The following is a 144,179-nucleotide window of genomic DNA, read 5'->3' on the forward strand; positions in this document are numbered from 1 at the left end:
TAACAAAATTACATGAAATATTTTTTAAATATAGCGAAACTTTATTTTTAAGAAATTAATAATAAAAAAATGACAAACATTTTATCTCACAAAAGTCTTCATACACTTCAAAAAAATCTTGACATATTTGTAAATATTTTCATTTTTCGTTAAATTAATATTTAGTAGGATATCATTTAGCATCCACAACAGCTTTTAAACGTCTGGGAATAGATTTTGTTAGTTTTTTCGTAATTTCTGTATCAATGTTCATCCATTCTTCCATCATGACTGATTTGAGTTCGCTCTTCGTTTTGATGTCGTGGTTTCGTACTCTAACCTCAAGTTCTTTCCAAATGTGTTTTATGGGGTTTAAATCTGGCGACTGAGGTGGTATTTTCAAAACCTGTGGACAATTATAGAGACACCACAGGCGTACATTGAGTGCCGTATGCTTAGGATCGTTATCATGATTAAAAATAAAGTTGTTTCCAATGCCCAAATTTTGGGCTAATAATTTTAAATTGTCTCTTAAAATATTTAAATAAAGAGAATGATTCATTATGCCATCAATAAATACCAAACTGCCTAGTCCTGATGCTGCCATGCACCCCCACACAAGAACACCTCCGCCATGCTTAACTGTTCCAACTAAGTTTTTAGAATGAAATTCCTCATTTTTTCTTCTCCATACAGTTATTCGACCATTGGAACCAAAAATGTTAAATTTGCTTTCGTCAGCAAATAGGACATTATTCCAGTACGTTTCGGGTGAACTTATCATTAATTTTGCGAATGAAAGCCTAAGCTTTCTGTTTTTCTCACTAACAAAAATTTTTTTATCGGCAGAACGCCCATGTAATCCAGCTTCTCTGAGAACTCGTCGAACAGTTTCAGGAGAAATTGAAGTAGAAAACTTTGCATTAAATTCTGCAGAAACTTTAACAGCACTCAAACGTGGGTTTTTCACAATTTTTCTAATAATAAATCTCTCTTCACGTTTAGTTAACTTTCTCGGTCGACCTTTTCTTGTTTTCAAACCGATTTTCTTTTTTAAAGCATTTTATCACATGCTGCACTGTAGAATGGGATAAATTAACTAATTTAGCGATATTTTGAATTGTTTTACCACTACTATGGTGAAAAATTATCAATTTTCGAATGCTGTTTGTGATTTCTTTACGACTGTGACCCATGTTTCAAAATTAAATAGAATATTATGAAGTAAACAGTAAAAAATTAAAGCAAACGATTTTTTAAATGCGATTCGCAGTTCAAAAATTTAAAAAAAGCGGCAAACGATAATTCTAATTTTGATTTTATCCAAAAGAATTTCAGTGTACGAAGACTTATGTGAGATAAAATGTTAGTCATTTTTGCTTCCTTGTACGAAGTAAAAAGGAAGTATTGTAGTCGCGAAAAGTTTCAGGCAGCATATTTCAAAGAAAATACTCAGTTTGACCGCTTTCGAATGCAATTTAACGATGTTTTTGCGTTATATCTGTACGTAAGGACAGAATAAAAGACTCTTTTCCTCCAAAAAAAAAATCATAAAATTGTTTTAAAATGAATTCCGAAGAGAATTTTTCATGGCGTGTGTACGAACGTATGTACGTACGTACGTAGGTATCTCGCATAACTCAAAAACGAGTAGCCTCAGAACGTTGAAATTTTGTATACAGGACAGCTATAACATGTAGATGTATACCTCGTATTTTCGTAGCAATCGGCCGCATCAAACGTATATAAATATATTCATATATATATCCACTTTGTTACCCGGCTCAGTGATCTCAGTTTCTTTATTTGTAAATTGTACCCTTTTTGCTTTAAAAATGATTGAATTATGTTGTTCTTATCTTCCGGTTAAGGTTTTTATGCATTTAGTAAATCTGTATGCAATATGTTTAGAATTATAAACAATTTTAAGGTTGTTTAAGTGCCGCTAATAAGCCTAATAATTTCTTTGATGGCGGCCATTGCTTGTTTACATTTGTTGCCGATCTAGAGAAACGTAGCTTCGCAACAACAAAAATAAAGCCTTCATTTATTATTGCGAATTAAATCATGCTTAATCCTTTCTGGAATTTTTTCGAGGATAAGATTTACTTCGTAATTTTTAATACAGATATTTTGAGTTTTTATGTATTTTTGCCTTGTCGCGAAGTGAGAACTGAATTATTTGAATGAGAAATACTCAATCGTCTGTGAAAAAATGTTTCTTTTTTGTTTTGTTTGCTTAATTTCTTTTATACATCGTTCTAGCTTTATTATAGTATTTGAATAGAACATGTGGCAACGATTAGATAATTCTTTAAATGATATAAATTTTGTGCATTCTCAGTTATAATATGAACGAAATATAATACTGTTAAGTGAACCTAGCGCCAGAGTGTCGCTATGGTAAACAAATAGAGTGAATTTTAAAGAATGCATTTATTCTATTTTGGCTTATGCGCTTTCGGCGAAGTAGATTTAATTCAATCGAATAAGTTTAAACGAAATGCAATAAAAATGTGTATAATTTAATATTCCGTACAAGGAAGTCATGTGGCGTACACATCAGATTTTTTTATTATTAATTTCTTAAAAATTAAGTTTCGCTATATTTTAGAAATATTTCATGTAATTTTGTTACGAATAGATTATAGATCTTATTATTAAAATCTCATTCAGAAAGTTTACTTTTAATTAATGGATAGAGCCCTATTTCAATGAAAATCATAAGTGTACGAACACTTTTGGGAGCCATTGTATATTCTAGTAAATTGTACAGCGGTGAAACATTTCTGTAGCAGAAGACAGTTTCTGTAGTAGTAGTAGAAGACAACATGTTTTATTTATGTTTTTGACATATTGTTTGACGTTCTCAGAACTACTGAATGAGCGTATGATGCAAAATTTGGAAATTAAGCAAATTAAATTTCGTTACATATAAAATGAAGTTATGTGAAACAGCAGACGATAAAATGACGAAGGTAAAAATTTACTATTATGAAAGAAAAATATCTTTAAACTTTTGATTAATATTCTTTATAAATTAAAAAATGCTTTTCCATATATTATTAACAAATATTTATTAGACATTATTCATAAATTGAGAACAAAGACATTTCCAGTGAATAATTCTCAGTAAAAGTTTGTTCGAGAATTTAAATAATTTTTTCCTTTCGCCTACTACGCCTTCGTGGTGTAACGGTAGCACACTCGGTGCGCATTCGAGAGGTCCAGATTCGAGTACAGGGAAGGGCACTTTTACGTCTCCTGCTACAAAAAATCCTAATGAAATAAATAAAAAATTCTAATTAATAAATATCTCACGCTTTGAAACTTTTCTTCCAGTCGTTCAGTAGGAGGCGACTCGGAGGAAAGTCCTTTTTCCATTTAAAGCCGTTAAGCAATAAACCATTGCTGCAATGTTATAATTTTCATTGGAAGAAAAAAATCTTGAATCTTATTTTTCCTTTCAAATCCTCTTCCGCTGGTAAAATGGCTAAACACTGTAGTCCAACGAACGTAGAAATATGTCTACAAATGAAACTGTCGCTGTTCATCTATTTTCTGCGATCACAAAGGACATACTAGTATTAGAAAATTTATGGTAATCTATAATGTAACTTTTATGCAAATAATTAGAAACTGAAATTCCGTAGCTATAAACTTTATCTATTAGGCAAAAATTGTTGAGAAATTTAAAAGACTTCTGTAACATAAAATTATTTCCCTTCTTTCTTTTTTCTCTCATGTATATGTATCATTTTAGAAAAAAATATTTATTTCTCTCTCATTCTCATTGCTTTCTGAAAATCATATCTTTTAAATTCCAAATAAGGAATCTACTACGTAAGAGATTAATTTTTCGGCTTTTGCGTTAGGTTTTTTGAAATAACAATGGAATCACAGTGTTATGAAAATTCCAATTTTATTTATTTTACAATCATTATACATTTCTATCTATTTTCAAAAAACGAATCTAATGTTTATAATGTGTAATTGTGAGATAAAGTAATAGACACTTTTAATTAAAAAAATTAAGAGAAATAAAGTAATATAATATGTAACTCTCATAAATTTATAAAAATGTTTTCATTGATTCCCTCCCTTTTTTTCTATTTATTATAAGTAGATCTCATACAAGTGAAAAGGAAAACATGAAGATTTCCTATTCTTTTATTTAGAATGATGTTTATGTAGACTTCTCAGTGATCTGGAAAAGTACCATGCTCTGACAAAGTTGAAATTACACCGATTTAGTGATGACGTAATTCTGACACTGAAGAATCGAAGTATCATTACAGGTGTTCCAATATCCTTTGTTGATGCCTTTATATCAACGTCATCAATCTGTCTCAATTTTCTATATGACAGAAAAGTCCGTAGCCAGTGTCTCCCTTCGATATCACATAACAGATAACAGTGGTTAATACCTGTGATATTATGGTAATCTATACTATTACTTTGGATATATCTAGTGCCATTTCTTTTATATCTGCTGTTTGTTTCGTTTTCCGGTGCGATGTTTCTTAACATTTTAACTTTGTACTTTGGTATTTCATTTGTTTCTTCATCGGAAAATCTATTGTCGAAGGGTGGTAACTGATAAGTTTCACGTTCAAGATGCCCAAGTGATCCTGATCGTATGCAAGTATTTAAGCCTACATCACTTGAGTGCAAGTTTTCTATGGAATCGCTCAAGTTTGTTTTACATACACTAGACGTTATAGAAGCACGATTTTCATGTGGATGACAAAAGCACTGAGCCCCGGTGCTTTGTTTAAAGACATTATGTGGATGACAAAAGCACCGAGATAATTCATCGTCATGTAACTGTATATTGAATTTTGGTTGGAAACTAACTCCAGTACTTACTCTTTGCGAATCGGAATATAGACTTAATACGCCCTGAATGTTTCTGGAACATGTAGGGTGGTGGCTTTTCTTCTTGCTGTGTTCAATTGATCGGCACTGGTAAGTATCGTTTCGTTTCTGATTTGTTTTATTTTCTATAAACCCATTTTTACCCCAATCAATTAATTTTTCACTTATCCTTTCAGATTTTATGACATTTTGGATCGCAGGTGATAAACTGTCTATCACATCCTTGGCATCTGCTACTGATTTTGAACATTTTTCTATATTGCACGCGATATTTTTTACTTTTCCTCTGTGGGAACTTGCATGTTTTAGGTTTTTGTTATTTGATACTCGGAAGTGTGCTTGGTTTTCTATAGAATGGACAAAATATTTTGCTTTTCTCATGATGTCCCGAATGTAGCCAAACGTGATTTTTTCATCTTTACTTGTGTTCTGAAATGCTTCCTTTTTCGGATATTCAATCTGCCCTTGAATTTCAGTTTGTGTCGCAGTAGAGCGAGAACGTTGAGAACACTTTCCTAGCTTTTAAATAAAACATCCGCAATGCATGAAATTATTTATTGCGTCTTGGGTAAAAGTATCTTCTGGTAATTCTTCTATCAACTGAACGAGAGCTGCAATGTATTCCGGAATGTGACGCAGATGTTGTAGAACTTTTGAAATCGATGTTGGAGTTGATAATCCTTGAGGTGCAGACGATTTTGAAATGAAATGTTTATCATCTGAAGATAATTCTTTATCAAACTGAAATTTCTGAAAATTATTGGAACATTGGCCTTGATAGCTCATAGGATGAAATTCAATGGCACTATCATACTCGAGATCCGGTAAAATATCTAATGGTCCTTTGTTTGAAGAGATATCGCTTTCCGAGATTTTCTTCCTGGATTCTTTTTTAAATTCTCTTCTGGCATCCCGAGAAACACATTTTACCTCTTCAGCCACAGGTCTCGATCTGGGGCTCTTCAAATTTACATAGAAAATAAAAGTAGACTTACTTTTAATAGTAAGTAAAATTTAATGTACAATATATATCAAAAATGATCGCACACTTTTAGTTTCAGAAAATAATGTCAAAATTTTTAAAAACATTAATTAATTATAAAATATAAATTTATTTCAAATATACAACTTCAGATATACTATATCACTTCACTCTAAGCATATTTTCAGAAAATAAAATATTGAATTTTAAAATTAAAAGATTTTTAAGTATTCCAAAGTAATAAAAAATTACTCAGAGTCTCATATGTGTAGCAATAAGTCTTAGAGTCATTATCTTGGTAGAATTTGAAATAATTTTGCCGATTTAACTTTTATACTGATGGTTTCAAATTCCACTTTAGAGTGATGTATGGCATACACAACAATTTTTATCGATCTTTTATGCTGCTAATAAAGCAAAGATTATGTTTCAATAAGCGATATACACTCCCCGCCTCCATATCGTAACACGCCTCTGCCATATTCTGCTTTTGAAATTTAAGGTCAGGGTTCGAAATTCTTCCTTCTCTATGCCTCCTTCGCTTTCGACAGCAAATATTACTTTATTCCAGTAATCAGAAGTCTTATTTCTGTTAGATTTTTGAGAAAGAAAGTTAAAGCTTTTTATTCTTTCAATGGCACAGGATATTTTCCTTTTATCACCCTGACATTATACCAAATCAAATTACTTTCCATCACATTATTGCAAAAACTCTGAGGGTTTTTGCAATAGCATAATATATACGCCACATGATTAGGAAAGCTGTACTACGGCTTTGGAAGCATCCAGTATTCAATCATCTTAATAATCCTGACATACTCAATTATATTCCTCAGGATAGCTCTAATAGTCTACCAAGACTTCTGTCAGTTTGAATTCTGCACGCTTTGAATAAAGTTTCACAACTACGCGCTTACTCTCTTTGGCTGCGGTAACAACGTATAGATGATGTGTTTTTGTGTATTATGTTCGTAGATTAGAATCGAGTACTGAGATATATACACTTAGTACTGTGTTTTAAACATCATAGTGGTATATATTATTCGATTTCATTATCGTGTGAGTGAAATGTTCCTAAAAAAGTAAAATAACTCATGAAATTGTGAATAGTAATGCTGCAAGAATCAGTTAAATGCATAACACAAATAAGAATATAAAATACGAAAAATTCGTAAGATCATTCTGACCACTTTTAATTTCTGATTATGAGCAAATGTTATGCGCTTTCACAAATGATGTATGAATATAAAGGCTAGTTATCTGTATCTGCGTTTAGTTTTATGTTAATATTTCAGTCATATGCAATCGCGCATTGCACGCTGTGAGAAAACGAAAAGTTTACCGTGAATTTCATTTATGTAATGCACTGATCGTAGTAATAAAGGATAATATGAAAAGAATACTCATCATTTAAAGTTTTTAACCAGTGCTCTTAGAGTGTAATTCTTTATATTAATTATCTGTAACTGGATGTGAAATCGGCTCTCTGCGCATAGGTTAGTATATTAAATATGGAAATTAAAAGACTGACAGTATGTTGTATGATGCGTGCATACAGGAATTCGGGTGCGCAGTTTCGTTTAAGGTTAACATGGTTTCTGAGAGCGATGAGTATTCATTACTTGCAACTCAAAAGCATCATTTAAGCGAAGGGCAAGAGTGGTGGTTAATTGATAGACTTGAAGAGGGAGCAAATACAAATCGAGGTCACCTAAGATCTGAATATTCTTGAAAATGTCACAGCAAGAAACCGGAACCACTTTTTAAGCAATGAATCAGTTAGTCGACAGTCTGTCCTAGCCAGAACTACATCCGAATATTGTTTCTATCATTGGCGCCTCGAAGAAACTGTAAAGCGAATACAAGAGAGTTTGATTTAGACTTTCGGATTGGTACCGGAAATTGAATCAGTCTTTCGACTTCATAAACTTCGAATTAATACGAGAAAATCAATGATTTGTAACGTATTCATTTTATCTTTCAAAGAGACGCGCTTAAGGTGATGTAATCAGGTTCAGTGAAGCAAAGAAGAGTGCGATAGTGTATAGGTTATTGACTAGTCTAAAAGAGATAGTGCTGAATTATAATTCTAGAAGTGTTTTAATCTAGATAGCACATCGTTGGCCTTCCTTTGTTCATGAAGTACCAGACTTTCACTGAAGCGGTTCCATGACTTGGACTTGAGTCAACAAAAACCACAGCAATGAGCTGCATATCTTTTGATGGAGGTCTGAAACAGGTAGATGAGATCTTTTCATTGCGTGTAAGGCTGTTTAGCTGAGCTTTCGATCCAGAAATTTTGTTAATGGATGAAAATTTTCATATACATCAAGATACTTGGAAACAAAAGATATTAGTGTAACAGAGTGGCCAAATTGCTATATAGACTTAAATTTGCTATATAGATTTTAAATACGATTGAGCATGCGTGGGATGCTTTAGGCTACCAAATTTTAACACGTCAGATGCCGCACCAGACCTAACATGAACTTGTAAGTGCACTTTTAGAAAAATGCCGAATTTAACAAGTCTTGACAAACAGTTTGGTAAATTCTTGGTTTCCATTTCTCTCAAAAGCGACGTCATATAAAAAAAAAAAAAAAAAAAAAAATTTTTTTTCAAAACAGGGGAGATCCTTTTCCCATCATTTTTAAAATTTCTATAAATTTGATTTTAAATTCAATATTTTGTGAATAATTAATTAGAAATCTCGGTAATTTATGGTGAATAGGTTTTTGAGTAAATAGTTTTTAATCGTTTTTCTATACTGAAAATAAAGCTCTACCAATATCATTTAATTTTTATTAAACGTGTATTGAAAAAGCAGTTATTAGTATAAAATAAAATTTTAAATCGCATAGCTTGAACTTAAAAAATAATATTTTGTGTTAAAAGGGCATGAAAGACCCATACTTTGCTTTGTCTTTCCTTAATCTTTCTTTCAAAGTATTGAGCGGAGAATTCGTAAATCTCATACGTATCCGTCAGTCGTGCTTCCAGCAGATTCATGACATAAGGAGTGAAAATGTCCATAAAATATTTTGGAATATTTATCCCGTTCCTCTGAGTCATCATCTAAGATATTTAAAGAAAATGTAAATTTTCATAAATAAATCACATTTTTGTTATTTTACATGCTTAAATTACTGAAAATACATATTATGTCTTTTTATTTTGTAGTACTAGCAGCATTCTTTGAAAATGGCTCCAAAATACTGGGCCAGTTTGTTTCTCTTGTAATTATTGCAACATGATGTTAAGATATGCTCAGTGTTTATAAACACATGAAAAATATAAGTAAAAAATGTACTTATTTTCTTCTCATTTTGCTGATTTTATTTAACCGTGTAATTTTTACATCTTGACATGCGTTGCATTTCGACATTCGTTATTAAAATTAATTTCACCAATCTTTACATTCAAACGCATTTTTTATAGAGCTAAGTATTCGAATTACATACATCTGAGAATTTGAAAGGTATTTATTAAATTGTTGTATAATATTCAAACATTTTAGAATATTATTATCCATAAGTACGTTGTGATATTTAAACACTATTTAATACTTGTGTTCAAGTCTTTGTTTATCCTCTCAAACAATTCACGTCATCACCACCACTCAGAAAAAAATTCTTTCAAGAGTCGACCGCAATTATAAAACTCCGAAACGATATTTGGGTTATCGCCTCCCCCAGATTAATAGAAACATTAGAACGGATTTTAGTATTTGAGTTTTTCTCAGGTTTGCTATTAATGAATAAGTCATCTTTTTTTTTTTTTTTTTTTTTTTTTTAAATTTTCATTCTACCTACATGTAAACAAAAGCTGAGAAGAAAATGCAGTACTATCACAGACGACATTGAATATTAAGTACTTACGTATTAACCAACGTTGGCATAATATGGCGATTTTTTACGTAATAGTCACTTGTCGGATGCAAGTTGGTGGTTTTCGCTCTTTTTTAGAAAGATTTCTAGCCTATCGTTACTTATCGTAAGTCGGTAAACATTATCCACATATGAAAAGAAAATATATTTTAGAAATTTAAAATACAAGTTTAATTATTAAGCAAGGATTGCGTATACATTACAAAAATAAAATACTTACATTCTTCTTCATATCTTCCTGCAACATTTTTGCGTTTTCTCCCGAAGTACACTGCGATCTGGTTTTGTTTAAAAAATTCAGAGGATTGCGAAAACTCTGCTTCGTACAATCTACGGCAACAACAGCTATCTAGGAAATGCATTTCCTCGTTGTTCCCTTTAGAAAAATTTCAGCAAAATTTCTGCGTTCTTGCAGAAATTTTAATGAAGTTTCTTCCATTGCTGGGAAATTCCACGGTGCTACTTTGGTAGACGGTTGCACGGATTTTTGGCGATTTACGTTGGCGCAATTGTTGGCGCGATTTCTACAAACGTCAGCCATCTTGAAAACGCTGTTTCTACGCATAGTAAAGTATTCAAAACTTTAAAAAAATAATAAATATCGTTAGAAATAATGGATTAATTTTTTTGTTGAAAATGTCGTTTTTTAAGATGGCAGGCAAGTGTAAATAAATACATTTACTATGAGTATAAAATACTAAAGTAAGGTTATTATTACTTTCATATAGCAAAGAAGAGAATAGAAACACCGCTATAAAAACATTGTGCCAACGTTTAATTAGATTAAAATATTACTGAAATTGAATATCGAAATAAAAAACATCATCCAACATTTAAAAGAATTAGAATATTACTAAATTTAAATACTTTAAAATACGTTATATAGAATATAATATATATATATATGTAAGATAACAATGTATGAATCAGAATTATAATATAACTATAAACATAAATTCTTCCTCTCTATTCTAAAATCGTAATAACTTACCTGCATTGCGTCATTCAAATTAATCATGCGATCTTACGTAACCGTTAATACCAGATGCCTCTTTACGATTAATCACCGAATTGTAAACCAAAACTTTTCTCTTCGCGTGCTTCCTTCTTTCATAACTACGCACTTCAGCTTTTGCTCTCTACTCTGCTAATATGTAATTTCGCTGGCTTGCTTTATATCCCAACAATATCAAAAATGTAAATCTTCTGTGGAAAGGCACGACTAGAGTGCTAAGTGATTGTGGCCACAAATATCGATTGGAAATAAAAATGGAATTAAAACTGCCTCGACTGCCAAGTTCTTTAAATACTACGCAATCAAAATTCTTCTTCAATATGGATCTAAGCACAGATCGACACTGCTCCGGCTTTTCCTTGTGCTTTTAATATGACATATATATATATATTATATAGAATAAATACATTTACTACGAGTATAAAATACTAAAGAAAGGTTAAATTATTACTTTCATATAGCATAGATATAGAATAAAAATACCACTATAAAAACATTGCGCCAACGTTTAATTGGATTAAAATATTACGTAAATTGAATATCGAATTAAAAACCATCATACCAACGTTTAAAAGAATTAAAATATTAGTTAAATTAAATACTTTAAAATAAGTAAATAAGAACGCTTCGTACGCTAGAGCTAAAATGACAGCACTTAGTTTATTGTCGGTAAAAAAGGAGGAATGTCTAATAATTTTCTTACTGTTACAGCGGTTATTTCTTCCAACATGACCACAATATCATATACGGCCGTCTCAGAATCGGCTCTTCTAACGGTCTTCATCTGTGATCTACATTTTCGCACTTCATTGAAGAAACAATTAGCGACGTTTCCTTCAAAAATTTAAAATAAATTTCCTCTGACCCTTGTAAGAATTTATAAATAAATCTTTGATTAGGAAAGCCAGGCTGGCGAAAATAAGGTCTCAAAGGACAATTTTTTGATTCCGAAACCAAAAATTCTTGGTACTTATCAAAAACAACATTCATCTTTGAAGGAGACATTTTTGAAGGAATTCGAAGATATGAATTAAATTTTAAAATGGCGCGGTAATGCACAAATTTTTAGCAACCTATCAGGGAGCTGATTACAGCTCATTAATGCACAAATTTTCAGCAACCTATCAGGGAGCTGATTACAGCTCATTAATGCACAAATATTCTATAACCAATCAGAGAGCTGATTACATCACGCCTAGAATTAAAATTATTTAAATAATCATTCATAATAAAATCATATTTTAAAAAAATGCAAAATTAAATTGTATTTTAATATTTAACACCCATAAATAATGTTTAAAGCATTAGATTAAATTTATAGATATTAAAACCAATTACTTTTAAAGTAAGTTGACGTCACTGATTACATCATCCACAGCATAAAATTTCATAAAATATGATAAAGAATAAAATTTTTATTTCAAATAAAAATGCAAAATTAAATTGATTTTTAATATTTAGAAGCCATAAATAATATTTAAAACACGGAATTTATGCATAATAACACGCATGATTTTTAATAAAATGTCAACAAAGTATCGGTTACCATAAATAACTTATCCAGCAATGGGTTTACCATAAGTCGTATTACTCGCCAAAAGAAAAATTGCCAAAAACTCGCCAAAATCCGTGCAACCGTCTACCAAAGTAGCACCAATTCCACAAACGATATTTTAAAACTAAGGAAAAAAATATCATGATTTTTTTACAAAAACAGTTGGAAACTGGAACACAACGCAGAACACATACGAAAACGGCGGCGTTGCTTAACTAAAGGACGGTTATAAGCATAGTTACCGGAAGAATGGTTAGGCGCATGGTTGACATAGTTTGGCATATTCTCAAGATTTAGCGACTACTAAAATACTAAAATGGTGGCATTAATAAGCAAGTACCGAATATTATAACAATAACCAAATTATTTAGCTTAGGAGATAGACTGTTGACACAAACAAATAGTATTTTTTGACAGAGTTTAATCTATATACCGATAGAGTCTCGTCGAATCTTTCTCGGCAGTCTGGGGTTAGTATCTTTGAGAACACAAATAAATGTCACATAGAATATTACAATTCTAAGATGACAAGAAGAACAAAATCATCTGAAACTCCTTCTTCGCAGTCATCTCTCAAACGTATTAGAATTTTTGAAATCATAAGTGAATATCGATTTCAAATCTTACTTTTCAAATTGGACAGATTCCACCAAAAACCAGTATTATCTGGAACATGCGTGATCATTTTAGAAAAAGCTCACTGCAATTACAATCTCGATTTCTTGAAAACACATCCTTTTTCATTTGAAACGGCTAGTTCAAATATCACCTGGAAACGAACTTAAGCGTTATGGAAACGATTAATAATAACACTCTATTACTTAATTTATAGTTGTTTCTTTCTTTGCTTTTTTACTTCAAGACTTAAATTTTATGAAACGTAGTAATAAAACTAGAAAGTGTCACCAAATGGCGGAGTTTTAATGTAAATAAAGATAAAGAAACATTAAATTACAAACTTTACAAATGTTCATAAATTGTATAGCATGAATAAAACTTACCCGTGTTTGTGGTCATCAATTTTATTCATTCAATTCTATTACTATAATACTACTTGTATAAAAATACTAAAATTATGATATGAGTTTTATTACCTTCTTTTTTATTTTACCTTCAGAGTTTAAACATCCAGATTGTATTTTGTGAGTTTCTTCAAACCGCAACTTTTGTTTATTTTGCCCAGAATTTTAGCCTGATTGCTTAAATTTCGTGTTGCCAATTTAGCGGAAATTAATTCATTTAAAGTAGTATGATGCAAATTTAAAACAATATGTCCCTTTTAAAGGTAAATTTTAACAGATTTGAAGCTGCTCAAGATAATCGCACTTTTCTGTTAACAGTAACTGTCAAATTTTATTTATTCATATTTATTCTTACGCTTTGGCGTGCCTTTTTAATATTGATTACGCCTTTTTTCTAGACACTGGTTACAGTTATGCTACAGCTTCATTTGGAAGAAAAATGTAAATATTTTAACTGAGTTGAAACGTTGGTTTATATTACTGAGCATTATTTTTTTAATTACAAATCTACTTTATTGTCTGTTGTGTGTTATTGTTAGCATTTATCACTACAATTTAGGTCTCAAAAGTGCATTACTGAGATTTACCAAATGACTGAAAATATTGAATAAATGATATTAAACTCATAACCATAACTTCTCAAACTATAGAGAATTCTTTAGCTGAAAGAACGTTTTGATCTCTGATGAGGACGTCTGATTTGGGTGTTTCTGCAGTATGGGTGAATATTTGAATTTGAATTTTTTTTCCGTTTGCAGCTAAAGAGTTAAAAAAAAAAACCGTTCTTGAGTGGTGTATGGAGAAAATGTTAGTTGCAAGGTCAAATATATGTTTGATTGTGAAAAGAATGGGAAATTGGTAGTGCGAAAGAAATTTATAGACGGTTTTCAGTGAATGTGTAGGGTTACGGCAAGCGAATATAAGCATTGAATTACAAGGCATGACTTACAAAGCATGATTACAAGGTAATGACTTTGTTCTGGTAGCTTTATTTTCGTCACTGGGTCATTTTTTGGAAACTTTTATTAATTATTTTTTTCTCGTTCGTTTTTTAATAACCCTGTAAGGTTTATCCTAAGTTTTTAGCAGTTAATGTTTAGTTTAAGCTACTTTCCTGTCTGTTCTTAATTTCAGCTAAAACTTCCGGCCGGAACGTTTTTCAGAATCGCTGTCAAATGCAGATGAGGAGAAGAATTATTTAACTTTGAAGTTCTACTGTCTTCGTTTAGATAGCCAGATATTCTGAACAGCGCGCGTTCGCCTTTTAAGCTACTCTTTCTCTCTTAAGCTATTATTACGCTCGGTCCTTGATAGCTTCGCCGTTAGTTAGCGTTAAGGGGTCAACTCTGTTAGAATCTTCATAGCTTCGGCTGTATCTTTTTAGTTTAGTTAAGTTTTATTGCTTATTTTTCCTGAGTTTAAGCCCAAGTGGAGGCTTTATTGTTATTTCCAAGAAGTCGTCTGTTAATTTTATTTTGAATAATAAAGGGTATTTAACCCTTCTTGAGTTCTGCTCTCTGTTCACTGAACTAAGCGATTATTTGCTTAACAGTTCTTAAGGTTCCTCATTTTCAGCTTTAAAATTAAAGGCAGGAATCTTACAATCCGAACTAATGGAGTTGTGTGATAGTTCTCTGTCGGTCATTTGTTCTGTGTTTCTGATTGCTATCCGTTTTTTTAAAACGACCTATTTTTAAAAGGTTAAAACTCAGGAACCCTCTTTCATTTTCACTGCACTGGTGTGTATGTTGAGGTTGCAACTGTTCTAGGGGGATCGTAATCGTGGCTAGTCCGTAAAGCTGAGGTTGTACGCGATACTGAGTTTGTGTACTTCTCTGAGATCGCTGTGTACATGGGAAGAACAACAGTAATGCATAGTATATTATGTGCAATGTTTAATACATCATTTTATATTTCTAATTTGTACAACTGTATTACTTGTAAAATGTATTTTTAATCATCCTTTATGTATTTTGCATTGTTTTCGTTTGGTATATTGATAACTTTTCCGATTTAAGGTAAACATGGATAGTTTGACGATCATGAGATCAAACGTCGAATCCCGAAACTCGCAAAGTTGTACTCGATAATTAACTTTTGCAGCATTTTTATACACAGTGTTTGCTATTGTAATTGCACTTGATATTATATTTCCTACTCGCAATATTCCGTATTAAACAAATTTGCGTTATTTTTATTATTATGAGAAATTAGGTATTTGACTGTTATTAATGTATGAAATTATAGGTGCAAAGAGAGAATATTGTCGTTTAAAATCTGAGTATTGGTGCAATGAAAGTTGTGTATGATGCTCATTGACCGTAAAAAATTATTCCTCTTTTTTATTATTAATACATTTATTCTTAAATTTTTTATAAAATAATGAATATAGCCTACCTTAATAGTATATAGTGGATTGCGACATTGTGATGTAGCAGTGAAATTATTTGTGAAAAAGGTAGAATTCAAGTATTCTACGATGCAAATTTAAATTAAAAACATTTTACTTATTTGTATTGACTCTAAAGCTTAAAAATTTTCGAAAATAATGAAGGAGTCTGAAATAAAAGCATGCGAGACTTTTAGACAAATACACAAGACTGAAATACAAGTATGCTTTAATAAATGGTAGAACTGAATTATTCTGTTATGTTAATTTAAAATAAGCAGCTTATAGTACTTATTTTCAATGGAACCAAAGTTCAACTTTTAAAAATGTTAATCTAAAATGAAGAATTTAATGTTAATTTACAATAATAGATTACTTATTATTGTTATTTTCAGCAGAAAATAGTAAATAAACATAATATAAAATGCGAGAATACATTGTGATGTCACTGAGCTCCGTCTCTGCAGTTTTTTTAATACAGCGTATTCTGAGTTTTATTGCCTAGAACGCTGTACCTCCCTTCTGCAGTCTAACCACAACGTTTGCCTGCTTTGTGAACACCTTTATAACATAGCTGAACATTTTCTCTAATTATTCTTTGTCGTTCTTCACTATTGCTTATCGTTACTGCGGATTGAACTTTATACGCAATGCTATATTAATGTTATAGACTTTTCTATTAAGTTACACTGGGATACAACTTTGGCTCAGGAGCCCGAGTCTCGTGGTCTTCGGTCCCCTAAGATATGAGCCACTTCTGATTGATTATTTTGTAGTAATTTTAATATTTCTATTTGAAAAGCTTATCTTATGCATTTGCTTTCGTTCCTTGGGTTTGAGTCATTCTTCATATCGTACTCTTTAAATTTCTTTAATGCAATCGGGATTGTTCTCATAATCTCATAATTTGAACCTCTTAAAACAAATTCTCGTAGATCCGCTACCGTTAAGTTACCGTTAATTCTACTGTAATTCTTAAGTTATTCTTAAATTCTTTAATCTTCTTTTCTGGTTCCTTTTAGAGCAAACATTTTTTGATTGAACAATAGAAGAAATAAACTAGCTTAAAAGAATAAAAGTGGTCTATCTTCTTTTGATGACAGTGCTTCTGTCACCAGTTGTGTTCCACTTGATTCGCTCATCTTTATAAGTCACAGATCATAGGGCGGAAGAGGTGTTATATACAGATATATTAAATTTATTGAGATATAAAGACCTTAAAGATTCTAAATATAAATATATATTCGTCATCTTTGAAAGGCCTGTCACCGAAAGGGAAAAGCTCTGTAGGTTATTTCTACTGCGTTATACAACAATGTCATGCGTTTAGTAAAGGATAAGTGTTAAAAACCAGCTTCACTTTTCCACTAGATTTGAAGTGAAGCACGAATGAATTCTTTTCTAGCTGCATGAAAGAATTGAACTAAAGACATACTTTTGTTTTTTTTCTTCGATTGTGTGCGCTGTTGTGCGACACGGAAATGTTGATTCGAATCCTTTAAGTGTATAATTTCTCTTGTTATTGATTAAATGATATTTAATCATTAATGTATCTTTTAGTGATTTATTTAAACGTTTCGGACAGGTGTTAAACATCGGTTAGATGCGGGAAAGCCCCTTTAGACCAGTTTGATCCTGCATAGAATATAGGCTAATGGCGCCCACGCGTGGGGCCAATAGTTAGCAGATGATTACGCAATATACATATTCCGAAATTAATAGCAAAAAGAAAGGGACTATGAACGAGTTTTACTTCGTGTTGGAATAAAATAAATACTACACTTTTAAAAGAAAACCCAGATATCAAAAACTTTTGGGTTTAAAATTGCAGTTCAAGGACAAATTCGAAAGACTATAGCAAGCTGCCAAGAAGAATTAGAAAATGTTGTTTCCCAATTTGAGGATTATTCTGAGCAAAATTATGAAGAGGATATATCAAAATCTGTATAATATAGAGACAGCTCTTACGAATTGATCTCCAAAATTAAAAAAAAAAAAGACAGACAGTTTAAACTCCCAAAAATTAAGCTAAAGAGATTTAGTGCAGAATTTCCCTCATTTTTGAGACAATTCGAAAAAATACACACTGATACAAGTTTTCTAGCGGAGCACAAGTTCCAGTATTTATTATAGGCTATAGTTCCGAAATCGAAAGCTGCAAGAGTCGTAGAAAGTTTTCAAGCTACTGTTCAAATTAACCAATGGCAGTCGAGCAATTACGAGAATGTTTTGGTAGAGATGATCTATTAGTGCAAATTTATGTTCGAAATTTCCTGAGTATGGTGATGAAGAGTGCTACGTCGTCACACAATGATCTTCTCACATTATATGCTGAACTAAAACGAAATTAAGAGCACTAGAATAGTTATGAAAGACTGAAGAAATATATTGTTACGAATTTGGTATTTAAAAAGCAAATGTTAGTTCAATTATAAATTAAATGGTTTTATTTCTCGCGCAGTGCAGCGCGTGACGAATATTAAAAGAAAGCTAAGCCGGAAAATTGAAAATACAAGAGCGCGTGCATTAAATAAATAAATAACTCTTTTTCATTTCGAGAAAGTACTGGAAAATTCTAGCGCGTGATTTTAAAATGTTATAAAAGGAGGAAAACATCTCAGTTCGTAGTAGTTGCTTAGTTTGTTGTTGTTTAGAAAACTACTGTTGTTGATTGTAGCGAATTCGCGGATTAGCGTTCTTTAGCTGTTTTGAATTACGTTCTATTGGACATTTGAGTAGTTAAAAGAAAACTACTGTGAGATATTGTAATACTGCGTGATAATTTGAGAAAATTTAAGCATTTTTGTTGTGATAATAATAAATTTTTGTTCATTTTTCATCGGACTTGTGCATTCATTTAGTAACGAATCCGTACGCACGCAACAATTTTTGGTGTCAGAAGTGGGGTTTGAATGCCAATAACAAGAGCGATGGAAGAGCAGTTAAGGCAATTGATAACAGCCTTTGCCTCGTTTAAAGAAGAAATGAAAGAAGAGATGAAATCTAGCCAAGGAAAGATGGAAGGGGCCGTCAACTCTGTTAAGGACGAAATGAAAGCCGTTCAAGCTGGTCAAGAAAAGATTGAAGCAGGTCAAGAAGAAATGAAAAGAGAGATTACCTGCATAATAGAAAATAAATTTGAAGCTATGAAAGGCAGAATTGACACAGTTGAAAATAAAGTTGGACTAATTGAAGAAAGAGTTTCTTCGGTGAAAGAAGAAATAGAAGAAAGAGTTTCTTCTGTAAAAGAACATATAGAAGAGAGAGTTTCTGCTGTGGAGGAACGAATTGAAGGAAGAGTTTGTGCCGTCCAACACCATCTCGAACAACAAATTGATGAGAGAGTTTCTGAAGTTGCCAAAGAAATGGATACTTTAAAGAAATTCGTAGCGTCGGCAGGGAGCAGTGATGATTTTAAATTCTTACCAATGCCTGCTCGTCCACCTCTGAAGCTATCCACATATGATGGGAAGACCTCCTGGCAGGTGTATAAGACACAATTTTCTATCGTGGCGGATGCGAATGGATGGGATTCCCAAGCTAAGGCCTGTCATCTCGCCGCTTCTCTAAGAGCCGACGCAGCGGATATCCTTCAGACTCTTCCCGAAAACAAAAGGTTAGATTTCGAAGCTCTGTCCGGCGCCTTGGAGTTGCGCTTTGGGGAGAAGTGTTTAAAAGACTACAGCAGGCTCCAATTAAAATCTCGTCAACAGAAGTCTACCGAAACACTTCAGGAGCTCGCCGCGGATGTTGAAAGGCTGTCCCATCTCGCCTTTTCGGAATGCCCGACAGAAACAAGGGAAATCCTGTCCTTGCAATACTTTATCGACGGCATCCGAGATACTGAAATACAGAAAGCTCTACGAATGGCGGATGTAAAAGATTTAAAAAGTGCTCTAGTGTACGCCATGAAATTTGAGGCAGCCCAGCAAGCCACTCGTCGAGACCGCCACCCAGTCAGAGCTGCTCAAGTCCAGGAGCCAGGGGATCAAGTCACCGCTCGACTTGACGATTTAACTAGACAACTGAACGCCTTGAGACGGAATATTGGTGAGAAGAAACCGACCGTTAAGTGCTGGAACTGCGGTGCTGAAGGACACATGCAAACTGCAAAACACCCCAGGGTACTGATGTTAAGACCGCTTCTAACAAGCAGCAGGGAAACTAATTAGTGGCCATCTCGCGGGGCGGAGGTTGCCAGATAATGAAAAGCCCCCGTTTAAAGCGCTTCAGATTTCTGCAATGAGAGGCGGCAGTAATGGACTTTTCATAATAGGACATATTAATGGAGTTCCGTGCAATATGACTATAGATACAGGAGCCAACGTCACTATCATCCAAAAAGATTTGGCTCAACAACTAGGAAACAAACTTATCTGGACGCCGCCCTGCGTTACCCTCCAGACTGTGTCCGGTGAGAAGATCGACATCGACGGAAAAGTAAATGTTAACATCACGTTTGGAAGTGCCGCTTACAATCACACGGCATATGTAGCAGAGATCACTGATTCTTGCATACTCGGATTGGACTTTCTAAGGAAATACAATTTTTCCTTGGATTTTAAAAATAACGAATTGCATTCTACATCTGAGGACATAGCGTTATTTCTCGTTAATGATGAAGAAGTTAAATCTGTCCATAAAATCATAGCACAAGACTATATCACAATACCGGCAAGAACAGAAATTTTACTTCCTGGATCCATAGCCGAAAATAGAAATTTCCGCTACGGCATCATAGAATATCCCAATAACTGTAATATCCCAAAAGGAGTACTAGTAACCTCAACACTCGTCGACCTATCCAGAACGGTTATCCCGGTGAGAGTCGCCAATGTAACTGAAAAGTCGAGAGTTATTAAGAAAGGTGAAGTGGTTGCAACATGTACTCCAGTAACCAGCGTTGAAAGAAAGAGTAACATCCCAGAATCCGTGTCCTCAGAGAGCATTACATCAGAGTTATTGCAGAATGCACAATTAAACGATAAAGAGAAAAATGCTGCCGATCGCGTCATTAAAGATCTTCAAGTTGTTTTCTCCCGCTCGTCTTCTAACGTGGGTCGAACTAGTTTGACACAACATAGAATAGATACTGGCGATCATCCCCCGATCAAGCAACATCCAAGACGTCTACCGTTTGCTAAACAGGAAGAGGTGCGAACACTGTTAAAAGATATGGAAGAAGGCGATGTCATCGAGCCTTCAGCGAGTCCATGGGCATCTCCCATCGTTCTCGTCAGAAAGAAAGACGGCTCAATAAGATTTTGCGTTGACTATCGCCGGTTGAATGAGGTTACGAAGAAAGACAGTTACCCTCTTCCTAGAATTGATGACATTCTAGACACTCTTTCTGGAAGCAAGTGGTTCTCAACACTTGATTTAAAGAGTGGGTATTGGCAGGTAGAAATCCATCCTGATGACCGAGAAAAGACGGCATTTACTACGGGACAAGGACTTTGGCAGTTCAAAGTGATGCCGTTTGGACTGTGTAATGCGCCGGCAACATTCGAACGTCTTATGGAGACTGTTTTGAAAGGCCTTTCCTACGAAGCCTGTCTGATATACCTGGACGATATCATCATCATCGGAAAGAGTTTTGAAGAGCATCTAGAAAATCTAAGAAAGGTGCTTCAGAAACTGAAAGAGGCCAATCTGAAGCTGACTCCCGCTAAATGCAAATTGTTTCGAAAGGAAGTGACTTACCTGGGACATGTCATCTCTGCAGAAGGTGTGCGCACGGATCCTGAAAAGGTATCAGCGGTTAAATCCTGGACGCGTCCCGAAAATGTCCATCAGCTGAGAAGCTTCCTAGGGCTTTGCACCTACTATAGGAGATTCGTGAAGAACTTTTCTTCCATCGCAAGACCACTTCACAAGCTGACAGAGAGCAAGCAAAGATTCTTGTGGACAAAGGAATGCGAGGATGCATTTAACAACTTAAAGGAAGCTTTAACATCTGCTCCAATCCTGACGTATCCTCAGCTCGACAGACCATTTATTCTCGACACCGACGCGAGCAATGAAAGTGTCGGTGCTGTTTTGTCCCAAGAAATAGACGGCCAAGAACGTGTAGTAGCTTACTGGAGCAAGTGCCTGTCTAAACCGGAGAGGAATTACTGTGTCACAAGGAAAGAGTTGCTCGCCACAGTCAAAGCTGTAGAACATTTCCATCATTATCTATACGGGAGAAAATTCCTCCTCCGCACGGACCATGCCTCATTGGCCTGGCTTTTAAATTTCAAAAATCCTGGGGGTCAAATAGCCAAGTGGATACAGAGACTCCAAGAATATGACATCACTATCCGTCATCGTAAGGGATCATCACACGGAAACGCCGACGCCCTGTCTAGAAGACCTTGCCAAGGAAGCTGCGGATATTGTTCCAGGGTGGAAGCGAAATACGAGCTGCTGACTCCGGTCGCAAGACAAATTACAACATCAACATCGGCTGATCGAGACCCGTGGAGTGATGATGAAGTCAGGAAAGACCAGCTGGAAGACCGCGACATTAAACCCATACTTGATTTAATAGAGTCATCAAACAGAAAACCTACATGGCAGGACATTTCTATCTGTAGTCCTACAACAAAACAATACTGGGCACTCTGGGATTCACTTCACATTCGAAACGGCGTCTTATACCGGAAATTCGAGTCGGATGATGGGAAGACGTTCCGATGGCAACTGATACTTCCAAGATCCCGGATTCCTGATGTCCTCAAAGAACTACATAACAGCCCTACAGGAGGTCACTTTGGAATTATGAAGACCTTACAGAGAGTTCGTGAGCGCTTTTACTGGAATAATGCAAAGAATGACGTGCAAAAGTGGTGCCGATCTTGCGATGCCTGTGCAGGTAGGAAAGGACCGAGGAAACGCAGCCGAGGCAGACTGCAACGTTACAACGTAGGTGCGCCTTTTGAACGTATCGCCTTTGACATCCTGGGACCTCTGCCACGAACTGCTGATGGCAACAAATACATACTCGTTGTCATTGATTACTTCACCAAGTGGCCTGAAGCTTATCCTATTCCTGATCAAGAGGCAGTCACAGTAGCTGAGGTAATGATACAGCACTGGATTTCCAGGTTCGGAGTGCCTCTTCAGTTACATTCCGATCAGGGAAGGAATTTTACCTCGGCAGTAATCAAAGAACTATGCAAACTACTCGGCATTGACAAAACTCAAACGACGCCATTGCATCCCCAGTCGGACGGCATGGTAGAGAGGTTCAATCGAACCATCCTTAATAACCTCTCATTAGTGGTTTCCAGAAACCAACAGGACTGGGACAAGAAATTACCACTCTTTTTACTGGCTTACCGCAGTGCTGTCCACGAGACTACCGGCTATTCTTTATCACAGATGCTCTTCGGTCGTGACCTTCGTCTGCCTTGTGATCTATTGTTTGGCCGCCCTCCGGATGCTCCTTCATCGTCTGAGGAATATATTCAAGATCTCCAGGCCCGGTTTGAAGTGATGCACAATTTTGCACGAGAGCGAGTCAACTTGGCGACGGAGAAGATGAAGACCCGATACGACACAAGAGCTACTGAACATCAATTCCACGAAGGAGACAAGGTGTGGTTGTGGAATCCGACTCGACGGAAAGGACTTTGTCCGAAATTACAGTCACCTTGGGATGGGCCGTACACAGTCCTAAACAGGCTGAATGACGTCGTGGTTCGGATTCGTAAGTCTTCGAACTCTAAACCTAAAGTCGTTCATTACGACAGGTTAGCTCATTACTATGGCCATAGTACATAATGTAAATAATTGTAAATAGTATAAGACCATGGTCCTTTTTGTTTTTAAATGTGTATTTGATTTGATTTGTATTTAGTATTTGATTTGTATTTAGTATTTGATTTGTATTTAGTATTTGTTTTATATTTAGTATTTGATAGCATTTGATTTGTTCAAGTTAGTTATTGCATTTATTGTTCATGTTGTTTGATATTGTAATGTAATGTTTATGCCTCAGTTGCATTTATGCCACAGTTGTAAGTTTAGCTTCCTATCCAGGGATTGTACTGCGCGGGACGTGCAGTCCTTGGGAAGGGGGCAGTGTTACGAATTTGGTATTTAAAAAGCAAATGTTAGTTCAATTATAAATTAAATGGTTTTATTTCTCGCGCAGTGCAGCGCGTGACGAATATTAAAAGAAAGCTAAGCCGGAAAATTGAAAATACAAGAGCGCGTGCATTAAATAAATAAATAACTCTTTTTCATTTCGAGAAAGTACTGGAAAATTCTAGCGCGTGATTTTAAAATGTTATAAAAGGAGGAAAACATCTCAGTTCGTAGTAGTTGCTTAGTTTGTTGTTGTTTAGAAAACTACTGTTGTTGATTGTAGCGAATTCGCGGATTAGCGTTCTTTAGCTGTTTTGAATTACGTTCTATTGGACATTTGAATAGTTAAAAGAAAACTACTGTGAGATATTGTAATACTGCGTGATAATTTGAGAAAATTTAAGCATTTTTGTTGTGATAATAATAAATTTTTGTTCATTTTTCATCGGACTTGTGCATTCATTTAGTAACGAATCCGTACGCACGCAACAATATGATGACTTCTTAACAGCTATTGTCGAATCGTGTCTACATAAAGAAGTCTCTACTGCGTGGGAAAGGACTAGCAATAGCGCTGATTCGTCAAAAACGGAATATAGCTTTTTGAAGAGCTTAATGAGCTGTTTCAAACAAGAATGGTCAGGGACGGATTTAGACTAGATAAGGCCCTAAGCTATTGGAGATATGGGGGCCTTTATAAGTCCAGATATTATATGTCAGTGCCAAAAATGATTTTCGGATACTTTATAACTACTAGGCGCATATGCAAGAAGTCCGAGGTTCGAATTCAGGCGAGAGCATTGTTCATTTTTCAGGTCTTCCTGCTTCAAATTAACCTAATGTCTGTGGCGCCCGAATTAAAAAAAAGGTGTGGTATGATGATTCTTCACCACCAGCATTTGGCGATCGGGTCCCCCAATCCCCAGTCGCCCTTTAAAAGGGGGAGTATATAAGGTATATCTCCCGCCGTTTTAGCATGCCTTCGTGGTGTAATAGTTAGCACGCTTGGCGCGTAACCGAGAGGTCCGAGGGTCAACTCCCAGCGACGGCATTGCTCATTTTTCACGTCTCTCAACAGAAAAAAACCCTAATGTTTTTACAACCTAGAAAGTTAAACTGAAATACAATTAAGAAGTACATAGATAGTGAAATAATAAGTCTTAAAATCAATTTTAGTGCAAACTCTGGTAAAATGAAACAAAAGTTCTTTTAGAAGGCACATTTCACAAAGGCTTATTATGTTATCTCTTGAAACATCTTATAAGGATTAAGGAATTATCTTAAACTAGAATATTTTATTTCTTGCCTTTGCCAGGGCAAAGTCACTGATGACACCATCAAATAATAAACTGCGTAGTTTGTCACTTTCTATGCACATGAGACTGAGGGAACATGATTTATCTTGAGTCGTTGTAAATTCATTTTTAGCCTCTTCAGTTGAGTGAAAGATCTTTCTCCAGAGCAATTTTCAACCATCATACTAAAAAACAATCTCAAAATTGCTTCTGCATTAGGGAATGCTGATTGGACTTAGTCAGATCCTGATGTGTCAGACTATCATGTTCCACTGAACATGATAGTTTGACACTATTATGTTTCATCACATGTATCATGACATAGTTTCATCAGTATGCTAGACATAGTCAAGCCTAAGTTAGATATAGGCTTGACTATGTCTAACATATTGATTAAAATGCTTGACTTTTCCTACAAGATTCATGTCCACATCTTCAGGATATGTTTAGCATAAATCAATAACAACTTTACGAATCTCTTCTTCTGTAGCTTCTAATTTTGTTAAGAATGAAAGCTTTTTTGAAGCATCATCGTATACTGAGGTACTCTGTGCCACTCTTTGCATTTATGCATTTATGCATCCATCACAGGCATAAATGTTTTTATTCTGAAATTGTCTCTTGGCTCAACATGCTATAAAGCATCATCTTCTCATCATTGATGTGACTTCTTCTATATTTGCTTTTCTTGTAATCAACATCAGACAATTTTTCCTTAACTTTCTCTTCAAAATGATCGAACCTATCCCTAGAACCTATCCGGAAAATCCCTGGAAAAATCCGAAAGTTAAGCATACAATTTACTACATATATCTAGACTAATTTGGATGTCTTGCAGTGATTGATTAGGCTTGTGAAATTCATCCAACAAATAAACTCAACAAATATAATATTACCATAAATTCAAATTCCTCCATTTTATTCAAAATTTGTATGGCTTGATTTCTTGTTTCGCCTTTCCCTATAGTATTAATATGCAGTTGATGCAATGATTCATAGTTGATGCAAATTATTCCATCATAACTATTAAGTATTCCACTTGTGGTCATTGAATGTGCTTCCTATCTAGTCTTTTACAAAGACTTTGGAACTTTTAAATCATCTTTGAAGAATGACAGCAGTACTGCCCATCTATGTGTAGATGATGAAAAGAAATTATATATTTCTTGAACAATTCCGAAAAAGTTTACTGCATCTAAACAACAGTCAACTGCTGCTCTACCAACAAGATTCAGGAAATGACCAACACATGGAATATACATAGCATATTTGTTAATCTTCAATATTAAAAACAAAAATTCTTGCATACCCTTGTATTTGCCGGGCAGCCTTGTATTTCAATTAAAAAATCTTTAGTCGGAAGGCGCAGCGTCGATTCGACTGTAAAATTCTAAACGTTCGAACAAAAGAATTACAATTGCGATTTTTGCGGCGTTATTTTTAAACTGCCGAATTGGAATTTTAGTGCATGCTAGTTTTCAAAAATTTAAAACAGATTAGTGAGAAGTTAATATAATTTTATTAATATTTATGCATAGCAGATCTCTTTCTAGCTCGCAGCCCATCGCAACTGGGGGTGTTGCGGGCCGCCTAAATGGATCCTGATCGCATATACTATCATATTTGCCTGATCGCATACATTTGGTCATACATATAATATCCTATCACATACATATCATATCCTGATCGCATACATTATCATTTGGTCATACATATAATATTCCATCACATACATATCATATCCTGATTGCATATATTATCATTTGGTCATATTTGCCGAGGAGCAGTGAGCAGCTTTCTAACTGCAGCTGCTGCATCCCTTAATAGCAAAACACTGTTTAATAGTTAAATTCAGTTCTTGTAAGTTTGAAGCTTATTACATAAATTTTTCTCGAATATTTTAAAGAGATAGTGTATTTCTGCCCTGAAACCGATTTGAAAAACTGTAAAGGGTTTTCGTGTTATATTTCTTTTTTTCACCCTGTAAGACTAATCATAAGATTAGTTGTAACTTAATGAAGTTATTTAAAATTCACTTACGTCATAAATTTAATCGTGTAGCGCTTTGAATTTCTTAATTCTTTCACTGTGTCGGAACACTGGCAAAAAATTTTAAGGAATTATAGCCTCATTCCTGTAAGTGCTATAATTGTGTAAGCGATAAACACGCCTATCTAGCAAATGGAAGATTCATGCTTTAAACCTTTGCTAGGGCATAGTTGATTTTTCATCTTTCTTGTTCAATTTGCTTTTTAGTGGTGCCCAAACTAGAAATGGAGGGGGTGATAATACCTCGATTTGGTCGACAAGTTGTCGTGCCTCTTCCCAGTCCTCCTTTAAGTGAGGTAGAAAGTAAGAACATTATCTCGTGCAGACTTTCATGGTGTACGTGGTTAGCATGTCCAGCTAGTAAATAGGAAGATCCATGCCTTGAATCCTGGCGAAAGCAGCGGTATTTTTTCCATTTTTTTTTCACTTTCTCTCGTTGTGAGCTAATAACTGAAAAATATATGGTTTGAATCCAGTCGGGGAGTAGTTGATTTTTATTATGTTTCCTGGCTTAGAAAAATTTGGCAGTCTCTAAAATTAAATTCAAATGAGCTATTTTTATGAAACTCTTATTGGGATTTTAGATGTTATTCTCAGTTATTTTGTTACGTTTCTGAATATTTAAGGAAAAAATTGGTAAAAGTTCAATGTCTCCTAAAAATAAGATGTATTTTCTCACCGTTAGCAATTTTGTTTTGAAGATAAATATCTTAATTACGAACTGCCTTTATTTTCAGTTAACAAAACAAAAAATAAATTTGTTTTGGTAAGATAGTACTTTCTTTGCAAGAAGAATGCTATAGCATTGATTCGAAGGGTGCAATAGATTAAGAAGTTTCCTCATTTGGACGGCAACCAATTGCTGCGCCGTGCAGAAATCGCTCTAGATTTATAGCGACATCTATCCTCGTCCTTTCCTTTTTTGATCTCAACAGGTATTTGTTTCCCAAGTACGATGTATCCTGAAACCCATAAACCACACAAGGGAACAATGAAGTTTACGATGTCGGTTTTTACGGTCTTGTGTGAGAATAATGGTCTCATCACCGCTCAGTTAAAAACCCTCTTGTGTTGTTAGTTTCAACAACCTGAGGACTGATTTTAAATATGAGCTTCGCTTTGTTTAAAAAGGAAGCAATACATCGCTTCGCTTCAGGGATGTGACATATGTGATTTCGTATTGTCAACCAGGAACAGTTTATCAAGAATGGTAAATTTATACAGAGGGGCATGTATCCTCCCAGTTTATTTTTGAATTGGATTATAACATACATTCATCTCGTTTTTTAGAGTTTCTATAGTCATTTATTTGTATATTCAGAAAAACATTTATTAATTATGTACATATCGTTTTGATTGACTACGTTTCTCTGTCTTTCTGACAGATGGCAAATTAGTCTTTTATAAGATTCTGGGGATTCGTTAGCGAATAAATGATCCAGATGGTTTCTGACGGGATTTCAAATGAACAGTTGATAGTCAGATGGAGCAAAATTTTAGCTATATGATAGATAAACCAAACTTGGCAGTCAAGTTGCAGCTATTTTTGCCCATTTCTTTGCAGAAATGTGGTTTGGCATTATAATGACAGAACAAAACTCCCTTTCCTGTTGTCCAGATTTGCGCAGCTCCTCGTTGATTGCATTCTTCAGCTGTGCTAACTAAGAGTGACATAATGATATGAATAGTTTGGTTTAATGGCAACAGATGTTACTACAGGATACCCTTTTTATGCAATTCAGTCTTTGCTTACGCAATTTTGGCAACGAATGATATATGCTGTTGTACTGAAACCAGGTTTCATTGCTAATTATGAGTTTGCAATATCCTAGCTAAAATAGAGTTTTTTGAATGCCAAAATACTGAAGAAATATGTAGTGACTATCCGCCGAGTTCTTGTACGTGAGTAACAACTCCAGAGAAGGGTTAAAATATCCTTTCCTTCTAACTCAAAAAATGATTAACAGTTAGCCCCTCTCTGGCGTACAAGAAGAACAGCCGAAGCTGTTCAGAATCAATCTCGCAGTGTTGGCCCTTAACTATGAATCACCTAACAAGCTCGTAATAAGTACGGCCGTAGAACAGCATGCTTTAACCAATAGCAAAAGCGTATCCGAATGGTAGAACACGATGTCCTACTAAAGTAACTCAGACCTCAGCTTAAATACTAGTTTTTCTACCCTGTTTGAATTAAGCGTAAAACTAAAAACTCATTGTGGTAGGAAAATGAGAGCGAAAAGCTTGTTTTAAAATAAAAATAACTATTAGAAAAATAAAGTAAAACCCCTACAAGTTATTTGAGGAAAGATTGCTGTAAATTACGTAATAAATCGCAAGCAGAAACGCGTTATGTTAAACTTTTATCTCTTAATTAATGAGACACAGAACAAGACATTGTTAATTAGTTCAAATTTTCACAAATTTCCTAACACTACAACTTCACCAATTTTTAATATTGTTGCGAATTTGGTACATAGATAGATAATTTTAGTGAAATTAAACACGAAATTTTTGTATTTTTGCCGTATAATGTAACACGAAAAGCTTGAGAGAAACGATGCTCTGCCGGAAAAGTAAAAATACAGGAGCAAGTATATTTAACATTGAGTAATGGCTATCTCGCTAAATTGGCGAGATATCATCAAGTTGGCAATGGTTTTGGCGACTAATTTTTGTCGCCAAATTTGGCAAGATTTCGCCAATAGTTGCCAAATTTGGTGACCATTTAGCAACATTTTAGTCCTTCTCTGTATAAATGTAATGTGTATTGTAACTGAACAGCTGTAATTGATCCTCTCTGAGTCTTATTCGGCCCTCATATGTCATCCAGTAATTTACAGAAGTACTATAAATTTCTCAGCGGTCAGGGGAAAGCTATATAAGACCAGAGAGAGCGTCAGTTTCTCCAGTTCTTAGTTCAGAATTTGACCTTGTAGTATTGGGATATCCATGATACTTTTGTCTTTTAGATGCTGTAACACCAACCATCTTCCTGTACCGCCTCATAGAGAAATGATTCTATAGCTCACTAAAACTATACTACAGATAAATGAAATATGTACATTCATTAATACAAGTTAATTTCGTTTTCATTAACGGCTCTGATGAGGCTTTCCCGTTCGATGACCTCTCTGTAGGTTTCTCTCCAGGAAACTAAACTTCTGGGGCTTCTCAGACTGAGAGTTAGCGCCCTCTGTGCATCTTGTTGGTTAGTGTCACCCATACATCACAGATGCGTTTTGCATTCCGTTTCTGATCTACAGTATCAGCTCCATCAATGCATAAATGTTTTCAAGAGGTTATGACGCTGTCTTTGTTTTTTCGGTTCTAAAAAAGCAAAAATATGACAAAGACACTTTCAGTTTAAATATTTTCATATTTAAAATTTCACAGAAAATGATCGGTTTGCTGATTCCAATTACGTTTTATCCAAATAATTAACTGAATTGTCCGTTTAAAAATAAAGGATTATATTTCCTTGTACGAAGGTGGCACAGATTTGAAAAAAAAATTCTACCAATCAGCCGGAAAACAGAATGAATATGTGTAACAACCTGTTGTATACCAAATTATTTTTTTCCGAACAGAAATTAGTGCACAATTACAGATCAATCGTTTAGATTCGTGTTTTGGTGCCAGATGATTTTATTTTCATATTTTCACTGAATATTCTATTGTCTCCAGTAGTATCCATGATCTGCTAATCAACAACAGAACACCATCCATGACTGCAAGAAAATCGCTCTTAACGCAAATTATTAATATATTAATTTATGTTCGCTGACCTAAATGGTGTTAAGTGAATACAATAAACAATAAAAATAATTGTGGGTCATCCATCAGTTACTGTAAATTTGAAAAAATATTCCTATTATGCTCGAGGGTGCTTCGTGAATTATCAAAGAATTCCAGGTTATGCTATTAAATTAAAGATCTTGTGTTTTTTACGCAGATTAATTCGTAGAAAAAAACATGAAAAACACAACTAGAGACCCCAAATTTGATAAAATAAAAATGCACAGTATTACGCAAAATGCAATAAATAAATAAAATTCAAAACGCTGCAAAAATATATAAAACCTAATTTTTTCTTATTTTATGAAGATTATATATTTACCTGTAATTGAGAATTAATATACTAATTGCCAGTTACTTGAGAAATAGCTATCTATGTTCACTTATTATCATTTCATTCTTACATTATTTTCGTTTAGAAATCTGCTTGACATTTTCTCTCAAAGCTATTTTACCGTTCGCGACTAATAAGTACTCTCTTAAACGCCCATCCATAATTTAAATAGTTTTCGTCTTCGCAAGAGGTGGTCGCTTTACAGAAGTAGTATACTATGCTGATATTTATTTATGCTTTCAGAAATATCTAACAGGTTGCGCCCACCAGCGACAGAGCGGTAAAGCGACTGAATACTGATAATTCGTTCTTCCGGGGTTCAAATCCCGGTGAACGGGATGGCTACATGGGTAGTGTTTTTCGTGTTTAACGTGGATACCAGCGAGTTTCTCTTAGAAAGTCCTTGACGGGGCATCCTTTACTTTGGCGCACATATCATGTACGTCGTCGTAATAAAAAAAAGTTTAACAGGTTTCCAATACCTTGTCCTAAACTAAAGAGGAATCAGCTCTGCTATAAACTATCTTTAATACTCAAGAATTAGATATGGACATGTTCCCCATTTCGCACATCTGTGGCTCACAATGATAAATTGCGTCGAGAATTGCCCTGACGCAGCACAAGACGTGAATCTTGCAAAGTCGCCACGGCGGCTTCTGTGAAACTTTTCGAGACAGATGAATGGGTGGTGATGGCATGTGCATCAACCCCGTTTTTGTAATTTTTCGTATTAATGGCCGTACTTCACGGAAGAATATTATGTAATCCCGAAATAAATTGTAGCTGTTGTTTTTATTCGTCACTGGCTCTTCCTCAAAACATTTCAAAAGACACGTAAACATATATACATGATAATGAAGTATTTCATAATGTGATTTTTTTCTGTACATAAAACTGAACTACTGCCAAATAATATTCGAAATAAAAATAACCAATTTTTGTTAATATTGGTGCTTTGAACACAAATACGATAGATTTTCATGGTCCATGGTGTCCACCAGTGGCAATATAGATAAAACCACTAACAAGGGTAACTCTAGCCAGATATTAATTTCGACAAGAACGCTTTGCCACATGGATATTTTCTTTGTTCAGTTTCTGTGTAACGTAAATACGACATAATACCTTTTATAAAATTTCCAAAGGCAATAACTTCATGTGCTTTACAGTTTTCGATCAATCAATCATACAAATAAGATCCATGAACAGCTTTCATAAAATTTAAAGATAAAAATCAAACATAGTAAGATTTCATAATTTTTGCATAATTTCTTTTTTTTAAAAAAAGGAATATATACGTTATTTAAAATATTTTGTAATTCGAAGTGTATGTTTCCGACCAACGGATATGAAAATAAAAGCCGCATAAAAACTATTGCGTACACGATTTGTATTGCACGATTACAAAACTTTTTCAGCCACCTTCTGCTGCTAATAGACACTTCAGGGTCATTTCCCTCCATCTAGCATGCCTCGTAACCATTTTAACGACACTGCGATATGCAATCGAGTACCCTATATTCCTCCTCCTCCACACTTCACTCGCGTTTAGCTCGGTTTCGCTTTTTGAACAGAGTACGAATGAAGTCTGACATGAACTACTGTCTCAAATGAGGCGCGGAATGTAAGCTCTGTACGGCGATGAATGAAGACACATGTAAGATCGCAAATGGGGAAGGATCGGAAAAGCTTTAAAGTGTTTTAAAGTAATAGACTATCATATAGAGGTGAACTCAGGTGTCGTAAGTTTGTGCTTAAAATGCATCGTATGACACTGGTCAACTCCGCCTGAATAATTAACTCATCATCTCAGCAAACTGAGATAATAAAGTTTGCTGAAATGATAACATCATTCGCAGCTCTTTCATCTTATCTTTCGCAGTTCTCAATTAGTTTTCGTTCTGCATATAATTATGTACCTTTTAACACAAAAAATACTTTAATAACATTACATTTCGCACACGAAGTGGATCTAGTAATCTTGCTTTACTTCTAAAAACTATCACAAAAAAAGAAAATGTCATTTCGTGAAAAAAGCTGAATTGCTTGTTATACTGTAGATTTTTCTAACAGTTCATTGATTGGTGAGTAGAGAATTAGTAGCAAAAGTGTCTTGTAAGGTTGTAGAGACATTGCGTATTTTTTTAGGGTAAACAAGATGAAACATTAGCAACGCCTTCCCCGGGAATCGAACCTCTGGAATACCGGCCCAGCGTTCAGAACCACTACACCACGAAGGCATGCTAAGAAAGCGGGAGAAATACCTTATAAGGTATAGAACAATACGATAAAAACGATAGAAAATTTATTTGGTAAGCAGATATTCTAAACTAATAATATGGATGAATATTTGGCAAGAATGTTGATATTGTTACGTTCGGTATGGGTTCGTAATCAATTGAATGCACACAGCACCGATGATAGCTTAATAAAATTTATCCCCCCCTTCCGCAGAAAACACACTTTGCGATTCTGGATCTTTTCACACAAAAGTGCTCGTACAGCTCTTCTCAGTATGACAGAGCACAATCAGTAGTTACCACTTCAAACTAACAAAAAAGTTGAATGCTACGCAATGCAAAGTGCATCTAAAAGTGAAGCTTTCACGGCGGTCTCTCAGTACTTTGAACTCAACTGAAAACTGATGCTCTCTTCGGTCATACATTTTTCTCCGTCGGGTGAGAAATTTCCAAAACAGAGTATGAAACTGAAGCCCAACATGCAGATGAACTTATTCGCAAACTGGGCAAACGATCATAAGCTTGCTACTGTATATCTGCCTTTAAAACTCAAGGCATACTCATTATTTCAAGTCGAAGTAGCCCTTGTGAAAAAATTGATGTTAATATCATTAAAATTGTGAACACAAATAAAATACTTGGGGGTTTACATCAACGACTGACTTACGCAGTATGAATCTATCGAGGAAATTAAACAACGATTGCAAAAGTTGTCTAACTATTTCAGCAGAACCACAGCAGCCAAATTGGATGGTATTAGACAGTAGCTGAAAAAATAACCTTGCAATGGCGCCTTTATGTGGGGTTCTCATATCACAAAAAGTATGCGTCTGCAACTCAGATATGCACAACGACCTTTTCTCTTGAACATCTGGTAGTGGGTACAGAACATCCCCTACCAGTGCGCTAAACGTCCTAGTTGGTCTTTCTTCCTCCCAATCGTTTAAAAAAGAAAATATCTGGTATCAACACTGGCACTACATGTATTAATGTGCCATTGTCTGCACATTAATACATGTAGTGCCAGTGTTGAATACCAGATGGTGTACAAATTGCTCATCGTATAATTCTTTTAATGTTTTTTTTCGTTTTGTCAGTTCGCAACTAGATTAGTTAGTTTCAAGATTCAGTAAAACGAATGACGACGATAAAGACGTAAATAAAAATGTATCGAAGAAGTTAATTCAGTTTATACTAACTTATTTGATAAAAATGTAAATAATTTAAATGAATTAAGCGTGCTGTCCTTTCAAGTAGTTTCTTAGTTGTCTTTTGTTGAAAGTATTACCACAAATTTTTATCAGAAGCGGGATTTATTACTCGAACATATTGTAATGTTGCCTGCTCCCTTGGATTACTACCGTTTTTGAAGAATTACAGTTGCACTGCTGGACTAGGTATTGAAGTACTTTGTTTCGTCTCTGTTTCCGGATTATAGACAGGAACATCGTGGATTATCATTATATTGTTACGTTTTTCTCTTCCTTCACTTCACGTTCGTACGGGGTTCGGATTTATTTCTTTTAACTGTCACACTGTTCAACTATTTGCCGAGGTGAGCGGACAACAGACATGAACAAACGAGGACAGCACTTGATGGAATACCGAAATGCAATTTATTGGCCAGTATTCTCAGAACAGCTCCAAAACACGTTTTTACAATCGTTGAAGAACTACTATAAACTCACTAGAACAATCAGCCACACAGCCTTCAGGCTATCAGGCTATCACGGTGAAGATAGCTTTATGGCAAAGCACCAGAGTGCAGTTCCGGGCTCTGCTCGATCATTCTCGGAACTCCACGTTCTCTCGAGACTTTCTACGCTACAGCTCGCGATGCACTAGAGTACAGCTCCCGACTCCTCGGTTCAGTCGTTCCCGGAGCTTAACACATTCTCTCAACGATGCACTAACGCGATACACTAAGAGATTCTTTCGGTGCACTCGACAACTAACTCGGCACTGACTGATTATCAACTCGATGGATTCCGCACGGACTAACTAACTCCGCGTACCAATAGGTTTATATAGCTTTATATAGTTCCAGAAGGTTATCCATCCGTCCATGGCATATCGCTAATTTGGTCGCCAAATGGGAGATTTCTCGCCAAATGTTGCAACCCGACTTCCCTTGCCATTTTATGGCAACCCTAAACCTGCTTTGCGAAGAAGCTATCTTACCGCGCTTGGACATTTAGTAACAATATGAAGTGAATAATTTTATCACCAGTTTTATTAAATATGAATCTAATTGATATACCGCGAATGGAAGATGTCCTGAAAAGTTATAGAAAATTATATTTAACGAGTTGGCGACAGAAATAATGAAAAAAGATTAAGACAATTTAGTGGTTTCAGTTTAGCAGAGAATAGTAAAGAACTTAATGAAAAATTAGAAAAAAATTAAACAAGATTTTCAGGCTTATGCATTAATTTCCATTGCCAATGTTTTATGTATTGACAGCTCTGGCACACAAGATGAGTTAGCAACCCAAATTGTTTCTTATCTGAATAATTTAGAATTGCTTAAAAATAATGTAATTTTAGAAGAAAGTGAAAACGTAAGTGACTTAGAGGGTGAAGATGGTGAGGATAAAAATGAAATAGATGATAATGTTCGAGATGAAACGAAACTAAGAAACATAATACAACCTGTTTTAACTTAAGTGCATGCTGTCATATTTGCAAACAATGTGTTCATAAAGATAAGGGCGTCAAGTGTTTTAAATGTAGAGAATTTGGGCACCGAAGTTTCGAATGCTCAAATACGAATTCCAAACCAGAAGTAGCAACGATGAATATTGATGTAGTCTCGAAGTTGACCAAAGAAGTAAAAATGAATGAAGTACATGTAACCGCGTTAATAGACACGGGAAGTCAAATTACCTTGTTACGTAGATCTATTTTTGATAAATATCAAAGGGCTCGTGCCCGTAATCTCAGCACTGAGTGGGTTCGGTAAATGTGAAGTAAAACCGCTAGGTTTCTTTAACGGTAATTTTAAAATTAATGATTTCCAGTGTACTGCAGATATTTATGTTGTGGACAACAATGTGATGACACATGAGGCCATTTTAGGCTTAAACGTAATATTGAAATGTGAAATACTAATAAACGAAAATGTGGTTACCATAAAACATAAGTCACAGAATGTAGAGGAAGTAAATATTGTATCTGTTTTACCTGCTGACCTAGCTAGTAACGAAAACGAAATAAACATGGCATCCAATGTTCCAAACTGCTTTAAAGGAACTGTTAAACAGTTGGTTTCGAATTATATGCCACGTAAGACCAAAATCTACGGACATACAATTAAAAATTTGTGTTAAAAAATAACGAAACAATATCGCATCAACCTCATTGTGGAAAAGAAAATTGTGGAAACCCAAATATCCAAATGGCTAAAGTCAAGAATTACAGAACTAAGTTCTTCAGAATATCCCAGCCCTTTGGTCATCGTTAAAAAAAAGGCGGAACACCAAGAGTCTGCGTTGATTATCGCCGTTTAAACAGAGTTATCGTGAAGGATAGATTTCCCCTTATTGAGGATATTCTAGACCGCCTTCAAGAGGCACGTGCTTTCAGCACTATTGATCTAAAAATGGCTTTTTTCACGTGGATGTCGAAAAGGAAAGTCGGAAGTACGCATCATTTGTTACGCATGAAGGACTGTACCAGTTTTTGAAAGTGCCGTTTGGACTCTGTGACTCACCAGCTGTATTCCAGAGATTCAAAAATACCATTTTCCAACCCTTAGTTAACGATGGCATCGTTTTGCCGTATATGGACGATTCATCATTTTGTCCGCCTCATACGAAGAGGGAATCGAGAGGCTGAGTCAAGTTTTAAATCTAGCAAAAGAATACGGGTTGGAAATAAATTTAAAAAATTCGAGTTCTTAAAAAACGAATTGACCTTTTAGACCACGTAATAGAAGAGGGTAAATTTTCCCATCCACCTTGAAGACGCAAGCCGTTACAAATTTCTCTGAAACATCTAATTTAAAGGAGATCTAAGGTTTTTTTTATTGACAGGGATTTTGGATTCAGAAAATTCATTCCTAAGTACTCTATAATTGCGGACACACTTAGCGACCTGCTAAAAAAGGGTAATAAGTTCAAATTCAGTGAAAAACAAAGGATTGCATTCAATCGTTTGAAATCAGCGATACCTGAGAAGCCTGTACTTGTAATTTATAACTCTCATTACGAAATCGAACTACACACAGACGCCAGCATAGAAGGATATGGGGCGATTCTAATGCAGAAACCCCCAGTTAACAACAGTTTTCACCCCTTTTATTTTATGAGCAGGAAAACCTCTGATACAGAGAAAAAGTATTCAAGTTACGAACTGGAAGTCCTCGCGATCGTAGAAGCACTGAAAAAGTTCCATGTTTACCATTTGGGAATTTCATTTAAGATAGTGACGGACTGTTCAGCATTTCAATGGACGATGGAAAAAAAAATTTAGCGACGCGTATTGCTCGTTGGACTTTGTTACTACAAGAATTTAATCATGTGATTGAGCATCGCTCTGGTGCTAGGATGGCTCATGTCGACGCCCTAAGTAGATCCCCCATTAATATTCTTTGTGTTTCAGTAGATAACATCTTACCAAAGTTAAAATCGGCCGAGGATAAGGATAACGGAATAAAAGCGATTAAAGAATTACTTAAAATTTCTAGTTATGAAGATTACTGCGACAAAAATGGAATTTTATTTCAAATTGTTGATGGTAAAGTATTAATGGTTGGGACTGAAGGTATGCAAATAGAAATAATAAGAAATGCTCATGAGAAAGCACATTCAGGAGTCAAATATACGGAGAGAAACATCGAACAGTATTATTTTATCTCTAAACTAAGACAGAAAGTAGAAAATATCACATCAAATCGTGCTCATTGCATTCTTGTGAATTATAAGAGAGGAAAGAAAGGTCTCCTACATCCATTGCAGAAAGAAGATGTGCCGTTAAAAACGTATCATTTAGATCACCTCGGACCTTTGGAGAGTACACATAAAAATTATAAGTATATTTTAGTGGTTATTGATGCATTTACTAAATTTGTATGGATTTACATTTGCCACAACATTTGCTGAAGTCATAGCGGAGTTGGAGATACAAAAGGTTGTATTTGTCAGTCTTTCCCAAATAATTTCTGATAGAGGTACAGCATTCACCTCCAGCGAATTTGCCGATTACTGTTCTAAAGAGAACATTAATCATAATCTGATTACTACCAGTTTGCCTAGAGCCAACGGTGAAGTCGAACTTATCAAACAGACTATAATATCAGTTCTTTCAAAGTTATCTTTAGAAAATCTGGCTCAGTGGTACAAACACACAAATGAACTGCAGCAGGCTATTAACTCGACGTACCAGCAAAGTATAGATACCACACCATTTGAACTTCTCTTTGGGATAAAGATGGATGCTAAAGGTATTGATCAATTGATTGAAATGATCGAAGCTGAATTTCAAGCGAATTTTGAAGCTAAAAGAGAAGATCTCAGAAAACATGCAAAGCAACAGTTATTTAAAATTCAAGAAGAAAATAGGAAGACATACAATTTAATGAGAAGAGAACCAAGACCTTACAAAGTCGAAGATTTAGCAGCTAAACTACACACACAACTAAAAAAGCACACAGTTTGGTCCACATTTGAAATTAAAACCAGAATATTTTGGACCGTACAGAATGACTAAAGTTAAAGGAGGAAATACTTACGACGTAGTCAAAGAAGGAAGTCACGAAGGTCTCAACTGTACGACGAAATGAGCTGATTTTCTAAAACCATGGAACAATTAATTGCTAGGATTAATACATAGAAAAGAAAATTGAAGAAGAAAAAGAAGCAAATTATATATTTTTGTATGAAAACGAAAACTAAAAAAAAAAAAAAAAATGTAGATGACTCTCTTAAGACGAAAGGAAAGGCGCTTAGCGACGAAATGAAAGATGCTTAAAAGAAGAACGAGAAGATGCCTAAAGACGAAGAAACTGCGGTTAGAGATGTTAACTACTGTTTCTATGGTAGATGAAGCTTGAAGACTATGTTTGCTCATTTTCTCATTCTTGAAAATGAAAGAAGATCAAGACTCTAAAAAGCATTTAACCTTTAATTTATTATCTTTCTTGTTTTGCTTTTGTATTTTCTTTGTATTTGAGTGTCGCTTGGAGGACCAGACCAGTGCAGGACGGCCGAATGATGTAGTGCCAGTGTTGAATACCAGATGGCGTACAGATTGCTCGTCGTATAATTAAAAAAAATTTTTTTTTACTTTTTTCAGTTGGAACTAGATGAGTTGGACTCAAGATTCAGTAAAACGAATGAGGACGTAATAAAAAAGACGCTAAAGACGTAAATAAAAATGTATCGAAGAAGTTAAGTTATCAGGTTCAGTGTTTCTCCTTACTTGCTTGGGGAACATTGAGGAACCTGACTCGGAACAGGGAGCTTACTAAAGCTATGTTCAATAAATGTGGGAAGTAGACAAGATACACAGGAAGGGTATACGAAACCCTTTATTTTTCACTCTTTACAATAATTTCCGTACTTCGGAATACAGAGACCAACTACTTGTGGTCTTAACGTAAGAATATAAAAATATTAACTAAACTTTAACTTAAATTTGGAATAATAAACAAGGGCCTGCGTGGAAGATTGGCCGTATATTAACAGGAAGCCGTATGTAGTACAGAGAACTGTTAACACTACAATACGTTTAAAATTATCACAAGGATTAAACCTCTGGCCTGGAAGGCAACCAGCAACCGAGTAAAACTGCTAAGGTAAGCGGCCTGCTTCGACTAACTCCTTCCTCTCTCTCGCTTGGCAAAAAGCCACAACTTAAGTACTTGGCGTTCGCCAGACAATTTGCATAAATAAGTTAAAGCTTTTAATTCTGGCCGGAAGTAGAAAATAAGAAGTGATAGTAAAGATTTAAAAAAAAAATAAACGTTAGTAAAACTTAAGATCCTTACAAAGTCAGTTTATACTAACTTATTTCTTAAAAATCTAAATACCTTAAATGTCATTAAATCTGCTGTACTTTCAAGTAGTTTGTTAGATTTCTTTTGTAGAAGGTTATACATATCTGTGGGACATAAAATTTATCAGCACTGAGTATGAGCGCAACAGTCCAACAGTGCCCTTCCATCCAGAAGAATTCGATTTTGATATGAAACTACCAGCTCCATCAACTGTCATATACTGCAGCACTTAGAGCAGCAGTTCACTACAGCATTCTAGTTGATCACGAATTAACCATATATTCTGACTCAGCCTCAAGTCTCCACCATGTATTTTCAAGTACTGTTTGAACTTCTATCTCCAGTGCAAATTCTGCATAACGCTATTAATATATATATATATATATATATACAATAGATTTGTAAAGTGCACTAGTATTGGGATGTAATAGTCTATCATAATATTGTACTTATGTTAAAGCTGTTTCATGCTACTATATGTATGTACTCGCACTGGTACACAAGCATTTTGGTATTGCACAATGTTTATTTAAATGCTTATGTTATGAATTGAATTATATACTATGCAGTATTATTTTCTTTATATATGTTTAATAGTTCATTGCCATGCATCTGTTTTCAAATGAGTAAAAGAGCGTGTTTGTGACAGTGTAGTATTTCAAGAACCCACAAAAAGACAGCTCTGTTTTTAAACCAAACGAACAGCACATGCACTGCCGCCTTCAGTTTAATAGTAGTACAATCAGTACAAACTACTTTAGCCACACGGCTGACTTCACTAATTACACCGTACTTTTGTTGCCTTTTGCTACAAAGACAAGTCCCTTCATCCGGACTTACAAACGAAATTAGAGTCACTGGCAGAATTTAAACAGGCTAATAAGCACCATCTCCAAGTGGGCAAAATGCTGTGTCGGTGGAGTAAAGTACCTTCAATTTCTCAAAACTACTGGAAGGCATACACTGTTTCAGTTACTTACAGATCAGACCAATTACAGTTATACAGAGATCAGATCCAAATGTCATTAAATGGTTGCCAAGTTTGGCGACTTTTGACGATTTCTCACCAAATTTGTAGACAAAAGTTAAACGCGAAAGCTCTCGCCCACTTGTCGGAGAAAGCCGTTTACCTCAATGTTAAGTGGACTTATCAGGACTTGTATTTCTCCTAATGCTTGGCGAACATGACGTGTCCTGACTAGACAGTGAGTTTGACTACAAATTATGTCTTAATAGAGTTTAGAAAAGACGACAAGCTGAAAAGGGTTTAATTACCCTTTATTTTCACGATATTACAAGCGCTCCCGCACTTCGGGGTACAAAGACCAACTACTTGTAGTCTGAACGTAAAAATATATTTACTACTAACTAATTTAAAGTAAGAGTTAACTTTGAGTGCTTTAACCAAATGACTAACACTAAGACTGGCCTTTTAAAAATTATTACGTATGTAGTACACAAACTGCGAAAAACTACAATACGTCTTTAGCTTTCAAGAAGACTAAAACTTCTGTTCTTAAAGGAGGACAGCAACTGATTGCAAGTTCTCGTGAAGTATAGTGGTAAGAAGGCTCACTCTCTCCCCAACTAATTCTGCTCTCGGCAAAAAGCCACAACTTCAATACTTAAGCGTTAGCAAGTACAATTTGCATAAATACATTCTCGCGTTTATTCTGGCCAGAAGTGGAAAATAAAAGAGGACAGTACAGTTTTAAAATAAAATAAAACGTTAGTAAAACTTAAGATCCTTACAGACTTATCCTGTAACACTATTTTTTCGGTGATTCTTCGCATTCTGACGCTTCTTCATTCGTAGTTACAAGAAATATTACAAATTACATATAATATCATTAAAATTATTTACATGGATACAAAATTCATAACAATAAATTCTTCTCTTACGATTGTCTTGTTGAGAGAAATTTTCTGTCCTTTAACTTGCTTTATTGTAAAAATGGTGCATGCACAACATATGATAACAAATGATAAAATATCGGAGCAAATAAGGTTTCAAACAATTTTAAAAGATAATTAAATACTTAACATAAACAAAATGCTTTTCTTCCTTGTCAGCCTTAAAGCCAAAAATAAATGGATAAAAAACTTCAAATTAATTCAAAATAATGCTAAATAAATATTAAATTATATACTTCTTACTTACGAAGGAAAAATTAATAGTTAAAAGGTGTACTAGACGAACAAACGTAATTTTTTAATCTCTGAAAAGTACTTTAATAGCATGTTAGACTGCCTGTCCTTTTTATGACTTCGGTAAGCATGGTTTTCACAAAATTTTGCAAACGATTTGCTGCTATTTTTCTTTTTGTTTCTGTGGTGAGTTTTTCTATGCTCGTTTGTATTGGAAATTGCAATTTTTATTAATGCAGCCGTAAAAATTATATTAAATATGCTGAGTAAGAGAGATCTGGACTATGCGCAGACATTTTGAGTACATGTGGGCATTTTAAATACATATATAAAGTACATAGTTTGCAATTACAAGCATTATGCTTGTGATCATTGTCCCGATTACGTTTGAAATGCTACAGTATTCATATTTTTGGGCACTTTGTTACAAGTTTTGCTGTAAAATATTTTATTGGATTAATTTATTAATTTTGCCAGAAAAGAAATGTAGATTTTCATCGCAATCATACAAACCCAGATCATTTGGTTACTTCCACCTTGCTTTATTATAAGAGTGAGATTCTTCATTTAAAGTTAAAAGTTGGGTTTTCGCCCTACATTTTGCTTTTCCTCACTCCCAACTATTCAATTAACTTTCATCTACAAATCTACAATCTACTGTGTTATAAAAATCTTGAGGCTTTCTAATTTAAGTCTTAACGAACTTTAATCGTGTTCTTGGGTTCGTTTTTATTGAAACTAGTTTTCTTCTAGCTCTTCGGCCATAAAATTACGTTTTCTTCAAATATTCCTAATAGCTTCTGTATTAACACATTTGTTAAACATTTATTGAGCTACTAAAATCAGTTTGACTGCACTGGGTCTTAGGAATGCAAGTAATATTCCTACAGATCCTCCTTTCTTAAAAAAAAAAAAAATTATATAAAAAATTTGAAATGTTTCAGATTTTAAATTACGTCCAAAGGGGCGTTTTTTTAACGTTTTGAGTGTTACCTTTATTTATTAAATATCATGTTCTTTGCACTTAAACCATAAAATTCAGTTCAAGAGCAATATCGCAAAATAATGTTAAATTAAGCATATCTTTAGAATTTCCGATATACACAGTCTCGCGAGCTGGAGATAAAAGTATTTTTTTTCTATATAACGTTGCCATTTCTCGCTTTTAAAGCATTGAGTTTGTAAATCAAAAATTCGTTAAAGTTTTACAAAATATAAAATCTGTAATAAAACAAATTCCAAATTTGGGATTTCAGATGCCCATATTCGCAGTAGGATTTCGTCATTCAAAATTCGATGGCTCTATGTACCATTGTTTTATCACAATGCGAGAAATAGACAATCATTTATGCAGATTTTTCATTATTTAATTTCTTCAAATATAATGCAGGACTCTAACATTTTGTGGCAACAGTTTGAAAAGTGAACCGACGTTTATGAGTCCGACGCAAAATCGCAAAACGAAAACAATAGTCCTTCAGGGACAAAGCCCCTTTGGACTAAAAAAAAAAAAAAAAAAAAAAAAAAAAAAGAAAAACGCCTTGGACAATTTGTTCGTAGTTTATTTTTAATCAAATTGATTTTATGGTACTTTGAAATTATATTATGAACAATAGATTTACTTACATTCAATTATTCACATGTTTTTCTCTCAGATTTTCAATGATTTCAATGAATAACTATTTTGTCACGTTTTATGAAACCTCAGAATTTTTTCGATACTTGTTAATAAAGTGGCTCTTCAGTCTTAAACTTTATCTTTTTCAAGTTTAAAACCTTCTTCCAAGTGTTTTACAAGAAAAGTTTGATAGATTCATTTCTTTAATATATTCGTCACCCCGATGCCCCAATACGTTTTAGACCTTAATTTTGTAGTTAATAGCAAAATATTCAAGATTCATCCAATATTTTTTAGTGTTATCTACGTTTATTGCTCATTACAGATTTAGCGCGGTATTTAGACATAAAAAACAAAAATAAATATTTAAGTTTGGAATAGTAGTTGAATTTTGATCACTGAATGTCTGAACAGTTCCCATGTTCCAAACGAAACTACGAAAACTCCCATGCAGCCAATCCATTCTCCGGGGTTTGAACCGGAGTCGAACACCCAGTATTCAGCGACCAAACCGTTGAGTCACTGATGGACCTTTACACGGTAGAAGAAACAAAGCGCTTGGTGCAGAGATATACTATAATATATGCTGTAAGAGTTTTTTTATTAATTACGGAAAATTATGGATTAATGTCGAAATATATTAAAAATTATCAGCTGGATGTTATACACATTATTTCAAAAATAGTGGAACAAACTTTGGTGATGGAACACGCACTTTTCATAATAGAATACATTGGTTGCACATTAAGCAGTTAAGCACTTGAGGGCGCTTAGCGTTTTCCCACATATGTCGTCTTTTGTTATTATTATTTTTTTTTAAATTTAGATGCAGAAATAATGGCGGTTGTTGTTATTGTTGTCTTGTCCATATTACATGGAATAATGTTTGCCAGAGCCTACGCCGAAGAGAGGTTGGACTTCTTCTTAAGGGAGGGATGCCTTCGTGGAGGACTTTCTAAGGGAAACTGGCTCGTATACACGTTACAGATGGGGAAAATCACGAAAACGCCCATGCAGCCAGCCCGTTCGCGTGATTCGAACCTCGGACCGAACTACCAGTGTTCAGCGATGTTACCGCTCGGCCGCTGGTGGGCAATAGTGGCGGTTAGTCACGTTTATAAACAATTGGTTTTTTACATGCATCATCATCATACTTTTCTATTTATTTTGTTTTTTATTTCCATATATTTCTCATTTTTTTTTCATTTACTTTTTTATACGCATTCCTCATTTGCGGCATGGCTTTGCTTCTCATCAATGGATTTTAAAGTGGATGGTTTTAATTCCTAACTGCTCTGGAGTTCTTCCAAATCATTATGTACCTTCTAGCAAAAAGCCAGTAGTCTCACTTCTTTACCCTCTTTCTTCTTCATCCTCTGAAAGCTACCTTCAGCTCCGACAGTATTATGTCATGTGTCTACAGTTACTTTATTTTCACAGAGCTAAATGTGTAATTTGTAAGTTACATTTGAACTTTGAAATCTTACTTATTTCGCATTTCTTTCGCAGTTATCCAGTATGTATTTGCAATTCTTTGAAATTCTTTCAAACATACTGTGACATTAATTAAGATACTATAACACGCCGAACAAATATTAATTTAGAAGTCAAACAACAAAAATCAGCGTTATATTTTCAAATTTTCACAGGACTAGTTTCGATGGTTTTACCGAACCATCATCCTCAGCTGCAAAAGCGTAAATGAACGAGATAAGAAGGTAATAAAGATGATTTATATAAAGTTCTTTCAACAATGAATTCCATTGATCCTGCTATTCAGTTCACTTTTGAACTTGAGATTTGCAACTCTCTTCCATTTCATGACATTCTGGTCACACGTAACACATCCAAATTCAGTAATATGGTTCACCGTAAACCTTCATCGGTTTGCCTTCCACCACACTTCAAATCATGTCATCCGACTAAACAAAAGTTAGCTTCATTTTATTCCTATGTTTTCCGTTCTCTTTAAGTTTGCTCCTCCAAACTATACCTTGATGAAGAACTAAATTATTTAAAAGCAATAGCTATTGACAGGGGCTTTTCACCCAACATTATTAATCGAGAAGTTAAAAAATTCTCATCTCAACACACTAAAAGGCACACTCTTGTTTTAGGAAGTTATTAAAAATTCTGTTGTCATTCCTTCTTTCCATCAATTAGCCATAAAGTTGCACGTATTTTGCAGAAAACTAACTTTCGGGTCCCACCAATAAAATTCCGAGTTCCATAATAAAGTACCCCCATTCCGGATATGAATTCCTAGGGTATTTACAGGATTCCTCGCCAGTGTGGTTTAATTTACATTGGCCAAACTAAGAGAGCCTTAAAATTTCGCGTTAAGGAACATATGCTAGGACAAAGGAAACACAGAAGTCTTCTGTTGCCCAGCATCGTTGGTCCGAAAATCACACTTTCAATTTTGCTGCTGCTAAAATTATCCAAAAAGCATCTTCCATTGGTAAACTGGATTTTGTAGAGGCATTTCACATTAAAAAAAATCTTTCCGTTGTAATTAGCGACTCCCCGGGGAAAGCGATTAGAAATGCGATTTATATACGAATGATTTGTGAATAAAATCGTGGTTATTACGATTAGAATTCATACTATTCTGATATTTGTTTCTCGTGCTTTCCCAGGAGCTCGGGTACCTTGGCGTGGTCGGAGGGCACCCTCGTCAAAGAGGGTCGAAATCCTGAGCTTTATGAGCCTACTACTTTACTGACATGGTGTGAACCTGAGGGTACCAAGTCAGTAGCCATCCTAGCATTCGAACTTTGTATTATTTGTACAATTTTAGTGATCAATCTATAATCATGGACTCAAAAGATATTCTTAAAGAAGGTCAGGCTTATGTAGCCAACCTTGAAACGATACTCAGAAATAAGGCCAGTGGACTAAATAGAAATGTGGCCGCAGATATTAGGCATCAGTTTCAACTGATGTTCAATTTACTAACGGAGCAATGTGTCGAGATGGCCCACCTAGAAGGCCAAATACAAGCCTCGGCAAATAAAGAAAAAGAAAAGGACTCATATGCGGACGTTTTAAAACGCCCCATACGAGATAGATCTAGATCAAGAAAAAGACCAGAAAAACAGTTTGTAACCATCCATTATCCCACAAAGGAAGGGAATAAATCTGAATCGCTTAAGAAAAAAGTATTGAAATCCATTGATACATCAAAACTCCACATAGGAGTTAAAAGAGTTAAACAGGTTACTAAAGGAGGACTATTAATTGAAACGAATAAAAAAAATGACTTAGAAATACTAAAAAAAGAAATCAGTTCCGCTCCAGAATTAAAGGAGGAACTCCAAATTGTGAGACCACTAAAACGATTCCCAAAAATAATCATTTATGATATCCCAAAGGATATCACCAAAGACGAGCTTCTGGAAGCTCTAAAGGCTCAAAACGAAGGACTTGAAGGTGATGGATTACAAGCAAAATTCCCAATCAAACAAAAACATAAGAATCATTGGGTGTGCGAGACCACCTCAGATATATTCAAGCAACTTACCAAAGTCAAAAAGGTATGTATCAGTTGGGAAAGGTTTTATTTAAAAGAATATCTAAGACCAACTCAATGTTTCAAGTGTTGCCAATTCCGGCATATCTCGTAACAATGTCAAACGGAAGAAGCCTGTGGCCCCTGTGGAGAAGTGGGCCACTCACACAAGGAGTGTGACAGTTCAATCCTAAAGTGTATAAATTGTGCAGAAAGAAATGCAAACAACGAGCAGCAATATGACGAAGGACATTCTAGTCTCGATAAAAATTGTCCATGCCGCATACTAGAAATAGAAGAACTTAAGAGGCGCATAAATTATGGCTAGTTCCAATCAAAACAACTTTATAAGAGCTTTAGAAATAAATTTAGCCACATCTCATGTTGCAACTACACAACTAAAAACGCACATCTTTGATTATGATCTGGTTTTCGTGCAAGAACCATATTGCATTAATAACAAACCAGTTGGTTTCCTAATGCAAACTAAAGTTATCTCAACATCTGAGGGACTCCCGAAGACAGCCATAGTGGTCGTGAATCCCCGTCTAACGTTTCTGAATACGATGACCCCTCCAACTTTGAACATTATAAATTTGAAAATAGAACAAAGATCATTATCGATCTTTAACTGTTATACCCCACCAGTCACTGACCTCACAGATTTAACTTCTCTACTAGACTTGGTCGAAACTTATCGGACAATATAGATAATATCATATTGGGTGACCTCAATGCTAAGAGTGAACTATGGAGGTTCTCCATTTGAAGATCCTAGAGGAAAAATGGTCCGAGAATTCTTAGTTTCAAGATAATTCATTGTAGAAAATGACCCAAATGGTCCTCCAACTTATAACTGCTCTCGAGGTAAAAGCTGGATTGATATCACAGCTTGTCGGGGAAATGTGATTCGTGACTGGAGGGTCTTAGATGATCCCTCGTTAAGTGATCATTGCTATGTCTACTTTGAAATCTCTTACGACAAAAGAACTGATCCTCTTATACGAAGAAAGTATAAGTTGGATAAAATGGACTGGCTACTGTTAAGAGAAACTTGGAAATTATTTCTCAACCATAAAATCGCAATATATAAGAGATATGGTTGACTTAAACGAACTTATCAAAAAATTGAATAAAAAAATACAAGATATATGGGAAATGGCAATAAAAGCCAAAGGAAAATTCCTTAATACACAGCATAAAGGAGTCCCATGGTGGACACAAACCCTATCTATAATGAGGAAAATAATGCTGGCTGAAAGAAAACGTTATCAGCGCAGCACTCAGGACGATAACTTACGCGCCCTATATAAGCAAATCTACAAAAAGGGCCTAGCAAAATATAAACGTGAACTACTACGTTCTAAAAGAACATGCTGGAAAAACCATATCGAAAGTATCGATCCTAAGTCCCCATTTGGAATACACTACGATATGGCAAAAGAAAATATTTCCTTACCATTTCAAATAAAAGCGTTACAAAAACCGGACAATACCAAAACCCAAACAATTGATGAGACCATAAAACTTCTTCTGGAACATCATTTTCCAGCAAACGACCGTAGCAAAGATTCTTCGGAGCATACGTTAATTAGAACTCAAGTAAAAACCCGATACAGAGCCAAAAAAAAAAAAAAAAAAAAAAAAAAAGACTTCCCGTTTACTAGACAGGAGGTAGAATATACAATTAAATCATTAAACTCTGGAAAAGCTCCAGGTCTGGATAATCTTCCTAAAGAGATCGTCTTAGAAGCATTTTATGCTAATCCAACGTTGCATACTGAACTTTATAATGAACTCTTACTACGTGGCATCTTCCCAGAATGCTGGAAAACAGCAAAACTTGTTCTGTTCTCAAAAGAAGGAAAGAACTCAGAATTACCCGAAGCATACAGACCAATTTGCTTACTAAATACGTGGAGCAAAGTATACGATAAGTTGATTATCAATAGCCTAAATTATTATCTATTCTCTAATGGCAAAATTAGCCAAAAACAATATGGATTTACAGTTGGAGTATGTTCCACGGATGCAATTAAAGATATTATAAATACGGTCGAAGAAAATAGAAGAAACAATTATTACACGAATATAATATCTCTTGATATTAAAAGTGGGTTCAATAACATCTGGTGGCCTCACTTATTAAACGAACTAAGATCTCTCTCATGTCCTATTAACCTCTACAAGGTTATTGAATCAATGTTGGATAATCGCCAAATAGTCTATGAACTCAACAATGAACATTTATTTCATGTTCAAGAAAAAGGATGTGTTCAGGGATCAAATTCTGGACCCTTATTTTGGAATATTGTAATGAACACAGCACTAAAAATAGACTAAGGTGAAGGTGTTCAGATTCAGGCATATGCGGATGATGTTTTGTTCATAGTAACGGGATCGATCCATCAACAGATCCAAAATAGAGCTAACAACGCCCTAACTATAATTACAGAATGAGCAAAGACAAGCAAACTTAGCTTTTCTCCGGAGAAGTCCAGCTCAATGTTTATCACAGTTAAAAAGAGGGGCTCAGCTTATTCTGCCCCTACAATTAAACTGAATGGCATTACAATTAAACGTCATAAATATATCAAATATTTAGGAATAATTATCGATGAGTGTTTGACTTAGCTTCCCCATCTAGACTATATTAAAACCAAGGTCTGCAAAATAATTAATAGATTAATGAAATTTCCTGGCTTATCCAAAGCGGTCATGAAAGAACTTTATAAACGAGCAATCGAAAGGACTGCAGTTTATGCTTGCGCAGCCTGGTGGTTTTCACCAACAGTTAAAATGCGTAACAAAGCAAATACTATTACTAGCCATGACCAAATGTTATAAAACTGTTTGAACTTCGGCCCTGCAGATCTTAGAATGCCTAATACTACTGGACATCAAATTGGACCAGGAAAGTGCAATGCAAAGGACTAAAAGAGGTTGGTCAGACTTCTCTTTCGAAAATCTTAACTTTCCTCAAGAAGCTCTTGACTTCCTAGAGCATTATATTCACCCAGCACGGATTAAGACTTGTGAATGGAATGACCAACTACAACTAATAAAAATTATGAAGTATTTACGGATGGTTCAAAGAACGATGAAGGCACAGGAACAGGATTCTGTGTCTATTGGAATGGCACTCTAGAAGCTGAATACTCATATAAATTGGATCAAAACTGTTTCGTATACCAAGCGGAAACACAAGCGATTAAATCAGCTCTACAGTGACTAAAAGATCACAAGTATAAAGCCCATTTATACACGGATAGCCAAGCGGTATTAAAATCATTGGCAAAATTTGACATCTTAAATTCAGAAATCATCGAAGTTAAAAAGCTCGCTTACAAAGCAAAATTACATTGGATAAAGAGGCCATCGCGGTTACAGAGGAAATGAGAAAGCAGATGAACTTGCTAAAAAAGGAATATCTTCTACGGAGAGAATTAATTGCAAAATTCCTCTGAGTAATATAGTGAATAAAGCTAAAGAACAAGCTCTCCTTCTGTGGCAATGCCGATGGCGAGAAGAAGAAACCGGTAGATCTACCTACAAAATCTTTCCAAAAATTTCAGAGAGAAGACACTTCAATGATTTCTCCGTTAACCAGATACTCTCGAATCACGGAGCCTTTCCCTGTTACTTTCACAGATTCAAGATAAAAAATCCATCAAGTCGCTGTCCTTGCGGCTTAGATACAGCCGATGCACTCCACATGATTTTAGACTGTTCGAGTTTGGACAGTAAAAGACGAGAACTATTTCCACAAACTTTAAATTTTGATCTTCTATGTAAACTAATGTTATTGGAAAAAGGTCGAATTCAACTATCTAAACTTATGGAATATTTGTATTCTAATGAAAACATAATCTATGTTTAATATTCTGAAGTAATGGCTTATAAATGTTATATATAATTCTAAAAATTGTATTTTCCTAAATTGTATTGAATTATAATATTTTATTCTGATTTAATAGTATTATCGTACAAATATTTTCTTTGCATTATTATATAATTATTATATCTTTCTTTGATGTATAAATTGATCATTGCAATTTTTTTATTTAATTTTCAATAAAGACGTTGGCGAGGCGAACACATCTTCTAGTTAGCGGACTTCAAAATTTATGCTAGGTTTAAATTTTAAAAATTGTTTGTATAAACTCTTTAGCTATTGCTGGATTATTAAATATATTTAGCCTATGGCTCCGGTGATACCTCAACACTGAGGTGAGGACTGGATATTCCATTCTTATGTTGTAATTAACGACACTAATTCTAATCCATCTTTGCCTTCAGACTTTAAAGAAATAATGTTTTAGTTTCTGGTTTCATCAATAGATGATGCCAGTAGCTTGACTCCTTTCCAGGCTTTCTTATCTTATCTTATTTAATCATTATATCTTATCTCGTTCATTTGTGCTTTTGCAGCTGAGGATGATGGATCGGTAAAACCATCGAAACTAGTCCTGTGAAAATTTGAAAACATAACGCTGATTTTTGTTGTTTGACTTCTACATTAATACTGTGACATCTTAGCAGTTACTTATCAATCTACGATGGACTAATTATTTTACTGTGACATCTTAGCAGTTACTTATCAATCTACGATGGACTAATTATTTTGTAGAGGAAACTGGTATTTTTTTAACAGCAAAGGTCACGTGAGACAATAGAAAATACTATCGGAAGTCTATTGGTTCACTGTAGAAGCTCCTTCCTCTGTTGCGATATCGATGTGAACTTATGAATTATGCAAGCCCTCATATTACGTTCGAGAATAATTATCAGGATCATTAGCAATTTGAATTGGACCGATATGCGAATAGGGATTTGCATTTCGTTGCTAAAGGTGGAGTGTGTGGGAAAACAGAATCATTCTTCGCTCCGAAATGCTTAATGTGCGGCATTTTTTTCCAATGAAAATTGTTGTTTCAACGTGTTTAGCATTCCTTAAAGTTCGTTCTATTAGTTTTGATATACTCTGTATATTAATTGGCCCGGTGGAGCAGTGGCTAGCGCATCACGAAGCAGCACCACAGGTCCGGGGTTCGATTCCCAGGCTGGGCAAGGTCGACTCAGCCTTTCATCACTTGGGTAGATAAAATGAGTACCAAGTTCCCTTGGGGACTAAATACTGGGGGTCCTGCGACAGGCTGACCACTTGTTCAGGGCATATGCTTACGCACCCCGGGGCCCACGGTCAAGAAAGCAGATTTTGGGCACTGCAGGCCTTGGCCCATTAGGGCTGTAACGCCACTGAGTTTATTTTTTCTGTATATGAAATGTTTTTTAAATTTTACCAATTAGGTAAATTGTCCAAGAAATGAAGCACATATTTAAGAATTTATTAAGAAAGGAAGCTTCAATTATTGTTTGCTGAAATTTATGACTGAGTTTTGAAAAATAAATTAAAGAGCTTACATTGCTGTCTGAAATGGCAACAATGTGATAACTGAGTGCTTGTTAGGCCGTATGGAAGACAAATTAAAGATTATCTCATGCAATAGCAAAAATTGTCAGTCATATGTTCCTATGATGTTGACAGTCGCTTGTATAGTATGGAAAATTGGAAAAGGAAGTTTCCTAATTCAATTAAGATAAAAGATCTGAAATGTTTTTGTAATGACCTTGCGGATTAATAAGGCACCGTGAGGAAAACGACACCAACATTTATTAAAAAATTAACTTTCAAAGAATAATAGAAAAAAATTAACATTTAAAGAATAACGGCAAACTCGGAGCACTACCTCGCTCCTACAACATAATTAACCTACCACCTGCCTCCTCTGAGGCTAACATGCCACTGTCCTCTCTCTTACTTGCTGGGCTCTGCCAGGCAGCTGATTGGCTGGCTCACCGCTGCCAGATACATGACACCCCCCCGGTAAGATTGTGCTACGCCAAAGCGAAGCAGAATCTGAAAACTGAACCAGCAAATACAAACTTAAATTGTATACTCCACATAGCAAATTAATTTTAAAATATATGAACATGTATACATGACATAATAACATACTTTGAAATAAATGCAATAAACATTCATCTCACAACAGATGAACAGATGGCTTGATACAATACCGGAGTTCTATAATAAAACATATATGCAATACTATTTCAAAACACACTATTATAATGCAATATTAAATGGAAACCAGTAATTTGATTTTCAAAACAGATGGAAAGTAGCTCTCGTACAATTCCGGAACAAAAGAAAGTAACTAATGCAAAGTTTTAAAACATATTAGTTCATACTTAGTTCACACCTATTTCATTCACCCACTAGTCTTGAAAGACCATCTGCATTTTTTAATTGTGCACCAGGGCAATGAGAAATATGAATATTATAGCGCTGAAGTGCCATTGCCCACCTCTGTAATTTGGCTGAATGCGGTGCCGACTTATACAAATATAATAATGGATTATGGTCTGTGATCAGCTCGATATTCGATCCAAACACCCAACACTCGAACTTTTTTAATGACCACACAACGGCATAAGCCTCGCGTTCAATAGTTGACCAGTTCTGCTGAGTTTTCGAAAGTTTTTGACTGGCAAAGCTGATAGGATGCAAACTGCCTTTGCTGTCTCGTTGTGACAAGCAAGCACCAACACCATATGAACTAGCATCACACTGTATGGTGTAAGGTTTTTCTGGTTCTGGAGTGTACAGTTTTGGTGCTTCACACAGTCGACGTTTCAGTTCTTTAAATGCTGATTCCTCAACATCAGTCCATGGAATTATCTCAGGAATTTTCTTTTTTGTAAGCTCCGTCAATGGGCGAGCTATTTCTGCATAATTCTTTATGTAATCACGATAATAGTTGAATAAGCCTAATGCACTCTTTAGAGCAGTCTTTGTTTTAGGACTTTTTATAATTTCAATGGCATGTAATTTTTCAGGATCAGGTTGATGTCTTCCAGCTCCTATTATATGTCCTAAATACTTTATCTCCGAACGTGCAAAAACACATTTCTTCACGTTCACCGTAAACCTGAGATCACTTAATGTAGTTAGCACAGCATCTAAATGTTGGAGATGCGAATTCCAATCTGGTGAAAAGATAGCAATATCATCAATATATGCTTTGCAAAAATCACTATGTTTTCTTAAGGCATTATTCATCACTCGCTGAAAAGTAGAAGCTGCATTTTTTAATCCAAAAGGCATCACTTTCCAACGATACTGGGAACGATGTGTCTTGAATGATGTTAAATCACGACTTTCTTCTTCTAAAGGTATTTCCCAGTAACCTTTCAAGACATCTAAACAGGTGATAACATTCGCGTGTCCAATTTTATTGATTAGATCAGTCACATTCTCCATTGGAAAATCAACAGGCTTAGTTACTTGATTCAACAACCTGAAATCAATACATAAACGCATACTTCCGTCTTTCTTGGCAACACATACGACTGGGTATGCTATTTCAGCTTCACTTGGCTCAATAAGACCCAAGCTCTCCAATTCCTCGATCTGTTTATCTACTTCAGGTTTCAAAGATTCTGGGATCTTATAGATGTATGGCTTTTTTCTTTCAGCTCCAGGTAACAACCGAATTCTATGTTCACCAACTCTGGCTATTTGGATCTCCCCAGAAAATAACGCGATGTGCTTGAGTAAGAGCTCGTGTAATTCCTTTTGTTTGCTATCCTCTAAATGACTAATATCCACCTCGATGTTCCTTCTAGTTACTGCGCAATCTCCTTTATTTGGAGTGGTATGAATTTCCCCAAACTCAGAATCATCTTCAAATATCACTCCCACAGTTTGTGCTCGAACATAAAATTTTCTTATTTTGTTCACATGAACATGCCTCACACTCCCATCGGGTAATTTAACTTTGTAAGAATGAGGATTTACTCTTTCAACAATTTCACCTGGACCTGTCCACCTAGCATATAGCTTGTTGCTAGAGTCTGGTATAAGTAAATATACTAGATCACCATTTTTAAATTCTTTCAAACTTTTGCGACGGTTAAAATAATATGCATAAGCTTCTTGTTTTTCCGCGGCAGATAAAGAAGCGAGCTCAGATGCTTTCTCTAAATTTATCTTTAATTCTTGTAGATAATCAACTGCTGAATTACTCAGATTAAGAGGTAATGGTATTTCACCGGACCATGATGATTTTAACACAGCTAAGGGACCTCTAGCTTCACGACCGTACATAAGCATAAATGGAGATACACCGGTAGTGCAATTTGGAACTTCACGATACGCAAAAAGTAAATAAGGTATGTGCTTGTCCCAATTAACAGGATCTGTGCGAATTACATGATGTAACATTTGTTTAAATACCCGATTCCATTTTTCCACTGAGCCGTTTGATGCTGGGTAACCAGGTGTCGAAAAACGAGGATGAGTTCCTAACCTATTTTCGAATTCTTGAGTTAATTGTGAGGTAAAATTAGTGCCTTGATCGCTACAAATTATTTCTGGAATACCGGTTCTCATAAAAATATCTAAAAGAGCCTCACAAGTAGCTTTAGCAGAAAGACTTTTTAAAGGTATGACTTCTGGCCATTTTGAATGATTATCTATCAAACACAAACAATATTTATGTTTCCTTCCTGAAGGAGGTGAAATTTCACCAATAATATCTATATTTACTGTATGAAAGGGATATGGCGCGCGAACAATAGGAGTAATCGGAATTTTATCCGATTGTCTTTCCGGACTTTTTAATTGACATCTCTCGCATGTTCTACAATAATTTTCTACATCTTTGGATATGTTCGGCCAATAAAATGAAAGCTTAATTCTTTCTTTAGTTTTCCTCATACCTAAATGATTTCCGAATATGGAATCATGAGCTAATTGAAGGACTTTATTTCGATAATTCTCGGGCAAAACTAACTGTTGTATGTTTTCCCCACAAATTTTTTCTTTATGAAATAATAATTCGTCCTGTAAAAAGAAATTGTTCTTCCCTACTTCTGCGTCCTTAAAAGAATTTATCAACGTTTGGCAGTTTCTCTGATCGACCTTAAATTTATTCGATTCCGAATAACTGTTTAGTCTTTCATCATTCTGATTCGCAACTGAGCTATAAAAGAGATTTACATTTGACAGTTCAACGGCGCCAACCTCAAGTTGTTTTTGTTTATGAGTTTCCGGTTTCGTCTCGGGGAAGACTGTTGATTCATTCTCGTCTTCAAATATGCGATCCCATACATCTGGTGTAATTAAACATTGGACATTTAGCTTATCTGTCAACGCGAAAAGAGCTTCTACGCGCGAATATAGACAACTGTTTGGTTTTTTGTAATAAATGGGAATAGTTGCTAACGTTGCCTCTATGACGTCGCCAAATGCGGAACTTAAAATGATTTTACCCTTACTTTCTATTTTTAAATCAGGAATTAATGTAGTGTTCAAAATTGGTATTTCCGTACCTGAATCTTTTATAGCTTCTACTTGCTTCCCTGCAATGTAAATAGTAATCTTTTCCAAGGAATAAAAATTAAGTTTTCCGTCGGAACACTCGGGTTTTTGTAAATGTTTAGAATTTACATTTGTAACAACCGCATTGTCCTTCGACTTACTTGAAGTGTTAACTTTCGGTTTGACCGGGAAATTATCGTTCTGTTTATTGGACCTCTCAAATTTATTTCGCCTGTTCGGGCAATCCTTAGCCAAATGTAAACTGCTACTACACACATAACATTCTCGCTGTTTAAACGAATGTTTCTGTTCATTTACCACTAAATCTTTTCTTAGCGCTGGTGGAATATATTTAGAGTTTTTGTTGTATGAAGAGTTTTTATTGTATGAATCACGAAAATTAGCGCGTTTTTCACCTCTTATGTCATCAAAAGATTTACCTTTCGCGATGAAATAAGTGTCGCATTCCTTCGCTAGTTCTTCTGGACGTAGCCAACTTTCACCTTGTCGAACTGCAACATGGCACGCTAAATCACTATCCAATGTTTGAAAAAGTTTGTCAGAAATTATTAAGTTAATTAAAGACTCAAAATCATTGACGTTTCTACTTTTACAATAATGGATCCAACATGATCTTAAACGAGAGGCGAACTGCAAATGAGTTTCCCCCGTCAACCTTTGAGCTTGGCGAAAATTTTCTAAACATATAATTGGCGATGGTTCATATTCCTTAAGAATTAAAGATTTATTTTTTTCATAATCTTTCAAATCATCATCTTTAATATATACTAGAATATTAGAGGATTTATCACCTATCAGTTTAAGTAAAATTTCAGACTTAAACTCATTTGGTACGTTCTTATGCTTAAAAGCCCTTTCTATGGAATCAAAAAATAAGTTCCATGCTTCCCCCTTTTTAGGTACAGAAATCGATAATGCCTGTACAGCTTTCAAAAGCTTATCTAATGAAAGTGTATTTTCTACGTTATTACTAGATTCGTTGCTACTTTCGATTTGCATCAAACGCAATTTCACAATTTCTTCTGACTTTTTCCTTTCTTCAACCGTAGTATTAAGAAATTCAGTAACAAAATCTTTATCTTTCAAATATTCTTTAGAACTTAAAAGCTTATCTTTTAATTCTACAACTTTTAAACTAGAATCGGCTTCTTCACCTAGTTCCTTCAACACCGAAATCAAATCACTTTTAACTACTCCCTTAAACATATTTAGAAGAAATTTTCCTTAAAGTTACAACAAAAATTTCTCACCTTTTCTCCAAAATCCAGTCGGCTTCGTTAGCTCTGATTCTCAATCGAGAGCGTGCTGTAATGACCTTGCGGATTAATAAGGCACCGTGAGGAAAACGACACCAACATTTATTAAAAAATTAACTTTCAAAGAATAATAGAAAAAAATTAACATTTAAAGAATAACGGCAAACTCGGAGCACTACCTCGCTCCTACAACATAATTAACCTACCACCTGCCTCCTCTGAGGCTAACATGCCACTGTCCTCTCTCTTACTTGCTGGGCTCTGCCAGGCAGCTGATTGGCTGGCTCACCGCTGCCAGATACATGACAGTTTTTATTATAAATACTACATATAGAGTAAAGAAAAGTCTTCAGAAATCTCAAACTCTTTTACTTAGTTACAAAATATATATATATCTCCAATGATTTAAAAACAAAAGTAAACTCATGAAATCCCATCGTTCTCTAAATATATAGCTTTGCTAACAAAGATGGAACAATGCATTGCATCAGTGACATGAAGACTTAAGCAATGACGTCAGAAAGGGTGTATGACGTCATCGAACTTCAGATGACGCCGAAACAGAATTCTCTTTACGAGTAGAAGAAAACTGTTTTAATTGGGTTTTCGGTGGCCTCTTGTGATATCGATTGAAGAAAGATGATATTCACAAGCGATAAAAACGTTCTCTTTCGAAAGCGTTTTATTCGAGAAAGTGTTTTTCATCTTCGACAAGATATTAATATCTGTGCTGGTGAGATGATTCAATTATCATTGAGACGTAAACAAGTTCTCTTCACAAAGAATTATTGATTAAAAGGAGATCTATGTTTTGATTAGGTGCTGGATGTTTACGAAAGAGATTAATAACAGATTCAATTAATTACGTGTTTATTGCTTTCAACTAATTAAACATACTAAAACTAGTTTTCTTACCTTGTTCAGCCGTAGTAGATATAAATTCTTTAGAAAATGATGAACATATTTTTCTACAGCTGCAGACAAAATCAAAGTGTTCTGCTACGCAACGATAATATGTTTACTGAAATTTTCTCCCGCAGTTGCCAGATTACCTTCATAGTTTGTTCTTAAAGAATTAGAATAAAAAGTTGTTTCCAAGTGCTATAAAATATCCTATCTCGTGATTTCATGGTGCGACGGCTTGAGTTTCTCGTTAGCATCGATCGGAGATAACTGAAAAACCTAAGTGGTTTAAAAAAATCTTTTGTTTGAAAAATAAATTTATGAGATCGCGGAAATTACAGCTGGAAGAGGATTCCAAACAATTAATTAATTAGATAGTAAACATATCGTGCTTCTGAAGATGGAGAGAGAGGTTCGTTTCAGAAGTGCAAACGAAAAAAAGATTCCTCTCTTCATAAATCCGTCAGTGTCTGTCTGTAAAGTTTTTCGGACATCCTTCGGAAACGCAGATAAAATTCCACATGTTCGTTGCGCCGAGCAGTAATCCAGCCTGTTGCCAACGAATATACAGAAATTTGTAGGCTAACTGTCCACGTGATCGACTAAATAAATAAATTCCCATTCAAGTTTTCATTTGCTTAGAATTTAAATGTATAATATTAGTACTATCTGTAAATTTAGAAGGTCTGCATATTTCTTTGGAATAGAAATAGGAATTAAAATAAAATTGTACCTAGAATAGGTGAAAATGATTGCGGTTATAAAAAAGTCAAGAATAAATTTTGAATTTAGTATTAATAACATACATTTCGATCAATGAATTATGACAAATTATTTAGATAATGGCAAAACACTCTAGGATTATCTGCCTAACGAGAAAGATGCTTCGATAAGGAACTTTCTAATGAAAACAAGCTTTTGTTTATTTTGTGGGTCGGAAGAACCAAGAAAGCATTCATGGAATAGCCTATTTGCCAGGATTTGAACCTCGAAGAAGCTAGTATTAATCAGTGGTTTTACCACTCGGCCACTGGTGGAATAAACTGAGGTGGAATATATGAAAGAGTATTATACTACATTACAGTTACGTTGGCAAATACGGTACATAGGGTGAACGAAATTTGACTTAAATCTTCTCCAAATCATTCAATTTAGTCAAAAATTCATTCTCAAAAATAATTTTAGTGGACTGATCTCGAAGTATTCGAAAATGCGGAGAACGATATTTAACAACAGCATTTACTTAAACATGTAAGGAAAAGGAAGGAATGTGTTTGTACCTCGAAAGCTGTAGAATTTCACTGTTGAATCACACTGTGAAAGTGACAAATGGAATATTCTGTAGAGTTGCGCCGCTGTCAAACTGATGTACCTCGATTCTTAAAGTTTGCTGATTTTGAATTATTGCTTGTAAAAATAATTTTTAAAAATATATTTTTATTCCTTACTAACTTTGAAAAAGGAAGAAAATATTCAAGCACTTGAGCATAATTATTTTACGGAAGATTTTTTAGTCTACGTTAAAAGATTTCAATTATTAATGAGAATGAAGATGACCAGATTGCTGTATAAAATTACATGATCGGAACCTAGAGTCCCAGACTTTAAAGAGCCCCAAATCCTCCTATAATTCATCATAAACCTAATTTATTGCCTAAACAAAAAGAAAGAAAGTAGACTTTGAAAATCTTTAATGGAAAAGGAGATTAGAGATCCAGATTGTCTTAATTAGACGCCAAAATCGACCTTGAAGTTCCTTGCACAAAACTTCAATTAAATGGTGATATTAAAACAAATACAGATGCATCTCCTGATAGAAATGCCCCACCAGTGACGTATTGATCAAAAACGGCTGAATGCTGGTAGTTCGACTCGGGTTCGAACACAGGTGAACGGGCTGGCGGCATCGCAGGTTTCATGATTTTTCCATACCTAACGTGAATACAAGCCACTTACCACAGAAAATCTTTCATGAAGGCATTCTCTCCCTTAGGCAGTGAATTCTTATGTGCTTTGTCGCATCGAAGTAGCTTAACCGAACGTATCCTGATAGAATCTGTGGTACTTCTTGGCTTTTAGAGGTGAAAACTCTGATTGCCCAAGTAGGCAGTTAAGAATTAATAATAAGCAAAATTTTAAGAATATATTCAAAATTACTTTTTCGGCTTATAGCAAATCCAATGCATGCTACTACTTACTAGATTATGCAGTTAGCAAGTTTCTACCCTAATCGGTATACTGGTTAGCGATAAGTTTCAGTATCAGTTCGTAATATTGGTGATTCTTTCTGTATGATGATCCAAATAAACAATATGGCTCATCTTTTCAAATAGTTTATGAAATTTTTGTATTTACAACGTATTTACAAATTACATTACATTTTTTTCATCGTTAAACTCTCTCTTGCCAATTCTCTCTGTGGCCACACCTTGCTTCTCTCTCTACAGGCATGTTGACTGCTGTATTGCGCCCGGTATCGAATCTCGGAGAAGCCTACGATGATTATAAGTGTGTAGTGTCTGTGTTTCATGGGGGCATGTTTAAAATTCTAACCAGCCGAAAGTCTCCTGAAGAAATTTATTGATAGGACAAGAAAAAAATTGGATTCAGCTTCGCCAAGCCATTTGATTCGCGGAAATAATCGGACTCTGAGTAAGTAAGCTTCTCTTCGCAAACCAAGGACACTGGTAGAAAAAAGTAATAACTGGCATAAAGTAGATTTAATGAATCACGTGGTGTTCTGATTTATGAGTTCTTACATATGTTTTTTTGGCATTCTCAGCCCAGTCATTGAAATTCATCTTTAAATTTAACGATCTACTGCAAAATTTAAGAATAGGTTTGGAAGCAACTTTCAATAAAATAACGCCTATTGAACGCATTCACATGTATACGTACTGATACTAATATCATATAAACACTAAAATGCTAGACTGCCATATTCGCTACAAAATTTAGTTTCACAGATTTAACATATCAGGTCTTTTCATCTCTTTCGAATGTTACTGTTATTATTCTTATCAAATTCTGAATTATCTTGCGTTTCAGATTCTCAATACATTATCTTCTTGGCTCAACAAACTCATATACAGAGGACATTTACAGATTTTTTAGAACAATTTTGGCAAAGAATTGAAAGAAAGACAATGCTTTGGAATAAAAATTTCTATTAACTGTTTATTATATGAAATGAAAAATATCGTTTGCTATATTTAAATTTGTTCTGCTTTTAAAATCTCGCATTTAAACAAGCTATGGATTGAAGGATATGTTTTTTCGCTTTGAGAGAAATATTCCGTTTCTGTAATTAATGAACGTTGTGAAATGCATGGTATTATAATTAATAAATACAAAATAAGCAACATGAGGAATCAAGAAGAAAAAAAAATTAGTCATTACTTCTACAAGGACAGAAGACTCCAAACCATTACCCGAAAAAGATACGCACTGCTTCTAAAGTTAAATCGTTGGTAACAAGAGAAAATTCGCCGACGCAGAAATCAATTTTAAAGTCTTTAAATACATCTGTAGCAAATATAAATGAAATTATAAACCGAGATTTGCAATTTAAAAATGCTAAAAAACATAGTGTTCAACATTATGTTTTACAATTTGTAGCGCAGAAGAATTTATAGAAACTTGTGTAAAAATTATTAGGCAGGAGATAAAGAGAAATACATTGTGGCACTTGCTGAACATTAGTTTATGTAGATGACAGCAACAACAACAACAACAAAAAAAAAAAAAAAAAAAAAAAAAAAGATCTATTTATTATTGAAAATGAAGAGAAAATTGCACAAACCTGGTTCCATCAATGGAAAGAAAGTTCCGGTAAGGGCTTTATGATTGTTGTAGGATTCTCTTACAGTGGGAAATTAAAAATAATAAGAGTGTAAAAAGCTGTTAAAATAAACTTAATGTACAATCCAGAGAAAGTTTTATGTCCGATGTTTAAAGAAGAAATTCCAATTCTTTATTCCAGTGACTTTCAAAGATTCAGTGAAACTTCATCAAGACAAAGCAATAACCCATACTTCGAAAAGCACTACTAAATTCCTTGGGAAAATGAAGACTTATACAGGTATTGCATATATAGCTTTTCAGTGTATTCTTGCAAAGTCTTCTGACGTTCCATTCAGGGACTGTTGTGCAAATGGCCTCTTGAAAAGAGCTGTTTCTGAGCTCAAACCCACCATGACTGATGGACCCCGGAAAAGAAATGAAAATCACCTCTCCTGGAAATTCTACAAAACTCTTTTGTAGATCCTTCTCTTATGAAAATTACGATGCAGACTTACCCAGTCCAGAAAACAGGTTATCAGATCGAACATTAATAAAGTGCTCTTTACGCCTTCGAAATCGTTTTAACCCATACTTCGAAATCGTTTTAACGCCTTCGAAATCGTTCTAAAATAGTGTAAACACATTCTGGATTTAATTTATGTAAGATTTCCGTATGATATTTAACTATTAATTATTTTCAGTTAAAATTACGTTTATATTTTAATGAAATGGATTCCTTTTCTATCATCTCATAACTTTCTTTCCAGTTGGATCTTTCTTAATCTATGTAGAAATATACTTTATATAGAGTTCTTGTTTTATCTCAGATTTTATACTAATTTTTAATACTAATGATTACATTTTCGTTTTGTTTATAAAAAACAGATAATTTGAATGAGAATAATTTCTGCCAATATCTATGTATGCAGTTTTACCATAAAACTTCTATCTGTTTGTAAGGATCTTAAGTTTTACTAACGTTTATTTTATTTTAAATCTTTACTATCACTTCTTATTTTCTACTTCCGGCCAGAATTATAAGCGTGAAGGAGTTTATGCAAAATTGTCTGGCGAACGCCAAGTATTTAAGTGTGGCCTTTTTGCCAAGCAGAAGAGAGGAAGCCGTGAGTTCGAAGCAGGCCGCTTACCTTAGAAGTTACGCAGTTGCTACTTTGCCTTCCAGGCCAGAGGTTTTAATCCTCTTGATAAATTAAACGTATTGTAGTGTTCACAGTCTCTGTGCTACATACGCTTTCTGTTATTATAAGGCCAATCTTATTCTAAAGTTAAATTAGAGTTTAGTTTTATTTTGATATCTTTTAAGTTAGACCCCGAGTGGAGGGTCATTGTATTCCGAAGTACGGAAGTCATTGTATATAAAGAAAAAAATAAAGGGTTTTGTATACCCTTCGTCTGTATCCTGTCTACTTACTACAATTAGTGAACATAGCTTTAGTAAGCTCTCTGTTCTAGTCAGGTCATTGTATGTTTCCGAAGAAGGTAAGAAGAAACATTGAACCTGATAGTGGCGCCCGACGAAGAATAACCATGGCCGAGTTTCAAGAAGAACCTGTGCTGCCTGCAGAAACAGCTCAGAATCCAGAAATGCCAGCTGCCGCCCTGGAAGGATTTGGGTATATTGTCCAGACCATGCGCGCTTCGATGAAACCGGAAGCAACGTTTAATGGAAACTCACAGGTAACCAGTTTTTTGGAAAAATTGGATGACCACTTCATGCTCTACCCCGTGCACGAGTTTCAAAAAGTTACCTTAGCTACCAGCGCTTTGAGGGGCCAAGCGCTTAACTGGTTCAAATGTATCGGCAGAAGTCTCTTGGGTCAAGCAGGAAGTCCCACCTATACCTACGAAAATTTCAAGACTGCCCTACTAAAAGCCTTCCCTGTTGTAAGGGATCGTGCGAAATTAGAAACAGAACTGTTCAGTATATATCAACAAAGAATGGAAAACCTCTCCAGGTTTATTTTAAGAAAAATTCACGTTTTCAAGCTCTTGTATGGAAACCGTCCGGATCCTGAAATAATTCAAGTGATTTTGCCGAGGTTACTACCCCAAGTGCAAGACTTTATTGAATTGAGAAATCCGACTACACTGGAAAAATTATTTGAGCTAGCAATCCAGTTTGAAAGTAGAAGAACGGCGGACGTCGAAAGAAGACGCCAATATCAACAGCGAAACCAATTTGGTACGCCAAGACTACAGCAAACTCAAGCACATGGCTACGGAGAAAAAGCGAATCAGTGGGCAAGGAAACCCGAGCATTCAAAAACAGCCGGCGAACGTCGACAGTTCAATAGCAACCCAGGAAAAAAGTCTCAAGGCCAGTGGAGAAAGAAGGAAAGCACCGAAAGAAAAAATAATTTAAACTAAAACGGATTTCTGCTGACGAGAGGGTGCGGAAATCCGAAGGCCACGAAAACCCCTCTTCCTACAAGTTAAATACAGTAATGGTGAAAAATTTAACTCTTCCGAAGATTGAAGTCTTGGTAAATAATATCCCGGCCACCGCACTCCTGGATACCGGCGCGCAGTGTTCCTGTGTGGCAGAAGTCTTTTTTAGAAAGTATTTTCGCAAATACCGCATATATAATGCGGATAATACAACAGTATTAGCGGCGCAAGGAGAACAATGTAAGTGCGTAGGTAAAGTACCTTTGTACATCCGTATCAAGGACGAACAAGTAAAGGTGATGTTTTTTATAGTAAAGAATTTGCAAGCACACTTAATACTAGGAATAGACTTTCTTTCAGACGCACAAGCTACACTGGATTTTAATGAAGCGTCTCTTAAACTGACGATGAAACCAGTGCGTGTAGAAAAGGTTGAACCGCCAAGGGTAAATCTCGACCACCTGCCTAATGACGAGCAAGATAGAATCCGACAAGTGGTAAGTGAATTTGCTTCCTTATTTAGTGATATTCCAGGATTTACCCAGGTTACTAACCATAGTATTGACACCGGAGATGCATTGCCGGTTCGTCAAAAACCATACCGGTATGATAAGAATAAGGAAAAAATTATAGAATGGCATATTACCGATATGCTACGTAAAAAGATCGTAACGCCTATCTCAAGTAGTTATGCTAGTCCGGTGGTTTTATGTAAGAAAAATAATGATTATCCTTTGGAGCATCCAAAAAGGTGGAGATTCGCTATTGATTACCGTAAATTAAATTCCATAACGAAATATCCGGTATATCCGTTACCGATTATAGAAGAAATTTTAAGGAACATAAAATCAACCAAATTTATGACAACTTTAGACTTAACGAATGGTTATTTTCAAATAGGGATCAGGCCTGAGGACGTGCCTAAGACTGCTTTTATAACCAAGTCTGGCACTTATGCATTTTTGCGAATGCCGTTTGGCCTTTCAGGCGCCCCAGCAACATTTCAGCGATGCATGGACATTGTGTTAAGACCTGTTCTCGGAAAGTCCACATTTATCTATTTAGACGATATCATTATTACTAGTGATAATCTAGACCAACATGTACAGGATTTAAGACAGGTGTTTTCTTTATTAAATGAGGCCGGTCTAAAAGTTAATGTCGAAAAATGCAAATTTGCAGCCCCTGAATTAAAATATTTAGGTTACAAAATATCGCAAAAAGGGATCGAGACAGATGAATCAAAAATAATCGCGGTACAAAAGTATCCCACTCCAAACACGGCAAAGAAGCTCTCTTCTTTTCTAGGACTTTGTTCATATTATAGGTCCTTTATAAAAGATTTTGCGGCTATCGCTGAGCCATTGTTAAAATTAAAAAGGAAAAAGGCAAGATTCTCGTGGACGGCCGAAGCCAATAGTGCTTTCGAAAAATTAAAACAAGCATTAACGCAAGCCCCTGTGTTGAAATTTCCTGAAAAGGATGAAAATTTAGAAATTTCAGCGGATGCTTCGGATTATGCGGTAGGAGCGGTACTTTCGCAAAATCAGCAGCCAGTAGCATTTTTTAGCCGAACTTTAAATCAAACACAAAGAAACTATTCCGCGACCGAGAGAGAGGCACTTGCAGTTCTGTTAGCAGTGCAAAAGTTCCGAGTCTATTTTGGAAAGGCGCCGATAACAGTATATTCTGATCATGCGGCGGTAACTAGATTGTACTCTGGAAAAAATTTATCCCCAAGGTTAATAAGATGGGCACTCAAGCTGCAAGAATATAATCTGGTAATCAAGCATACCCCCGGAAAGGAAAATATCGTAGCAGATGCCCTGTCACGAATTAAATTAGACGAACAGGGTAATACCGTAAAAGTTGCAATGCTGACAGCGTGTACAATAAATTCCCGAGAAACTGTAATAACCGAACTGGGTAAGGATCCTGAGTTTGGAAGTATTTATGAGTATTTGAAGGATCCTGAAAATTTTAGCCACCAAGATATTGTGGCGATAAGAAATAGGGCGGCCCATTACGAACTAATAGATGGTCTATTATTTTATACAAAAACTACGAATTCCAACAACGAATTTCGACCTGTTATCCCAGCTAGTCTTAGATTAAATATCCTGCAAGAGCTCCATGACAGCCCTTTAGCTTCTCATGCTGGTATTCGAAAAACTACTCAACGCGTACGCGAGGCAGTCTACTTTCCTGAACTGCAAAAGTTAACAAGGGCGTATGTCCAGTCCTGCCCAACATGTCAAGCCGTTAATTATATTAATTTCCGCCCGGCCGGGTTTCTAAATAGTATTAAATCCGAATTTCCAAATGAAATAATCGGTATCGATTTATTGGGCCCTTTCCCAAAAAGTCAGTTAAACAAAAGTCGCTATCTCCTTGTTATAGTTGATCATTTTAGTAAATGGACCGAAATTGTTCCCTTAAAACGAGCCTCCGCGAAATTAGTTACCGATTCTATTTTAAATAAATATATTTTAAAATACGGGGCGCCCCTAAAAGTTATATCGGATAATGGTCCTCAATTTGTAAGTAATATATTTGAAGACATGTGCCAAAAACTGGGCATACGTCATTTAAAAATGGTCCCGTATCGGCCGCAATCAAATATAGCGGAACGGGTCAACAGAAATATAGTGAAAATTATCCGTAGTTATGTTAAAAATTTTCATAAAAGCTGGGATAACTATGTCAATGAATTTGCTTTCGCCCTTAGGACCGCAAAACATGATACAACGGGCAAAACTCCTGCTGAGTTATTTCTAGGCAGAAAGATTATAACACCGTTAGATAAATTATTTTATGTGCAACAAAGAGCCCCAGAATTTAAAATGGGTGATATAGAAAAACTAATTAAGGAAGCAAAGAAGAATACGGAAGTAGCACAAAGAAAACAGAAGCTCTATTATGATTTGAAACGACGGGGAGTAACTTATAAAGTAGGGGATGAAGTACTAAAAATTAAGCATTCACTTTCTTCAGCACCAGAAGATAAAACTGCCAAATTTTTCCCACGCTTTGAAGGACCATATGTTATAGAAAAAATAACTCACGCTGTTGTAGTATTAAAGGCAAGAAATGGCGAAACCTGTTCCGCAAACATTGACCAGATAAAACCATTCTATGACCGTAATAAAATGCAAATCTTTTCAGATCTTTTGCAGGATCCGGTACGGCAGACACCGCAGGTACAAGTTCCAGAGGTGGGAAAACGACAAGTACAAGGGCAAGCCAATGAGAGACAGAAGCAAGTGAAAAGAAAATTGCCCCGCGGAAAAATTGAAGGTACAAAGAAAAAGAAGTCGTTCCACCGTCCAAAAAACAGAGTTCACGAACACCCCCAGAATGAAGAAGGGAGAAGGACGACGTATGTGGAAAAGACCGGGAGAAAGGACGGCAACTATAACCCGGCTGTGAAACGGAAGATTGACTCATCCGACAGAACTCTCCGCAGCAAAAGTCGCCGAACTGCGGAAGGGCCATCAGCGGCGGAGGAAAAAGTACAAGAAAAATTTGAACGGCCAACAACGAGGTCCAAGCAGGATCACGACAGAAGTTTCCCGGTTCCACCAAGACCAGCTGCCTTCAAACGGCCAAGACCACAAGCAGAGGACAGAAGGAAGATGTTCAAGGGTGGCCGTAGTGGTGAAAAACGGAAGCTTCCAGAGGAAAGCACTGAAGGGCGAGCCCGTACAAGAAGGAGGATCAACCAAGCTACGGTTTGCAGCACCTTTAAAGACTGGGCCCAGAAAAGGATGTCTGAATATTACAAAGATAAGTAAAATTTTGTGTTACTTTACAAACTTAAGTTAATCTTTCATTCTTACTGCAAGTGGCAGATTTGAAGAAGTTTTACCTCATGCGAGGTCTACCTTTATCGCCAAAAGGGCGAGAAATGAGTTGTGACCGATTTTCTTATTATGTTTTTCAATTACTCGCGCGTAAAACTAAAGTTGATGTATAATAGCGTTGTATAAAGACTTAAATATTGTAAAAAGTTATTGTATAAATTTTATTTAAAACATTCTAACGAGAAAGACGTTTTAGTCTGAAAGACTTTTTGAAATGTAGTATTATTTCAATGTAGAAAGAATTGGCACTTGCTTTGAAAAGAATAGAAGTTAACAATGTACTACTAATGTATGTTTTCAAATGTGTAAAATTAACGGCATCTTGATATGTTCTTGTATACATGTGAACTGTTATTTTGAATGTTTAGAAATACCGTGATATGGTAAAAGTGAAAGTAATGTTAAAAAATTTGTTATTCGTGTGACTGTAAAGATTAAATCATGGTGAATATGTGTTAAAGGTTGAATGATGTAGTTAGGCTCTCTGACGCTACACTTTAGAGTTAGCCACTTTCAGAATAGTACCTCAGGGTCTAGAGTTGAAATTAGGGTGTGTTAAGAGGTCTCGTATGTTGAATTTTAACACGTTAGTGTTTTGATTATAGGAGGAAGTGTTGAACACATAGACAGAAACACATTCGTGTTTGGTGTTTTTACAACACATGTCAGAGAGCACGGGGAGAGATAATTAAAATAGTCATGAATGAAATAAGAATGTTAAGAAAAGTATATTCTATATGTTATTTACAATGTCATTCTGTAACATTTCATTAAACTAGTTTTCCTTCCAGATCTCTGGAAGGAACCAGAATTGAATAAAGCTCCTGTTTTGATGCAGTACAGATGAAAAAGAAAAAAGATTGTTGTATATTCCGGGAGCTGCTATTGTAACAAATTTCTTTCTTTTAAAATTTTCTAGTTTCTAGCTAAGTTATGTTTGTAAAAGGTTGGTCTCGCGTTAGTTTCTAGAGCTAAAAGTTTTCAACAAGGTCGTTTTAGACCTCAGTTTCAAACTAATTAACTCTGGCGGGAAGTATGTAAGGATCTTAAGTTTTACTAACGTTTATTTTATTTTAAATCTTTACTATCACTTCTTATTTTCTACTTCCGGCCAGAATTATAAGCGTGAAGGAGTTTATGCAAAATTGTCTGGCGAACGCCAAGTATTTAAGTGTGGCCTTTTTGCCAAGCAGAAGAGAGGAAGCCGTGAGTTCGAAGCAGGCCGCTTACCTTAGAAGTTACGCAGTTGCTACTTTGCCTTCCAGGCCAGAGGTTTTAATCCTCTTGATAAATTAAACGTATTGTAGTGTTCACAGTCTCTGTGCTACATACGCTTTCTGTTATTATAAGGCCAATCTTATTCTAAAGTTAAATTAGAGTTTAGTTTTATTTTGATATCTTTTAAGTTAGACCCCGAGTGGAGGGTCATTGTATTCCGAAGTACGGAAGTCATTGTATATAAAGAAAAAAATAAAGGGTTTTGTATACCCTTCGTCTGTATCCTGTCTACTTACTACAATTAGTGAACATAGCTTTAGTAAGCTCTCTGTTCTAGTCAGGTCATTGTATGTTTCCGAAGAAGGTAAGAAGAAACATTGAACCTGATATGTTTATATAATTTAATTTTAAAGAATAAATTCCATTTATTTTGTTTTATATTTTTAATTTTTTGCATTATAGAGCATTAACTTATAAGGTATTTCTCCCAGCTTTTTAGCATGCCTTCGTGGTGTAGTGGTCAATACTCTTGGCGCGTATGCAAGAGGTCCGTGGTTCGAATCCCGGCAGGGCATAGTTCATTTTTCATGTCTCGTGCTTGTAAATAACCTAATGACTATACAGTGGAGCTCGATCTAAAAAAGGTGGTGTATGATGATTCTCCACCAGCAGGATATGGCGATTGGGTCCCCTAATCTTCAGTCGCCCTTTAAAAGGACGAGTATATAAGGTATTTCTCCCACCTTCTTAGGCATCTCTGGTCATCTAAGTCTCATCTCTGGTCAAAGCGATAACTCGCCGACCATTTACATAACCTGTTGAAAGTCAGGCATTAGAACTATAAAATGAACCTGTATAATTGACGAGGATATACTAACACTAACCTAATTAAACGTTACCTACACCAACCTGCGTAGTATGCTAATTAGTGCAATATGTTTACACGTTCCTGGGATCCTTAGGTACGTGTAATAAGTCCTAAGGGAGTCCTTAGGTATTAGAACCACAAAATGTTGCAAAATGAACCTACTCTAGCCTAGCTAATAAAGATACACTAAAGAAACCTAAGTAAATGTGATCTGCACCCCTCTACATAACATGTTAGTTAATGGAAGTTGACTATACGTTGATGGGTTCGGTTTCCAATCTTGGATTTTAGAACCTTAATAACTATAGCACCTGTGACATGGAGAAAACGTTATTGAAAGTTTTCTCGAAACATTGGTGGCTCGAAACATTAGAGAAAAAGACCTCTGGACACGTTTTCCGAGTATAATTTAGCGTAATTGTGTGAATAGCATACACTTCCCGAATGTATTTTGTTTTATTTTCCTTATAAGATATTTTTTCTCTTCTTCCAGCATGCCTTCGTGTTGTAACGACAACACATTAGGTGCGTATTCCAGAGGTTCAGGTTCGAATCCCAGCAAGGGAACTGCACATTTTTAACGTCTGTTGCTTTCCCCCCCCCCCGAAAAAAACCCAAATGACTCTACATTCTCATTAAAAACAGTTCTGAGGTGCTGATGAAAAGTTTCTGCCTCTTTTATTATACTAAAACCCACCAGCGGCTGAGCGGTAAAGTCGCTAAACACTGGTAGTTCGAATCCCGCGAATGGGCTGGCTGCATGGGCATTTGTGTGTTTTTCCTCATGTGTAACGTGTATACGAGCCAGGTTTCCTTAAAACATCCTCCACGAAGTGATCCCTTTCCCTAGACAGATAGCCGTAATTACATAAACCAAACCATCCTATACTATGCTGAAGATGGAAAAGAAAAAGAAAGACCGAAAGAGAAATTCTTTTCTATGGGGCAGTTATCTGCCATATCAAAGTTTAAATTGATTTACAAGAATAACATGCGTCTATTTTACTTTCATGGTTTTGCGGAATAAGTAATTATGGTAGCAATCGTATGACTCACTCCAGTTAGAATAATCGTGTATATGTGCCTGTTGCTTTATGTAGTTGGAATCTTTCACTTCCTTACAAGCATTCTACAGCACCCAAAGAACGAAAAGATGAAGAACAGAAGAGCTAAAAACTTGGCACATTGTCATTCCTCACTTCATGTCTGTTTTACGATTACAGATAAAACTGAAAACTGCAGTTGCAGCACTTTCGGGAAGATCTCCATCTGCTGTAATGTTCAGCTTGCAGCGAATTGTAGCAACATATTTTAAACATAGTTCCAAAGAATAGGGGGTTTATTTTAGCACTCTCACACTTCGTAGAACGGTTGAAATATTATTTCTGAAGACTTTAAAGCTGGTCCTTCTGATTCCAGCTGAACTCAAAGATGCGCAAATGGTAACCTTGACATTTTGGTTTTCTTCGCACCCGCATTTTAATGCACTGAAAAACCATGTTCCGCATCATCAAAAGGCTATATCGATTTTGTTTAATAATGAGATATATAATTATTTCCGCAAACATATTATGGGCCAAAAAATAGAATTTCTAATGTACCGAATTCTAGGAAGTGAATATTGTTGAAATACATACCAATAAGGAATCTTACAAAATTGTCCGGCCATTAAAAAAAAATGTTTATCGTTGTTATCTAATACAGATAATTTTTATGGTTAAAATAAAGAAAAAGAAAAAAATATGAAAGTTGATTTTTATTGACATTTCTGATTTTATATTGCTCACAAATGAGCGTTTTTTCAACGTTTGTGTGTTGCCTTTGTTTATTAAATACCATGTTTTTCGCACTTAAACCATAAAATTCAATTCAACATCAATATCACAAAATAATTTAAAAAGAGCATATCTTTAGAATTTCCGGTACACAGTCTCGTACACTGGAGATTTTTTTTTTTTTTTTTTTTTTTTTTTTTTTTACAGTGTTTCCATTACTTGCCTTGAAATCGTTGAGTTTGTTAATTAAAAATTCGTTAAAGTTTTATGAAATATGAAACAGATAATAAAAAAATTCCAAACTCCAAATTTGGGTTTCCAGATGCCCATATTCGAGTGAAAGATTATTAAAATTATTAAAATGCTATTCAAAATTTGATGTATGAAGGTTTTCTTCTGGTGCGAGAAATGTGCATACATTCATACAGATTCTTCATTATTTAATTTCTTTAAATAAAATGCAGGACTTTTATATTTGGTGGCAACAATTTGAAAAGTGAAACGCCGTTTATAGAGAACCAACGTAAAATGACAAAATTTATAGCCCTTCTATGCAAAGTGCTCCTTTGGGCCCTTTGGGTTAAACACATATATAAAGAATGACTGCATCCCCCTTTTGAAATGTTTAGCATGTCCAATTAGCAACCGGAAGACCCCTGATTTGAATTCCAGCGAGAAAACAGTTAGTTTTGTATATTTTCTCGTCTAACATGTCGAAATTTCTCTAGAGTGGTAAAACTGCGTAGCTTTTTTTTTTGGAAACGAAGTTTTTCTCCCATGCGCAGAAGCATCGCGAGGATTAACTTTCTCGTTCAAAGGATCAGGACCCATTATCCATTGTTACCGGTATATATATATGATCCCCTTTTTAAGAATGAAATTTTTATTTCATTAATACTATTTACTTACTAATTAGTACTAATTAAAATATCACACTTACTTCATCAATACTAATTAAAATATACTCGTATACTCATTGTTGATTAAAATACAATACATTCTGTGAAGAATAGGTATAACAATAATTCCGTTAAAAATTCCAGTTTACAGCAGAGACAAAATTTAAAAACTAGGAAAAAAGAATAGTTCTCCACGGTCTGCTTCAAAGTTTCATGCTTTTTATGTGGATCTCTCTCAAAGACAGCTGAAGATTATGGACAAGACACAGTCTAAAACCTGGAGACGGAAGGCAAAATTTCTTATGAAGATCTTCCATTTCTTCTTTTTATCGTTCTCTATGTGCACAGGAATATCGGATAATGAACGCATCACTTCACGAACTGTTCAGGAACAAATTATGTGAACCAAAAACGCCTGGGCTAACGAATGGAGTCTTGAGTTACGAAAATTCAAGCCGGCGGCATATGATTTTAAAAGGTATTGTGAAATAACTTATGCTACATAATTAACACTCAAAAACTTTTGTAAACAACATTCTAAAATGTTCTGTTGCATAATTGTTGCATATCTGTTACATACTGGACCATGTATTCGGCGTTAAGAAAATAATGGCTATATTGGGTTGCAGTAGAGGCTTTGACCCTTGATCTTATTACCTATTGTGCATGTAAGCAAAACCATGGGCTAGGAAATTAATAATGAAGACTTTGAGAGAAGTTACTAGGAGGACCATAAAAAGGAGTTCCACAAGAAAGATAGCTGTGACATTTGCGCAATAGTTTCAGAAACAGCAACAAAGGACGATTATCGGAAAACAGGAAAATGATTATAGTTCTTCTAGCTCCACGAAATTTGTGCAAAATGGGAGTATATGCAAAATTTTCTCATAACAATATCCTTCTGATAAATCGGCAGTAAGATACGGTATAATCATTTTCACTAACAATTCCATGTCTTGTTTTAGAAATATTTTGAAACGTAACAAATATCAATCACATTGGTTGAGTGAAACAGAGGCCTAGCCCTTTTTGTTTCGACGAAAGAAGTTGTTTCCTAAAATCAGTTATCTGGTGTTTTTATGGAAAGGCATTTGGCATGCAAACAATAACATTTGCCACATTATTTTCCACTTATGCCTTCATATAGGTAGAGAAAAATTAAATTAAGAAAAAAATTAAATATTTTATCTGTTTAATACTGTGTTAATCTTTTTTGTTTTTTATTTAATGATTTCCATTGGTTTTAGGTTATACACCTGTGCACACAGCACTGTTGTAAGTTCTAAATATGCAATCACCTGAGGTCTGCTAACGAGTTAATCCATTTTACATTAACTCTTATGAGTCATATTGCTTCGGTTTTCGAATGTTTCGGTTGATGAACAGCTTTCCTGAGCGAAGTAATTCGTGAATCGTAGTTTCATTGCAGTAGGTGGGGTTGATGCAAATTATATAAATTATTTTTTGAAATAACCTTGATGATTTACTACATTTTTATTTTGAGATAATGAAACAAAAATAATTTACACCTTTCCTGTACGTTTTGTTTTCGTGGCTCCAGTTTATTATGTGTTACATAAAACATTTTTTCTCAAAGGAGGGCTGTAGCCGATTATAAGCGTTGGCCACTACTAATGTCAGAAAGTGAGGTCTCTTTACTATTTAGGCACGTAATAGGTGGGCCACCGTTGCCTTTGATGAAGGAACGGACAAATTACATTCATGCCCTCTTTGGGATTTGAACCCGGGCGGATCGGTACGTCAATTAGAGTCACTAACCTTTTTTCCGTCTGAATGACTTGCATAAACATAAGCTTATGCACTTCAGAGCAGGGTTCTGGTTGTTATCCGCCTTCGAGAAGTTAAGATAAAGTGAAGAAGAATTGTTAAGCAGTTTAATAATTAAGTAACGCCTATGATAACCAAAAGATGTCCATGTTAATTTGATGTTATGATCTCCAATTATGATGATTTACATTCTGAGGTTTCGTTTAATACGAGACTCGTAATACCAGACGTCCATGAGAAGCATATAAGGGTTATCTACCAAAGAGAGGCGATGCCTTCGTGGAAGGAAGTTCTAAGGAAATTTACGTTACACACGTGGAAAGCCATGAAAACCAATCATGCAGCCAGACCCTTCGCTTGAGCAGCCCTGAACGATTACTGTAGTCGGCCATTGGTCGGACCGATGGGAGTGCAAAACAACTGTCCGGTGCTGATTTGTGAAGATAAGCATAAAAAGCTAAAATAGGAAATTGGAAAGTTTTTCTACTGCTTCTAAGTTTACTACAACTGAAAAAAATTGTTTAAAACTCAACATATTTTAAGTACTAAAAGATTTGAATGCTTTCATAAAGTAGGAGCCCAGGGTACTTCCTCATTTTCTCGTAAGTAATTCATGTTCTGCTTATGGTTTATAAATATAAAAAGCATTTTATAGAAGTATAAATAAAGAAATGTACTGAAAGCAAGGTAACAATCCTATGTTAATTAAGATAAAATGTATGAGGTTATTAATCTGCATTAAAATTTTCACATTGCGTAGATTGTTTTCGTTTTATATCAATTGTTTCTAAAACTGTAGTAGGGACTCTCATAGATTAGGATTTATAGACACCTATGGTAGGATCTATTGGTGTGGTTTTTAATAAAGTGAAATGAATCTTTTCATAGTGGATGAAAATAACTTGGCAATAAAAATTTCTTTAGCTTTGGGTTTCGAATCAAGATTGTTTTCTTTTAATCCTGGAAAGAAATTCGACTTAAGTTTTGTAAACGTCTTACAGGAAATCTCATAATTTCATTACAAATAGAAATGAGATCATTCCAATTTACATTGTAAAAATTTAAGTCCAATCCATTTGATTTAATCAAAATTCAGTTTCCATTGCTGTTTCAAACAGCAGTCTAATCTTATCCGAAACTGGCTTGTTACGCTTAGTTTATTATCCCAGTTATTTTTAATAGAAGTATTATTTGTTATGATAAAAATAATTTTATTTTGTTAGCAACTCAAGAAAAGAGGGCAGGAGAGAAAGAGAGAGTAACTTCTACCTGCAGCAATAATGTTTTCACTATTAAATAGCTCATATTTATGATCACAACCAACCAGCAGTTGTAAAATCACTTTTATTAATAAAGCGATATTTATATAAAGTTGTCTCTGAAAGTACTCCTGAAAATTCTGAAACAGGTTTCCTTTTGAAATCAAAGCTGAATTTCTTCTTCTTATGAAATCGAAAGCGTATTTCTTACGAATGGCTTAGAATTCTTAAAGCACACTTTTATGTTTATATTATAATTAGCAGAATAATTTAACGTTGGAAACAGACACCAATTTTAGAGTCATTACGTTTATTTTGGAGCAAGAAAATCCAGCTAAGTCGAACTCCGGACCTTCCGAGTACTAGCGGTACATGTTTCTAGTTATACCACAAAGACTTGCTGTGTGGGTGGAGAAAATTCCGTAACGCAGTAAGCAGAGTTTAATTTATAAGATTAGACATGTCAGAGTTCTGTGGAAGGCTATCAAAAATGATGAACAAAAGTAAATAATTAAAATGGTAGTACTAAATAATCAAAACTGAATAAAATTTAAAAAGGTAAATAGAAATATTAATAAATTAAGTTACAATTTTCATAAAGAAGCATAAATTAAATTATCACGAAAACTAGATAAAATAATGAAGCGAGTGAAAAATTAAATAAATAAATTAACACAAGTATCATCAAAATCAAATGAAATAATAAAATAAATGTAAAATATGTACAAATTAAAAATAAGAAGATACGATACCGATTAAGAAACAAAGAAATATTTTAAACAGAATTCTTCGCATTTTAGGCCAAAGGTGTGGTAACCAAGAAGGACAATTAGTTTCGAAAGGGCACTTTGCGTTGTTTCACTATAAATGTCTGTTTCACTTTTCAAATTGTTGCCAGCAAATAGTATCGCCCTGTATTATGTTTAAAGAAATTAAATAATGAAGAATTTGCATGGATGTGTTTATGTTTCTCGCATTATGAGAAAACGACGGTACCTAGAGCCATCAAATTTTGAATAACGTTATCCCTCACCAGAACATGGGCACCTGGAATCTGAATTTGGAATTTGTTTTATTCTCTTTTTCATAGTTTGTAAAATTTTAACGAATTGTTGATTGACAAACTCAACCATTTGAAAGGGAGCAATGGTAACACTGTACGGGAAAAACATTTTTATCTCCAGCGAGCGAGACTGCGTGTATCGGAAATTCTAAAGATATGCTGTTTTTAAATATTTTGTGGTATTGTTGTTGAATTAAATTTCATGTGGTTTAAGTGCGAAGAACGTGATATTTAATAAATAAAGGTAACACAGAAAATGTTAAAAAACGCACCTTTGGGCATAATATAAAATCTGAAAGTTTTCTTCCTTTCTTTCTTTCTCCTTTTTTTAAGCTTCTAATTTATTTAAAGCTCTTTTGACCACATGAGTAACTTCCGTAAAAAATTCCTCTTTCTGAAGGAGTCATATTTCGACAAGAAGTTTTAACCTCAAATTCAAGGATCAAGGTCTCTTGGGAATATTTTCCCGTCTCAGGGAAAGTGAGACATACTTTCAGTATTTAGAGGCAATATCAGTTCTATTAAATGTCTAGTAACATGTTGAAATGACAACAGAATTTTCTGTTTATATTGCGATTCAATTATACAACAAAGTATAGAAATTCACCTCATTTGGTTATGCACTTATCTCCAGCTGGAATTACAATTTCATTTAAAATTTCAGAAATACCGGAATAGGGTTCTGCTGTGTTCGGCCTGACGAAAAAAGGTTACCAATAAAAACTGCCGTTATTAAATTGGCAGTCTTGACTTTAATGAACATACTTCGGGTTATAAAAATTAGACTTCTCACGTCTTCTCTCATCCAGCTAATATTTTTAGAGAAGAGAAGCTGTAAAAATACAAACTTGTTTTCGAAGACTTCAGAGACAGAAGAGCAATATCTTCAATTTGAGGGTTTTCTTCGGTTAGTAATTCCAGTGTTTTTTCAGCGTCATTCGGAGAACCATCTGTCACTTCAGATGAGGACCGGGAGGGACTTGGTGATATTCCCGCGTGAAGGGGGAAAAAAGAAACAGGGAACGGTTCTCAGCCCCATTAGCAATTGACGGTTTGTTTTGGCAGCAGGAAATGTTTTCCGAAGGGCTGGCTCCACCTGCCTGTCTGCCGCTTGTCAGTGTACTTCTGGAAAGCACAATTCATTCATCCCCTCCTTCTTCTAAACCAAACTTGGATCCGCTTTCTTTTATCTCTCTAAATTACTTTTCAGGCATAAATTAAGACATGAGACAACCAGGACAGACTGCATCACTCTGACAGACAGACTAACATAGACAACCTTGTTTTCAGATTTTGTGTATCAGAATTTCGGAGCTAAGCTACTGTAGAAAGTAAAATTTCTGTTATTAATAAAATTTTCACATCTGATTTGAAAGCCAAGGTTTGAAAATTGGAATACTATTCATTTGGTAGTTTCTCTTATTGATTTTTCATGCCTCTTTTAGGGGAATAATACCTTTTATTAAATTTTGGCTAACTTTCGAAAACTGTTGTAGACTTGCTGGGTTGCAATTTTGTAATAGATGAGTTCATTAAGCGTTTTTGTCAGTAATAACAAGTGTTCAGCATGTTGTCCTTCCAGTATATGATAGACACGATTAGAAAGGTTCTCATGTTTTACATCTCATTATTCTTAAGGATTCAGATCATTAAATATAATTTTTTTAATTTGTATATAACTGAAAGCTTTCATTGATAAGCATTTTCATTGGATATATCTAATGCCTTTGTCATGTTAACACGAAGATTAATTAATTTCTTCGGTTGTGTATCAAAATACAAAAAGAAAGGCATTGAAATAATAATATGAAAATTACTAAATTAAGTAAGCTTAAGATGGATTTAATATGGAATATTTAAATGCGACGTATATTCAGTTTATTGGGGCTTTGGTCACTAGATCGACATACTGGTTAGTTGTGGAAACTTACTAATATACAGAGTCGAAACTTAGTATGGATATTTGTGTTTGTCATATTTATACGGAGTAAGGAATGTAAAACAAATTAATACGAAAGTTATACCCATAATATGATATAACGGGAAAAGTAGAATACGAGGCATTCAGACACCATCCCTTCAGATTCGATAGCAATAATATTACCATCATAAATGTAGGCTTAATTAGCTTAATTTCTGTGCCTTTTTGTTCGGGGTAACCGAGGTCAAAAACATCTGTTTGTTGCACATTTTTTTTATTCGAAAAACGTTTTCACGATTTAACTGTCGCACGATCTTAATTGTTGCAAACATAGTTAGCCGTTTCAGTTGTATGCCTAAGATGCAAAGAAAATCACAAAAAATTTTTACTTTATACCTCAAGATGATTCGCATTATTTTAAAGCGACAGATTAGAGAATTCATTATCGTCGTAAATGTGTCTCTGTTTACACGGTTTTAGTCTGGTTGGCTGACAATCGCATCGGATTCTGTGTATATCTGTTGCACATTCACCTGCTTAGGAAAAACAACTTGTTCAGCTTTCCGACATTTTGTCACCGCAAGCGCTGTTTACTTTTCCAGCTGTGATTTCAGGGTTTAGATAGATCGAGAAGATTAACAAGCTTTGTTTGGTTGTTCAACTAACAAACCAAGAATGACGAAAATAGAAAACAAAATCACAAGATAGGAGGATTATATAACATCTCAAGATGAATTTGTGTGATATGTCATTTTAGCTTACCTGCCGCCGTAAACATTACTTAATTAATTGTGGCTCCTGAAATGATAATCTGCTTCGGATACATTTATGTTATGATATGTCCAGAGATGAATAATGGAGAGTTTCGTTGTTTATTCAGTGCTGTGGTGTGCTGGCAGTGCACTAACTAGAGGGATTAAACTAGTCCCTTAGCATTTTAAGCATTAGCACTTTCAATTATATTTTGCTTAACATTTAAAACCATTGAAAGAAACATCATTCTTCTCTTGATATTGTAGCCTTGGCTACTAATGTTTAAAATTAATTCATGATTAGAAACAGCATGAATTATAAACAAATAGCTAAGTTTATTGCATTTAATTTTCCAGCTATCGAAATGCGACGCTACTAGAATAACAGCGTTTTGAAACCCAAAACCTAGCAATCATGAATCAGAACTAGTTGCCATTCAACATAAAGAAATTTAAATATAAATATGAACTACTTGTTGCAATTCAGCATAAAAAAGAAATATAAATATGAATATTAAAATATTAAAGTTAATTTTATAAAATAATTAAACACATGAACAAATATATGAAATAAAAAATAATTATTTCTAATGCAATAACTGGGTCACTACAATATCACGGCGCTATTCGAGTGGAACTGAGTTTTCGTGAGCAATGTGAGGAGCTTAAGTTGTGAGGACCTCTACGCAAAGAATTTGCTTACTTTTTTCCGAAGCTGCCATAGTCATGTCGTTAACTGCTTGCGGTAAATCATAAGAAATTTTAATTTTCGGTATTCTTTTAAGAGAAATTAATTTAGCTTTTTTGTCCTATATTTTCTTTCGTCTTTCTGATAGCGTTATTATGGTACGTAAACATCTCACCTGCGTTATGGTTTTCGCCGTCCGATGCAATTACTTCGATTCCTATCATTTGCCGCCCAGTAATTTTCTAAATTTTCAAATTTTGCCGATTATAAATTCTTTAGTGATATGTTTTCCGACCTGTTTTATCAAAAGCTGAACAGTATTGCATCGAGTGGAGTATAATTAGCGCTAATGTTTAAACAATAAATATAATTTTTCTTGTATTATTTTTTCCCTTTTAGGACTGTATAATCAATCCCTGGAGGCTTTATGATGGAAAGATTCACCACTAAGCAAAAGACGAAAGTTGTTCAATTTTACTGTGAAAATCAATAATCTGTTAGTTTAATTCAATGAATGTACCGCAACCTTTTCAAAAGGGATTTGCATTTTATAATATATTTCTTTATCTCCATCTTAGCTATGTCAGGAATGCAAGTATGGTTTTATGTCATGCAGAGCATCATCTTCGGAATTCGTCAGTAAAGTTCCATAAACTTCTTGGTAAATCTAGCGTTTGTTCTCATTAAGTTCTTTTGAATGTTTATTATATACCTTCGAAATTAGCACTAAATGACCACATTTACTTTCAATAAATTCAAGTTTCCCTAAATTCATGATCATGTTTTAAACAGACATGCACAGAAATCCCAAAAGGCAAATTTAGAATAATCACATATGATTAAAAGCAGAACTGTATTTTGCGCCTCCGGATCGTTCCAAAATTACTTCTTAGCGATTGATATATAGCTAAATTAAATTGCTAACTTAAAGAAGCCAATGAGCGTTTAATACTTAATTTTAGTGGTATCAAAAAATGACTCTCTTAACAAATGAAATGAAGCGAGAAAAATTCAGCCTTCCGACAGAAGGGGTTATTGATGAAGCGGATGGGGGCTAGTAGTGGATTAATCGAGGAATGATTCTGTCATTAAAGGTGACTCATAAGGTGGACGGGGGATAGCAGTGGACGAATCGGCTATTTTGTTATGTAGAAAAAATATTTAAGTATTAATATTTTTAACTACTGTCTGAGTCCTTACTTCTTAACTTCTCTCTCTTTCTGGTGCCGGACAAAAAAAAAAAAAAAAAAAAAAAAAATTTCATAAAAATATCTGAACTTTTTAAGTGACTGGTGACTGTAAAACTATGACTTTAAGTTAGACTAAATTACATAAATCATCAACAGAGTAACATGAAGCTCATCGTTTCAAATCTCATACTCTTCAAGTCAATAGTGAAAGGATAATATCATCCCTGGTGTTTTGGTAAATCAAAAGATCATTTTTCAATGAAATACAAAACTGCGAATTACTTTCTAGTTCTATAAATGCTCTCTAAAATAAAACGAAATCCACTGACTTTCCTAAAAACACATAAATTTCAGTACAAATATTGAGATAGTCACAAACACTTTGTAGAGACATTAGGTTATTTCGAAGCAGGAGAGATAAAGAATGAGTAACGCCACCCCCGTGACTCGAACCACGGGCTTCTCGAATACGTGCCGAACGAGATGACCACTACACTACGAAGCCACGCTAAGAAGGCAGAAGAATTGCCTTATAACTTTTCATTTAAATACAACACAGAACACTTCGAAACACCAGGGAAAGATAAATGCCACAAGTAAGAAGACAATCACCAGTTCAGATAAATTAATTAATCCGATCGTATAGTTACAACACACTTAAAATTAATTTTCCTACTACCCGCTAAGTTACCCAGGTTCGAATTGGAAAAAGAATGCACATTAAAATTTCTTTTGAGAAAGTCTGAGATTTTCGCCTATCTATGATTTAATTTAAGTAATGACTTTTGACAATTAACATTTAAAAATAAAAATCACTTTCTCAGTTCTTAAATAAATAACCAGTAACAAAAAAAAAAAAAAAAAAAAAAAAAAAAAAAAAAAAAAAAAAACGAGAGAAAAGCCGAATACACATCAGTCCCTGTGGGGCTCGGGGAGCTGCCGGACCATTTCCTTAACACGTCGAAAACTATAAACGGTCAAATCTTCAGAGTTGTCAAAAAAACAAATTCTAAAGTCTGTTCAAGGCACTCATGGTTGGATACTTCAATCGTTGCATAAAACGAAGTCCCGATGTTAGTTTTTTTTTTTTTTTTTTTTCATAGTTCTCGCACAATACTCTGTCTAGGTGCAATCTAACTCAAAATCAACCTTCCATTTTATTCCGAAGTTCCCCAAAGAGGATTACGCCAGGGAACTGGAGGTGACGACACGACCGCTTCTAAATTGTCATCAGTTATCTGAATCTTCAGTACGAGCATTCTAAATTATTAAAATCTTCGAGAACCGCTTCTCAAGGAAAACGCGGGACCTAGACCCAGTTCTTCGGTTCAGGCGCGATGCCGACGCTCTCTTGGGTACTCGCGATGACTTTCGCTATCCCTGTATGATAACAATTGAAGATTTTCGAATATGTTTGAGTTCATAATTCACTTAGTGATCGGTGAAGTCCATATAACGTGGAAGAAGGGAATATTAGCATGCCGAGGTAAGTTAGAAGAGTCCAACGTTATAGTCCATCAAGCGATGTATGTGAACACGAATGAAACTTCCCTCTAATCAACAAATGCTGCAGCAGGTCCAAAACAGGCAGAAAGCACAGACGGCGCGTTGATGGCAATGTGCGAATCAGCAATGTAAGCAGGCTACAAAGAAATGGCAGCGATTGTAAAACTCATATTTACAATTAGTCAGTAAAAATAACGTAATACATTGCAAGAGCAGTCAAGAAAGATAAATGCATATAAGGAAAGAAACATGAGAGGTGTAACAAAATAAAAGTGGCGCTTAATGACATTAAAAACATAGGTACAGGAATATGACGGAAGCCCCAGTTCTTCCCTCATAATCGCCGACAATTGTCACGATGAGAGCTCGCAATGCACTCTGACCGTCCCCCCCCCGAGGCTCGTGAGCTACGGGAAGGCGGTAAATAATTTATTTTTCTTCCTCTTACACATTTCTTTCGAAAAAAATCTGCCAAAATCTGGTAAAAATCTACTGCTGCCTCTCGAGCAACAACTTTTAAAATCTCGGTATTTCTCAAAACACGGACCACTTCTATATTCACTAAGCACTAAAATAATACATAACAATTCTGCACAACAATTTTGACCACAGGATGAAACGGGAAAACCGAATCGGGAAGTTTCCTGTTATAGAGTTCGAGACTTCAAAATGAGATCTCTTGGGATGCACTTAGTCAAACCTAAGTAATTAACGGATTTATTTGAATTTCAGCTTGAAGTTATAGAGCTGAAACCTTAACAAAATTAACATTCACCTTTTGCGAAATTGTTACACAACAATGATTAAAAATATTTACAAATCACAGTTTAAATTTAAAGCCTAGACACCTGGTTTTACTACTCTGAAGATTTTAATAAAATGATGCCTTTATGAATAGATTTTCACTTCTATGTAAAATCCACATCAGTGGAAGCGATAAAGTAGAAGTGCAGGACAGATTCAACATAAGAAATACTGTGTTTGTAAAATAAAATAAAATAAACCTCACAGTCTAAACTAATTTATTAAATCTGACCAGATATTTATTGCTTTCAAAATGAAGCTTCCCATTAAACTTGATTATTAACATCTGCAAATTTCACTGCTGGGTAAATGAACTCTGGCTTGCATCATACATTTGACTTTCGACTGTTATGTTACCACTTTTATGGACTAAATGTTAACTTTTTAGAGTATTTTCATCTTTATTCGATTGTCTACATTGTAAATTTTAAGTGTTTCACTAATTTCACCTTTTGTATTAATGGTTTGCTGGCAGTAACTCTTTCCAAATAACACACTGCCGCAGCCTCTATAAAAGAATCATTCTAAAGAATTTTCTGTTCTCTGAAAAAGATTTGTTGACCTCTTGCTTTTATTCACGAACGTGTTTTTATGATCTCTGAAGCTAGTTAATTGAAGATGTCTAACAATGTAACTTGTGAGTTTTCTTTGAGTCTCTCTTTTTTTTATAAGACTCTATTTAGTTCATTCAGGTTGTTTGTCGCTAGAATTTGAAGTTTGTCATCGATTTCTAAACCATGTTTAAACCCTAATAAGCTATCGAGTTCAAATTTTGTACACACACTGCGGGGATGACAATGCAAAGTGATGAAAAGAGTGTTTCAAAATTGGATTTAAATTTTTAAAAATTTAATGTTGAAATGGTTTTCGGTACATATTACTTGTTAATAAACAAACTAATTTTTTTTCTCTGTTTGCATCATTCGGTAGAGTGGGAAAAATCTTATCAATGAAGTAATATAAATAAAGTAAGAGATTTTAAAATAATTCCTTATTTTCTGGAGAAAATTCCTTAATGGTTTCGATGATTTGACGTAAACTTTAGTTGTATTGTAAAACATCGATTATTCATTGTTGAAAAATAATTTTGGAATTTAAAAGTTTGATTGATTATGTATCATTGGTACTAAAAAGGTAACTATTAAAAACATTTAAAAAGGTTTTATAAAGTAATCTTTTATTTAAAACTGATAAAATATTTAATGAACTAAAAGTAGAAAAATAATTTATAATATAATTTATTTATTATAATATAATTTATTAATAAAATTAATAATTCTCTTTATAAAATTCATACATGGTTTTACGTCACATAAAATAAAAGCCTAGAGCGTTCTTGATAAATGTATAAGGTATTTTCTCTCTCCTTTGAGCATGCCCTTGTGGTGTAACGGTTAGCACACTCGGCGCATATTCGACACGTCCAGGTTCGAGTCCCGGCGAGGGCAATACTCATTTTTCACGTTTCCTGTTTCCAAATAACTTAATGATTCTAAAGTGGCCTCCCGAACTAAAAGGTGGCGAATGATGATTTTTCACTACCGAGATTTGGCGATTGGGTCCATTAAACCCCAGTCGCCCTATAAAAGGGGGAGTATATAAGGTTACAAATGAGAGGAATACGACCCGATCCAGCTGGTCTAAAAATAGACCTTATGATCTTGTTTGGGTCGCCTCTAAGTCCACCACAAAATAAGGAATCCCACCACAAAGCCAAATTCAAGCACAATCACGACATTAAAACACAAACTATAAGCACGCAATTAATACATAACAAGTAAAAAAAAAGACATATAGGATTAAAAAATCACCAGGCATAAAATTAGTATCTGAGTAAGTCAAAATGAATAAAATTATAAGTAAAAACTCCAAATCAAATCTATAAAATTCTAAGATCACTAAAATGCAAATAAAAATACAATAAAAGACAATTTTTAATTAAACACCAGTCCGTAAGGTATTTTCTCCCTTCTTTTTGCATGCCTTCGTGGTGTAACGATACCACACTCGGCGAGTATTTGAGAGTCCTGGCGAGGGCGCTGCACAATTTTCATGTCTCCTGCTTTAAAATAACGTAATGTCTCTATAAATGTATAAAGTGAAAGGCCTTTGGCAATGAAATTCGATTATTAGATTTTGTTATTTAGGGCCCACGCTAACAACAATCATGATATAAAATTGTAGATCAATTTTGTAAATAGAATTATTTAATCTCTTATTCCCATTAAGTTATAAGAAACAGTATTTTTCTACTTTTAGTCCATTAATTATTTTATGAGTTTTTAAATAAAAGATTATTTTATATAAAAAAAAAGTTTTATAATTTTGCTTCATCCTTTTTCTCCTTGTTTAAAGCTCTGACTTTGCTGAATTTAGAAATTATAACACTATATATTTCAAGCTTTCATTTACTCTTATTTAGATAATTTTTATGCCCTTTGCATTATCTTCGATGCATTGCAAAGTTAAGGAAATTCAACTCGTACGATTTTGGTTATTTTTCATTCAGCTTAAGTTCATAGAGAAAAAATTAATGTCCTCTTTTTACAAAAATCATAACGAAACAAAAACACAGTGAATTCTTTGTAAGATGAACACTTATAATTCCAGAAGATTTTGGCCTTTTGTGGAAATGGTCGTGTTAAAGAAAGGAAGTAAAGTGAATGCCTAATAAATTATAGGCTAAAATAGATTTATGAAATACAGGAAATATTCAGTATAATATAATCAGAAATTTATTTATTTATTTAGGTTTTTTTTTGGTCCTCAAGGAGATGTTTATTCGCATAAAACACGATTTAATTCTCAGAAGTGAAATTAAGCTCCTATAAGACTATGTCTGCCCATACCTTTTCCAGAGCTAATCTGGCTAAATAAACGAGTTTGCTCACTGATGTTCTTTTTCTAAAAAGCCTGTTAAAATTTTTTTAAAAATATTTTAATAAAAGATATATGGCTAAACCAGAATTATCGTAATTTGAAAAATACGTGTTATTTGATTTGATTTTTTTAACTGGAACTATGATTACTTAAATCTGGTCTTCTAAGTATTTAAGTATAATCTTTTATCTGCACATATGCACAAGGTCTTATACTTGCATCATGACTGAACTCTGAGAACAGTTTTTGAAAGAAATACATTTATAAACCTTCAAAATTTAGCCTGAATACCTTTTGTAGAATTAAAACAGCGACTCGTCAATTTTGATTTTAACCTAGAAACAATCAGTGTTGTTTACTTTCTTACAAATATTGCTCAATTTCAGAGGTGGTCGTCAAGAAAAAGGTTGACTATATTAAATATTAAATCAAGTTAGTTGTAAAAAATTCATATATTTTGCCTTAATATTCTTTAACAGCATGAGGCAAGGTATAAAATTACAGATGTTACTGCTAATTATAGATAAACGTTATTAGATCGATGCTTGAAAACCACTTAAAAAGCGCATTTGTAGAGTTACACTGAATCTGGTAATGTTAATTAGTCCAATAATCCTAAAAAATGTGAAGAGAATGTTCACTATGTCTGAAACAACGAAAAATCGTGAGAAGATGAAATCGTGAATAACCTTTTTATTCAAACGATATTTAGAACACAAAAGCAGTCTCTGGTGCTATAATATAACCACAACTCGTGGTGAGGCAACTAAACAGAACAGTCAGATTTAAATCAATTGTTAAACAACAGTTAAAGATTGTACAATTAATTACTATCCTAAAAGCTGGCTCACTAATTTACCGCGACGTCAGAATTAAAATTTCAGCAGCGAGAAAATGGAAAGTCGCATAATAGCAACTATTAGAGCTGTCAGGAAACTAGCACGTAGCGTGTACACGATGCCAAAAAACATGCTCTCTCTCGGAATCCAAAAACCCCAGTTCAATGCTGGCTCTTCACTTGCAGTCTGGTAAGAAATATGGAAATGAGAACTTACAGTAAGGTTAAAATTATAAATATTTTTTATTAACATAAAATTTCCTACGAATTATAATAAAGAGAGCGGTCTATTATATTTTTGGACTTCAGAGTCTTAGAATCAGTCGTTCTAAATGCCACGATCACTGGAATATTATCTGGCGATAAGTTCGCTGCTACCGAGATTGCAATGGGCATACTCATCGTGGACAAGAAAAAGGTTCAGGATTCTAATTTTGTTCTAAATACAATATGCTTCTAATTAAGAAATACAAGAGAAGTTTGACATTATTTATTATCGGCCACGCGGTATGCACAATTGCATTATTACTGTTATTAAGTAATGTTTCGTATACTGAGTGCATCTCCCTGAAGTTTCATTAAAAAGTTAAATATGTGTTACCTTGGACCCTTCACAATATTATTAAGTGTATTAATAAAATGCATATTAAGTTGTTAAATATTTGAAACGCAATCAGCGTAATGGAGCTTTAAAAGGTCCAAATATATTGTGAGTGTACTCAGTTAAACAAGGCATAATCAAAAGCTGAGATTATTTTCGGGAGAATGAACAAGAAGAACAATATGTTATGATTAAGGAACGTGTATAAACAAACCTCTCTAAAATAACATTTGTTAGCGCAGCTTTTGGGATCAAAGACTGCATTTTTTTAAAAACCAGCGGTCTTCAATTAGAAGCTTTAAGCAAAACAATATGAACCAAGAAAGAAACAATGCGAATTGTGGGCTTGAACTGTGCAGATGCGCAAACATGTTTTCGTGAAATTTCCGGAAAATCAGTGCGACTTCTCCAATGTCCCTCATCATTACGTATGAAGTTTGCTCCCTGTGATGGCTGTCTGCTGCCACTTAATCAGAACATCTTACTTGACATTTTTATCAGTCACTAGGAATCCAAGATGCAGATTACTTTTTCTCCTTTATTTAGCTGCTTTGATTGTAGGCAAAACCTTTTTACTAGATATTGCAAGAACTCTATACACAAATCACTTTTGTATGTCGTCACAGTACGCCAAGCAGGCAAGAAGAGAATTAATACAACTGCAACTGGTAAGTCTGACACTTTTCCAGACATTAGACATAGTATGAATCGAACCCACAGATTTCCAGTTATACCTGTAATCAAATGAATCATGAAGCAGAGCGTTTCTCGCAAAATGACATTCAAATCCTAGAGTCACACGAATCTTACGAAAAAATCGGGATTCAAAAATTCAAATCTTCGTGCTGCTCGTCGTTCGAATCTTTCAGTCCTAACCTAAAAATGAGCCTAACCTTTTAATTGGAAATTAAAAGGTAATTGGTAATTTAATTGGATCTTTCAGTACTAACCTTTTAATTGGAAATTAAAAGATAATTGGTAATTTAATTGGATCTTTCAGTCCTAACCTTTTAATTGGAAATTAAAAGGTAATTGGTAATTTAATTGGATCTTTCAGTCCTAACCTTTTAATTGGAAATTAAAAGGTAATTGTTAATTTAATTAGATCTTTCAGTCCTAACCTTTTAATTGGAAATTCCGGAATACTGTTTCATTGTATTAAAATAAAAGCATCCGTTAAAAAAGAACGTGATGATTACATTTGCAGTGAACTTGGATCTCTGACTCTGAGCGCCATATTCTTAATTTTCTTTGCAGAACATTGGAAGTTTTGGATTTCCATGTAAAAGTTTATTTTTATTAACTCTTGAAATAATACTTTCTGCTGAATACTTGCTTTGACTTAAAAAAATAACAGGAAAAATGTGAAACATTTAAACTGTTATTCAGGTACTTTTTATCAAATTATGTTGAAAAAATGAAACTCAAAAGTTCTAAATATGCATACCAGTTACTAAATTTTATTTGTATATTCTTAATAAGTACTACTGTATTTTAAAAAATGATGTTCTTAAATTTGCTTTTCATTAAATGCAGTTAGAAAATTTGCGTTAATTAAAAGCATTGAATGTTAAGTGCATTTCCCTCCTCTTATTAATTTTACATGAAGAAATCAAGATCTTCGGAAACGAACAAATTTTAGGATTCAGATTACGATTCCAGAAAATTATTTTACCGCCGTATTCTTGAGATTTCTCTCCCTGATTTTCAACTTGGAAATTACTTTTAGTTAACCTTACTTGGAGAAAAAATATAGTTAGCCCTAGTTTACATTTTATGAATCTTATATGTGTTTTTATTGTGTTTCATAAATTTTAAAGAAATAACTGGATATCCAATCCTTTTGTGTTAACGTGCTTAAAAATGTGTTCCATTGACTCTGCAGAAACGGGGTTTAATGTTTTCTACAGACCCACAGAAGTAACGTTTCTAATTCTCATATCAACTGAACTCCGTCGAACTTTGGGTAATGATTTGATATATCACTTCTCTCAAGTAGACCGAATTTGATAGATTATAGGATTATGGATTTATCTTTATTTTATTAATTGATTATTATTTTTCTGTCTTAAAATATGCAGTTTATGGGACCCGATTATGCAAGGTAAAGCGAAACGATGTTGTAGCTGATAATTGAAAATAAAACCGAAAAAGTATTTCGGGACTAAAACTTTGATAAAAAAATTTTCTTAATCATAATAGGTCATTTCTACGTTTTATTATATAATGTGGTGAAGTGAATTATTCATAACACTTTAAGAAACTTATTAGATAACTAACATATATATCAGTTTCTATATTACAATATTACAGTGATTGTATATAATAGTCTATTATGTCTGTATTTTTTCTACGCATTTTTTCTATATTACACACCGCAGATATTTTTATTCCTGTATGGTATACCATCCATGTAATATATAAAGAATAAAAGTGGTAAAGTTATAGTGACATTTTTATGTCACTATATATTATATAGGAATATCGTGCGTAATACATGTAAATAGTTTAAAAAATAAAATTGTGCACTGTTGCAGTTATTTTAACACAAATGACTTCCTTTATATTGAATTAAAATTTTCAAAGTTAGCGAAAGTAAATTAATTTTAATGCATGTTTTATAATCTGAAACGTTATTAAAAGCTCCGTTTTGAGATGACTTTTTGTTGTTGTTTGCTTTATGGCGAATTTATCCCGGTTCACCGAGGGCCCACCAGGGGTCGAGCGGTAAAGTCGCTGAACACTGGTAGTTCGGTCCGAGGTTCGAATCCCGCGAAATGGGTGTTTTCGTGGTTTTCCCCATGTGTAACGTGTATACGAGCCAGTTTCCCTTAGAAAGTCCTCCACGAAGGCATCCCTCCCCTTAGGCAGATAGCCCTAGTGTGCTTTGCCGTAATTAAATACACCACACCACACCCGGTTCACCGAAATGCAAATCTACTTCCATGGGAGTGGGCTCAGCTACATAACACCATAGGATTGTTATATAGTGATTCTTTACTATTTTGTATTCTTGTACATTTTTCAACAGCACTTAGATAATGGGTTTCTTACTTTTGGAACTTCTAGATTATATAGCCCAAAAAGATGTGTCAAAATCGACATAGAAATATACCAAGGACCACATTGAGAAGTTATTTACTGACATTTACTAGAGAGCTCAATAACCTTGATTCCCAATGTGTTTGGTAAAATTACATTTGGTTTTTAAGTTCAAAAGATATTTAAAATGTAAAGCAAAAAATAACTGTTTCAATAAGAATATAAACTTGCTTTTTCAACAGTATGGACAAGCCAGTGTTAAAGGTTTTGGCAACGGTGTGCGAATTCAAAAATGACGCCTTTCAAAAACTTGTTATTTTTCACTATTTTTAAGTGAATTTTGAAAATTAAAACCTCTTTTTAGATTATGAGACTTCTTTTAAATATCTAATTTGGCAAATAGTAGTTTTCATTAGCTAGTCACGCAAGTTTTACAGGCTTGCGACATAACCGTATATTTTATGTATGGTCATAGCATATGTACGTATCCAAATGATCAGAAGGTTGTTGATGCTTGTTCCTTGATCTATTGCACTAAGATATTTTACTGTACATTTATTTACAATTTATTTACAAGTCGTATGCCACCTGGCATGTTTACAAGCGTTATGCCTCCTGGCATGTACATGATAGACATATTCTGCCACCTGACAGATACGATGCAATTACCTCAATTAGCGGTAATACGCCCGACATTTTGGCGTGTCCGCTTCCCTTACGTTCTGTAACGCAACTAACTTTTTGTGCGGTGCGCCCTCTGGGCACAAATCACCGCAATCACCGAGGAGGCCAAAACAGCATATATACATTACATTGTATATATATCTCTACATATAATAAAAGAAAGAGTCTGTGTGTCTTTTAGTTCATGTTGCGCATAAGCTAATAGACCCAGGGCTACAAAATGTGGTATATAGGTGAATCTAGACAAGCCGGTGTACCTCGAAGCGATTTTTACAAATATCGAATCATTATATATATCTTTTCGATTTTATTGCATCATTTTGAATAGTTCCATTCTTTTAGAAATGTGGTTTTGGCAACAGTTTTTCATTCACTTGTATACTGGACTGCTGACTGTTGAAAATCAGCACTGTTGCCACTTGGAAAAAGGAGATAATTCTGTGAAGTTTTTAAATTTAATGTTTCTCTTGGATACTGGACGTTGGTTGAGAGAAGTTGGTGAATTTATTTATTAGGAAGTTAGTTAATTTATTTATTAGGATAATTAATATTTGTATTAAGGGATACTGCGTATTTCATTGTAATTTTGTTATATGTAATACATTTTTTTAATTTGTGGGTTTTATTTTATTTATTTATTTATTTTTATTATATATATATATCAGTAGCGATATAGCCCAATATAATATACTGTATATATAATATAAGGGTATAATCTATATTATACTATATTCGATTACGTCACAGGTCTGTAAATCTTTAAATCCTATAAATTAGTTAAGTTTCATTATTGAAAATTATTAGAAAATAATCCTTCTGAGGTTGCAACATTAAATGGATAAAATCAGAAATATTTTAAATAAAATTGATCAGTTAGAAAGTATTAACACTTTATAACTGATAGATTATTAGATTAATTAATAAGAATTTTGAAATTTTAATTTAGCCTTACTGCAGTTCCATATTGTAGACGATCAGTTAAAAAAATAAATTATAAGATGAATTACATAGAATTTTAACATTTTAATTTGTACTTGCTGTAAAAACTCCTTTAGTCCCATAGTTTTCAATAACATGCATGTCTGTTTTGTTACCATCCATCAAAATGCATCTAAAGTTAAAACAATGTTTTCGTAAACTTTCATTTCTAATTTAGGCAACGACATAAACAATGTCACAGTTAATTTTTCGCTCTTAAAAATTTTTAGTTAAATACACACAATGCTCAAAAGCATGTAAAATACGTTAATTCTAAATTTTTGTTCAAGTTCATAATGATTCATTATTATGTTTAAGTTGAAGCAGTCATGTTTTCTTCAGATTTCAATTGTAAACTTTAAGTATGATTCTTCATGTATTATCTTCAATATTATTATTTCCCGCCTCAAATTAAAGCACATTTTTTGTAATATGATTCTGTTCTCTTTCTTAAATGTTTTTATTTTTAATGAATTATAAAATTAAAAAAAAATAGTTAAGTTTATTCATACCATACTTGGAACTGTTGGAGGATGATATTTATTACGATGGAGTTAAATTATCAAATGAAACTGAAATGTAAGAACAGTTTTAATACAAGAGCTTTATTCCTCACGTTGCATTTGTAATTACAATTATCCTAATTCGTAATATCATACAATGTATCATAAATTTATATCTTAGATATTCAATTGTTTCAATTTTGCTTTTCCATGAAATATATATTAGCTACTTCGATATTAATTTGGAAGAACTGATATATTCATACTAGTCTCTTAATATTATATTATCTAGTCTATTAATATTAAATTGGCCTATTAACGTTAAATTGAATTGGTCTATTAATATTAAATTCGAATTAGTCTATTATTATCAAATTGGAAGTCTTTGTGAAAAAAATAATGATAATGTTTTCTCTGATTTTTAATGCACCAATTTGTTTTGGCCTCCTCGGTGATTGCGGTGATTTGTGCCCAGAGGGCGCACCGCACAAAAAGTTAGTTGCGTTGCAGAACGTAAGGGAAGCGGACACGCCAAAATGTCGGGCGTATTACCGCTAATTGAGGTAATTGCATCGTATCTGTCAGGTGGCAGAAAACTAATATGATGTATCAATTCACATGCCAGGTGGCAGAATATGTCTATTATGTACATGCCAGGAGGCATAACGCTTGTAAACATGCCAGGTGGCATACGACTTGTAAATAAATTGTAAATAAATGTACAGTAAAATATCTTGGTGCAATAGATCAAGGAACAAGCATCAACAACCTTCTGATCATTTGGATACGTACATTTTTTTCTGGTGACACCGGACTTGATTTGTGGAGATGAAGAATGGACGAAGAAAATGAGTGAGTTCATGACTGAAAAGCCAGGATTTAACGCGAAGAAATTCGAGGTAGGTCCTTTTTCATTTTTCCAGTTTTGAATAGAATTGTTGAATAAAAATCTTGGTGATTATTATAGTTGATAGAATCTAATGGTAAAATGGAGGCTATGAATAAGGCAAAGAAGTTGCGTACGGTGATGCGTAACTTAACTACTAAGTTGATGAGTAAAATAGATTCTGCATTGTTAGAAGAGGGTGAAACCGGGGATGAGAAATTAAAAGAATTACTCGAAATGTTACTTGAAAAATCGCAGTTGTTGAAACAATACGATTCTGAGATTGAAAAACTTATAATTACGGAACAGGAGTTGGAAACAGAAGTAATTTCCGCGCAGGAATATCAGGAAAGAATTATAAGTTTTAAATGTAAAATTCAGGAAAAATTAAGAAAAAACGCGTGTAAAGTTGAATCTAGAAATTCTAGTGAGGAAACTATATCTCCGAAGTTGAAAACTTGTGAAGTTAATATTTTAAAATTGCCAAAATTAACGATTACAAAATATTACGGTGATCCTTGTTCTTGGCTTGAATTCTGGAATCAGTTTAGTAATTCCATTCACCAAAACGAAAGTCTCAGTTCGGTTGACAAGTTTTGTTATTTAAAATCGCTTTTGGGAGGTTTAGCTTTAAATGCTATTAGTGGATTAACATTTACTAGTGAAAACTATACGGTGGCTGTTGATATACTAAAAAACCGTTTCGGCAGAGATGACCTGCTAATTAATGCGCATATGAATAAATTGTTGAGTTTAGAACCTGTAAAATATTCCGGAAATACGGCTTCTTTGAGGAAGCTTTATGACGATATAGAAATACAAATAAGGAATTTAAATTCTTTAAATGTTACTAGTGGTTCTTATGGACATTTATTATCCCCTATTTTGTTAAAGTTAATACCCGAGAATTTAACTCTAGAATTCACTAGGAAAAGAAGTGATAAACAAAATTTTGATGTTAATGAACTACTAACGTTCTTGAAAACTGAAGTGGAATGTAGGGAAACATCAATGATGTTAGCGCGTTCTAAGAATTTTGATGTAAATGAAACATCAATACGAAACAAAAGTTCCCATCAAGGTTATCAAAATAAATCTATCATGCATTCTAAAAGAAATGATTACAGTACGAATAAGTAAGGTGCTTCGGTATTAACTAGTCAAAGCGAAACTCCCTCTAAATACTTTCAAAAATCACATTTTAATCCAAATCGAAAGTTCTCTACCCCGCCTAAGAAAGAGAATCAAAATGTCTGCATATTTTGTTTATCTGCTTGTCATATGAATCATGATTGCGCACATGATTTAAAGGCTCGCCGAAAGGCATTAATGGATCGAGGTTTATGTTTTATTTGCTTTTCGAAAGGGCATCCAAGGCGTTTCTGTGCTCATAAAGATGAAAAATGCAGACTGTGCAATGTCCAAGGTTTACATAATTCGTTAATATGTGACGCCGCATCGAAAGATTTAGAGACGGATACTTCCAATCAGACAAAACAAACGCCAATCCTTGAACCTTCTCTTTCGCTCTTATGTAATGAAAATAATAACAAAATTAAACCACCGACTTCCGTTCTTTTACAGACGTTTTCGGCAGCAGTTAGGTGTAAAGGGGGGAACGAAAAGGTATTACGTTGTATGCTAGATTCAGGGTCAACAAAGTCATTCATCTTACGAGAAGTGGTTGATTCACTGGGGTTGAAAATTATTAATAAAGAAGCGCTTATTATTTTCACATTTGGATGCAAAGATGCAAAAGAGCGCTTGTATGATATCGTAGAAATCGTATTGCAAATTGGAAGCCATCCCAGTAAAAAGATAAAAATTAACGCAATAGTCATTGATTCTATAACACTAGGGCAAGTAAAAGTTCCTTCTCGGTGGATACGAAAGATAGCGTTTGAGAAGGGAATAGAATTAGCAGATGCTGGTACGAGTGACGAAATTCAAGTATTAATAGGTTCGGATTACCGTATTTACGCGAATCTAATGCGCATCGTTTTTGGCCAAATGTAGTACTCAAAATTGGGGTGCGCATTAGATTCGATGGCGCATTAGATTCGAGTGCAAAGTTCGCCGATGACGTCAGCAGTTTGCCGATGACGTCAACCGAATTTAAATCGTAACAATGGATTACTGTATTTCTCGACTACATTTACCGTTACATTTATCGTTGACACATTATTGCATACTGCAGAGTACGTAGTCACGAAATGGAGGGCAAGCAGAGAAGAATGTTATATGACGCTACTTTCAAACGTAAAGTAATTCTTTATCCTGAAAGAAATGGCAATAGAAAGGCTGGGAGAGAGTTCAACGTAGCTGAGAGCAATGTTCGCTTGTGGCGGCAACAGAAATTGGCACTGTTTGCAACTAAAACTAGTAGAAAGAAATTCACTGGCCCTCGCAAAGGAAGACACCCTAAAATTGAAGAAAAGGTTTTGGAATTTGTACGTGAAAGGAGGAAGAATGGACAACCTGTGACTAGCGACACTATAAGAAATAAAGCAAAAGAGGAGGCTGAAGTTCTTGGAATACCGAAACGAGAGTTTAAAGCTAGCCGTCGATGGGTGGATCGGTTTATGAAGCGGATGGGCTTATTTGTAAGACGCCGTACAACAATATGCCAAAAGCTTCCTGCAGATTTTGAGGGAAAACTACTAACATTTTAGCGGTATGTCATCACACTTCGGAAGGAAAAGAATTTTTCAATGGGGCAAATTGGCAACGCTGACGAGACGCCAATTTGGATTGATATGCCTCGTAACTACACCATTACTGAGAAGGGGACTAAAAAAGTTATCATCAAAATAGTGAATAAAGACGTTTACTATTAATCACTGATTGTAGAAACTGTTAGCTAGATAGAAATGTTACCATTTATTTCATGTTCATACTTTACGATATGTACCGTATATACGGTAGTGGTAATTAACAATGATTGTTTCACATAACAATAGCCCACTAATAGGTTAATTCTATGTTCTGTTACTTTATGTATAAATCCATTGTTGTATAAAATATGGTATCTAAATTTAAATAAAATTATCATACCATTGATTGATAGTTTATATACAAATCCATTGTTGTATAAAATAAGATTCAATAAATTCCTCATACCATTGATGCGCATTACATTCGCCGACAAACAATTTTTTTATTATTTAAAGTTTTAAAATGGGGATGCGCATTAGATTCGATGGCGCATTAGATTCGCATAAATACGGTATATTTGGGAAATTTTAGGAGAACGAAACGTGAAGATTTGTAAAAAATTAGTCGCAACAGAAAGCACTTTCGGTTTTGTGATTCAAGGCAAGGACGAAGGATCAAAGTGTAAGGACGCAAGAGTTAATCATATAACCGTTGTAAATGAGGACTTAGATTATGAAAGAGTTAAAAAATTATGGGAATTAGAAGCAATTGGGATAAGTTCGGATAAAGAAATATCTCTATCAGATAAAGAAATTTTAGAGTCATTTGAACGAAATACAACTTACAAGAATAAAAGGTATGAAACTCGATTATTGTGGAAAGAGGGTGTTGAAGGTTAACAATTATGAAATCGCGAAACAGCGTTTACAATTTTTAAATAATAAGTTTCAGAAAAATAGCGAGCTATATTTAAAATATAATGAGATAATTAATGAACACTTGAGAGATGGTATAGTGGAACGGGTAGATACGTATTTAAATAGTAGTTTGAAAACGGGGTATTACATGCCTCATCACGCGGTAGTGCGCGAGCAGAAGGATTCTACAAAGGTTCGAATAGTTTTTGACGCTTCTTCTAAAAGTAAGGGAAGTTTATCACTTAATGATTGTTTGGAAAGCGGACCTAATTTAAATCCTGATTTGCTAAAGATTATCATTAAATTCAGGGTACATTCAATTGCGTTTTGTGCCGACATTCAGCGTGCATTTTTAGAGGTAGGCTTAGCTAAAGAAGATAGGGATTTTTTAAAGTTTTTGTGGATAAATGAAGAAGGGTCAAATCTCGATCACAGTAATTCCAACTTACAAGTTCTTCAACACAATCGAGTTCCTTTCGGGGTCAAGTGCTCACCTTATTTATTAACAGCTACAGTAAGACTGCATTTAAAAAAGTATGAAGATGCCTACGAAGAGGCATGCAGTATGTTAAAAGAGCTTTACGTAGATGATTTAATTTCTGGGACAGTTAATGTAGCAAAGGCCTTACATTTAAGCAAGGACATGATTTTCATTCTTAGCGAGGCCAGTATGAATTTACGTAGATGGGTTTCAAACTCACCTGAGCTGAATGAACTATGGAAACTTAATGGAATTGACTCTCGTGAAACATCTGAAGACTCTTTGGTACCGTTGAAAGTTTTAGGTCTTATCTGGGACAATGTCAATGATAATTTGAAAATAGATGTATCTCAGTTTGAGAAGTTACAAAATCTCAAAGTAACTAAACGCATCATTTTAGCAGCATGTGGTATGCTCTTTGATCCCTTAGGAATTATGAATCCATTTACTGTTCGAATTAAACTCTTAATGCAAACTATGTGGGAAAAGGGTATTCAATGGGACGAAAGTGTTCCCCTTGATACAGAATTCATATTTCAGGAATGGTTAAAAGAAGTTGAAAAAATAAAGTTTTTCGAAATTCCCAGACAGTACTTCAGTGATATGTGTTGGAAGTTTATAGAAGTTCACATATTTTCTGATGCCAGTCCCAAGTGTTATGGTGCCGTAGCATATTTTAGATTTAAGAAGAAAAACAAATGCAAAACAAGTTTCATAGTGTCGAAATCCCGTTTGGCTCCATTAAAAAGGGTAACACTCCCTAGGCTTGAACTTTTGGGAACATTAATTTCTGCAAGATTAGGTTCGTATTTGCAATCGATATTTCCGCAGTTGGATAAGGGAAATATATTTTACTGGACTGATTCCCAAATTTGCATTCACTGGATCAAGGGATCTGCCAACGAGTGGAAACAATTTGTTAGAAATCGTGTGGTAGAAATCAAAGAGAAAACAATTTTAAACAACTGGTACTTTTGCAGTGGGAAGACAAACCCTGCTGAAAAACTTACGAGAGGCACGGATGCTGAAGTTCTAATTAATGATAGTGATTGGTTTTCTGGGCCACCCTGGCTTTCAGAAGTAGATATTCGACATCACATAAACGAAATGAATACCGAAGCTGACTTGCAAAACGTTAGTGAAGAACAAAATGTGTTACTTTGAAAACACTTGTGGAATCTACAGAACCGTTACTAAATCTTGAACTGTACGGAAATTTAAACAAAATACTGGGAATAATGGCTTATGTTCTGCGCTTCGTGAACAACTGTAAATCCGCTCGTGAAAAGCAATCTGGTGTGCTTACCGCCTATGAGTTACGGAAGGCTTCAGAATTTATTATAAGAAATGTTCAACTTAATGAATTTTCAGAAGAAATTAAGGCTTTAAAGACAGAACAGCCGATTAAAACTAAAAGCAAAATCATTTCACTTAATCCATTTCTAGATGAAAACGAAATTTTAAGAGTAGGAGGTAGATTAAGAAACGCAGAAATTACCAGAGAAAGTAAACATCCCATTATACTGCCAAATAATAATCACTTCACAAATTAATGATACAGCATTATCACGAAAAACATTTACACGGAGGGTTGCATTTAATGTTATCCGCAATAAGACAGAAATACTGGATAATAAGTGCAAAGAATGAAATTAAAAAATGCATTTGGAAATGCATAAAATGTTGCAGAGTACGAGCAGTAACATCTATTCAATTAATGGGAGAACTACCTGCAAGTAGAGTGATTCCAAGTAGAACCTTTTCAAAGGTTGGCGTTGATTATGCCGGCCCATTTTCCGTGAAAATGAAAACGGGAAGAGGTATAAGACCAATTAAATGTTATGTCTGTATTTTCGTTTGTTTAGCTACAAAGGCTATCCATTTAGAGATTGCTAGCGACTTATCAAGTGAAGCATTCCTAGCTGCTCTAAAACGATTTGCTTCGAGGAGAGGAAAACCTCAAGAAATAAGAAGTGATTGTGGAACTAATTTTATAGGTTCAAATAAAATCCTCAAGGAAGCAGTTTCATCTGTCCAGTCAACCTCAGAATTTCAAAGGTGGTTAGCAAATGAAAACATAAGGTGGATATTCAACCCGCCAGCTGCTCCACATCATGGTGGTATATGGGAGGCAGCTGTTAGATCTATGAAGCTGCATCTAAAGAAATGTGTTGGAACTCAAATTTTGACTTATGAAGAGTTTCTAACTCTAATTGCACAAATTGAAGCATGCTTAAATTCGAGGCCAATAACACCTGTCTCCAGTGATCCCAATGATTTGACAGCTTTGACTCCTGGACACTTTATTATAGGAACTTCTTTAACAGCTGTTCCGGAACAAGATTTAACCGAAGTACGAGTGTCTCCATTGCAAAGATGGCAACTAACACAGCAGATGTTCCAAGGGTTTTGGAAGCGGTGGTCTAAAGAGTACCTGTGCCAACTACAGCAGCGTAGCAAATGGAGACAGCCTAGCAGAAATATTCGCCTAAATGACTTGGTTCTCATTAAAGAAGATAATATGCCTTCATTACGTTGGAAACTCGGGCGAGTAATAGAAGTGTTTCCTGGAAGAGACAATAATGTCCGAGTGGTTAGACTAAAAACTGTGCACGGGGACATTAAACGTCCTATTACCAAACTGTGTCTTTTACCAGTTGAAGAACATTAACTTAAGTGTTTGGTTTATATTGAATATGTTTTATTATTATTTTCATTTCTTATTGTACTAATAATTTTATTTGTTTGTTCTAGTTTAACCCTCATAGTTAACGTTTCAATATAGTAAGATATAAGATGTTTTGCTAGAAGATTGGTAAGTGTAATATGTAATTTTATACTTTTTGAAGGTTCTTGTATGTTTTCAGTTTCTATATTTTTCATTTACTTGTTTGCATATATTGAAGATTGTATTAAGATGAATGTATTCATCGGGGGGGGGGGAGGATGTTTTGGCCTCCTCGGTGATTGCGGTGATTTGTGCCCAGAGGGCTCACCGCACAAAAAGTTAGTTGCGTTACAGAACGTAAGGGAAGCGGACACGCCAAAATGTCGGGCGTATTACCGCTAATTGAGGTAATTGCATCGTATCTGTCAGGTGGCAGAAAACTAATATGATGTATCAATTCACATGCCAGGTGGCAGAATATGTCTATCATGTACATGCCAGGAGGCATAACGCTTGTAAACATGCCAGGTGGCATACGACTTGTAAATAAATTGTAAATAAATGTACAGTAAAATATCTTGGTGCAATAGATCAAGGAACAAGCATCAACAATATTCTGATCATTTGGATACGTACACAATTATTACTAAATCTAGAGAATGAGCAGCAAGCAGATTGAAATTTTTTATAATTTGACTTTCAATGCAAAACTGTGGAATTAAAATTTAATTTTAATATTTGCGTTTTCTTCATATACCTGATTGATCATATCCTGAGAGATCACATCCCTCCCAAATTGCTTAGTTATTACTTTGTATAAATGATAATTTTAGAGTCACCAGCTTGCAACAAATCTAAAGAATTTCCATTTGTTCCAATAATTCCATTGACATCTTCATTACCGGAGGTAGAAATTTCTACTTCTTAGTCATATTTTTTATGAAGATGTTAGAAATCGTTTTTATTTAATTTTTTCCCTCTCTGTTGATAACTTTAATTGCTTAGAAATAGTCACAATGACGTGTAAGTGATGATGCAATTTTATATGATTATTCAAAATGATGTATGTTTTCTCCTAATTTTATAAGCTTTTATGTAGCTTAATCATAGTGTTTGTTGCTATGCCTAGAAGTTTGCCATCGATTTTTAAACTACTTCTTGATAAGCCATCAAATTCAAATTTTGTACACACATTATTTCTGAATGATACTACAATGCGGTGAAGCGATGTTTTCAAAATTCGACTGAGATGTTCCTAAAATTGTAATGCTGTGATGGGGTTTTACGCATATCTTAGTTTTATGAACAAAATTTTATTACTCGCATTATCAGACAGAACAAAAAAAGTCTTTTAAACGAAATTTGATTAAAATTTTAATGTAATTTCAGATATTTTGGCGAACTTTCCAAAATGGTTCGATTTTCTCGAATATTTGACGCTTATCAATTGACAACTTGAAAATCTAAAAGTTTATCTGTATAAAGTTTTCAAAGCGCGTAAGTGCAAAGAAAACGATGTTTAATAAGAAACAAATAGACAAAAAAAAAAAAAAAAAAATGGTTAGCAGGAATGAGTGCAGGAGCAGACTGGTACACTGCGAGCTCAGCGAGAGCGCAAAAAAACTTAAAAGCCTTTTGGGCGTTAGTTAAAATTTGAAACCTTTCAGTTTTTTTTATTGCCTTTAGAACAAATGTCTAAGATGCGATTTTAAGGAATACAGTACTTAATTGTCGAATAAAATTAACACAGAAAAAACTTTCAATTAAAACTACCGTGAAAATTTGGTAATGACTGACTTCTCTACTGTTTATGAATAAAACATTTAATGCCGATGAATTAAACTTCCAAATAAAAGTTAGTAGCTGTTTTAACCCTTTGCACTCGGCGCCTTTTTCGCGCGGCGCATCAGCTACTCGAGACGTTTCACAGCCTTTTTGACGCATTTCTTACCAGTAACATAAAATCATTACACACACAAATTAATGTATAAAATGTTAATATTTTATAAATCTTTACACCTTTATAAACATAATTTTTTGAAATATCAGTCTCTGTAATTGTTGTGTATGATATTTCATGTAACAGTTCCAAAGATGCATCGCCGGCTTGTCGGGACAAGTATTACAATAATATGTCGTTTGATGCCTTTTTTAGGATTCTCTGATAAAAAGCTTTGTGATAGATAAGAAAGGATAATCCATTTAAAGGGTATTATTTTACACTTCATAAGATTATACAGAAAGAGCGTAGAAACCCGCTTTGAAGAAACTAAACGTAAACAGTTATTGCCGCGCATCTAGTTTCCGCATCAAACCAAGTGGTGAGGGAGAGTCACCTCTCTAGTTGGGGCATCAAATCACATGATGAGTGAGAGTTACCTCTCGAGTACAAAGGGTTAAATATTGTATAATATAAATAATAGTAAACAAGCTAAGAGGCTATTATAACAGGGCCAATTTTAAATTATCTTTATGATTTATATCTATACTATATACCATGATAAAAATAGATTTCTGCTACTTTCCAATACTTTTAGTGCGTGCAAAAAGAATTTCTGGTGTCTATCTGCTCCCTAACCCGATATAACGACCGTCTCGAACTTGATGGATAGTCAAAGCTCCACTGAATAAAAAATGTAAGAATCAAAATCAGGGGGAAAATCTAGAAACGTAATATGAAATTTAGTATACTATCGATGAATTTCCAGCGATTTAGTTTGTCATCAAAGAAATTAATATCTGAATGAGCTTGCAGCCAGCTTTCAGAGCGATCTTTATGTCTTAAGTGTTATGTCATGGCCGCAGAGGACCCAGAATCGGGTCTTCCACTAGCAAATCAGCTATGAATATCAATCTTCGCTCATAACACTGTTTATCGCCAAACAACACCAATCATCCTCTAACAGCGTATTGCAGCATGCTAGCAAATGTAGATGTGCTGCTAGATAAACAAAAGTGCAGGAAAACAACACATGCTCCTTAAACTCGAGAACAAAACAACATAATTAAAAAATTAATGTGCTAATCAGCCTATGGAAATTTGATTTTAACATATCCATCTTTTTATCCTAATTTAATTTTCAGGAGGATTATGTAAATTTAGATTCATTTTTCTTTTCAGGTTTTCAAGCACGGCCATCGATCCCCTTTTAGAATACACAAAACTGATCCTAACCCTCCGGAAATATGGCCAGAAGGACTGAGTGCTTTAACAAAGGCAAGTACACTGCAGTTTCCTGTTTTGTCTATAAATACATGCAGGTGGTTTAAGGTTTAAGTGCGAAGAACATGATATTTAATAAATAAAGGTAACACACAAAATGTTTAAAAAAAACGCCCCTTTGGACGCAATTTTAATCAGATTTTTTTTTATTTATTTACTTACCCCCCTTGAGTGCATTTGAATATGAAAATGTAGCAAAGCAATTTGTTCTCTAAAGAGAGGACTAAAATTTGAATTTTATGTAATTATAAAAATGGTACGTTTCCATTGCATATGTTAATTTTTAAGATTATTAGCTATTTTTTATAACATTAAATTAAAATGTATATTTTGAAATGAATTTTGCTACACAAAGCTTCATATAGAATGTAAGGAGATAATGTATAATGAAAAGATTTCCTTTTATTGTAGAACGCTTTTTTATATAAATTTTAATTTTCCACAGCTCGGTCGACTGCAGATGTACACTTTGGGTGATCATATGAGACAAAGGTATAAAGATTTTGTTACAAGCAATCCGAATGAGGTATTTGAAGACTTTTCTAAAATATTTATGAATAATTCTTCCGCAAATTATGCTCTGGAATACTTTTTGCTTAGAATTGAAAATGATTTGCACCTATTTAAAATATTACTATTAAAACTGATGATTTATTACTATTTAAAACTGATTTACTTATTTATCAAAAACATATCATGCTGCTTTTGTAAGAGAATATACTTTTCCTAAAATATCCTCATGAAAAAATAACGGATACAGTTTATAAATGTGAGAAAACAGTATAACCTAAGTGACAGTAGTTTTCATTGTATGAATACAGATACGATTTACCTAATTAAATAAATTCAGCTTGTTGATATGATTTTGGTGCAAAACTAGTTTCACAAATTTTCCAATGATTCCAAATTAAATTTTTAATAAATTCCTGTTGATGTGGTTATTAGATTTAGTGAGAAACCTAGCGGAAGATGTTCCGTATTTTAAAGTTCTGCTTCTATCTTTTCTGGTTTTCATTATTTCTTAAATTATTATGTAAATAATCTTCTTTAACTATAAAGTTGAATATATGTATGCTAAATATGAATAGTGATACTACTAATGTAACTAATATTAAAGCAGTCCTTAAACACAATTAGAAATTAACACGCAAATTACACATATTTTTGGATAAATCTGTATCTCAGTGTTCAAAACTGGTGTCAGTTTTGTGAAAAGCCTATAATTTTTAGAAACGCATCATAACCATTTCATATACCTACAAAGCTCAGTATTTGGTAAGCTGGATTTCCTTCCCTAGTTTTTTAAACATATGATATAGAAAGATATGATTTATGGTAACAATGTAAAATGTATGCACAAAGAGGAATATATGTGTAAATAAAAAAAATGTTATGGAAATTGATATATCTTAAAAAATATATAATATAATGATATTAGTGCATATCTATGTGTGCTTCTCAATGTGCTATGATTACCATTTAGGATCTCTTCAAAAACACTATACATCGTGTATTTCTCCCATCCCGATTTTCAAGCAGTAAAATTAGTCCGAAAAGGGAAGAAAATAGGCGAGTAGATACGGTATATTTAGCAACTAAATAAAACAAAAAAATTTAATTTTTATGCTTTTAATCATATCCGAGAGCACTTGATTGATGATTTAATTGCATACCACACGTTACACGATATAAAATAATTGCCGAAATTCTCATAAATCACTTGTAAATAAATGCAAATTTCTTTATGATTGATTTTAACTGATTACTGAAATATCTAATGGAAAATGATTCTATAAAGGTTTCGAAATGGGATTTTGCTTTCTATGCTAATCGCATGATATACCCAGGACAGTACACATACCTGTTTAATTTCGTAGAAGTAATTTCAGTAAGAGCTTATTTGTATTTATTAAATATTTTTAATCTTAAAAAGCTTAGTTGAAGAGCAGCTTCTAGGCATTTGTTCGAATGTGGACTAAAACACTGGTGTTTTTCTAATGCTTTTTTGGCGCTCTTTTACAGGTTTTTGCTGTCAGCTCGGAAGCATCCCGTTGCCTATATAGTGCGTACAGTTTTCTAGCTGGGATGTATCCACCCGATGAAGAGTGGAGCTTTGGACAGGGTATACCATGGTAGCCTATCCAAGTCACATATCTCTCGGGTAAAGAAAATAAGGTTTCTAAAAGCTATTATTTATTCTTCAAACGATGTTAATTATATTTACTTTACTAATTTCTGCCATTATTCCTTCATATCTATTATTTAAAATGACATGAGTATAATTTGTCTTAATTCCGTCAATACTAATCGAAAATTTTAAATTTCAGTTAAAACAAGTACAATTAACTCGATTAATGCCGTAGACGACGTTCATGGTTAGTTCAGAATCACGATTAATCCGATGTTAGTTAATAAAATGCAGGAAACAGAAATACCTCATATTAAAATAAGGAAGAAAAAAAACTATTAGCAACTCAATTACAATCTCAAGCAGCTTTCTGAAGAATAAACTCATTTGATTACGTAAATTAAACTAGCAGTAAAGGTCAGGTTTGCTCGACTAGAAATCTGTGGGAGTGTAATGGCAGTGGTTCATAGTCTGCTTCAAAGCAACGTTTTCGTACTGCCTTTGTGTCTACTTTTCCTCTACTTTTTGTAATTTAAGTGACGTTATCAAACTCGAGCTTCTGGAACAGCATAACTTTGTTCACCTAGTGACCTTGGTCCAAGTTCTCTATCTGTGTGCAGAATACACAACTTCTTTCTTTCTCACTTTGTTTCTTCTTATTTCTGTTTAAGTGTTGCCCACTAGCGGCTGAGCGGTGAAACCATTGAATACTGGTAGTATGAGATCTGGGTTAAAAGTTTACTAACTGGTTGACTGCATGCGGGTGTTTTTCTCAGTTTTTCCGATGTGTAACAGGAATACGAGCCGGTTTTTCTTAGAAGGTTTGTCTCGAAGACATCCATTCTTTAGGCAGGTGGGTGTCGCATGACTTTCTATAATCTAAACAATTTAAAAGTTCACTTGATTTTTGTTTTAGTTTACATTTTCCTTGTACTGAGGTAAGAGTTAAAGTGAAACAGAAGCTGTGCACTTGATTTATTTGATGATTCTTGTAAAGAATTCGGTATTTCAATAAAAAAACTCTCAAACAACTGGTGTGGATAAAAACAACTTTCAAATAAAGTGATATTATCAGCTATCACTGTTATTGTTATCTCAATCAATTTTCCTTTCCTTTTTACATTTTCCATAGTTAGTGTAATAAATGTGCAACATTTTCCAATAAACAAAAATTGTTTAACTGAGGGTCGATTATTCCTGCCGAGAAAAAACGGGAATTCATTTTAAGTTTATTAATCCGATTACTTATTAAACAACTAATTTCTGGTGACTGCTTCAGTATATGTGAAACATAAATATCAGTTCTTATCGTTATCTTCTGAAATGTATAACTTGATGATATCAGAATGAAGATTCAGCCAATTTGCTTATTTTGTTGTAAAAATTTTATATTTTTAAATTTTAACTTTTCAAAATTAGTAGGATTGCGATGCATATCAAGTTGAATAGATTTCGTATTTTATGACGGTTTGTCTCCACAATGAAATACATATTACATAAGTTGGTAGTTTTGTGAAATCATATGTCACTAAGCGAAGACGTTTCTTGCATATCCTGCTTAGTTAAAAAAATGCAATAATATTTTCGATACATAATACTACAATAATATTCGATCCAGTACTTATATATTTTAGTTTCAAATGTGGTATGTATAATAGAATTTAAAGTCGTTTTTATTGTTTGGTCTCTTACGCAGGGCCAAAAACTTTTGTGTATATTTATAATTAACGGATTTCTCTGACGTTCTCAGAACACGACATCTCTTATCACAATTTCAGGTACTGCAAATTTTCTTTAGGAGTGGTGATATCTGCAAAGTACGTGGGTTGTTTGATAAATGAGTAAACGCTGCTCACTATAATTCCTGAAATGGTTTTATCTCATATGTTCTTCATGGTTATTAATACAGCGGTTCCATATACACTAAGTTGAAAATTATTTTTCTGTAGAACTCTTTGGATTAGCTCTGAAGTCACGAAGAAATTTCATTTTACACTTTGTCCGACGCAAAGCTTTTTCCTTTGCGGAGTCTTTTTACTGGGTCCTAAAATATGAGAATCACAGGATGAATGCAGAAGCGCTAAGGTAACATGTTCCAGCCTAACGGCTGATTTTTGTCAAAGTGTTAGCTGCTGAGAGTTACCTTGCAATTTCCTGACAAAGAACGATGCCCTAAGACAACATTTCAAATCCATTGTCATCAAACTTCTTTGTTAAATGTTTCAATGTTCTGCAAGGAACAGCAGCGTTCATTGGGGTACCTTTTGGTAACTGTTGAGTATAGACCCGAGAAGATAAGAAAAGTATTAATGAGATCTTTCCAACAAACCTCAAGAAGGGACAAAAAGGTTTTCAACAAAGGACAAACTAATGTACATGGAGTATTCGCAGTAGACAAGTGTATCAATAAATACAATCAATCTTTCCTTATTTTTATGTACACTGAAACCATAGGTTCATTCATCTTATTTATCAAAGATCCCTTATAGCTACAATCGAGTAGTCAAGGAAATCGTCTAAAGTGTTTTGGATTTATAAACTCAGAGATAAATCAAAGAGAGGGCATAACCAAACTCCTCACTAGGTTAAGTAATCACTTGTACTCCGTAATCCTAATGGTAAATTTCACCCCATTCTATTCAGTACTGATAATCCCTAAAAGAGTGAATTCCCGGAAAGAAGAATGTGTCTTCTCCTTTCCTTTTCAGATATTTAGTAAAAAACACAATTTGTGAACGTTTAAAAGAAAGGCATTTTCGTATTACAAAAATATAGATGTAAAGGCATTTAGAATTATGGAACGTGTCTGAGAAATTCCAAACTCACATTCTAAAACGAAAATCTTCAACAGTTGAAAATATAACAAAAACCTCAGTGAAAGTACATAATGTAACCTCTTTGCAATAATATTTCTAAAAAATCTGATGTGGACACCACACAACTTCCCTTTACGGCTTATTAAATTTTACACATTTTTTGCTGCAATTCATTTAAACTTATTTCATTAAAGATGTATTTCTCACTCAATTAATTCAGTTCTCACTTCATAGCAAGGAAAAAATACATAAAAACTTAAAAGATCTTTATTAAAAATATAGAAAATCATTAAATACAGTTAAAATAGTTATGAAAACAATTTTTATAAATAAATTACAGTTTCTACGCAAAAAGAAGCAGCGGGCAAAAGTCATATTTTTTTGGTGCAACGTTAGATCCCACTCAGAAAGAAAACATTGAAGGTACAGAAACTGCATTTAATTCATTGTTCTCTAAGTTTCAAATAAAAACAAATGGCTGCTCCCAGAAAGGCTTAGTCGCAGTTAAACAACTTTTAAATTGTTGATAATTCTATAACTATTGCATGTAGATTAGCTAAAGGCAAAAAAACCTTACCTGGAACATAAAAGTAACATACTAATTCAATCACATTTAAGCAAAAAATACACAACTTACGAATATCTAAAAATAAAAATAAAATTAAAAAAAAAAATTGAACGCACCGAGCCAAGAAACAGAGTGGGTATATATATATATATATAGTATATTAAAACACAATAACACGCCGAATAAGCACTAATTCAGAAGTCAAACAACAAAAATCAGCGTTAATTTTCAAAATTTTTACAGGACTAGTTTCGATGGTTTTACCGAACCACCATCCTCAGCTGCAAAACCAAAAAAAAAAAAAAAAAAAAAAAAAAAAAAGCAAACTTGTATATATCATTTTAAAGAGAATTTATTACTGAATTTTTTTGCGGTTTTGCAGCTGAGGATGGTGGTTCGGTAAAACCATCTAAAATAGTCCTGTGAAAATTTTGAAAATTAACGCTGATTTTTGTTGTTTGACTTCTGAATATATATATATATAGTGGTTGCCAAAATTGTGGACACTTTTGGAAATTTTTATGTTTTTGAACTTTGTGTGCTTAAAGAAAATGTTACGTTTCGCAAAATGCAAACTTGTATATATCATTTTAAAGAGAATTTATTACTGAATTCAATACAAAACACAAAATTCAATTATTTGCTATACAAAAAAAGTTATATGTACTTTAATATAAATAAAAAACACAGTTATGAAGTGTTTTGTAATGTCCAGCTTTCCTGGCCAATCACTGTTCTTGTTCTGAGAACCAATCAAATAATTAAGACACAATAACACGCCGAATAAATTTTGATGATTTGCGGTTTTCCAGCTGAAGATGATGGTTCGGTAAAACCATCGAAACTAGTCCTGTGAAAATTTTGTAAATTAACGCTGATTTTTGTTGTTTGACTTCTGAATTAACCAATCAAATGTTAGTAACTGCCAGTAGAGACATCATGTTTACACTTGAAACAATTCATTATTTTGCTTTGTTCTGTAGAAGGAGGACCTGTTTCTTATACACTGCAATTACAAGTAGGAATTTTTGTAAAAATTTTTAATATTTAGTCAAGAAGCAATGACATCAAATAAAAGAGTAGATTGGACACCTAAAAAGAGATGTAATATTATTGTGTTACGAGAAAGTGGTCTTTCCTATGCAGAAATTGCAAGGCAGGTGGGTGGTTCAGTGACTATATCTGGAGTCCGAAAGTTTTGTTTACGATATCAGGAGACAAATTCAATAAAAAACAAAGAAGGAAAAGGCCGAAAAAGGTGCACCACATCTATTGATGACAGAAGAATAAAAAGACTATGTATCCAAGATAGAAAAATGTCATCAGCGGCCGACAGAAGTGATCTGAATGATGCTGGTGTTTTTGTCAATTCAAGAACCATTAGTAGAAAATTAACAGATGTTGCACTGAGAGGTAGAACTCCACGAAAAAGCCTTATCTTAATTTTCAGCAACACACACACAAAAAAAAAAAAAAAAAAAAACTACAGTGGGCAAAGAAAGGAACACATTAATTGGACAGATGATCAGAGGTCACAAGTTATATGGAGTGATGAAACTAAGATATCGTTATTCGGTAGTGATGGGCGAAAATATGTAAGACGTAGAATAGGAGAAGAGTTACATCCTGACTGAATTCAAGCAACTGTGAAGAACCCAGTTAGTGTTATGATTTGGTCATGCATGTAAGCAGATGGTATTGGTCGCTTTCATGTCATCGATGGGACACTGAATGCCAGAAAATACATTGACATTATTCTAGAACCAAAACTTCTACCTTCCATCAGAGATCTCTTTTCCAACAATGCTTCGTTTATTTTTCAGCAGGATTCTGTTCCTTGCCACACGGTCAAAATATCGAAAGAGTGGTTTCGTACAAAGAGCATTAAATTGTTGTCATGGCCAGGAAACAGTCCTGACCTCAATCCTATCGAAAATTTGTGGCACCGTTTGAAAACTTTTGTCCGAATGAGGCGCCCATCAAATAAAAGGAACTAATTGAGGCTATAATTGTTTCCTGGCATCATGTAATAACAAACGAAGAGCTTAGAACTCTTGTCAGCTCAATGAAACGTCGATGTGAAGCTGTAATCAAGAATAAAGGTACTACTAAGCATTGATAACTCACTGCAATCATCACTATCTAATGTATATCGATAACTATTATCGTTTAACTTTTTTTGCAAATAATTAAATTTTGTGTTTTGTATTGAATTCAGTAATAAATTCTCTTTAAAATGATATGTACAAGTTTGCATTTCTATAAGCATACAAAGTTCAAAAACATAAAAATTTCCAAAAGTGTCCACAATTTTGGCCACCACTGTATATATATGTAATAATAATATTCCATAGTCAAGAATACACTTAAAATTCTAACTGTATGTTCTTTTCATTTTTAATGGCGACGTTCTCTTATTTGAAAGTACGTGAAATTAAATCCACAGCCCGTAGTCAAGTTGTTTTTCCCGCTTTTTCTACACGTACAGTTATAGAATGTTCTGGAAATATTTAAAGCGAACTGGATTGGCTGACGAGGCTGACGTCATTTCTTGGAAGCTCCGCCTTTCCAGAGGCTATAAAAGGACTCGCAAAAGAATATTGGGGCTTTTTCTTAAAAGTCACGATGCAGTAATACAAAATGTTATTTGTAATTCTTTTTATTTACTCCGGATATCTGATTTTGTAACTGCTATTTCTCCTGAATAATAATAAATGGATCCTGTTTTTTTTTTAAACTTATCGTCTGATAATTTAAGCTACGACTAAAGCTGGTATATCACACACACACACACATATATATATATACCCACTCTGTTTCTTGGCTCAGTGCGTTCAATTTTTTTGAATTTTTAGATATTCGTAAGTTGTGTATTTTTTGCTAATTTTTTTTGCTTTCAGTTACAGAGTGGGTATTACAAAATTTTACCGTTCTGGAGCTACTTGTTTAGTTAAGCGAGATATATTCATACGTACGTACAGACATCCCAAATAAAATCTGTTCTGAATCCATTTTAAATCCATTTTTACTTCCTTTGTACGTAGTAAAGGAAGTATTGTAATCACGAAAAATTCCGGGTATCATATTTCAACGAAAATATCCATTTTGATCGGTATCGAATGCAATTTAACGATGGTTTTGCGTGACATCTGTTCGTAAGGACAGAATAAAGGACTCTTTTGTCGAAACGGATTATAAAATTGATTTAAAATGGATTCAGAAGATATTTTTAGTGACGTCTATACGTACGTTCGTACGTAAATGGATCTCGCATAACTAAAAAACGAGTAGCCTCAGAACCTTGAAATATTATATAGGGGACTGCTATACCATGTAGTTGTGCACCTCGCTTTTTGATTGCATTCGGCCGCACCAAAAGCGTATATCCACTATGTTACTTGACTCGGCGCGCTCAGTTTCTTTTATTCTTATATGTTGGTAAATTGTACATTTTTTACTTTAAAAATAATTGAAATATGTTGTTTTGACCTCCGGTCAAAGTGTTTATGCCTTTAGTTAATCTACATTCAATGGTTGTAGAATTATCAACAATTTAAAAGTTGTTTAAGTGTGGCTAAGCTTAATATTTTTTACCGTAGCTGCCATATTTGTTTAAATTTGAAACTTAGCAGAATAGTGAATTAAATCAGCTTTTGCACCTTCATTGTTATTTTGCTGAATGGGACCTTAAGTAAATTTTCAGTTTTATGCACCGAAAATTTGCCTTTTTGCACGCTGGCCGAATTGTTTGTTTTTGCGTAGAAACTCGAATCTTAATTGTAAAAATTACTTTTTTAATTGTTTTAACTGTATTTGGTGTTTTATGTGTTTCAATTGTCAATGAAGATATTTTGAGGTTTTATGTATTTTTGCCTTGCCGCGAAGTAAGAACTGAATTAAGTGAACGAGAAATCTCTAAAAAAATTCGAGGAAATAAGCTTAAATGAAATCCAGCAAAAAATGCGTATAATTTAATATTCCACACAAGAAAGTGATGTTTTGTCCGCATCAGATTTATTAATCCGTTTTGGAAAAAAGAGAGAGTTAATCTGTACGTATATACAGATGTCACGCAAAAATATCATTCGGATGGATTCGAGAGCAGTGAAAATGAATAATTTCGTTGAACTATTCGAAATTTTTTTCATTTACAATACTTCCTTTACTTTGTACAAGGAAGTAAAAACGGATCGATGCCGTTAAGAAAATTAAAAAAATCTCATGCAAAATGAAAGAAATGGGAAGAGTAAGAAGAAAACAGCATTAAAATCAATTGTAGGGAGACAAACTTTGATGTGGAATTTGACATCTCCGAAGAAAGGCATATTATTCTAAACATTTCTCAGTAAACAAATTGCTACAAGGTATACAGATCTGAGCAAAAAGACATTTATTCCAAAATTGCTAGGACATTTAGATTCGAGGAAAAATGCATTCAATCTTTCGAAACACAACTGTGAGGATTAAAAATCTATGGAAAAATAATCAAAATTGTTCATGAAAGAGTTATGATTATTTTAATTTAAACTGTAACGGTGCGTAAGTTCTGTGTTTAGCTCTTATTCGAATATTACATTTGCTGCTGTTCCTAACTATATTCGCAATTGAAGATTTTCAAACAATTTCGTGTTATAACTAACTTTGCAATTTAAATCATCTTCCAATATATGCCTGTCTAACAGTATTTCAGAAGAATGATTTCATCACTGCCGGCTGTCTGCAGTCTACTGATGTTCAACAAAACTTTATTTGCCAATTATGGTAGGCTGTAACAAATTCTTAGACATGACGACTTTCACTTTACAAGGTATAACTTTCATTTAACTAGTTTTTACATTTTTTCGTGTGTTCTTAATTTGCAGACGTTTCTGGTCTCAATATACACTGGTGTGCAAAACTTAAGAAACAGGTGTTCTTTTTCGCGTAACTCCACGAGAAATCATCTGAGAGACATGAAATTCAGAATTAAGAGATAGCATTTTGTATTTAAACGATGACGAAAGCATTATTGCGCTAAAAATGAATACAATGCATACAGTATGAAATAAAACAAAAATAGGCTTTATTGAACTCATAGTATAGTTATACATGATTGTCTGTACAAGAGCAGATGTTCCTTACTATGAGATATGCCCTCCCCTTACTGCAATGGTTGCTTCGAACGGTCTCTCCATACTCAGCACCAGATTGTCCAACAGATCTTGAGGAAAGAGTACCCATTCCTCAATCAGCATCTGTTTCAGTTGCTGGGTGTTCTCCGTAGGATGTAATCATGCCACAAGGCATCTCCCCAAAGCATCCAACACATGCTCTACGGGATTTAAATCAGGGGAGCACGCTGGCCAATCCATTAGAGTGATATCTTCACTTTTCAGTAGCTTCTGAACAGCAGGAGTCTGGTGTGGTTGTGCATTGTTATCCATAAATACGAAGTCTGCTCCAATGACACCTCGGAATAGACGCACATGGCAAAAAATCACCTCCTGACAATAGCGATCTCCGGTTACAGAACTTCTGTCGAAAACGTGGAGCTCTGTCCGCCCGTTCAGCATAATGCCTCTCCAGACGAGATCTTCAGGACACCGTGACGGTCTCTTTCCGTGATGTTACTGAGATTAAACCGTATTCCGACCTCTCTCCAAATCAATTTGTGTTGAGAATCGCTTGTGGCACTAAAACGACTCTCATCCGTAAGGAGGATACAACTTCATTGATGAGATGTCCAGTTTCTGCGCTTCTTGCACCACTGTAAACGGTGACGCGTATGGCCAACTTTAAAAGGAATGCAGCGTTCAGGACGGCAGGCGAATACGCCACCTTTGTGAAGGTGTCTGCATACAGTAAACCGCGACACTTGTCGCCCCGTTGCTGTACAGAGTTGTTGAACTATGGAGTTTGGTGACTGGTTTCCGGCTCTTTTCGCCTGCAGGACAATTTATTGGTCATCCACTGCAGTTGTTTTCCTTATGCGGTCATCACCAACCTTTCTAACAGCCGTACCTATGGTTTGTAAGCTTTCCAAGCGCGCGAAACGACACTTTTGTTGATTCCGAACTCTTTAGCTATACTGGTCACAATTCGCCCCTACTCCAGATTTTCGATCATTCTTTCCCGTGTGAAGTCATCTAGATAATTTCTTCTAGCTAATATTTCACGAAAGAACTCCTTGAACTTGCAGCGAATGTCTTTAATTGCGTCTCCATCCTTCTTTTTATGGTAGTCTCGAGTTGAGCGCGTCGACCGCACGCGTTTTGCGTATGCTCACGTAGCCTGTGGCATTTTTTTCTTGACATTTGCATACGCATGACCTTTCTACTGAATTGCGTGTTCATTGTACTGAACGCAAGAACCCGTTTTCAACAATTTAATGGCTATCTAATTAAAATTTACATTGTTGCTTAAGTTTTGCACACCAGTGTACGTGACACGAATCTAAGGGAAGAAAGGGCAGTGCTTAAATTACGTGGTAGTAAAATTAAAAATAATTGTCATAACTTCAAGGGGACATTCAGTTCTGCTTCTGCGAAGGAAATTCTTTAATATTTATTTGGTTTGGATAGTGTGCAAAATTTCTTCAAAGAATTCAAGAAATCTTCTGTTATATATTCATTAAAGTGAACCAATTAAAACATATCGGGAGATACAGGTACTGTAATGATTGGTAAGATACAATACACATGACACACAATAACATATGATATCAAATTTTTGTAATTCAGAAGTGTTCTTTCTTCACTTTTCAGTTTCTTCAGTCTAGTACAAACTGCCCAAGGTATGAGCAATCGAAACATTTTCTGATCGATCCCCATGAAGCAAAACAAGATGACAAAACCAAGGTAGGATTTTTTTTTTGTTTGCTTGTTTTTGTTCTGTTTTTCTGGTTTGGTAAATTTCTTTGCCAAAGTAATATTTTGTTTTTCATTTTCAACATAAGAATTAAAATAATTCATTTAAAATCTAGTTCTCTTAGTGACAAAAGAGCCTTTTGAAATATTTATTTTTTCTTCCTAAATAAAAAAACAAGAAGAAAAATTATGATAAGCCAAAATTTATAAATGTTTTAATTTGACGAAAATATGAATTTTGTTATCAATTTTAGGAAATGGTATAACAATATATTATATACTAGAAATTTAGACACACGGCAGTGTGTCAGCCAAGTTTGGAACAGGTGGAAAAGAAAACAGCGAGACACCGGCCGGCAATTTTGCATGTCTAATAGAGACTCTTTGATTACCTAAAATCCCAAATTTCATTAATATATCTCTTATAGTTATGGATTTATTAAGGTCAGAAAAGTGTCATTTTTATCACTGACTGGCTGATCAAAAACCTACACCACTTCTAAATGACTTACATACTTGAAATTTGGCATCAAGGTAGATCATTAGGCCTATACAAAGGAAAGAATCTAAAACTTAAAAAACCTACATTATATTCGAGGTTAAACCAAATAATTCTCACAAAGAGGTCACAGCGACAGTCTCTGATAGACGAGACTTTCTGAGAAACGAGATAATGGTAGCGATGGTTTAAACGGGAGGATTCCTAGAAAAAAGAGCCACGCTGGAAGCGAAGTCTCGCCTAGCTACGGAAACGACGTAGCGGTTACTCGGGATTTTTTCACACCACACCGAAAAATGTCTCGACTGGAGCTCTGTCCTGGGTAGAGATCAACCAATCAGACGAAAGTTCTGCTTCTGAATGATTACGTGATCCCAATATGAGCGATTATCGATTACTGTTTAGCGTTCAAATCTTTGTATTAAGTGAAAATGATAACCTAGCTACGTGGGTTTCCTGGAAATGTGCGGGTTCTGAGAATTGTTTCTTTCGACGTCCAGTCTCGAGTAGCCGAAACATAATGTGATTAGAACTTAACGAGCATTTGACAACATCACCAATAGATAGCGTTGCAACGATGCCGGTTTCAGCGCCACTCAGACGCTAATCAACTTTGTCGAAAGTGAAGAATAAACACCTGTTTATGATAGATGAAATGATAGCGCAGAGGTAGAGTGAAGGACCGGCTCTTTTTTCATTTCGGTAGTGGGTTTAGGGTCTAACGACAGCGATAAAGTAACTACAGCAATATCGCGAAAAGCATGTAAACAGCTTTCAAGCGATAAAAGCGTTGCCCATTAGTAATTCAAATTTAAGTTACGAAACTGCCAGATGCAGATGAAACAACAGGAAATAAAAAAAGGAAACGTGAATTCACACTTTCAAATAAGATTTGAACATTTAAATTGTTTAATAATTAAAATTAGCTGTTTAAACGTATTGTTTACATTTTTATGTCCCTTTGAAAACCTAAAACTTTAAAAAACTACATTATTAGCGAGGATAAACCAAATAATTTTTATGGGGAAGGTCGACAGTTTCCACTGTTATGGAAAATATAGAAATTGCTTGTAGAAAGGAACCCGTGCAGCGCCAACACAAGAAAAAAACATTGAGATTACGTATTTGTTTAGATGCTTTTCCATTTAATAAAAAGTTTATAAAGTTCTTTTATTTCACTTTTATTTCACAAAGCAGTGCAGCCGAAACGCAACGAAAAAATGAAGGTCACGTATATGTTTAGACACTTTTTCATTTAAGTGTCTAAATAGGAACATAACCTTTAATTTAGCTTTTCAAAAAATGATATCATAACAACATAAATGTGAAAAAGGGGCCAAGTTCGGGAGAATTTACGTTCGGTGTAGTCGGTGTCACCGATAAAAGAATTGAGATCTAATAGATGGGAAGTTTCGCAGCAGTTCTTTTAATTATAGTTGTAGGGTACAGAGTTTTTCTTTCCATTTAAAAAGCAATTTATTACTTTCTTTGATATCAGATTTTTAACTTGGCAAGTTAATTTCGAATTCAAAAAGTCACATTTTTGGAACGTACATTCATGCAGATTCTTCATTATTTAATTTCTTGAACTACAAAACAGGGCGATAATTTGGTGGCAACAATTTGAAAAGTGATACAGCCACTTATAGCGATCCGATGCAATGCCGTTTCGAGACTAATAGCCCTTCTGGGCTAACGCACCTTTGGGCTAAAAATAAAAATAGTCTTGCTATTTTATACCTGGACTCTCATATTTCGAAATACGCGTACATGTACGTACTTAAAGGCATTAGAAATAATATTGTTGAACTTATAAATGCCATTTGGTCGGCTGTCTTGTAAATACTTCTTAGTCTTCTAAATACTTCAGTAGGTAATTTGTGCTCGCATGGCAACAATGTTCATGTATCAATTAAAGATGACTGTTGAATTAGCTAACTTTCAGGAAAATTCTTAAAAGATAAGCGTCTTATAATATTTAATAAGCAGATATTTAATATTCATCAAATCAAGATTTTAAACTTTAGTCGGAAAAGTGAAAATTCTTAAAATCTGAATGCATTTGGAAGAAATGCCTTGCGACTTCACTGTAGGTTATGGTATTTTGAAATGCGTAGTTAAGAAACACCTTATTTGAAACCAAGTGAAATGCGAATTACTATATTCTTTACTTTCTTTTCCGTCAGCTTTAACGAAGGTCATAACAATAATAGACACTAACTGGTAAATAGCAAACATCAAAGTTTATGCTAATAACGAGTTTAATCAGTATTTAGTTATTAACGCTATTAAGACTATATAAGTTTAATTTAATCATGAGAAATAATTTAACAATTAAATATAGTAATTATTAGTAATAATTGTCATAATTTATTATTAATAATAATTTAAGTCGAGCATAGAGGTTTAATTTAATCATAATTAAAATTACACGCACTCGGTAATTTTTTAATTATTATATGCACCATACTTGTGGCAGATTTTTGCCTGGAAAATATGTATCATATGTGTAAAGTAAATAAATTTGATCTCTTTGCTCTCTTCCAGTTTTACTTCAACTTCTGGCAGAAGCGTAGCTACATCACAATCAAGACGACCGATAATGCAGCAGATTTGTACAAAACTTTCGTCATTGAGGTAATAAAAAGTATATTTTTTTATCTGTACTGTAAATCTTAAGTATGTAGGATAATAATAATAAAAAAAAAGAAATAAAACTACGTTACAGTATCAGGTTTTAGGTTAATCAAAAACACATAAACATTAATATTTATTAGAATTTACCTTTAGACTAAGGACTTTAAACTTATATTAAAGATATTCTGTCATAGATATAGCTTATCCAAAGAGACATAATTGACTTTTTTTTTGTGATAAAGAATAGAGTGCCATGTCAGATTCTTTCACAACGCATATAACTTTTCAGAGATTAAATTCAATGTTCTACCTAGGCATTTCGGTTTCTAATAGGCCTCAGCGCCTTAAGCCAAAATTATTAGGTCAGGTATTTAATTTGTTTTTATTAGAAGTGGAATTAAATTAAAATTTTCAAAACGCTGGGATAAAAATTTATATGGTTTATAAGGTTAAACATTTGTATGAAATTTTTCCTCATAAGCGTTTAGGTTTAATATACACCTTTGCTAACAACTGCATTGAAAAAATAATTAGATTTCCATCATTGATAATAATTTACATTGCTATGAAAATGCAACTGTAATTGTAAGGAATAAAAAAATTGTAAAATTAATATTAAACGACAGACAAGCGAGATTAAATGTTAAAACTTTTTAGTTATAAATGAATAATGCAAACTGATTAAAAAATACAAGTTTTACGAAATCATCATTTTTATTATTTTGCTATATTTAAGCCTAAATTCAAACAAACGTGTTATTGCCTTTTTCGGCGTCAATGTCAATTTAAGTCTAATTACAATACTGCCAGAACTCACCTGAAAGCTCATTCATAGGGTTGCATCAGGTAAATATAATAAGTCTTTCGTCCCTATTCAAGTTTCCAAATTCTGACATCTGCCACTTGTTTCGATTACATCAATAATGAAAAAGAGCTAGAAAATTGTTTATCCGGGTTACTTAAACCCTTCATATAAAATGAATTTTTCTTTTAGCTACGCAAATATTGCAATAAGTATTGTAATCACGAAAAATTCCGGGTATCATATTTCAACGAAAATATCCATTTTTACCGCAATCAAATGCAGTTTAACGGTTTGCGTGACATCTGCACTTAAGGACAGAATAAAGGAAATTTTGTCCCCAAATGAATTGTAAAACTGATTTAAAATGGATTCAAATGAGATTTTTTTTCGTGGCGTCTGTACGTACGTATGTATGTATATATCTCGCATAACTCAAAAACGAATGGTCGCAGAACGTTGAAATTTTTTATATAGCACTGCTGTAACATGCAGTTGTGCTCCTCCCTTTTTGGTTGCAATCAGCTGCATTAAAAGTATATATATATATATATATATATCAACTCGCTTACTCGGCTCAGTGAGCTCAGTTTGTTATTCTTATATGTTGGTAAATTGTGAATTTTTTGCTTTCAAAATGATTGAATTATGTTGTTCTTATCTGCCAGTTAAGGTTTTTGTGACTTTAGTTAATCTGCTTACAATATTTGCAGATTTATCAACAACCTAAAAGTTTTTTAATTGCGGCTAAGCCTATTTTTTTTTCTTTCCATAGCAGCCATATTTGCTTACATTTGAAACTTAGCAGAATAGCGAATTAGTTCTTTCTACACTTTCAGTGTTTTTTTGCCGAGTTTAGACCAAAAGGAAACTTAGTTTTGTGCACCAATATGCTTTCTTGCCTGCTGGCCGAATTGCTTGTTTTTGGGCAGAAACTGTAATTTTTAACTGTGAAAATTATTTTTTAAAATTGTTTTAACTGTTCTTGGTGTTTCATGTTATTCTATATCTTTCAATTTTAAATTAAAATATTTTGAGTTTTTATGTATTGTGGCCTTGGTGCGAAGCGAACTAAATTAACTGAATGAGAAATATATACTGGTTATCATAAATTAGGGAAAAATCACAAAAATAGCGATAAGTCCCTCAAAAATAAGCCAAACCGTGTAAAATTTTAATATGTTGCCAAGTAAGAGTAGCTGAGTAAAACTGCAATATGCAAATTAGTGACGCTGCTTTTGGAATACGTTATCTGCGAGAGCATAAAAGTCCATGTTGGAGAGCAGGCCCACATATTTCACTGTGACAGTGACATCAGAAATCTGAGAAAGCCAATTCGTAAAAATGACCTCCACGCATCATTTGCCTGCAGAACTGCGATGGCGAGACACTGGGAGACTAGAGGCAGGAAAAGTCAAACAGAAGTGGCCAGATGGCTAAATGTGAGTCTTTCTGTGGTTCATAAACTTTGGAGGCAATTTCAAACCACAGATTCGGCATCTAGGAGATTCAGCTAAGGACGGCCAACAGCTACGATGAGCGCCGATGACCGATATTTGACATTATGTGCACGGAGGAACAGAACCGCTACTCCGAATCTTCTTAGATCCTCCCTTGCTGCAGCCACCGGAAGGTTCGTGTCAACGTCAGCTGTGCGTAGAAGGCTTCACGAAGGTGGTCTGTATGCGAGGCGAACAACCATTTGCGTGCCGCTCAAGTCACGCCATAGGAGGGACCGTTTGCAGTGGGCACGACAACATGTCCACTGGACGCCTGAGCAAAAGAGGGCTCTTCTCTTTACGGAAGAGCCCAAGTTTAGTCTAGAACGCGATAGTAGGCGTTATTTGATATGAAGACAACCTGGAACCCGTTATCATCCGTCAAACATCCGTGAAAGAGATGCATACGGAAGGGGCAGTGCCTGCGTTTGGGGTGGCATCTCTTTGGGTGGACGCACAGACCTCCATGTCTTTCCAAGGGGAACCGTGAATGCTCCAGTTTATAGAGATGACATCCTTGATACTTATTTGCGCCCATATGCCGGGACAATAGGTGAGGCTTTCCTGTTACAGGACGACAAAGCAAAACCACACGGGGCTCGCATCGTAGATGATTATCTTCAAAGGAAACAATTATACGCATGGAGTGACCAGCTCGATCTCCGGACTTAAATCCTATCGAGCACGTTTGGGATGCTTTAGGGAGATATCTAACTGCTTTCAATCCGCCCCTTCAGAGACTTACCGTGCTTGCAGCTGCTTTGCAAGAGCAATGGCTCTCGCTTCCTATGGAACTGATAGATCGCATAATTGAAAGCATCACACATCGCTGTATGTGCTGTATTGCTTCTACAGGCGATCATATTCCATATTGAAGTTACTTTTCCTATAGCAAACTGACACCTTCGATTTGTTCATTTTATACATGTGCTAATTTCTATTCTACCTTAATTGTCTGCTAATTTCTTTTTATGTTATTTGATACCTTACTATGTGTTGTATATTATGGGTAAGTTTTATAAAATTCTACATGTAACTTTTTCAGCAATCGTGATTTTCTCTTAATTTATGATAACCAGTGTAAATCGAGGAAATAAGTGTTTCGTGTTGGCAGCAAATATTGTCGCCAGTTTGTCTTAGACAGATTAGAATGTTTGTGAATAGCGCATGCGTATTAGGTAAGCAACGTTGAATCATCTGTGAAAAACTGTTTATTTTTTATTTGTTTAATTTCTATTGTACATCCTTTTAGATTTATTATAGTATTTGAATAGAACCTGTGGGCTAATGTAATGGGGAATTAAAAGGACATCCAACAGCTCATTTTTCTATGGAGACTTCTCAGAAGGCGCTTTTGGACATTCTTAGAAATATTACATAGCGTAGAAGTAAATACGTATAGAAAGATGAAGAATGAAAAAGTTGTTTTCTGCAAATTTCGAATTTTGTGAATTCATTTCTTTGTAAACGCACTGCATATGTCTATGTTTTATTTTCTTGTTTTTATATCAAATGAAATCGCAAAACCATTTATAAACAATTTTGTGCAACGCGTATATTTTTCTATATGTTCGCAGAAGGAGATGGGGGCTGGTTACTTGCTCCCCTGGAATCAACTAAGGTTGGATTATCTGAATGCAGCAAAGCATGCGAAGGCTATCTGCATGAGAGATGCCTTCGTGGAGGACTTTCGAAGTAATAATAATTGATTAGCATACACATTACATATGAGGAAAACCGCAAAACGCATATGCAGCCAGCTTATTTTGCGGAGTTAGAACTAGATCAAACTACCACAGTTTTCTGATTGGCCACTGGTGGGCGGAAGAGAGTAAAAATTTACTTTTTTCTTTTATATATGTGATGATGAAATTAATTGTTTTGCCTTCTTCCTCTGAAATTTTTTTAGGGTCGACTATGCATATTGCTATTTTTTAGTAATCGAAAGTTTATAAACTTGCTTTAACAATTGGCAAATGTACTGATAATTAATAATCTGATATTTTCTTAAATTGCAGCGGGACTTTAATCTCACCGTCCCCGACTGGGCTTGCGTGTACTGGGACAGAATGGTTGCCTTAACAGACTATAGTTACTTCACTCACTTTCAGAGCAAACTGCAGCAAAGGCTGAGAGCAGGTAAGACTGGATTTTTAGTCTAAGAAAATAATAACTCAGTTCATTATTGTTTATTGAATACTATCTTAATAACTAGATCAGCATTGAGAAAATATTTACTTCTTCAAGACTATAAATAACGAAAGTTTTGCTTGCAGCCTGGTTCTACACACGCCATAAACTAAGATATTTTTAATGTGAAAAGTATAAGTTCAATATAATGTCCAAACAGAGCACTTTAAAATGGAATATAGTTATTTGCACATACGTACAATGTCTCACATTTTTGTAATTTATTTGTAAAAACATCTACCGGGTTTTATTAAAATGACTGCAGAATATTTTCACGTCCATTATATTTAATCTCTTTGCAAACCATCTGGTTGTAAAGAAAATATATTGAAACCTTTTCTAAAAATAAAAGATTATATTCAAAAAGGGGCTGAAAAAGAACTCCAATTATTATTCAGATACTAAAACAATTTATTGAGTCACAAGACATCATAAGAATTATTGGTTGAAGTTTAAAACTATTAATTCTTCAGTAAGATATTTTAATAACTTTAAATTCAAATGGAACATAACAAAATGAAGCAAAATAATATTATAAAATTTAATTATATACTTAATACCTAACACCTTAAGGGTTAAAAATGTGTTAGGTATTTTATGTTAAATAACCATAAGATTTAAGGCTTTACTATAACTTCTCCTTTTCGTATTTCTCACCAGAATACACAGGTTTATGTGTATTTAAGCTGAGGGATTTGAATCTTTAGATCATAGTTTCTGGCAACCGCGTCTTGCTGCTAGCTACTCTAATTACGCTGATATTACGGCTTTAGCGTTTTCCTAGCCAATGCTTTATATTTATGCGCCGATAAAATTCTAAACCAACTCAGTTAGTTTATTTTATGTGTAGTATCGGATTACATTGGCTGCATTTGCATTTAACTTTTGTTATGTTAATTTAAATCCTAAAACTTGTGAATGTGTAGCACAAGTTGTGCGCGTGCTGTTCAACTGAAGATTGAAAAAAAAAAGTTATTTTAACTTCCTTCATAATTTATGTGTTGTTTAAGACGTAACGATAACTCGCTATTTGTCTTGTAGGGTCTGTAGGACTTTAGGTTCCAGTAACAGAGAAAACCTGCAAATGTTTTATAAATGTAGCAAAAACCTAAGCAAGTTATTGCAAAGTACTAAATTATTTTGCTTATTAGAAAGTAATTGATATCGTGTGAAATAGTTGAAACGGCATGTAAATCAGGATCACATTTCAAGATATAATCCAAGACTCGGAAGGTTATCCTGAGAAAACCACATAGAAGGCTCAATTTTAAGTGCTTAAGACTTTCAACTGAGTTAGAAGAACAAACCAAACTCTGTTCATGTTCTTTAGAGATTTTAGATAATTGTTCTATTTTTCCCACACTGATAAAAAAAGTGAACTGTTGAAAGGAAGGATTTTATGTAGTACTGAGTGACAACAGCCTTGCGTTTTGCCAGGATCCAATTTTCTTTAAAAAGTTAATAATATACCTGTTTCGAATGACTGAAAAAAACGTAGCACTAAAAAGAAATGGAAAAAGAAAAAAAAATTCTTCAATAATATTTATCACTTTTAATTAAATTTAATTAAACAATTGTCATAATATGAGTACTTCAAATGAAAATAAATTGCAAAAGCGTTATTTCATTAACTAAGAAAAAATAACTAAAACCAAAACCAAAACCCAATGGCCTTAAACATTAACTAAAACCAAAACCGGATGGCCTTAAACAGCGGTGGGAGGCTTACTTTTTCCGAACTATTGTAATGCGACACTTTCTGGTATTTGGTCGATCATAAAAATAAAATTCCAAAGCCTCCCGGATGACTATTAATCACCCAAGTTCCTACGCAGTTTCTCCTTTCTCCTTTTCTCTATTTCAACACAAGAAGGTATTCACCGAATATGTTGACGTAAATAACCAGGCATTTTGCTTTATTTATTATTTTTATTTAGTTTTTCTGGAGGTTATGTTGTTTTCTGAAATAAGAGGATTTTCATGCAATTTACGAAGCTTTTGTATTTGAAACTTTAGAAATTTATTACCTAATATAAAGGTTACTAACTTTCTGTATGATATTTACAGAGAAAGTACATTTGTTCAAGGCCTTTTTTTAAAGAAATTTCGACAGACATCAAGCGTTTGCAAAATTTTAGGACTAATTACTATTTTAACAAATTTCAAACCTTCCAAACGATAACTGACTTAATTTATATTACTATGGTATCTCAATTTTTCTTTCTTAAAATATCATTTCAATGTGTAATATCATAGAGTAAAATATCATTTCAAACTATCAGAGTTTTTTATACAGTTACTTATTTCCTTGATCTAATGAACATTTCCTCTCATGTATTTGATCTGGTTTGTTGAGCAAAGAAAAGCAAACACAGCATCGGAAAAACTCAAGGTGGTATAAAGTATACAGGGATCATGAATTAACACGATCCTATGCTTCTTGGTTGATTCTCAGACGATTTCTTTGAGACACACAAAAATTTTGATGATGAATCCATGAATAATAGCCCTTGTCAGCTTCGAGCTAATGAGAAAATAGAAAATGTTCGAGAGTTACTGCTAAAACTACCTTTCTGAACGAATGATAGGGGATGAGTTTAAGATTACCAAAGATGTTGCTCACAAATGTTGAAACATGAAGCGTTGCTTAAGATCAGGAAAACGAAGCGGAAATCATCTGCTTGGGTTGGAGAAGGTTTACTATGGCCTCAGGTGCTTGACACAAGAAGATGAAACTTGGAACTTTGCCTATGATCATGAGTCCTAACGGCAATCATCTATTTGGGTTGGAGAAGGTTCGCTATGGCCAGGTACTTTCCACTCAAGAACTTCGAGTAAAGATCAAATTAGTGTCCTCTTTTTAATTGGAAAAGGATAAGTGCAAGATAGGAAGTGTATAAAATAAATTAGCAAGCTGAAGGAATTTTTAATTTTATTGTATGTGTGTGTGTGTGTGATTATGGCAAAGCCTCGGGGGCTATCTGCCTAAGAGGAGGGATGCCTTCGTGGAGGACTTTCTAAGGGAAACTGGCTCGTATACACGTTACACATGGGGAAAAACCACGAAAATTAATTTTATTGCAAACAAAACTTATTTTTTATTCATTCAGATTGCTGCCATAAATATGTCCTAATTTCAATACATTTTTCCAGGTCCATTATTAAATTTATTTCTGCAACGAATGAAGGAAAGAATAGACGAACAAAATAAGGATATTAAAGTGTATATATATTCAGGAGTAAGCATTATTATTTATTAATTCAGCTCGAATTTTCATGCGATGAAATATTTACTAAAATTTTTACAGATATTTTTCTCTTTCAAATTATACTTTATACTTTTTTTGAAACATAACATTTTAGTATAACTACTTAATTTAAATTACTTATAAAAAAACTAGAAAATGCAGCTTTTTGCAAAATCAAAAATTCATGAATTGTCAATATATGAATTTCCATTAAAGCAACAACATCAGAATATTTCGTCACTAAAACGTAATTTGGGGCAAAGGTCTTGCTCTGCTTTTGCCCATTTGTGTTTTCCTTATAATAACATTTAAAGTAATATTTGAATTTCTAACGCATTTTGATTTAAAATAGCGTATAATTTATTACATCGAGATCTATTATAGTACTGTTATATGCGTATAGTTCTCAATGGATTCAATGCATTCAGAATCGATGATAGCTTTATAAAATTTATTATAAAAATTACAGTTTTTGATCGTTTCACACAAAAGCATGCATACAGTTCTTCTCATAATGAACAATCAGTACAATCAGTTGTTACCACTTCAAACTGCCAAGAACGTCGAATACAAAGCAATGCAAAGAACCTTAAACGCGTAAGCTCGCACAGTAATCTCTCAACATTCTGAGCTGTCAATACTCTGAGCTTAACTGGAAATTGAAAACGAATACGAATGTAATACTTTATTTCAGGTCTATACTGAACGAGTATAGACCTGAAATAAAGTATTACATTCGTATTACGAGTGAAATTATACCAGCTCAGATGAAATTTGAACCTTTCGAAGCATGACGCTGAACGTTCTATGATAGCGGATTCCGTAGCAACGGAAGCTTGAATAAGTAGAAGAAGGTGACCCACTGTGATGGCGTTTCAGATCCTTCTAGGGATGAAGGAGCTAAAAACCGGAGTTGAAAAGGCTGGAGTTGCTCATATCGTAGATCGTCAGTTTGCAGAAGAATCTGCTGTTAAGTGATGAGCTTTACTTCCATAAAGTTCTTGTTATCCCTGAAATTCGGCAAGCGTCATGTGACTGTAGCGGGTCAGTTTCGAAGTTTCCTGCTGGAAGCTTAGTGATTAGCTCCTGTTTGAACCGGTAGTGTTTTAAGCTATTGGCATCTTTACTTGACTTCCCAAAAACACTTCCAACCTCGCTGCTAAAGCATTCCACATGCAAACTTCTTATAAGATAGTGGCCAACCCGCTGGAATGATGCTACAACGGGTCGACGTACACATGCAATGCTCCCAAGTGTAAATATGGATCTGCAGAGCAAAACTGGCAGCATGTCACATTTCCTAACAGGACATGGACCGTACAAAGCCTATCAGCATAGGTTTGGTCTATCCAACACAGACATCTGCGACTGTAGCAAAGTGGGCAGTCCAGACCACTATTACTTTGAATGCCGCTTGACGGAAGTTCCATCTAAAAGAACCAGCACCCATGTTTCCAGCATTATGAACCATCACTTAAATGTAGCACATTTGACTTATTTATGCACCAAATGTAGTACTCATTTAATGCACTGCCAAATGCATATATGTGTATACATACAATATAATTTCTCTTTTATATAGTATTGATTTGTCTTATAAGAGTGTTCTGTGCTATTCAAAATATCTTGTAACAAAATAAAATAATACGTACTGAACAACAGGCCTTGTATGCCAATGTAACTGATTTTCGCAGAAATGACGTTCAGTTCCTAACGGCACGAACTAGGACGGATGTCATCTTCGAAGTGCATAGTAGGTCACATTGTTATCAGAAGGTCAGGAGAGGCCAATGAGAAGCTTTCTTCCTAAAGCAAGTCTGTAAGATAGATAAATACAGTCTTCAAATACAGATAAGCATAAAATTTGCGATCCAATAAATAACTGAAAACTGATTTTACTGGCTCCGATATTATACAGTTTTTTCTCCGTCAACAGAGAAATTTCTAGTACCTTCGATTTCTCGAATTAGCTGGAAGGCGTAAACAGTTACATTTACATGTTGCAGGATATATTGCATTTGCAGTCATATAGGCATCGGACTAGAATGTCGCCGAACCTAACGACTTTTGGCAATTTCTTGCCAAATTTGGTGACAACAAGTAGTCGTCGAAACCATCGCCAGCTCGGTGCTATCTCGCCAAGCCATTTACCGCAATCTTGAATGGACGTATCCATATAACCCTATTTTTCCGGCCATTCTTCGCATTATTGGACCTTTATGTTGCATTATACAGGAGATAAAACAGGTTACATATAATTTCACAAAAATTATTTAAAAATATAACAAAATTCGTAATAGTGCGTTTTAAGATTAGATGTAGTATATTATATACTCACATTAGATAGATTTATAGACTCACATTCTTTGTCTGCTGTGGAAGTTCTAAATCAGGTTGTCATTATATCCATTTATAACAACTACATGGAAAAAAGCGTAACCTAGGAACATTATTCGGTAAGAATGAAATGAATGTAGATGTTCAAGGGCAAAGGAAGCTTAAAGGTTTTTCAAAAATAATGGTTGTCATAATAACGCATCTTCACCACGAGTAGGAAATGAATACTGAAGAAGGCATACGAAAAGAAAAGCTCGAAAATAAGAGCAGTTTTGATGATGCTACGGATAATTAAAGATTTTAAGTTATCACACGAGCTATTTAAGACCTATAATATATACCTGACTTGAGGTATTTTATACACCTGACGATCCCATAGAAATGTTATACTAAAGTCTTAATTGCCTCAAATACTTTCCATCTGTGATACTACCTTTACAGACTGTAAGCTATATACTTAATACCTGCAGTTTTGTAGAGGAGCTAGGTAGAGAAATGACGCATTATTGGGGTGAAAGAACTAATATAGTAGGATGAAAAAGTTGAGATATTGAAAAGAAAGTGTTGAACAAAGATAAATCACTAGTATATTACGTTTTAATGCAGCCGACCTGTTGTTTGGCTGACGGATCAGATGTAGATAGAAATCTAGCGATATGAGCACCAGCAGTTCGTGCAACGCACAGTTCAGCGATAATTGCATCCTGAAAGCCCACAAAAGCGATTTATTAGCATGACGAAGTGTTTACGTAAATCACATGTACAGCACCAACCTCCTAGTCCTCCTAGTCTTTCACCAACTGTGGCTTTATTGCATCTTCTACGAATCATTTGTACTCATCTGAGCCGCTGTAAAACAACTTATGAGAGAGGATCTTCGTTCCCGGAAGCCACTCTTTTTGTTATTACTACTCGTTCTGATCAGTCAAGATATTCGGATCAGCTCTATGCCAAGATGTGCGCACCCCTCTTTGATCTGGCCTTGGGCACAGTACAGGTGACAGTAAGACTTTCCCGGAATTGGGGGTAAGGAATCAGAAGATCTGCTACCGAGGTCAATCCAGAAGGCATGAGAGGAAAATCTCCCCCTGCGCACGGCCAAAAGAATCACAACGCTGAATTGGTGGAATGGCACGCTTCGAAGTCAACAACAAAGGTATCGTGCTCTACGGCGACGCCTAAAGCAAGAACGCAGACGTAACCTAGAAACTTCCACCCTGCTCATTTACCAACGGGAGCGAGCACTCTATAAGCGAATGATTCTGGAAGCTAAGATAAGCAGCTGGAGAAAATTCTGCACAGAAACCTTTGGTATCCACCACAAAATCGCAGCTGGCAAACTCTTCAAACCGGCTATTCTCTACCTCCAGCCAACGCCAAATACTAATGACTACCTCACGGAGGCTACATTATCAGAGATCCTAAGGACAGTCTTCACCAAGGACATAACCTTCAACGGATTCCTCAACAACCCATGACCTGACCATACAAGGATCATTGCTTACGCTGTATCGTCTGCGTACAGCCCTAATCGTCGAAGGAAGGACCAGGGAACAGCTCCAGGCCAATGCAATCGAATCATGCTCCCTTTTTAGGAGAGATGCACAGCCCTAAAACTTCAAATAGCAGAGGCCAAATCTCAAATTTTGTCTCAAATTTTGCTCCTCCCCCAAAAAGGCGGATCGCTGGCAAGACAGCAAAGGATAACTTTAAACGGACATCGCCTTCGCATCACTCCAGTGCTGAAATATCTTGGAATCCTCTTCAACACCAAATTAAACTGGATCCCCCATGTGCTGGAACTGAAAAAGAAAACTGCAATATTAGCCCAACAACTAAGATATATGCAGGGCTATAAAATGGGGTCTCAATCCCTATATCCAAAAAACGCTTTACACAACAATAGCCGAGAAAGTTATGACTTATGGAGCGGCTTTTTAGTCAGCGCCTATGCAGGGCCGCAAAGTCAAGCATCTACTTAGCATACAAAGGCCTTTCTTCCTGAATGTCACCAAGGTCTTCCGAACATCCCCTACAAATGCGTTATGCGTACAAGCGGGATTGCTACCACTCCATCTGAGAGTAGAAAAGGAAGCAGCCTGTCAGGAGATTACTTAACTTGGGAAACTTAACTTCGGAGACGAGCTATACTCACCAGCTGAATTTGAATAAAAGATGATACGCCTTGCCGATCACCCCTCAACGCAGGAACAGCGAGTAAAGATTAGCATCAAGCAAAAAACCAACGTAAAGAAAGATGATCTAGTCCATTATACCGACGGGTCAAAACTAGATGAAAGTACAGGTTGCGCCTATGTTGCCCTCAGACAGCAAAGCACAATAGCACAATGGAAAGGTCACCTGGACACAAAAAACAGCGTGTTCCAGAGTGAAGAAATGGCTATCAAACAAGCTCTACTTACGATAATCCAGCAGCGGTAAAGAGACAGCTAGATTATAACGGACAACCTTTCCTCGCTGTATGCCATTGTGAACCCTGTGCACAGCTCCCCACTGATTGCAGAGATTCAGACACATCTGCGCGACCACAGCGATCTGAACACCAGAACACCAGGATAGAATGGACCAAGGCCCACGTCGGCAACAGGGGGAATGAGCAATCAGATCAATTTGCAAGGAGGTCGCAAGAAATATCAGTGAGGAACATATCACCATCCCATGGCCAGTTTCATATCTAAAGAACAGTCTGAAACACAAGGCAAAATCCCTTTGGTAGGAGGAATGGGATACTGGTGAGACAGGACGCCGTGCTCACTATCACGTTCCTACGGTAGACTCAGACCGTCCCATAGTGCATGCGCAAATAGTCCGATATATTTCATAGTACACAGGGAAAGGACACGGTCTTTTCCCTGTGTACTATGAAACACACGGGATTGCACAAAACGCACATTGTATCTGTGGTGAGATGGGCACCCCAAATCACTATGTTACCCAATGCCCGCTTACAGCAAATCTGTACCTGCCAATTCCAACTACAAACACGCAGGCTTTCTGCAGATTTATGGTTAAAGACAAACGTACTGTCCGAACAATCAACAAGATAGTTGATAAACTCATGAATTTGGGCACAGGCTTATGTCTAATCTAAAGCAAACGTGCTAAGATATGATATGCCAATGCAAGGTGGAGTTTGCAGCGCCATTTACCATGTGCCATGTATCGTGTAAATTAAAAACTTTATCATACAAACTCCATATGTATATAGCTATCAGCATGATGTACTACTAGCAGCTCATAAACTGAAACTGTAAATATTGCAAATGAACTGAGTCAGTAATGAACATTACGCACTGAGGTCAGTTATCGCGCATATAACTATGCACTTTGCAACGCGTATAACTGCCTTCAACAGAACAGCAATGTGTCAATACTGGCAAATTACGCAATGCAGGACAGTTCATGTACTACGCGTATTAATACAATCACATGCATATAATGCGACCTATTCTAAGGTGCGAAATGTAAATAATGGAGAAATGCACAGATGTAAAATCCTGCAGTAATACGCTAACTGTAAATGCAAAAGTAATCTATGTATATTAGGTATGCCAATGTAATCCATTATATGTTTTTTGTTCACGGTAAATATGTTAATGTAACAATTAAGCAATGTATTATAAGTGTAAAGAACTTCGGTAGAGAATGACATTGTAAAGCTTACCGGTTTAAGTATAAGGAGTAATGTAATATGCACATTCGTATAAGTTAGTCAGTATAATTTATCCTGCATAATGTTTCACCCGTGCATAAGAAATTCTCCTGCGTATAATTTAACACGCATCATGTATATACCCCCTTCTGTGCATAATGTTTTTCCTATGTATCACAAATTTCCCTGTGTATAATTTAATGCGCATCCTGTTTTTAATGCGCAGCCAGTGCAAAACAACATTATTACAATCTGAAGATAAAGTATCTGTTACCAGTATAGGGCATATTAGGAATGAAAATTAGTGTAATAGGTAGTTGCGAAGTTAATGTAATGTTAAGGTAAGGCGTTATTTCGTCTTGTCAATCTGATGTGTAGAATATAATGTAATGTGTAAACCATGTATCGCAATATGTAATGTAATATGTAGTGTAGTATGTACTGATAAACGAAGTATGAACTATCTTGTTAATTTGATATATAGTACATTATCTAATACGTAAGCCAAGTATCGTAATATGTAATATAATATGTATCATAATATATAAAATGTGTCATATGGATCAGAATATATATTGTAATATGTGATGTAATCGTAATAGTGTCATATGTACGATAGTATATAATATAATATGCAATGTAATCGTAATAGTGTCATATGTATCATAATATATAATGTAATATGTAATGTAGTATGTACTGATTAATAAGCAACATGGCACACAATGCAAAGCCCAACTGAAACAATGTGAATGCAAACTGTATAGTAGTATTATGTATAACGATGTAGGCAGTGTATCGAGTAACGGGTACAATTGGCATGGTGATGATGACAATTCAATATGCATCCAGTGTATAAAGCTTATCATGTATATAATTTATCCTGTATAATGCAATACCTGTGTATAACTAATTTTCTGTGAATAATTTAACCCGTATCGTACCCTATTGCGCATAATGTTCATATGTATCATTAATTTCCCCGTATATAATGTAATGCGTATCCAGTGTATAATGATAATATAATGCGTATCCTGTGTCTAATGCGAATCCTGTGCAAAATAACCCTTTTATAATCTACCAATATAGGGTTTATTAGGAAAGAATTTTAATGTAATAAGTTGATGTGAAGTTTATGTAATGTTAAGGTAAAGTATTAATTTGATATGTAGTATATAATGCAATGTGTAAATCATGTATCGTAATATATAATGTAATATTAAATATAAGATAAAGGTGGACGTGGTGCTGTACTGATTAACTCAAATGGTAAAGAGACAGTGCCCACGTCCGCCGTCGTTTATCGCTTACCGAGGTATCTCAGGTGTTCCCATATCGCAAAGAACTGTACAAACATACATCTTTCTTCAGGGAGCTTCTTTCGAACGCGGGCTCAAGGCTGTGGTAGCCTGCTCCCCTATCACCACGCCAAAGAGCGGTACTTTGTAATCTAGTTCTAACTTCTTTTGCACCATCCGAATAACGTGAAATAGTGTTCAGTGTATCGCGTGGTCTTCGGTTCCAACCACTCATAGCTTCAAAGGCCTGCATATATTATATTCCTGGTTACGACAGGATCAGTGTATGAAATTTTCTCTATTGTGAAACGTCACTCCTCTCTCACACTAGAAGTAATATCTGGGAATTGCTCTTCCACCGCCCGTCGTGAGTAATTTTACGTACTACTCCCACAACAATCTGAGCTTATGTTCGTGTCATACCAAGGCATCTGTGAGATCATATTTTGACAACACCATGGCCTATCACACATTGGACATCTCTTGCAGAGCTGCACCCATAATGTCGAAATCCTCTCATAGTTCACTTGCTTGCACGATTTCTTTTATGTTGAGTACATTTCATCATCGCTTAATGTTGACGATCAGACTAAAATTCGCACGTAGCATGCCGTATTTTAGGATACTATACCCGAACTGCAACATTTAGTCAGATTATATTGGATAACTGCTACTACTGAAGTAGAAGTAGTAGTATAAAATATAAAATTCATTCATTTTAAATCCCTTTTATCCATATAAAAAGGCTTCATTGCTTAAAAAATTATGAATGCTGTTTCTTCTTTTGTTCATATATGATGCAGATACCAAGATTCATCATATTTAAATAATTTCTTTTTTTAATTAAAGATTTTATGTTCTATCTTTATCATTAAGAATTTCGTTTTCGTATTGTAATAATTTAAGAGACTTTTTAATTGCACGTGAATTAATTCTAAATCTTGTATCATTGATGTATTATATCTTGTATTATTGATGATACTTTTGCCGAAACAAACATTTTCTTTCAGTTTTGGTTATAAAGAACAAAAGTTTAAAAGCTTTTGATGATTAATTGAAACTTCGTTCTTCCAATATTCTTTAGACCCAATGTAGTTTCAACAGTCTACATTAAAAATAAATTCCTATACAGCCATATTAATTTTTATCTTCTTAAAATTTCGATCAGTTACCAACGATATTCAAATCTTTATTACGAAATAACTTATAAATAAATTAAATAAAATCTGATTAAGTGTACCAAGTGACCAAGTTTTGAAAGTAACGCAAGTCTTGGGGCAAATTTAAGGTAGTTATGTTCTATACATGAGATGCTGTTTTAACTTCTAATATTTCCAGCTTAGGTTGTAAGGAACCCAATGTAAGTCGAAGCAGGCTCTGCATCTGTGCTTTTCGTTCAGTTATTATTATCATCTCAGCATAATATTTATATGAGACAAGATAATATTCCTTTTTCTTGTAGCATGGTAGCAATATAGCAGCTATCCAGTATGCACTGCAGATGTATGACATGAAGCATGCTCCACTTGGAACTACCATTGCTGTTGAACTCTACAAAGAAATTGCTGGCGGGCACACGGTTCGCTTTCTGCTATTCAACTCCAGCCATCCGGAAATTAAAGTAGAAAACCCATACATATTTCAGTTGCACGGTTGTACAGAATACTGTCCAGTGTGGTTCTATGAGGATTTTATTCGAGATATAGTTCCAGAAGACTGGGAAAAAGAGTGCGAGGTAGAAACCGGAGAATATCCCGAAGAAATTATACCTATTCAGTATGCAGTAAGTCGAGTTTTATTTAATTTCTTTCGTTATCTTTATTATTTTTGTAAGGTGGTAGAATCAGAATGACTTCCAGTTATTTTAGATGTTCGTCGAAGCATCAAAAGTGCCTTGAGATATATACATTAATAAAAATATGGCGCAGTCATTTTTAAATAAGGATTAATGAAAATTATTTAAAAATCTCAATCTGGTAGTTTAGAAAGGCAGCAAAGAGCAATTTTGAAGATTTCGAACTATCTGAAGTCTTCCAAATCGTATTTGAAAGGAAAAACTGTATGGAATGCCATTACAAAAATATTAATAGATGGCACTTTTTTTTCCCATCCACGTAAATCTGACATCGACCTCTACATCGTTATTTGGTTGTCTATGATCTGTGGAAAAACATTCCAATTTCGTATGCAGCGCCGTTTCTGAAATGGCTTTAGCAAAGACTGGATAAATTCTCCTTATCGCATACATAGGTCAAAGGGTTCGGTGATTTTGAAGACCGCTGGTATCTGCATTGTGTGAAAAATCATCGTGCAGTTGAGGGTTGTTATAGCCCATGAACATAGCCCATCATATGTCAAAGGTTTGTTATAGCCTATGAATACTTAATTGCGGACCATAAATATTTCAAAGAAATACAGCACGAGGTTCCATCTTTGGATATCTTAACAGTAACAGAATCCTTGTCGAATTGTGGAATATTATGTTTCTGCTCAGAAGTTTACCTATCAACAATAAGAATACACTGCATCTAATCTGGTCCTTTTCCATGCGGAGGTGGTAGAATATCTTTTCTTCTTTAAATATACAATGGCGAATCTGTAAAGGGAATTTGTTCTCATTATTAAACAGCACATTGCCGTTCTGTTTCTGTGTCTAGTTTTAATATTTCCGATTCCAAGCACTCATGAGTACGTCTATGCTTATGGGTGAAGTAGAGTCAAACGCTTGGAATATCGCTAAAAACAGCTAACGAGACACTGCTGTTCTTGAACAATTGTCTACTGTCCCTGAATCTATAACTATCATCTTGAAAGGTGTATAGATAGTGACTGAAATAACGATAGACTGGTATACCTTATACCAGTATTTCGTGCTATTTTGCAATTTCGTGAAACCGGCATTTGCTAAGGTACGAGCGGACTGTATACACATTTAAAAACACAACCTAACGTTAATTTATTGAAATGAAAAGAATGTGAAACAAATTCTAACTCACCGAAAAATGATATTACTAAACCAAAACATCATAAATTGCAGATTTTTAAGTAGAAAAAATAAGAGTAATTCGATAAGTTTTATCTAGACTGATAGCATTAGAAGGTTTGCCGTTCAGAATGTTTTGTAGTTGAATTGAGAAATTCATTAATTGAAATAGGTTTCCAAAATATAGCCAAATCTGTTAATACTATGGGCATCGCAAAAGCAGCAGAACTGTTATAAATCTCAGTAACAATGTTTGTAGTTCTCTGAAAAAAGAAAAACAGAATTCATGTAATGGTTTCGTGTTTAAGAACGTACCATTTGAAAAAATGAAACAGAATATTTATTAAAATAACATTAAGGCATATAATTTAACTCGGAGCAGAACATCACTCCTACAACATAGAGAAAGCGAGCACCTCGCTTCCTTGCGGTAGACATTCAACTACTTTAAATCCAGCAACCTTTTCGGGAGAAGAGGCGAAACGAGCCAAGCGAGCCCTGCTGATCGCCAAACAGTCGCCAGATACTACACGTACAAAAAATATAGTCTCACATTTGATAAATGGACAAGTGTAAGATATGGACATTACTTAAATGTAAATATTCATTCAGAAAAGAAAATTTGGAATAAACGACTCACGCATGTCTCAGTAAGTATGCCAGCTGCAAAGTGTGTAAAATTAGTTAACTGCAAATTAAAGGAACATGGATTACTTGTCAAATAAAATATTGTCTGCATAACTACTATTGGAGAGAAGCAAAATAGTATGGGTTTAGAAACTTCTGATTCTGATTTCGAAGACACTGACAATGAAGAAATTAATAATACAATTGTTTAAAGTACCTCATTTGGATATGAAGAGGATAATACTAATGAGGACGAAATATTAACATACCAAAGACTGCTTCCTAGAATTGAGAAAATTCGAAAAGTTGTTAAAATATTTAAACGTTCCCCTACTAAAAATGTCGTTTTACAAAAATATATACTTATTGAAACAAAAAACGAACTTATGGCTAAAACGCGCTGCAACTGTTTGCTCTTAATGATGGAACAATTTTTAAATCAAAGAATTCAGTTCAGAAAGCATAAATTGACTTAATTTTGCAAATTAGTTTTTCCGATACTGAATTTGTTTTAATGCCTAAAACTGCATCAGCTCTGCTTCCATTGAAGCTGGCTGTGGAGGCATTTTGTCAGAAGAATTCCAGCTTATTAACAGAGAATGCACCAATGAATTTTATGTACCAATCACTTAAAGATCAGGACACGCCACTATCTGAGGAAATGTACAGTGCATTAAAAATTCGCATAAAGGAAAAACACAGTGAACTAGAAAAAAAAAAAGGTCAAAATGCTCAAATTTAATTAAAAGAGGTTAACACGCTCAAATTTAAGTTCATTGTAAATTTTCACAAAAACATTTATGAAAAGTAAACTTAGACCTATTCACAGGAATTCAATGAAGATGATGTTGATGCTAATATCGGAAAAGAATTGTCTCTCCAGAAGAAATTACAGTAAGCTATAAATAAAAATAATCTCACAAACAATAATGCAAAGTAATAAAAAAAAACAGATTTATCCAAAACCGTCAGACAACGGATTGAGTTGTTAGAAAATGAAGGATTTCGAGGCGAGTATTTAGAAGTATATCGCTCATAATGATGAACCGTACCATCAACAAAAGAGGATGCAAAAAGAGCATTTTCAACTGCGGGTAATTTGCGCGCAAAAGTAACGTTTCAGGCTTAATGGCTGTTCAATACATACAACATGTTTTTCACGGTCACATTAAAAAAGTATGCAATTAATAGATCAGTTGTTTTTTACCTATTAATAGATAACAGATCACACAGCAAGATCTTTATGTGATATTTACTCTTCGTAATAATAATACTATATTGTTGAGTGCGTACGGGTTCGTTACGAAATGAATGCACAAGTCCGATAAAAAGTAAACAAAAATTTATTATTATCACAACAAACGTGCTTAAATTTCCTAAAATATTCGTGCATTATTACAATATCTCACAGTAGTTATCTTTTAACTACTCAAACGTTCAAAAGAACTTAACTCAAAACAGCTGAAGAAAGCTAATCCGCGAATTCGCTACAGTCAACAAGAGCAGTTTTCTAAACAACAATAAACTAAGTAACTACTACGAACTGAGAGGTTTTCCTCCTTTTATAAGATTTTAAAATCGCGCGCGAGAATTTTCTAGTACTTTCTCGAAATCAAAAAGAGATACTTATTAAATGTTACATGCACGCACTCTTGTATTTTCAATTTTCCGGCTTAGCTTTCTTTTAATATTGGTCCCGCGCTGCACTGCGCGGGAAATAAAACCATTTAATTTACAATTCAATTAACATAAGCTATTTAAATACCAAATCCGTAACACTGCCCCCTTCCCAAGGACTGCACGTCCCGGGCAGTACAATCCCTGGACAGGAAGCCAAACTTACAACTAAAGTCATAAATGCAATAATAAACATTACATTAACAATAAATACAATAGCTAACTTTAAACAAATAAAATGCTATCAAATACTAAATACAAAACAAATACTAAATACAAATTAAATCAAATACACATTTAAAAACAAAAGTTTGTAAGCATTATTTACATTACGTACTATGGCCATAGTAATGAGCTAACCTGTCGTAATGAACGACTTTAGGCTTAGAGTTCTAAGACTTACGGATCCGAACCACGACGTCATTCAGCCTGTTTAGGACTGTGTACGGGCCATCCCAAGGTGACTGTAATTTCGGACAAAGTCCTTTCCGTCGAGTCGGATTCCACAACCACACCTTGTCTCCTTCGTGGAATTGATGTTCAGTAGCTCTTGTGTCGTATCGGGTCTTCATCTTCTCCGTCGCCAAGTTGACTCGCTCTCGTGCAAAGTTGTGCATCACTTCAAACCGGGCCCGGAGATCTTGAATATGTTCCTCAGACGATGAAGGAGCATCCGGAGGGCGGCCAAACAATAGATCACAAAGCAGACGAAGTTCACGACCGAAGAGCATCTGTTATGGGTAATAGCCGGTAGTCTCGTCGACAGTACTGCGGTAAGCAGTAAAAACAGCGATAATTTCTTGTTCCAGTACTTCTTGTTTCTGGAAACCACTAATGAGAGGTTATTAAGGATGGTTCGATTGAACCTCTCTACCATGCCGTCCGACTGGGGATGCAATGGCGTCGTTTGGGTTTTGTCAATGCCGAGTAGTTTGCATAGTTCTTTGATTACTGCCGAGGTAAAATTCCTTCCCTGATCGGAATGTAACTGAAGAGGCACTCCGAATCTGGAAATCCAGTGCTGTATCATCACCTCAGCTACAGTAACAGCCTCTTGATTAGGAATAGGATACGCTTCAGGCCACTTGTTGAAGTAATCAATGACAACGAGTATGTATTTGTTGCCATCAGCAGTTCGTGGCAGAGGTCCCAAGATGTCAAAGGCGATACGTTCAAACGGCGCACCTACGTTGTAACGTTGCAGCTTGCCTCGGCTGCGTTTCCTCGGTCCTTTCCGACCTGCACAGGCATCGCAAGATCGGCACCACTTTTGCACGTCATCCTTTGCATTATTCCAGTAAAAGCGCTCACGAACTCTCTGTAAGGTCTTTATAATACCAAAGTGACCTCCTGTAGGGCTGTTATATAGTTCTTTAAGGACATCAGGAATCCGGGATCTGGGAAGTATCAGTTGCCATCGGAACGTCTTCCCATCATCGGATTCGAATTTCCGGTATAAAACGCCGTTTCGAATGTGAAGTGAATCCCAGAGTGCCCAGTATTGTTTTGTTGTAGGACTACAGATAGAAATGTCTTGCCAGGTAGGTTTTCTGTTTAATGACTCCATTAAATCAAATATGGGTTTAATGTCGCGGTCTTCCAGCTGGTATTTCCTGACTTCATCATCCACGAGTCTCGAACAGACGAAGTTGATGTTATAATTTGTCTTGCGACCGGAGTCAGCAGCTCGTATTTCGCTTCCACCCTGGAACAATATCGGCAACATTTTGGGCAAGGTCTTCTAGACAGGGCGTCAGCGTTCCCGTGTAATGATCCCTTACGATGACGGATAGAGATGTCATATTCTTGGACTCTCTGTATCCACCTGGCTATTTGACCCTCAGGTTTCTTGAAATTTAAAAGCCAGTCCAATGAGGCATGGTCCGTGCGGAGGAGGAATTTTCTGCCGTATAGATAGTGATGGAAATGCTCTACTAAAGCTTTAATTATGGCGAGCAACTCTTTCCTAGTGACACAGTAATTCCTGTCCGGTTTAGACAGGCGCTTGCTCCAGTAAGCTACTCACGTTCTTGGCCGTCTGTTTCTTGGGACAAAACAGAACCGACGCTTTCATTGCTTACGTCCGTGTCGAGAATAAGTGGTTTGTCGAGTTGAGGATACGTCAGGATTGGTGCAGATGTTAAAGATTCCTTTAAGTTGTTAAATGCATTCTCGCATTCTTTTGTCCACAAGAAACTTTGCTTGCTCTCTGTCAGCTTGTGAAGGGGACTTGCGATGGAAGAAAAGTCCTTCCGAATCTCCTATACTAGGTGCAAAGCATTAGAAAACTTCTCAGCTGATGGACATTTTCGGGACGTTTCCAGGATTTAACGGCTGACACCTTTTCAGGATCAGTGCACACACCTTCTGCAGAGATGACATGTTCGAGATAAGTCACTTCCTTTCGGAACAATTTGCATTTAGCGGAACTCAGCTTCATATTGGCTTCTTTCAGTTTCTGAAGCACCTTCCTAAGATTTTCTAAATGTTCTTCAAAACTCTTTCCGACGATGATGATGTCGTCCAGGTATATCAGACAGGCTTCGTAAGAAAGCCCTTTCAAAACAGTCTCCATGAGGCGTTCGAATGTTGCCGGGGCATTACACAGTCCAAACGGCATCACATTGAATTGCCAAAGCCCTTGTCCTGTAGTAAATGCCGTCTTTTCTCGGTCATCAGTGTGTATTTCTACCTGCCAATACTCAGTCTTTAAATCAAGCGTTGAGAACCTCTTGCTTCCAGAAAGAGTGTCTAGAACGTCGTCAATTCTAGGAAGAGGGTAACTGTCTTTCTTCGTAACCTCATTCAACCGGCGATAGTCAACGCAAAATCTTGTTGAGCCGTCTTTCTGACGAGAACGATGGGAGATGCCCAT

General features: G+C 34.7%; 1 protein-coding gene across 2 annotated transcripts; it reads right to left on the bottom strand.

Annotated features, from left to right (window-relative positions):
• Positions 1-3,818: 3,818 nt before the first annotated feature.
• LOC118187929 (uncharacterized) lies at positions 3,819-79,428 on the bottom strand. 2 transcript variants are annotated; one of them, XM_085806543.1, is made up of 3 exons: positions 79,109-79,428; positions 8,753-8,914; positions 3,819-5,817 (listed from the first exon to the last, which is right to left on the bottom strand). In XM_085806543.1, the coding sequence occupies exons 2-3, from the start codon at positions 8,912-8,914 to the stop codon at positions 5,380-5,382; spliced, it is 600 nt and encodes a 199-aa protein (XP_085662669.1). In that variant the 5' UTR covers positions 79,109-79,428; the 3' UTR covers positions 3,819-5,379. The 2 variants fall into 2 exon arrangements, with proteins under 2 accessions (XP_085662669.1, XP_085662668.1); XM_085806542.1 differs by having other exon boundaries at positions 79,109-79,423.
• Between the last annotated feature and the right edge of the window lie 64,751 nt (positions 79,429-144,179).

This window comes from Stegodyphus dumicola, chromosome 12 (genome assembly GCF_044657685.1).
Source record: "Stegodyphus dumicola isolate Sdum_Otavi_A_Nest chromosome 12, ASM4465768v1".
In the NCBI taxonomy this organism is placed as follows: Eukaryota; Metazoa; Arthropoda; class Arachnida; order Araneae; family Eresidae; genus Stegodyphus; species Stegodyphus dumicola.

Coding starts and splice junctions, on each gene's coding strand:
- LOC118187929 (XM_085806542.1), bottom strand. CDS start 5,238: ATGAGAAAAGCAAAATATTTTGTCCATTCTATAGAAAACCAAGCACAC.